The sequence below is a fragment of the Candoia aspera genome, chromosome 6, assembly GCF_035149785.1.
Source record: "Candoia aspera isolate rCanAsp1 chromosome 6, rCanAsp1.hap2, whole genome shotgun sequence".
In the NCBI taxonomy this organism is placed as follows: domain Eukaryota; kingdom Metazoa; phylum Chordata; class Lepidosauria; order Squamata; family Boidae; genus Candoia; species Candoia aspera.
The window spans coordinates 10,113,183-10,233,213 of NC_086158.1; the positions used below are offsets into that span (position 1 = coordinate 10,113,183).

The 120,031-nt window shown below is 39.8% G+C and overlaps 2 protein-coding genes across 4 annotated transcripts; one reads left to right on the plus strand and one right to left on the minus strand.

The window, feature by feature from the left end:
- Positions 1 to 20,184: 20,184 nt before the first annotated feature.
- On the plus strand, positions 20,185 to 28,607 carry DNAJC19 (DnaJ heat shock protein family (Hsp40) member C19). Its single transcript, XM_063306406.1, has 6 exons — positions 20,185 to 20,335; positions 24,707 to 24,758; positions 26,351 to 26,424; positions 26,824 to 26,900; positions 27,607 to 27,677; positions 28,098 to 28,607. Exons 1-6 carry the CDS (start codon positions 20,333 to 20,335, stop codon positions 28,166 to 28,168), a joined length of 348 nt encoding a protein of 115 aa, XP_063162476.1. The 5' UTR covers positions 20,185 to 20,332; the 3' UTR covers positions 28,169 to 28,607.
- A 3,227-nt stretch (positions 28,608 to 31,834) lies between these two features.
- FXR1 (FMR1 autosomal homolog 1) lies at positions 31,835 to 76,745 on the minus strand. Of its 3 annotated transcripts, none has more exons than XM_063306404.1 (17): positions 76,483 to 76,745; positions 60,535 to 60,587; positions 60,063 to 60,156; positions 53,310 to 53,381; positions 52,531 to 52,679; positions 50,571 to 50,664; positions 49,836 to 49,952; positions 49,552 to 49,722; positions 47,970 to 48,048; positions 44,923 to 45,032; positions 43,608 to 43,694; positions 42,594 to 42,801; positions 38,511 to 38,690; positions 36,327 to 36,527; positions 35,174 to 35,254; positions 33,394 to 33,485; positions 31,835 to 32,850 (listed from the first exon to the last, which is right to left on the minus strand). In XM_063306404.1, the coding sequence occupies exons 1-17, from the start codon at positions 76,531 to 76,533 to the stop codon at positions 32,680 to 32,682; spliced, it is 2,010 nt and encodes a 669-aa protein (XP_063162474.1). In that variant the 5' UTR covers positions 76,534 to 76,745; the 3' UTR covers positions 31,835 to 32,679. The 3 variants fall into 3 exon arrangements, with proteins under 3 accessions (XP_063162474.1, XP_063162473.1, XP_063162475.1); XM_063306403.1 differs by having other exon boundaries at positions 38,487 to 38,690; positions 76,483 to 76,742; XM_063306405.1 differs by lacking the exon at positions 35,174 to 35,254 and having other exon boundaries at positions 38,487 to 38,690; positions 76,483 to 76,738.
- Between the last annotated feature and the right edge of the window lie 43,286 nt (positions 76,746 to 120,031).

A 120,031-nucleotide genomic window follows, 5' to 3' on the forward strand; every position in this document is an offset into this window, starting at 1 on the left:
GGCTAGATCAGTTTCAATTGCCTTATCCAGGTTTTCCTTGATGCCTGCGCTGAACTTTCCATCCATGGGGTTGTGTTCTCCAGGTAGTAATCTAGATCCATTCTGCAATTGGGCCCAAACAATCTATGCCACTTTCACTGATTATTATTGCCAGTTTTCAGCACTCCTGATGTATGGTGTCATTTCTTATGGAGTCCAACAATGTGATGTAAATAATCCTATGGAGACAGCATAATTGGAAGGTTTCCAGTTTTTGCATCTTTGGCTGTAGGAGCAACCATGATTCAGCTCCATATAGTAGTGCTAATGGTATCAGTGACCAAACATTCACATTTTGGTGTATATGGTAATGTTAGGCTTCTACCATAAGCACCAGATGAGTCAACCAAAAGATGCAGTGATGGCACCAATTTGGTGTTTCACTTCAACTGTTTAGGCAACCTTCTTTTCCTGTTCTATGAAGCTGAGGTATTTGAATTCTTGTATGCTTGTTTTAGTTGCACTCCCTTTAGCTGGATAACTATGTGTGAGCCATCACTGGTTGGTACCTTCATCTTTTCCACACTAATGAGCAATCCAAAAGGCCATGCTCCATCCTTGATGTCACACAAAATATCAGTTGTTTTCACTTTGTTATTAACAAAAATTGCAATGTAATCTGCATACATGTAGTCTGGATGATCAAATTCTGGTCAAATTCAATTCCATACCTTTTTGTGAAGATGTGTCCAAAATACGGTAAGTTGCACCTGGCCTTGAATGAGAACTCTGGATTGATTTGCTCTGTGATCCATTGGTTTGATTTCTTGGCTATCTCAGGAGTCTTCTCCAACATCAAAGTTCATAAGTATCAATGTTCTTTTTATCCTGCTTCTTCAAAGTCCAAATCTGCTTCGACAGAGCATCAGAAGTAAAACCACTGCCTTTACAATTCTGATATTTCTGGGTATAGATATCTCTACAGGCTTCCAGTGAAGAATGGAGAACTAACACCCCACATTTTCTCTGCTCCACAGATCGTGGGGGCATTACAGCCAAAAAGGCAGCTGGATGCAGGATCCGGACTGCCAAAACTCTCTATGGATCAAAGAGATATTGAGATTACCTATATGTACTCCAGACAGCTGTTTTTTGTGAGTAAACAGCAGAAACCAATGGTTTGGCAATCAGTTGCGATCAGCTGGGAGTGGCATTATCATGCTCTGAGCCATTAATGCAGCCTTTCATGGACTCAAGGTTCAACCAAACCTCATCTTTTTAATCACTTTGGAGTTTTATTTTTTTTATTGTTTCTTTAAGATTGAAAAACCTTCAGAACCACAAGTTTAGCATTCACTGGGTAAGTCTCTCCTCTATTGGTTTAAAAAGAAAGAAAATTATGTTTTTCTAGCTTTGTAAGATCTTTATTATTTGTAATATACAGCAAAAGGGTGATTATAGTGTTGTTTTGGAAAGTTTTTAAATGCTAAGGGCTCAGATGGAATTGATTTAAAGAAACATTTTGAAGTTAATTAGAAAGATCCTCTCACGTGGGAACATTTTTCTTGCTTATATTCCAAGCTGATAATAAGAATTTGAAGATTGATCACTAAGGGGCACCAGATGGCCACTTTATTGAGAGAAAAAATGTATACCCATATCTACCCACCTATCTGCTTAAGTATGATGGTATATGGATGATTTTTCTTTTTTATATATTTTATATAATATAATATATGACATAACTTTATTAAATTTTAAAAAGAAAGATAAAAACTAACAAGAACTAATATTTAGAATAAAGAGAAAAGAAACAAGAAGGAAACAAGAGACGAACAAAACTAAATATGCAGGAAAAAAAGAAATATAAAGAAATGACTCCTAATTTTCTTTTACAGCAGTTATAAATATAAATGTAAATTAACCTCTTACTCTATGGTTACAACATTGCTTACAATCTTTTCTTTTTTCTTAATCCTCAAAACCATACATCATAATTTCATTTTTTTCTGTTTCACACAAAAAGTCAATAAGGGAATTCCAATCAGCTTTAAAATTAGACAATGTCTTATCTTTAATTAAAGCTGTCAATTTAACCATCTCATGAAGTTCCATCATCTTCACCATCCATTCCTCCATTGTGGGTAAAGTAGAATCTTTCCACCTTTGTGCATATAAGAGTCTCACTGCAGTTGTCATATATAAAAACAAAGTTCCATGGTTTTTTTCCAACTGTTTATCCATCAGTCCCAAAAGAAAAGTCTTTGGTTTCAACTGAATATTAATGTTTAAAATCTTCTGTATTATTGCATGTAATTGAGTCCAATTTTTTTTAGCTTTTTTACATGTCCACCATGCATGATAAAATGTCCCTTCTTGTTGGTTACCAGCATAAATCTGAAGTACCTTTATACATTCTAGACAGTTTTTCCAGTGGCATGTATCAATGATACACAATTTTATAAAAATTCTCTTTAAGACTTTAACATAATGTAAATTTCAATCTTTCCAACCACATATTCCCCCACTGTTCCATGTGTATATTACAACCAAAAAATTTAGCCCATTTTATCACACATTCTTTCACTTGTTCTTCTTCTGTTTCAAATTTAAATAAAAGTTTATACATTTTAGCAATAACACGTTCCTCATTTGTACACAATTCTATTTCGGTCTTACAGTGTTCAAAACCAAAAGTTATTTTATCTACTTTAAATCTTTCTGATAATTGTATACAAGAAAACCATTGACATGCATATCGTTCTACTTCTCTTGATTTTATTTTACCTTCTCCTTGACAAAATTCTAGTATATCAGAATAAGCTAACTATTTATGTTTAGTTATAATTTCTCTTCTATAAAATGCTTCCAATGCTGAAAGCCACAAAGATATCTTTGCGCACAGCCTAGGTTTACTGTGTATCTGTTCCATATTCTCAATATGGCACGTCTAGTAAAATGATTTTTAAAATCTACATTAACCTTAGCTTTGTTATACCATAAATATCCATGCCATCCAAATCTCAAGTCATGTCCTTCTAACTCCAAAAGCCTTCTGTTTCTCAGCGACATCCATTCTTTCATCCAAACCGGACAACAGGCTGCAAAGTATAGTTTCAAGTCAGGTAAACCCAATCCTCTTCTTTCTTTTATATCTTGTAACACCTTATATTTAACTCATTTTTTTCCCCTGCGACACAAATTTGGATATACAGTATCTTTCTGCCATTGTTTAATTGGTACATCAGATGTCAAAATGGGTATTGTCTGAAATAAAAATAACATTCTAGGCAAAACATTCATCTTAACTACAGAAATCTTCCCCAACAACGACAACTGTGTTTTCTCCCATCTTAACAGATCTTTTTAAAATTTCATTCCAAGTCTTAATGTAATTATTTTGAAATAACATACAATTCATATTTGTCATATTAATACCCAAGTATTTTGTTTCCTTCTTGTACTTAAAACCCGTTTTATTCATCATGTGAGGGTTGAGTCTGCTTCTGACTCTGAAAATGAAACTTATCTCGAGTCAGAAGGGGAAACTGAAACTTATCAGGAAGGATTTGGAGAAATAAAACCCAGAAGTGACTCAGCAGTATAGGAGAAACTAGAAGAGCTGATTGGACAAACTTCGGAGGGAGATTTAAATCCTTCAACCAGCACTCATGAAAGACGAGCAGAGAAGCACGCGAATCAAAAGGCAGCCCAATTGGCTGCAGGTGAGAAAAGGCACAGAAAGGATTGTTTTAAAAGGCAGGCACGCCAAGAGCAAGCTGCCAGAGATCAACCAATCCTTCGAGCTCACAGCATCTGCAGAAGAGTCCTTACCCCAGTTGGAAGCCTTGCCTGTAGCCAGCATGGAACCAGAGCCAGCTCCTTCTGTCATCGCGGACCTGCTTCCTGCACACATTGCTCCAGTTGAGCCTCTCCTTGCCGTCCCTGTCGAGCACAGCCTCACCTCCAGTTCCAAGCCTCATCTTGTTGCTTCAACATGATGCAGTCTCGCCTCCAGTTCCAAGCCTCGTCATAATATTCCAGCCAAGTCCAGCCTTGTCTCCAGGTCCAAGCCTTGCCTTCATGCCCCAGCCAAGTCCAGCCTTGTCTCCAGGTCCAAGCCTTGCCTTCATGCCCCAGCCAAGTCCAGCCTTGTCTCCAAGTCCAAGTCTTGCCTAGCTGTTCCAGTCCAGTTTTGTCTAGCCTCTGTGTTCCAGCCTAGTCCAACCTGCGTGCCCGTTCACAGACCTGTGCCTCCAGCCACCTCTTTGCCATGCACTCTAGCTTCACCAAGTCTGGCAGCTTCAATAAGAGAGCTAGCTGAGTTCTGCCTTGCTGTTTTGCCACAATCTGGACCAGCAGCCTTGCCTGGGCATCCTTTATTGCCTGGATGGATTTGATTGAATTGCATTGCCTAATCTACTACAAGAACTTTTGCTGTTATAAATAGTTACTGTAAATAAAGAATTTAATAGTAAATCTGCCTGGCCGCCTCATAGTCTGAACAGGACACATCAATTCTATTTGATCTTGTATCTTCATCTTTTTTGTCAACATCGTCTTCTGTTTATTAATCTTAAAACCTGCTAATAATTCTTTTAATTTTCCCAGTAATATTTCAATTCTTCTAAAATCAACACCAGGTCATCTTAAAAAGGCTCTTAATTTATAAATATCTTTTTTAATCTGTATGTCGTTAATCCTCTCGTCTTGTCTTATAACTGTATTCAATATTTTTAGAACTAAAATAAACAGAAGAGGACACCTCTGTCTTGTTCCTTTTTGTATCTTACATGGTTTAGTTAAATCTCCATTAATAATTATATGTGCCTTCTGTGATCTTTATATCAATTTTATCAATTTTATAAAATTATCTCCATAGCTTCCAAAATTTTAAATAAAAAAGTCCAATTCAAATTGTCAAAAGCTTTCTCTGCATCTAAAAAGATTAATGCAACTTGTTTTTCATTATGCCGTTCAAAATATTCTAGAATATCCAGCATAGTTATAACACTGACTTTTAATTGTCTTTCGGGTAAAAACCCACATTGATCTTCATGTATAAGTTCTTGTAAAATTATTTCCAGTCTATCAGCTAGAATAATTGTAAACAATTTATAATCATTTTAAGTAGTGATATTGGTCTATAATTTCTTGTCAAAATCGAATCTTGTCCTTCCTTAGGTATTAATGGTATATTTGCATCTTTCCCAGGCATCTTTCCTCCCTGTAAAATAAAATTTGTCATGTTTTGCAAGGATTGTAAAAGTTCATCCTCAAAGCATTTATAAGAACCTGATAATCCATCTGAATGATTTTTTTTTTGAGACTTCATTGCTATCCTAGTAAGTGCTAGTCTACAGTATATTTCTTGACTGATGGTTCCTTTACTTTTGATATTGGAACCTATCAAAACCAAAACGTTTCAATATCTTCATTGACAGTTCTGGTTGCTGTATCTGTTGTCATTATTTGGTCTTCTTTATTTTTAATTTAATTTGAGCAAACTCCGGGAGACAGTGGAGGACAGGAAGGCCTGGTGTGCTATGGCCCATGTGGTCATGAAGAGTCAGACACAACTTAATGACTGAACAACAACAATATTTAATCTTAGCCCCATTTCTCACTGTGCTCTTAACTCCCATTACTAGAATTTCCAGAACATTTGCATTTTCAGATATCACAGTAATGTCATCACCATAGTGCAGATTATTAATGTTTCTTCCTCCAGTTTTAAAACTGCACTCACCTTCTTCCAATCCAGCTTCCCTCAATATAATATTAAGCATATAGGCTGAATAAAGGCATTTCTCTGTATTCACTCCCATTTCATTGTAAATTTAACCTCTGGATGTGCTTTCCTGCTGTGATTTTGAACTACTCTTTTCCTCTTTATGTTTCCTTCACTACTTCTGTTTTGGAGAATGGACTTTACTTCATTTACAATTTCACCTTAGTAAATTCATTGGCTACTTCACAAAGGCAGAAGTACTCAATCTAGTGAGCCAATAGTTACCATAGTCTCTAATGTCTTCTAGAGTTACATTTAGCAGTAATTCTAAAATAGCACAATGATGATTACACTAACCTTACAAGCAGAGGGTTGCTGGTGCAAAACCTGATAGAAGCTTTTTTTAAAAAAATTACTATTTTTATTTCTCTGAGCTACCTATTTTTCCTCAGGCTTTTCTCTTTTTGTGTAAGTCCAACAGTGCACCATTTCATTATTTTTCTATAACCAGAATAGTCACTGGTTATTTTTGGAACTCTAGGAACTAAATGCTGCTGGAATTCAACCTGAACTTGGTTCATCCCATCAAATCCCCCATAACCTCCAGACAATGGTTCTGGACTTTGACAGCATGTCTGGCCTGGTTTCTGTATTAAACCCCACTCAGTTGGGCAAGAACAAGGAAGCAAGAATCAAAGAGACTTCAATAAAGTACCTTTAATTCTAGTCCTGGGGCAAAAGCAGAATTTTAGAAACAGCAAAAGGAAATCACAACCCGCATTTATCGTGAGTTCATTAAGGTAGAGTCTTTTTTAATATGTTGAAATATTTCTTCCCAGATCTCTTGACATCTGGGTGAGTTGCTACTTATAAGATAAGCTACCAGCAGACTCCCACTCTTCCTCTTGCTTGTTTATGTCTAATCTCCCTTTCATTACTTTCCCAGTCTCCCCACAGTCTCTTACACCAGGCTAGCAATGCATAACTGTGTAACATCAATGTCCTGATGATACGTCACTATAAAATGATGTATGGGCTCTTTCATCAAATTCATATAGATATTGAATAGCATGAGGAAGAGAGCCGGGTCCCGTGGTAACTTACACTGGAGTATCTAGAGGTCCATACAACAATCTTTTAAAAATATGTACTTGTATTGTTATAATGAGTACCCGGCTTGCTGGGGAAGGTGACGACTAGGGAAGGCCATGGCAAACCACCCCAATATAGTCTGCCAAGAAAACGTCACGAAAGCGACATTCCCCCAAAAGGTCAGACATGACTTGGTTTTTGCATAGGGGAACTTTCACCTTTTTTTTTTCATTGTTATAATAACGAAATAGAAAAAAAATATACTGAATAGAGATAATACAGTGGAGAAAAAGAACTAAATATATTATTATGATTAAATAAACTACACATAACAAAAACATGGAAAAGAAGAAAGAAGATAATGTTTAGAAAGGGATGGATATTAGACTTTTACAAGCACAGTGTAAACCCATACATGGACACATATCTGTGCTCAGATATAGTCAGTCCTAGTCTTCTACCAACAGCACTCTAGAGATTTTCTATCACTTTATTTTCTGGACTTCCTCAGTGAACCAAGGAGATTCCACGGATTGGTGACTAGAAGGAGGGTAGGCAGGAGCAATCTCATCCAGTAACCTGGTCATCTCTTGTACTGGAGATTGACCAGCTGCAAGGTGGGATTGCCTGTCATCACACTTGGAAAATCCGGAAATGTTCAGAAAGTCAAAGATGCTTGGGAGAGGCCATCTTAAGATCCAGGGTGCTTATCTTCTGCTGAAAGTGATCTAACTATGGCAAAGGACTGATAGCAATATCCTAAGATTTCTCCTCTTGTATTTTACTCATTATTAGCCATCTTGATCCAGACTGGCAAACGTGTGAGACAAAGCTGTATACTCTCCCCTTGTTTATTTAATCTATAAAACATATTTTAAGGGAAGCTGGATTCAAATAAAATATGGTTTTAGAACTGGAAGAAGAAACATCAATCAGCTGCCCTATGCTGATGACACTGCCTGATTGCCAAAAATGCAAAAGATCTGCAAGCCCTAGTAAAAAAAAAATGTCAAGGAGCACAGTGAAAAAATGGGACTATAAATATAAAAAAGACCAAACTAATGACAACAGGTAGAACAACCAGCCATAGAATTGCAGTGAAGTTACTGAAGTGGTAGAGAGCTTCTGCCTTTTAGGATCAACCACAAACAGTAAAGGAACAAGCAGTCATGAAATATGTCACAGACCAGCACTTGGTAGAGCAGCCATGAAGGCCTTGGAAAAGATATTCAAATGCCATGATATGTCTATACCTACAAAGATTAGAGGAGTACAAGTAATTGTATTCTCTATGACACTCGATGGAAGCAAAAGTTGAACTCTGAACAACAAATAAGAAGAGTATTGACGCTTTTGAACTTTGGTGTCGGAGAAAACTCCTGAGAATACCATGGCAAGCCAAGAAGACAAATAAAGGATCACTGAACAAATCAATCCAGAGTTCTCCCTCAAGGTACAAATGACCAGGCTCAAATTATCATACTTCAAACACATTATGTGAAGACAGTAGAGATAAGTGCACCATTGGAAGACCTGGAAGACCAGGTTAGAAACAGATTGTCATGGAGAAAATCTAAGTGGCCACTAAGGATCAACACCAACTTGATGGAACATAGTTCACCCATCAGTTAAGCCATTCTTGGATTTTTGTCCAAGAAAAAAAGATGAAAAAGAACATTTAAGAGAAAATAATTCAAAGCCCAGCTTGATAATTGTTGTAATATTAACTATAATATTAAGATTTTCAAGAGTCTCTGCAGTCTGTAAAATTTGTATGGTTGCCCATCTTACACAATGTAACCCTGGGCAGCTAACAACAGTAAGGCCACAATAAATACATAAAAAATAATAACAAGAATCCCACAAAATTATAAAACCAAGGCACCATAATAATCCCATACCAACCACATGCATGCTGGGCTTAACTCCCATCCTGATCTAGCAACTGGGAGAAAAAACAGGTCTTCACAGATTGCAGAAGGTTAAGAAGGTAGATGCTGTCTGGCTTCCATAGGGCAGGTACAATGAAGGAACATCTCCTAGTCCTGCCAGATGACATGACTTGATAGAGGGGACCTGGAGAGTGGCCACCCTATCTGATCTGGTGGGATGGGCAGATACTGTCAGGAAGAGGCAGTTCCACAGATAACCTGGCCACGTGCCCTTCAGAGCTTTAATTTTTTTTTACTTTACTTATTTATTTACTACAGTATAAGCATACAAGTAGAATATGTACGCTAACTTTTACCTTAACATTTGAGGGAAGCAGAGAAAAATTTTAAAAACCCATGCAATTTAATGGTTTGTAATGCATTTTCTGTATTGGCTTTTGTGCTAAGTAAGTCATCGGTGACTGAATTAGAGAATTGTGTACAACTGGAGCAACAGACAATAGCCTGTACATCGTGAACAAGTGTGAAAATACTTCCTATTTAGCCTTAAAAATGTGTTCTCAAGATTGGGGTCTGTAAAGTGTGATTAGAATTATACAACTGTCCATCTTTCTTCAAAACAGGAACTTGTAGTTGCTTCTATAATAAATAGACCACTGTTTTTATCAAATAACAAATTAACTAACCTGTCATAAAAACTGGAATAATATCGTTAATCGTTTTATCTCTGTATAACTTCCATTTTTAAAAAAATTCCTTTGTTCCCTCAGATCTACGTATATTTATCATTTCTAGTCCCTGCTTGTATTTATGTTAATTCCTTCCTTTTGTCCATGACCTTCAGTTTCACCTCTGCCACCCATGATCACTTTTCCCTTTTCTTTTTTGTTCTGAACGCATTGCCATCAGATTTTTAGTGAATGCACGCTCTAATGCCGTTTCTCCTGCTGGGCTCCACACAAATACAACTGACCACTGGAGTAATCTGGGTAAACTTAATATCACGTGCATTTTCCAGATGGACAAGCTGAATTGTTTGATTGCTGAGATTATCACAAAATGAGGGTGAATTACTGCTCTGGTACTTGTTTGTGAGTATTCTTAATAATATAGTGTCATGTATTAATAACAGTGTTTCACACATAACAAAAGCAATAGCTGAAAGTACATCTTTGGTTCCATTATGAAATCATTTGTTCGTGGTTCAGCATGTAAAATCACAGGACAAGGAAAATTTCAGCTCTGGTGTTCAGATTTTATACACAGATACAGTAAGAACTATTTTGAAGTATTGTTTATTTACAGTCATATTGATATTGGACTGCACACTGTGAATATTTACCATAACTAGTTTGCTGTAGTCCTAGGTGCAGTAGATTTTCTCCTGCCTTTTTCATTGGTAATCTATAGTTAATAAGAACCTTTGTAAAAAACAGAAATGGAAGTTTCTTCTGCTTTCTCACACTTAGTACATATTAGCAGTACCTCCTTGGTGTCTGTAGCTGAGATGCTTTGATGAACACATTAAGTTTCATCTAGAATACTGAATATTGTGGTAATACAAGGCGGTTGTTCTTTAACTCATATTACAGCTCACATTTGGTTACAGTTTAGGCCTAAATAGTCACTATGTTGGAAAATGGCAATAAAAAAGGCTGAAACTTATCAAAATTGAATACAGTTGAAGAATAAATACTTGCATATATACATAAAAATAAATCTGCTTCATGGAAACAGATTAAATAAAATATGAAACTAAAATGTATTGTGTCGGAGCAAATGCCTGTGATCTGATAGCAGAGGTCATTGTGATTATATGTGATGATCAAATCATTTTCTGGCCAGATTGTGGCTCATCAATACCACTGACTTTTGCAAGGGTAGAAAACTGATTAAGTGATATTACAGCTCTATACTGCACTGGTGAGGCCACAATTGGAATACTGTGTTCAGTTCTGGTCACCACAATGCAAAAAAGATGCCGAGGCCCTAGAAGGAGTACAGAGAAGAGCAACAGAGATGATAAGGGGTCTGGAGGCTAAATCCTATGAAAAAGGGCTAAAGGAACTAGGTATGTTTAGCTTAACAAAGAGAAGACCAAGGGGAAACATGATAGCAGTCTTCTAATACTCGAAGGGCTGCCACAGGGAAGAAGGCATCGATTTATTCTCCATAGCACCTGAGGGTAGGACAAGAAGCAATGGGTGGAAGCTCTTCAGAGGGAGATCCAACCTGGAAACAAGGAGGAATTTCCTGGCAGTAAGAACTATTCAGCAAAGGATCATTACCTTGTCGTGGTGCTGGAGCTTGAGCACCTCAATGATGCCATGAGCTAAACCGTGAAGGGCCACCCAAGACAAGAAGGTCATGACAGAGAGGTCAGACTAAACGCGATCCCTGGGAAGGTAATGGCAACCCACCCCAGTATTCTTGCCATGAAAACTAAATGGATCAGTACAACCAGAGATATGTCGGTATACCATTGGAAGATGAGACCCCCAGGTCGGAAGATGGTCAAAATGCTACTGGGGAGGAAGAGAGGATGAGTTCAACTAGCCCCAGACATGATGACGAAGCTAGCTCAAAGCCGAAAGGACGGCTAGCGGCCGACGGTGCTGGTGGTGAACGGCGAATCCAATGTTCTAAGGATCAACACACCACTGGAACCTGGAATGTAAGATCTATGAGCCAGGGCAAATTGGATGTGGTTCTTGGTGAGATGTCAAGATTAAAGATAGACATTTTGGGGGTCAGTGAACTGAAATGGACTGGAATGGGCCACTTCACATCAAATGACCACCAGATCTACTACTGTGGACAAGAGGACCACAGAAGAAATGGAGTAGCCTTCATAATTAATAGTAAAGTGGCTAAAGCAGTGCTTGGATACAATCCAAAAAACGATAGAATGATCTCAATTCGAATTCAGGGCAAGCCATCTAACATCACAGTGATCCAAATATACACCCCAACCACAGATGCTGAAGAAGCTGAAGTAGAGCAGTTCTATGAGGATCTGCAGCACCTACTGGACAACACGCCTAAAAGAGACGTTATTTTCATTACAGGAGACTGGAATGCTAAGGTGGGCAGTCAAATGACACCTCGAATTACAGGTAAGTATGGCCTGGGCGAACAAAATGAAGCAGGACATAGGCTGATAGAATTTTGCCAAGACAACTCACTCTGCATAACAAACACTCTCTTCCAACAACCTAAGAGACGGCTTTATACATGGACTTCACCAGATGGACAACACCAAAATCAGATTGACTACATCCTTTGCAGCCAAAGGTGGCGGACATCTATACAGTCGGTAAAAACAAGACCTGGAGCTGACTGTAGCTCAGATCACGAACTTCTTCTTGCACAATTTAGGATCAGACTAAAGAGATTAGGGAAGACCCACAGATCAGCTAGATATGAGCTCACTAATATTCCTAAGGAATATGCAGTGGAGGTGAAGAATAGATTTAAGGGACTGGACTTAGTAGATAGGGTCCCGGAAGAACTCTGGACAGAAGTTCGCAACATTGTTCAGGAGGCGGCAACAAAATACATCCCAAAGAAAGAGAAAACCAAGAAGGCAAAGTGGCTGTCTGCTGAGACACTAGAAGTAGCCCAAGAAAGAAGGAAAGCAAAAGGCAACAGTGATAGGGGGAGATATGCCCAATTAAATGCAAAATTCCAGAGGTTAGCTAGAAGAAATAAGGAATTATTTTTAAACAAGCAATGCGCGGAAGTGAAAGAAGACAATAGAATAGGAAGGACAAGAGACCTCTTCCAGAAAATTAGAAACATCGGGGATAAATTCCAGGCAAAAATGGGCATGATCAAAAACAAAGATGGCAAGGACCGAACAGAAGAAGAAGAGATCAAGAAAAGGTGGCAAGAATATACAGAAGACCTGTATAGGAAGGATAACAATATCGGGGATAGCTTTGACAGTGTGGTCAGTGAGCTAGAGCCAGACATCCTGAAGAGTGAGGTTGAATGGGCCTTAAGAAGCATTGCTAATAACAAGGCAGCAGGAGATGACGGCATCCCAGCTGAACTGTTCAAAATCTTGCAAGATGATGTGTCAAGGTAATGCATGCTATATGCCAGCAAATTTGGAAAACACAAGAATGGCCATCAGATTGGAAAAAATCAACTTATATCCCCATACCAAAAAAGGGAAACACTAAAGAATGTTCAGACTATTGAACAGTGGCATTCATTTCACATGCCAGTAAGGTAATGCTCAAGATCCTGCAAGGTAGGCTTCAGCAATTCATGGAGCGAGAATTGCCAGATGTACAAGCTGGGTTTAGAAAAGGCAGAGGAACTAGGGACCAAATTGCCAATATCCGCTGGATAATGGAAAAAGCCAGGGAGTTTCAGAAAAACATCTATTTCTGTTTTATTGACTATTCTAAAACCTTTGAGTGTGTGGACCATAACAAATTGTGGCAAGTTCTTAGCGGTATGGGGATACCAAGTCATCTTGTCTGCCTCCTGAAGAATCTGTATAACGACCAAGTAGCAACAGTAAGAAGTAACAAGCCAGACTGCTCACTTGAGGGAATGATATTAAAGGCAAAACTGAAATACTTTGGCCACATAATGAGAAGACAGGACACCCTGGAGAAGGTGCTGATGCTAGGGAGAGTGGGAGGCAAAAGGAAGAGGGGCCGACCAAGGGCAAGGTGGATGGATGATATTCTAGAAGTGACAGACTCGTCCCTGGGGGAGCTAGGGGTGTTGACGACCGACAGGAAGCTCTGGCGTGGGCTGGTCCATGAAGTCATGAAGAGTCGGAAGCGACTAAACAAATAAACAACAACAAGAACTATTAAGCTGTGCAACACCTTGCCTCTGGGATTTGTGGGTGCTCCATCGCTGGAGGTTTTCAAGAAAAGATTAGACAACCATTTGTCTGAGTTGGTATGAGGATTCCTGCCTTGGGCAGGGGTTTGGACTAGAAGACCTTCAAGTCCCTTCCAACCCTATGGTTCTATGATTCTGTGATTCTAAGATGGTCTATGCCAGAAACCTCATGGATTTGATCAGATTTCCGCAGGCACTTGGATATTTTCCAAGCAATATTTTGGGTGCTTCTACCTGATCATCTCCAGAATGTGGAGACAAGGGTACTGGACATGATTGCCCCCAAGGGGCATCTCCTAGACTTCAGATCCCAGGGTATTTCATGGTTTACTAAGGATTTCTAAAACTTTCTGGCACAGGAAGTGACAAAAGTGATGCCTGGAGTGACAGGAGTGAGTATGACTAAACATGGTACAAGCCCATATTAGAGCTTACACCATGGCAATGAGAATGGTAAAGCATCAATATTCCTCTGCTTTCAGTGCATCAGCAGAATGTTGCCTACCATCACAAGGAGGTCCTTACTTTATTATGGAAAGATTAGTGGGACAATCTCCTTCAAAATTGCTGTGACACGTTTGCAAGACCTCTTGCTAACAAAATTACCCATATTCACTTTGATTTGGACTTCTCATTGGCAAGAATAAGTAGGACAACTAGAGCAATGTCTTGCCAGGTTATCTTGGATTTCCTTGGTTTTGTCTGAGGATGTGGACCGGATTCTCAGCAGCATGAACTCTGCCACCTTCAGTTAGAGTCAGTTAGGTGTGGCACATCAGGCTGCAGTCAAGAGGTGATAAATGCTGGTTTGAGGAATGTGGTGCTCCTCCTGTTCTGAAGGAGGCAGTCGTACACTCCCTCCTGAAGATGCCACCTCTCCATCTGGCTGCGCTAGACAACTCCTGCTGAGGTTCGAGCTTTCCCTTTTCAGAGAAAATATTTGCTTCCAATCCAACTTCCCTTAATATATGTTCATCATCTAGGTTGAATAAATAAGGGGAGAGTATACAGCCTTGTGTCACTTTGGTTTATTTACAGTGACTGGAACTAAACAGGGATACTGTCATCCCCCATATATTTGTATAATGACATGATTTTGGCAGCTTTTTTAAAAATTCATTTTTTCAGTTCCCTTCTGAATTATCCCTAACATTTCAGTAGCTTCACACGTTAAACTAATACTGGTAATATAATGTGTTTTGGGGGTTAGCTTTAGTAAACTAGATCGGAGGCCAATGTAAAATATGGGGGATTGAGGAGGAATTGCAAATGTATTTGTCACTTGATTGTACCCCAAAGTTTAGTTTCCATTAGAACATTATTTTTCCTGGCTGGATTCTATCTAATGCTGTGTAAATTACAGTCTGATCAAACAAATAAAATTAGTTGCTTGAGTGGAATGAAGGATGGTTTTGTCTATCCCATTGGAACAAATGCACTTGTTAACGTAAGAATAATTGCATGCTTCCCTGCTTAAAGGTTAGCCTAGGCACTTCTTTCCTTCTTTACATACTTTTTTCTAGATCAGGGTTTCTTAAACTTTAAATCCCTTCCCACTTTTAAAAACTCTTTGTTGTTTATTCATTTAGTCGCTTCTGACTCTTTGTGACTTCATGGACCAGCCCATGCCAGAGCTTCCTGTCGGTCGTCAACACCCCCAGCTCCCCCAGGGACGAGTCTGTCACCTCTAGAATATCATCCATCCACCTTGCCCTTGGTCGGCCCCTCTTCCTTTTGCCCTCCACTCTCCCTAGCATCAGCATCTTCTCCAAGGTGTCCTGTCTTCTCATTATGTGGCCAAAGTATTTCAGTTTGGCCTTTAATATCATTCCCTCAAGTGAGCAGTCTGGCTTTATTTCCTGGAGGATGGACTGGTTTGATCTTCTTGCAGTCCAAGGCACTCTCAGAATTTTCCTCCGACACCACAGTTCAAAAGCACTGATCTTCCTTCGCTCAGCCTTCCTTATGGTCCAGCTCTCGCAGCCATATGTTACTACGGGGAACACCATTGCTTTAACTATGCGGGCCTTTGTTGTCAGTGTGATGTCTCTGCTCTTGACTCTTTTATCGAGATTGGTCATTGCTCTTCTCCCAAGGATTAAGCGTCTTCTGATTTCCTGACTGCAGTCAGCATCTGCAGTAATCTTCACACCTAGAAATACAAAGTCTTTCACTGCCTCTACATTTTCTCCCTCTATTTGCCAGTTATCGATCAAGCTGGTTGCCATAATCTTGTTTTTTTTGAGGTTTAGCTGCAAGCCAGCTTTTGCACTTTCTTCTTTCACCTTCATCATAAGGCTCCTCAGTTCCTCTTCGCTTTCAGCCATCAAAGTGGCATCATCTGCATATCTGAGATTGTTAATGTTTCTTCCAGCGATTTTAACTCCAGCCTTGGATTCCTCAAGGCCAGCTTGTCGCATGATGTGTTCTGCATACAAGTTGAATAGGTAGGGTGAGAGTATACAGCCCTGCCGTACTCCTTTCCCAATCTTAAACCAGTCCGTTGTTCCGTGGTCTGTTCTTACCGTTGCTACTTGGTCGTTATACAGATTCTTCAGGAGGCATACAAGATGACTTGGTATCCCCATACCACTAAGAACTTGCCACAATTCGTTATGGTCCACACAGTCAAAGGCTTTAGAATAGTCAATAAAACAGAAATAGATGTTTTTCTGAAACTCCCTGGCTTTTTCCATTATCCAGCGGATATTGGCAATTTGGTCCCTAATTCCTCTGCCTTTTCTAAGCCCAGCTTGTACATCTGGCAATTCTCGCTCCATGAATTGCTGAAGCCTACCTTGCAGGATCTTGAGCATTACCTTACTGGCATGTGAAATGAGTGCCACTGTTCGATAGTTTGAACATTCTTTAGTGTTTCCCTTTTTTGGTATGGGGATATAAATTGCTTTTTTCCAATCTGATGGCCATTCTTGTGTTTTCCAAATTTGCTGGCATATAGCATGCATTACCTTGACAGCATCATCTTGCAAGATTTTGAACAGTTCAGCTGGGATGCCGTCGTCTCCTGCTGCCTTGTTATTAGCAATGCTTCTTAAGGCCCATTCAACCTCACCCTTCAGGATGTCTGGCTCTAGCTCACTGACCACACCGTCAAAGCTATCCCCGATATTGTTATCCTTCCTATACAGGTCTTCTGTATATTCTTGCCACCTTTTCTTGACCTCTTCTTCTTCCGTTAGGTCCTTGCCATCTTTGTTTTTGATCATGCCCATTTTTGCCTGGAATTTACCTCCAATGTTTCTAATTTTCTGGAAGAGGTCTCTTGTCCTTCCTATTCTATTGTCTTCTTCCACTTCCATGCATTGCCTGTTTAAAAATAGTTCCTTATCTCTTCTGGCTAACCTCTGGAATTTTGCATTTAATTGGGCATATCTCCCCCTATCACTGTTGCCTTTTGCTTTCCTTCTTTCTTGGGCTACTTCTAGTGTCTCAGCAGACAGCCATTTTGCCTTCTTGGTTTTCTCTTTCTTTGGGATGTATTTTGTTGCCGCCTCCTGAACAATGTTGCCAACTTCTGTCCAGAGTTCTTCCGGGACCCTATCTACTAAGTCCAGTCCCTTAAATCTATTCTTCACCTCCACTGCATATTCCTTAGGAATATTAGTGAGCTCATATCTAGCTGATCTGTGGGTCTTCCCTAATCTCTTTAGTCTGATCCTAAATTGTGCAAGAAGAAGTTGGTGATCTGAACTACAGTCAGCTCCAGGTCTTGTTTTACCGACTGTACAGATGTCCGCCACCTTTGGCTGCAAAGGATGTAGTCAATCTGATTTCGGTGCTGTCCATCTGGTGAAGTCCATGTATAAAGCCGTCTCTTAGGTTGTTGGAAGAGAGTGTTTGTTATGCAGAGTGAGTTGTCTTGGCAAAATTCTATCAGCCTATGTCCTGCTTTGTTTTGTTCCCCCAGGCCATGCTTACCTGTAATTCCAGGTGTCATTTGACTGCCCACCTTAGCATTCCAGTCTCCCGTGATGAAAATAACATCTCTTTTAGGCGTGTTGTCCAGTAGGTGCTGCAGATCCTCATAGAACTGCTCTACTTCAGCTTCTTCAGCATCTGTGGTTGGGGTGTATATTTGGATCACTGTGATGTTAGATGGCTTGCCCTGAATTTGAATTGAGATCATTCTATCGTTTTTTGGATTGTATCCAAGCACTGCTTTAGCCACTTTACTATTAATTATGAAGGCTACTCCGTTTCTTCTGTGGTCCTCTTGTCCACAGTAGTAGATCTGGTGGTCATCTGATGTGAAGTGGCCCATTCCAGTCCATTTCAGTTCACTGACGCCCAAAATGTCTATGGGTTATAGGGTATGGGTTATATTTACCATATTAAAAATTAAATTTGATGCATTCACTGCTGCTACTACTTCTCATGATTGTTTGATGGGATTTTAATTTTGAATTATTTTTCAACATAAGCTAGCAAATAATTTTGATTTTGAGGATCCCCGAGAGGGTCTTGAAGGACCCCCAGGGGTCCTAAGGCCACACTTTAAGAAACACAGTTCTAGATGAAAAGATTAGACATAAAGGTACTCCTGGGGTTACGTCCATTTGTTCAGCATCCATTCAAAGTTACGACGGCACTGAATGCAGGGGACTTACAACTAGTCCACAGAGTTTCTGCTGCTGCGGCATCCCCACAGTTACCTGACTGCAATTTCTGACTTTCTCTGCTGGCTTCCCACAAGCAAAGTCAGTGGGGAAGCTGACAGGAAGTCGGAAGTCACAGTCAGGTGAGGTCCTTGTTTAATGACCCATGTGGTCATCACTTAACAATGGCAACCAGGACTACAGGAACTGCCATCACTAAGCAACAGGGTCACGTGACATCATGCTTTACAACTGCATTGCTTAGCAACAGCAATTCCAGTCCCAATTGCCATTGTAAGCCAAGGACTGCCTGTACAGGCATCTACAGTATGTCTGAAATACACCGGTCTAAAGATGGTTCCCCATACTCTGCAGGCTGGGCCAAATAAAAACAAAAACAACATGTTTATTTTCAAAGTGCATGCTTTTAAAAAAAAAAGTTAACAGCTATGTTACAGTAGTGTGGCAAGGGATGGGGTTGGGGTTAGTGTTAGAGACTCCCTGCTCTTTCAAGTCCTGAGTGTGGAAACTTTTGCAAAACCTATTGTGGATATACTGAACTGCTCACAAGCATACCATGATTGAGGGTATCAAGAGCACTGTGAGATCTGTCCTACCAGAGATCGTCAGTAAGCGCGATCAGTGCTGTCTCCATGTTGAATCCAGGCCTGAAACGGGTCTACATCTTCCATTTCGACCAAGCCCTCTGCAGTTGCAGCCTAATCACTTTCTCCACAGCCTTCTCCCCAACGTGGAGATTATCAACTCATCAGTAATGAACAGATTATATGGGTTGAGTGACAGCTTCTTGAGGAGGGGGTGCACCACTGTCTCTTTCAAAGAAACGGGTAACTCTCCTTCTCTATTATTATTGTTTATCTTTTTTCCCCAAATACAAATTTAAAAGAATAAAAAAACAGCATAAGCAATAAATATGGGTGGATAGCCAATAAATCTGGAGTAACCTACAAATCTAAAATGTCACATGGCTAATATGTTTTAATACATGATCACTCCCTCCTGAAGGTCTTATTCACCACCACCCCAACCCAGTTCCCATTATCTCCCTGGATGCTTTCACCAACTGGGAGACACAGGTGTCCTGCCTACAAATGGACCCTGTCTCCTTCCTCAGGACCCACAGAATCAAACTTATCTCAGCCTCCCCCACCTCCTCTGGACCTGCCCAGCTGGTGTCAAGCTTCAGGTGTCCCACAGGTGAATCCAGTCCATTTCGGAGCACTAAAAAATCCTACATTAATGGGTCTCCAGGAATCAATTACACCCACTGAGCTCCATGCTCCCATTGTTGGAAAAAGTTTTACACATCAAAATTCTGCAGTGAAAGGGAGGGAACCAGCAAGGTAACCCACACATTAACCTTCAGCATATCTACACCCTCTTCCCCAAATAAAAGCACCTTGGCTTTTATAAGCAAGCGAAAGAGAGAAAGCAAGCCAATGCCCAAATCATTACATTTTCTGCTGGCCACGATTAAACCAAGGCCATGCATTTCTGGGTGTGGGGGAGAGCACTCTTTGTATGCATAGGCCAGTGTTTCTCAACCTCAGTAACTTTAAGATGTGTGGACTTCAACTCCCAGAATTCCCCAGCCAGCACTGCTGGCTGAGGAATTCTGGGAGTTGAAGTCCACATATCTTAAAGTTACTGAGGTTGAGAAACACTGGCTAAGGCAGAAAAGTAACTTTTCCTTCAAGGGTCACTGCGTATCTGTCAATCGGGCTTCCCAACTCTGGGACCCCAGATTATTGGACCAACTCCCATAATGGGGGCGCAGGGGAGACGTGAGGACAGCACGGGATGAGCGAAGCCTGGTGCAAACGTCCGGCGAAGCGAGAGCGAACGGACCCCTCGCTCCTTCTTCCTGGCAGCGCCAGGCGCCTCCGGCCGCTCCGCCCAAGGTGAAGAGGGCGCCCGCCCCGCTGTTCGAATTCGCGCCTGGGTGGGCGGCGCCGGCGTGCAGGGGCGGGGTCGAGAGGCGGAAGAGCGCGCGGGCGCTTTACGACAGGCCCTTCCTCGGCTTACGGCAGGGCTTCCGAGGGGTAGGGGCGCTCGGCCGCTCCGAGGGCGGGCCGGGGGTGGTTTCCCGCGACTTGGTTTTCTACCCGGGCGTGTGAAGGAGCGCGGCAGGCATGGTGAGTGCGTGGGAACGCTGGCTTGGCCGTCCGCCCGCCCTCACCGGCGCCGCCGCGGAGGGCAGGAGGCGGCGGCGGGCCGGGTGGCCTACCCTACCTGGAGCCCTCCCGCTGGGTAGCGACCGGCTGGGAATCCCAGGTGCGGTCGTGCTAGCCGAGAATCCTGGGGGTTGTCGTCCCAGCACGTCTGGAGAGCGCGGGATGCTCAGGAAGGCGCAGCACGGAAATAAGCCCCCTCGTCCTTGTTCAGAAGCAGATGCCCCCAGAGCCCCGGCGAGGCTTGTGCGTGGAGGCTCAGCCTCCCGTAGGCCACCGCCGTGATGGTCTCCTTCCAGCGGAATTAACTTGCGTCTTAATGGAGCTAAAATTAGGAATAATTGGTTGAGATTCCTCGGGGGCCCCTGCTCTATCCCTGATGATGTTCGATGTTGTTAAACCACTCTTGCCCATGATTTGAATACGGATGAATGGCCTGACCGGCTTGTTATCACTGATTCTTGGCCCAGTCATGATGGTTCGATTTTTATCCTGCTTTTTATATATATTTTTATCAACTCTTATCAAGATGGTGAACATGCCTAATACTCCTTCCTCCTCCTATTTTCCCCACAATAACTACCCTGTGGGGTGGGCTCAGAGAGAGCAACTGGCGGGAAGTCACCCAGCCGGCGTTCATGCCTGAGGGAGGCCTAGAGCTCACAGGTACCTGCAGGACCACCTTCTCCTACTAAATCACCTGTTCGGGCTTCCTGGAAGAAGCATTTGGATAAACCCCATTTCTGTGAAGTAAGGGATGCGGAGCTCCGCCTTGCTGAACTGTCTTCCCTTACAAATTGGGCCTGTTCTGTCCATTCTAATGTTCCAGAAGTGTACAAGTGGAATAGATCAGTATTGCTCAGCCAGTATTATTATTGAATAATACTGTGGCTGGACCAGTCATTGGTATAACCTTCTCTAGGGAATTAAGTCACTGCTGAAATTAAGCAGTCTTCAACAGCTGGTAAATTTAAACATCTCTGTAGCCATGTAGTTTTCTTGGCCATAGTATGGGAATGGTTTGTCATTGCATTCATATGTTTATTTTAAAGTTTTTATTGTCTATCCAACTCAAAAGACTTGGGCAAGTTACAACAAGATAAAGAAGAGAAATTCAGTATCCATCCACTATTTATTCCTCAATCTCTGTTAAGATTTCCACAGCACTGCAGTTGTGGTTAATCAGTAACATTCTTCCTATCTCATCTTCAGACCCATGCTTGGCAACACAGTATTTTCTCTTGGCTCCATAGGTCATGATCTTAAAAGTTTTTTTCCTCAGAGAATTGCCTCAGTTTTTCATATTTCTTAGGAATGTTTTTTCAACTTCTCAGCCTACTCCATAGTCTTGGTTTTCCCTGATGGACTCCCATCCAAGTTAAGACTACCAAATCTGGGCTGCAAAATCTGGGTAATTACTTGAGGGAGTAAAGAGAGTTTTCTGTATCTCTTTGCTGTCATCTAATCTCATGATTGTTTGGACTTTGTAGCCAATACTGAAATACTAACCAGGTTAAACCTTTTTTTAATTTTTCAGCCCCTAGTCAAGGTCAGCTAGGTGCTGCCACCTGCTGGGCTATTAACCATAACTCAGTTAATTGCCGATTACTGTGTCTGTGTGCAAGAATTGGGGGATTGGTAGTGTGGAAACACCTTCAACCAGTTTATATTAAAAGTTTGTTAAAAATATACATAATGTGTTTGCTTTCCAACCCCAAGTTTAGTTCACATGTCCTGTTTGTAATATCTGGAATATCTCGTTTTCCATTGTAAGAAATAGATTAAAGATCGGTATGATACAGAAAGACCAGTTTTAGGATCTGGTCACCCAGTGCTGTAACTCTAGTTATGAATTTTCTGAATTTGTTATTCTCCTGGAACTTTTAGTGACTTTTGATACTATGGATTTCTTTTATTTGCCTTACTGGAATTCAGACAGCACTGTGTTGTGATGGGTTCAACCCAACCTGCCTGATTGGTTTCTGAGGAAGTGCTGTGAGATTTCTGCTATAGCTTTTTCTACAAGGCTTTATCTTGTTTCCCATCCTGTTGCTTAATATCTATAGTGAACTGATGGGAGAAGTGATTCAGGCATTTCAGTGTTAGTAGTATACAGATGCCAGGTAGTTCTTATAGAGTTTCCTATCTATTAATGTCTAGGCAAACCAGGCGTAATTCAAGTTACTGTAGTATGCTGCACATGTATGTGATGGTTTTTGAAAACTATTGAGAAGCTTCTGGTACACAATGCATCCCATTGCCCCCTTGTTGAAGCTTAAATGATATTGTAGCAGTGGTCATACCACATGCATTGGAGTACCAGTGTCCTAACTGCCAGGAAACACGCTGAGACAAGGAACTGGTCTCTAATGTTTTATTGCTTGTACATAACAGGAATCCTAACAAACTGAAGAAGCGTGGGAAAACCCCAGCCATATAAACCACAAAGGTTAAGGCGGTCCCGATCTGTGTCTCTTTGAATAGCTGACCAATTCCTCAGTGCTACGCATGCGCTTAACAGTCTGGATGGGAGCCCCCTGCTCGCCATCCTTACTCATGCCAACCAGTGTGTTCCCAGGCAAAATTAGAAGTGCTGGCATTAATTTATAACTTTAAACCTGTAGTTCACTTGGGTCTATGGTATTTCAAGAACTGCCTACAGCTTAATGATTGTGTTTTATTCATCTTTGGAGGTTGTACTTGCCAATCCACTGCATAAATCTGTACGGTTAGCAGGTGATACTAAAGGCACATACTCCATCATTAGAGAGAGGATGGCTAGCTCCATCTCTGGCAGCATTTTATAAGGGCATTAAAAACAAATTTGTTCTTTTTGTCTTTTATTTTTAAAATGCTATATTTGTTGCTGACAAATATTTGAAACTGCATTTTATTTAGAGTGACTTATTTTAAAATTATTTAAATGTCAAGAGTTTTTTATAATTGAAGACTGAATTTTACTATTACATATTTTTAAAACACTTTGGAGAAACTATCATGTTGAAAAATGGCTAAAATATATTAAATAAAATTCAAATGTATCATCTGCTAGATACAATAGAGCTGCAAAATTCTCAAGATATAAGTCAAAATCTATTAAGAGCAAAATTCAAACCCTAAACTGATTGCATCTGCAGAGCTCCCAGGAGTCATTCCATTCTACCCTCAAGTAATAGAACTAGATGCTTCAGTACATAAAATCTATTGAAATAGTTGAACTCCATCCTACTAAATTTTAGATATAAATTATTTCCCATTTAGGACATCGGAGTAGCTGCAGAAAAGCTGTTTTCTGCTGTGCTCTAATACTTGATGGAAGAACTGCAGTGATGCAATTTTGGAGAGGTTGCTTATCTCATATCTGATATAGCTTCAAGGATAAATTATTCACTTGCATGAGAAATAAGCATTCCCCATGGAACTACCTAAACATATAAAGGAAAACTACCTGTGGAACATTTATGGCTTAAAATTGGTAACCTTGATTGCTCATTTGGTATAGTTATTTTGGAAAAGGCGACTTAAAATCATTTTTATATACACACTGAAATAACCCTGGAAGGTAGGCTGCCATAATTCATGATTTATTGATAGATACCTGAAATTTTAAAAACGTCTTGTCAAATATCAGTGACCAGAAATAAACAGAAATCTTCCTAGGAGCAATATTTTGTTCATTTTAAAAATGCTACTGTATCCAGTTGAAAGTTTGAAAAAAAATAATTCTTAAGATTTCTACGAGCTTTTATGGAGAGGAATCTCCTTTATTATAGTTAATATACATATGCAGTTACTTCAATATAGAATTATTAAATTGATTGTCTAGCTCCCAGCTATGTTTGCAGCATCCTACATGCCCCCCCCCGCCCCCAATTTGCTCCAAAGGGTTGGTAGAAGAGACAAAGTAAAATCCCATAGGTGAAGTTATCCATTATCTACACAAGATTGGAAATTGGTATAATAATATAAGCTTATGAATTACAGAATCTTTCTGTCAGGAATGAATGAACGAACGAATGAATGAATGAATGCAAAAATGTTTTGTGTCCTAATTTTAAAAGAAACTTGTGTTTCAATAACCATACACATCTAGGTGGCCTGATTTCTTCCCTAATCTGCATATATACACAGACCATAAGTTGAGTGTGATTTCAAATGAAGTATGAATTGAAAAATGCCAGCTGGAAGCCCTCTATAATGTTTGAGCGGTCTCTATCTCAGATATTTGGCTATACTTTTGTATATTCAGAAAATCTCTCCTGATAGCGTCCAAGCATAATGTACTGAGGTTAGTATTTTTTCATTTTACGGAATTACTTTTTTCCTTTCTTTTAGGCTGGTACTATGATAGTAGTTGGCCTGACAATAGCTGCTGCTGGTTACGCAGGTTTGTACTTGGAAAGCTTTATTTCTGCTTGCATTAAATATGTGCCCTATAATGGACAGTATTATTATAGTCTAGTGTTGGGAAGCATAAGAGTCTACAGTGGCTAGTTTGGATGCTTTTATAAGCAGAAAGACAGTGGTTAGTCTAGATGCCTCCCGTGGCACCATTTTGTTTTTTTTGCAAGTTATTGCTAATTATTTGCCAATTTAATTCATATCTCATTTGTTATTGTGAACAAATATCATATATCTAAGTTCACACATTGCAGAAAGCTCTGATTTGCTAACCAGAGTTTGTTGACTGCATCAAGATTTGTTGGGTTCACACAGCCATACTGCATTACGGTCCAGTGCAATTTGTAAATTAGCTCTGTATGACTTGATCTCTTTGAATTACATCTGTATTCTTGGACATAATTGCCCGCATGTGGTTTCTGCACATGGACATTTGGAGTTTGGAGCAGAATGGTTTTAAATATTACGTTAATTGAAGTGCTACCATTAAGTTAACACCTTGACTAAGATGGGACACATCAACTAAGTGCTCTAGGGACTTACTTAAATGACAGGAATGTGTTCCTCCAGCTGTGGCATCCACAGTTTCTGCTGAGCTGAAAAAGAGAGGATGGATCCTCAGTTCACTGCCTGTACTTGCATCCTATATGAGAAGATGATAAACACTTCCATAAAATTTACGTTAGAGGAAACTGACCCACAGGTTAGGGGGCTTTCCAGTCTTCTGAGGTAGAGGCGTATTTGGAATGCTGATAAAGTACCACAATGTAATTGCAAAATGGCCATTATGAAGGGGAGAGTCCATTTATAAAATGTCTACCCTAGTGGTTAGGGTCAGCCACAAAACTTGATAAAACTAAAAAAATAAGTAACTCTGGGAATTTGAGTTCAAGGCTGATGAGGAATTTGACTCAACCCATTGACATATGTCTCTCTTTCAGGACCACTTTTTAAACTGACCCTGCAGCTCCCCTACTTTAGGTGTTTCCCTGAGCCCATCACAGATGTTTTGTTCTCTCATCACAATACCATGCCTGTCTTCGTATCTACAAATTACCTGAAACTTGATTTTCTGAAAGAAAGGAGCACCGGAGCAAAAGCGCATCTGCCTTGCTCTTTCATCTCTGCTGCCCAAACATAATACATAAATGGTGTTTTAAGAGATGTGCCGTTTAGTATCCTTGTGCTTGATTTGGGCTTCTCTCTGCTGAGTTTGTGAAATTCTTACAACAGATTGCCATTATTATTTTTTTTCCAAATTGCTACAGTAAATGGTGCTGGACCCTTTAAAATAGAGCTTGAATCTTGCAAGGCAGAGGGGAAAACAACTGAGAGTGCTGTTTGTAGCCCATCCTGGGATTTAGTAATCTGAGTGCTGCGTGGAAGAAACAACAATTAAAGCCTTGCCGCGGGGTAGGAAGCACTGGACCTCTGCCTACGCTCTCCTCAGCCTGTTGCAAGAGTAGGAAGCTTCTGTGGAAGCACTGCATTTTGTCCATTTTGGCTTGGGGTTGTGCACACAGGTTCTGCAGATCTCACTCTTGCGTAGCTGAAATGGGATCCTTCCTTTCCTTCAAGGCCGTTACGCCCTGCAAGTAATGAAGCAAATGGAACCCCAAGTAAAGCAAGCTCTGCAAGCGCTGCCAAAATCAGTGAGTTTATTTCGCTCAATATTCTTTTGCAGCAATATTATTCTCTGCTTTGCTTGCCGTGTGAGCCATTGGGCAAAAGCAGTTCAATACGTAAGGATTATGAGGTCCAGAATTGGCCCGTTGTGATGCCTATTAAGGTGTGCAGATGAATAATAAGTATTTCCTCAGTTCTGTAGGAATATTTTTATCTCATACTAGGAAAAAAAGATTGGTTGGTTGTTGTGAACTGAGCTGGGGGAGGACATTAAGAATAAGAAATTGTGTCACCTGCTTCTTGGCAATGTTGTATGTAATGGGATGGTCTGTTTTGTTCCATTTGCCACAATTAAGTGAGGTGGGTCTTTAATTTCTTCTACTTTTTGTTGGTGACATTGTAATACCAGTGTATTTTATTTTCAGGCCTTCAGTGGCTATTACAGAGGAGGATTCGAAAGCAAAATGACCAAGCGGGAAGCTGCTTTAATATTAGGAGTGAGGTAAAAATTAAAATTAAAAACCCAAGTTAAATAAGAGTAGGCTCCCCCCCCCCCCCCCCGGGAGAACTGCGTAAGAAAAGAATGGGAAACATGCTAGCTGTGTAATTTTTGTAGCTATGATTTAAACAATAAAAAGCATACGGTAACATTTTTGCATTATGCAGGCTGTAACTCTGATCAGAACATAATAGCCAGTTTTAATTTCAGTATTGTTAATGGCAGGGTCCCCAAGATAGTGATTGGGCAGATGGTAAGTTTTCAGATCCCTCCAGAATGAGAGTTTGAATGCTGTTCTCTCGGGCAAAAAGATTAATTTGACACATTTCTAACTCACCCAACTCACAAAGCAAAGAAGTTCAATAACTGGGTGATTATGAGGGATCTGATTTTTTACTATCCTATTGAGAGAATCAACACTGCAGGGAAAGGAAGAAATACGTTTATATGTACATGTAACTACAGAATAATCAGAATAAGCCATTTGTGTCTGTTGCTGGATTATAAAAAAATAACATTGTGTAGTTTGCAGGTATCTCTTGAGCATAAACTTCAAGAATGCAGCAAATAATTCTTCCCCGATAGTCATTCTGTGACGTCTGATATAGGTGGGATGAGGTAGTGATCTGACATAGATGAAATAATCCATAGGCTGGTTGCTTTTGACTTTTTTCCTAGTTAGAAATTATCTAATACAAAAAACTATTAGTCCCACAGCTAACAAAGGAAAGATCAGAGAAGCTCACAGAAGAATCATGCTTTTGAATCATCCTGATAAAGGTAAATCAGAAGATGTTAATACGTTAAACGGTTATGTTCACTTGGCTGATGTAAAATGGGACTATACTGTGGGGCTGTATGGGAAATGTTTAAGAAGTGGATTTGGGCATTTTGAGTTGTTTTCCTAACCTTATTTGTTATTTGGAAGTTGTGCATGCACACAAGGGAACAAGCAGAATTTTCTGATAAGCCTGGAGATAATGTTTCATTGTTCCTGCTGCTAATGTGGAAAAGTATTTTTGTGTATGGACTATTTTATTTTGATAATGAATTTCTTCTTGACAGACTGAAATGTTCTATTATTTTGAATATTCATGTTGTGACCACTTTCAGTTCACTTATCATATATATGTCATTTGCCAGAATAATGGGATAATTTCTGTCTTGTGAACATGACAACCGTATTTTCCTCTTTACTAGGTGGGTCTCCTTATGTTGCAGCCAAAATTAATGAAGCTAAGGACTTACTGGAAGGTCAAGCTAAGAAATGAAAACTCATCACTGGCTTAACAATTAGAATATATTTTCAAAATAGCCCAAAGAAAATTGACAAATGAAGCTGTGATATATGCCCAAAGGAAATTCTTGTTTTGATGTAGGGCAAATCCTTCTCTGTGGTTATTTTCAGAATTTAATGTTAACCACAACTTCTGATGCAGGAGATGTGCAGGCTTTGTGCAGAACCAATTAATCAGATAGTAATATCTGAAATTCACACTGCTGTTGTTTTAGATTATAAAATTAGGGTAAATGCCAACATCCAAGACTGCTGAGAACATCTGTGAGGCTTAATATTTTGAAATAATTTATTTCTCAACTGAGAACAGTTGTATTATTTTATCATAGAATTATGGTCTGGTATTCAAAAATGATTTCAGCTTTTTTATTACCATGGTTTCTGAGCAATAAAATTCTTACAGTATTTCTTTATATGACTGCATGAGAAAGAGTTGTTACAGAACAGTTACTCTTCTGAGGTGGGTTTTACCTTCGTGCTGGTCAATCAGCCATTCATGAATGAGAACCAAGTTGGCCGTCTCCAACATTCAAATAGAGGCTTCAAAATAACATGGTTTTAAATTCTTTATACCAAGGAAAGCTTAGCTTTACTTCTGAATGGCTCCTGTCCTTATGACAATGTGAAGAGGGTTAAAACAAAAAGGGAAAGAACTAGGCTTGAAACAGTCATGATTTTAAAAATCCAAGTATTAACTGTTACTGAATAATGTTCTCATATTCCTCTCTTCTCTGCCTTAGATGTAAGGTAGAATTTTTTCCCCTTTAAATGTCGGAAAAGACCAGCTCTTTTGAGGGTTTTTAATTGATTTTGTGGCTTCTAAAACACTGTTCTTGGATTTGTGTTTTAAGTTTTCTGCAGCTTAAAAAATCATGTTGCTCAACCTATTTTTGGGGTTGTATGCTTTTTTCCAAACTTTTTTATCTTAAAGGTGGAGCTTTGGCTGATTTGTTAACCCAGCTCAACCCGAGGTGTGCAGTCCGTAATTGAATGTAATTAGAGCAGGAAACTCTATAGGACGGATCTTGGAATCCTACGTTTGAATGAGTAGCTGGGGAAGGTTTGTGTGGAATTCTAGTAGGGAACATTATGAAGTTCTAGGAGGCCGCAGATTCATCTAGAGATGATTATATTGTTTCACCTTTTAGGCAGAATTCAAGCCACGCACACAGTATCAACAGTCATAAATATAAATATAAGAAATTAAGTTCTAAAATAATGAATTGTAAGTTCCTTCACAAAAGGAATCTGGAGGAATATGGGAAGGGAAACAGGCCATGTGGAACAACTTTAGGGAAGGGTTTTGTCTTCTTCCCAGTACCATGTTCCTGTCACTTACAGGATGGATATAATGTTTGCCTGCCTTCTGAAGAATAGGATTACAATTACAGAAAATGTGAACAAACTGTCTCCAGTATTAGGAAGGATGAGAGGATTACATGGCAGCTAGGATATTCCTGTGAAAGAACACTGAGAACAGGGAGAGGGAAATGGCAAGCATTAGGAGAATGGAAGAAATACCAAGACAGTAAGACTCTGAACAGCATAACCAATACAGTCTTTACCAAGAGATACTGGATCTCCTGTGTATCATTGGCTACCCTCTACTCCACAGAAGATAATCAGTTCCTGTGTGGAAGAAATTTAACCACTTTAGTAGAAATACAGGGACGCGGTGGCGCTGCGGGTTAAACCGCTGAGCTGCTGATCGGAAGGTCGGCGGTTCGACACCGCGCGGCGGGGTGAGCTCCTGTTGCTAGTCCCAGCTCCTGCTCACCTAGCAGTTCGAAAACATGCAAATGTGAGTAGATCAATAGGTACCGCTTCGGCGGGAAGGTAACGGCGTTCTGTGTCATGCTGGCCACATGACCCGGAAAATGTCTACGGACAACGCCGGCTCTAAGGCTTAGAAACGGAGATGAGCACCGCCCCCTAGAGTCGGACACGACTGGACTTTACGTCAAGGGAAACCTTTACCTTTACTTAGTAGAAATAGATAAGTAGCAGCCTGATTCAATGAAAATTTAATTAGATCACTCCATCAAAGCAACTATTTCTGCAAAGCCATTGATATGGTCTCAGATTACATCCTTATTGGTACAAGAGTAAAATATGAATTGTATTACTTATTCCTTGGTAGATTAACAGCTGGTTAGCCATATGCTACATGTGCTTATTAATTCCTCAGGATCAACCTAGAGGAAGAGTTTGGGAAAGCATCAAGGCTACATATATTATCTGCATGAAGCTGAAGAAGTATTGTTTATTGCTAATGTTAAAGCTAGGATATGTAGTCATGAGTATAAGAAAACAAAACTTTTAATAGACTTGAAGCTGAACCATAACTTGACGAAGTTCAACAAAAATGCATTTGTTGCAGAAAACTCCATACTATAAGATAGCGGAAACTTAGTCTGGTAGCAGTAGGTGGGAATTGAAAGTAGGCATATTAATGGATCACCAGCAGACTGTGCTAGTAGAAATATAATCATTTAAAAAAAAAAGTTACAATGAATCTTAAAATTCCACTATGATAAGCATAGTGTACAAATCAGGCAACATTTGGATTAGAGGCCATTTCTAGATGTTACATTTAAGAAGGAACTTGGCCAGAGCATATTCAAAGAGAATTAACTGATTGTGTGGGAGACTAGAGTCCAGATCCTAGAAGGAAGTGTTGAAAGAAGCTGGTACGTTTAGCCTGGAGAAAACTAGGAGGTATGATCATGATTTTAAATAGGGCTGTGAAGAGAATTTAAAAGGGACACTTCACAAATGTGTTAGCATAAGTGAACTCTTCCCCCCCCCCCCCAAATATTAAAGCAGAAATGTCCTCAGGAAGGTTTGCATAGAAAATGCAGAGGCTGTCACCAGTTTTCTGCACTGTATAAACATTAAACACGATTTTTTTTTTCAAACACATCGAAGGGTCATGGGGCAGGAGCAGGTTGCACCAAGTCTTACAAAGGACAAATAGCCACAGATGAGCTAAAGACAGAAGAGTTAGTAGCAGTAACCTTAATGGCAGATAGAAGTGAGCAGGCTTTCTAAACTGCAATGGCTTTAGCTTTGACAAGAATTTAAATGGCAGGAACTGCAATGCAGTGATTCACAGCTATAGTGAACGCTAAGCAACAAGTTTGACCTTACACATGACTGAGCTTTTATTAATCTACAGGGAAGCGACATGGTAAAAGGGGTTCTGTGCCTTAGTTCTAAAAATATCTCCTTGAAAAAAGATGAAATGAAGAAAAAATGCAGTGCATCCTGTGTGCAACATCAGCAATGAAGTCAGACTTGCTTTTGAAGTCAGATTAGATAATACATTACATTACAGATATCTAACTGGAATGCCAGGATTTTTAAGATTAAAAATTAAAACCAGGGAGTGAATCCAGTTGCAAACTGAATTTAACAATTTTTCCCTAGATTGTCTTATTACTGTTTTCCACGCAATAAGCAGTAAGAGGTAAGACATTTAGATCTGCAACTTGCTTGAGAAACAATGCTTGCCAGCTGCATAAACCTTTGAGAAAATCCCATTAAAAATTTGCTGTCATATCCTCTTTCATTCAAAGATAATGCCTCCATGAGAACTTAAATTCCAACTCTTGTATAACAAATTGATAACTGGCAAATGTTTAAGGATCAACCAATGGAAGATCAAGGTTTATTTTTCTACCAGCATACAAAAACATATTGCACATCAAACAACCAAAAATAAAAATACTCTAAGGACTAACATATGTAGTTTATACAGAATAAACTTTCTGGAAATTGATCTTTTCAGTAGTTCTGGTTATCTCTTAATGGACATGACTAATTCAGAATTAAGTGTTTTAACTAAAGCTATGTTTGATTTTTAAATACTGTACAGTTTAATAAATAAATCAAACAAAGCCTCAATGTAGAACAGTCACTGCCAATGTCACCCAATATCCCTGCAGATTGAGAATTTAATAAATGTATTCCAGTGGTCTGCAGTTTTCCCCCACTACATACAGCATTTAAAAAACATGTATTAAAACAGACCAGTTTCCAGACTAAACTAATGGAGAAATTACAATTCAGTGCAAAATATTTTAGACTGCATTTTTTCTAGTTTCCCTCAGGTGAAGAAGTGGTTGCATATTATTAAAAATGTAATAAAAGCAGCTAATGCTTTCATAAAGTAGGTTATGTTAGGGATTCCCCCACATCTCATATTTTGAAAACAAAATAACGTTTCCTATAGCCAGCAATTTGTTTTTATTTAAATGTTACATATACTATTCTCAAGGCACATCTGATGATATTTATAACACAGTAGGTGTCAAAGTATGTTCAACATTGGATTTTTTTCAGGATCCCTCCCTGTTGTTTTCCAAAATGGAGGAACTGAAAGTGCGGTATCAAGACTCGCAATCCATATTCTATCTTTGGCAAGCTTATACAAGCACTATTGTAAAATGTAATGTAAAAGAACTGTAAACTAGGAACTCTTGTTTATGAAACACCATTCAACACAGCTTCTTCCTGTTTATTTCCGTCTTCTTGTATAGTACTAGGCCTTTCTTCAGGACTATGCTGCTGCTTCGAAGATTCAGTCTCAGAAACCACTGCAGGGCCATTTACTGCTTTTTCAGAAAGGCCAATTTCTTCAATCACATCTTTCACCTTTTAAAGAAAAAAATCCAAGACTTGGTGACAGGAGAACAGTGAATCATTACAGCAGAATTATACACCCCCCCCCCCATTTCAGACTTCATTAGAAAGTCCACAGAAGGTATCTATTTTTAGAAGGATGATTACATGAACATTTTACATGTAATAGTGAACTTTATATCCAGTTATCTATATGTATTTAAATCACTCCTAAAATCCAGTTGAAAGCATCATTGAATGAACAAGGTATTTGGCAATTATTTCCATATATAAGCTGCATGAAGAAGCAGGGTCTTGCCTAATTATCCCTTTAGGCTGCCGTTCTTAGAAAGCTGGAGAATATGCTCAGGGCAAGATATCCTTAACTAAACAGATCTGCTAAGATAACTTCTATCTAAATTTGCTAATGAGCTTGTAACATGGAATTTTCCTTATACAGCCCTCCAAACTGGCCAAGCTTTTTCAGCACCTACAGCTAGATGTAGCAATTTACACAATCTTAGAAGTAAATTTATAGACAGGTATTAGTTTGTATTCCTTTTAAATGTTTCTTACCGTTTCCTTCTTGGTTTTACCCAGTGTTTCCTTTGGGAGATTTCTTTGTCTACTCTGAGATTCTGCTCTTGATATATAATCAGCAACTGTTACTGTGAGGAGAAAAATTTACAGGCTTTTTATGTTTAGAAAACATCCAACTCCTGGTTGCAATCCAAAAAGATAAATTTTTCAGTTAACGTTCCAAGGCTCATATTAGACAAAGTCATCTTTTGAGGCCTTCCAAAACAGAAAGATGTAACTGTTAATCCTGAAGCTTCATACAGCTAATTTAAAAGAAATCCATTATTTACCTGTTTTGCTTTTTTAATCCTTCAGTTTCAAAATATTTTGCTTGAGGTATTTATTACTATCAAAGAGAACTCTGTAACTTTCCTATGGTTTATAATTTTTTTTTAGGTATATTTAAAGATACTGAAGAAGATTTGAAAGATTGTCAAGAATTTGAAAAGAACCCTAGAAAATTATAAAAACAGGTTTTGGTCCAAGCTGGTGGTGGACTGAGGCAGAAGTTGTAGATACAGAACTCAGGAGAACTTTCAGAGGATGTTCTTAGATTTAGCTCCTTCTGAAGTGAGAAAGTGGGTAAGGAAAGCTTAAAGCAGCCCTCAATTACCCCTTAAGTAGTTAAGTAAATACTTTCTTTTGGAGAAAAACATCCTTAGGAGAGGGAGGACCGTGGCTCCCTCTTTCCTTCTGGCTGCACATCACAACAGTGTATTGGAAAAGAAGTGGAGAAGAGGCGAGTATTAAGTATGAGTTCTGTGTGATGAATGAGGTGTAACTAATAAATTTACAGTGGCCAAAACTTACAGCCTATCTGAAAATACTTCGCAGCAGTGGCTGTCGTCATCGCTCAAAATTTAAGATTAATCGATCAAAAAGCATACTGTCTTAGTTTGTTAAGGATCCTTAAGGGTATGATACTTTTAAGTACCATATTCCTCCAGTGAAGTCATACTGCAGTTCTCCAGAACTAAAGTGAAACCACAGGAAGCAAATTCAGAAAGCAATTTTTAATTATCTATCAAAAGATCTTTGTGGTTAAGTGAGATCATGTGTCTATTATTCTAGAGCATTTTGTGATGTGAAATCCCATTTCCTTACGTTTTTAATTGTACTGTAATTCCGAGCTGTTCATAAGCCTTTGAACTCTACAGAAACATGTTAGAGGACACATTAAAAGAAATATTCCTGAAGTTGTTTAGCACATCCAAGGCATTTACAGATGCAACAAACATAGATTCTTCTTCTAGAAATTGAAAACTGTACTTTAAGATGTTAGTACGTATTTAAAGGCACATCAAACCACAATGCCAGACAGAACGTGCAACTATTTTTTGCTTTAATCCAGTTGTGTGATTTCTCTTGTCCTTGAAATGCTGATCATACTGATTCAAAGTACAGGACAGGCAAATGCCATGCAAGCTACCTCATGTTTTACTACAGTACTAATCAGCTGGCCAGCATTCCTATTAACAAATAGTTGCCAGAAGAGAGCCCATCCTGGCAGTGCTGCTTTCGTTATGCCATATCTCTGCATTCCGACATCCACATCTCTTTCAATTCTCGCGGTGCTTACGCTGGCAGCACCACCACTTATAAGGCACTAATGTTAGGAAGATGAGTAACTAGTAATTTCTCAGCCAGCAGTTTTAGTTATTAAGTAACCATTATTTACAAAAGGCACTTTACATGTTTCGGAGGCACACAAACAGTAGGCACGGAGCATTCCTTCATGCTTGTGACTCGAGGTGGGCCACCTCTCCACTTAGGTTACCTGGCTGTCTATCTTCTGCCTGACCCCTGAAGCGACGCCTGCGGCTACGATTGCGTCGCTGGGTTTTTTTGTCTCTATCATCTGCAATTGCAAAGTTGAGGCATGAACCATCTTAGAGATGAATACTGTTGCTCAGCACAAAGCGCAAAGGAAAAAGTCCTATGTCATATCTGCAGAGGGAGTAGCAACACTATAAGACTATGTTTAAACTGGTACCGATTTAGGTTGATACCTTAAAAGTTAAACATAGGCTCAAGGAATCATTCCCCCCCCCTTTTTTAATTTTTTATCCTGCCTTTATTATTTTTATAACTAACTCAAGGTGGCGAACATACCTAATGCTCCTTCCTCCTCCTATTTTCCCCACAACCACCACCCTGTGAGGTGAGTTGGGCTGAGTGACTGGCCCAAGGTCACCCAGCCGGCTTTCGTGCCTAAAGCAGGACTAGAACTCACAGCCTCCTGGTTTCTAGCCCGTTGCCTTAACCACTAGACCAAACTGGCTCCTAGAAATGGTTTTCCTTGGTGTGCTTTGCATGAACTATTATCACAAAATGGCAGTTACTGAATGCTGAGATATACCTACACACAAAAAAGTCCTGATTTTTAAATGTATTTGGGATCATGGTTGTAGAGGAGCAAGAAGCTTGTTTTTTTTGCCTGACCTCAGCTACTTTCTTTTTCAATGTTAATTTAGTAAATTTCAGCAACAAAATCACTTGGGCCCTACCAAAGATAAAATGGATGTTTATTTTACATTTATTTACTCTAAACAGGATTTTAAATTCCTCAACATTAATGACTAAATCGTCTTTGCATTTCATGGTAGATACAATATGGAAACTTTTTTTTTAAGACGTGGAACAAATGCCCTGCTCTTCTAAATCTATGACACAGAACTGGTTGCATCCAGACCAGGAGAAGGACTTTAATGCAATTATAAGAAAATGGCCCTGATGGATTCCATGTAGCCTAAAATATTCTGGTTACATTTAAGTGAAATCCTTTATTATGCAAAAAAGTTAACACTGTATTAAATTACAATTAAAACAATGACTATGAAAAGGAAGAATAATTGACTATAATAGCACATTACAATTGTACAAGTTTATTGATAGGAATCTTTCAGTTTTGTCACAAGTGACTTACATACCTAAGCCATTTTCATTAACTGATGCCGTGTCAGATTCTGTCATTCCATCCATTAAGACAGCATCTTCATCAGTCCTTCGTCTGCGAGATCGCCTGCGTCGGTTAGTGGTGTGATGCGATTCACTTGCATCAGTGTCTGCAGTCTGGTCAGACTCTGTGTTATCGAGTAAACTATAAGGATTGCTGTCTGGGTCTTTCAGCACTAAAGGAACAAAAACACCAAGGCCAGAAGTGGCACGTAAGTTTGTGCTGTTTCCATCTAGCATTCTAGCCAAAATGTTACAAGGGTAATCAAGTAGAAAGTAATCTAATCCAGAACACACATACTAATACGCAAAGCAACCTAGGAAAGTCTGAAACGTTCTTGAAAGCGGAGAACATCACTCTTGAAACAAAAGCAAAAGGGTGGGTGGTACAGACATCTTCCTCATCTTTCTGGTGACCTTTAAATTAAGACATAAATAAAGTGGGGAAAATATGAACATCAGACCTTCTGGAATTCTCTCCAAGCCCTTTACCAGTAGTGTCCATTGGAGACATGTATCTATGTGCACACACTGGGAAATGCAGGCAGGCTGCATATGCATCAGCCTGGGGCACACAAGCTGGACTGCTTTGAATACAGAAATTGGCAATATCCTAAGCAGCTGCCCGACTGTCTATCAGTGGGGGAAATTCTTCTTGGAATGTTACCCTCCACAGCCCCAAGCTGGCTCCGGTCCATTCTCAAACTTGATCTTTCCTTTCTGACTTGTCCCACTATACAAGATTTGGTCCTGTCTGGTTCAGTTTTCTGAGAGTTATCCTACTGGTGGACAGAGTCCTGAGCCTCTTTACATAACTTCTTTCCAAGATTCCATTGGATTAGAAAGAACAATCCAACCCAAAGATAACACTGAGGCTTTCAGTCTCTTTTTTACCAGTCCACTCATTTTTTAGAAGCTTCCCCTTCAGTAGTCAAATTTTACCACGTTGGGTCCTGCTATAATCACTGTTTCCTCTCAGCTCTACAGTACTATGTCCCACATTACAAAATGGTTTTCACTTGGGATTAAAACTAGGATATCATTTTCCCTGCTCAGTTCCAGATCAACTGTTCCAAGACACAGTCAGTTCAGACAGAGAGAAATCTGGTTTCTTTGTGGTGGTCTCTGCATGAATTACCCAGTTTGTGAGAGTAATCAGAGTCTCTCATTGTTACAATTCTCTCTCTCTGTATTTCTTGCTTTATTATCTCCAGATCACTCTTGGTATTTTCATCAGGCAGATGATAGTATTCCAAAATCTATTTTCTATTTGTGGCCAAATAGTATCACACCTAATGATCCTATGGAAGAAACTGTTCTTCTGATATTTTATAGTATATTATACTAGCCCTGATATAAGGCAACGGTTCCCACCCACACCCACACACCCACAGCCTTTTGAGTGTATCACTCTGATTTTCTCCATTTCCTTGATGCCAGGTTTCTTTATATGCCCTGCATTTTCTCACTTGTAATCAAATATGCTAATTATCCCATTTTACCACACAGACTGCTAGCATTAGCACAGAAATACCTATACACCTTTTCCTTTTTTAGTTTCTCTTGGCATGAACCTTTTTCGTGGCCTTTTTGTCTGACTGTCATGTCCATCTATTAGCCCACTTGCAATACTGGCCCTCTCTCTCATATTTTCTGTATTATCTATACAACCTTCCAAATCAGGATCTATCTGCTTTTCCCCAGGAATTAATTTAAAATATTCCCTGCTATCTTTTTCATGGTATGCAGCAGTAGTCTAGTTCCATTTCAGTTCAAGTGGAGTTCATCTCTCTTCTACATGTTTACTTTGTCCCAAAAAGTTTCCCAGTGCCTAATCAATCTAAACCCCTCTGTATGCTTTCACTGTCTCATCCATGCAGACTCCTAAGCTCATAGCCAGTCCTGTGGCCACAACAGGTAGCATTTCTGAGAAGGCTCTTTTGGCAGTCCCGGACCTAGCCATCTAAATTTGGCCTCCAGGATTGAGCAATCCTATCTCCCAAAGTCAGTGACATCAACATGGCCTCCTCCCCACCCCACACACTTAAGCAATCTATCCTGATAGGCTGAGACAAAAAAAATTATAGCAGCAGAACTACTTTTTCTGGCGTAAGTTTGAAACACGTCATCCATACCAGAACTGATAGATGACTTCCCACCTCGCGGGCCACCTCGGCCCCGACCCCCAGAAACACTGCGTCTTCCTCCTGGTGGACGCCTTCTGCTGTCACGCTGGTGTAGAGCCTCCCTATCTTCATCCCCTGCTAATGACCAGTCACTCAGTTCATCTTTCCTTTCTGATTCTGTTTCAGAGGGATTAGATAGCTCAGAATTTGTTCCTTTAGAAAAAATGAGAACCAAAAGAATAAAAGCATAAAGCAGCAAAATATTCACAAGGATTAGAATCATTTCAAAGCCAACCCACCCACCCCCAAATAATTCAGTTCTTCTATGCATAACAGGCATTTGGGTTTTCTGCTTTACAAGGAGGAAATTACTATTCACTTTCTAACAGAATATACATCTAGTATCAGGACATCTGTTGTACCTGCATCTGTAGCAGGTAGAACTTAATCCAAAATATAGACTAATCGCACTAGATGAGAAGTTCCAATTGCAAACCAAATTAGAAAACAACAGATGCCAAGACAGATCAAAGTATACGAAAATAGTTAAGAGCCAATGTATTTTAAACTCTACTGCTTTTAAGGAATGAGTTCTAGCTGTTTGTGAACTGTGTGATATTGGTCAGTGAAAAAAAATAATTTATGCTCATGAAACAAAGGACACAAAGGATCACCAATAAAAGCCATATATTCTACAGCAGAATGTGATATAGTCTGGATGGCCACAACAGATGCTGTACATCCTTCAGTAAAAGGTGCCCTGACTTGGTCTTTCTGCTAAAGCACAGCCTTTGTTGGCTATACCCCAAGTTATCCTATAATCAATAATTCATATTCTGTAATGCATAATACACCTTGAGATAATGAAACACCAAACCCTATTTGTTATATTTCTTCTTCCACCCCTTCACTCTTTTTTCCTAAAATGTATGCAGTTAATAAGAGAAAATGCAAGTAAAACTTCTAATTAATCATACAGTTTCAAGATCATAATAAAGAACCATTAGAAATTTTCAGAACAAAATACCATTCCAGGTAGCTGCATAACAATGTGACTCATTTACATAACCAAAAATTGGATTTATTATTCAAGATTGGGTTTATTATTCAAGATTCAAGACACTGGGTTATTTGTTTATCCAAACTCCAGTACTATTGTTTTTACATTATGAACAGTCTCTGGTTTTTAGTTGTTAAGGAACCCTATTATTTATTTATAACTTCTCTTAGCAAATTAAGGTAGTTTGATCTATTCAACTATGAATCAACAATGACTAGCAATCTATGAGGAAGGAATTACCAATGCAAATCGGACAATACTCATCAGTACAGTTATAGATCATTATGCTGGGGTGAAAGGTGAGGGCATCCATAGCATTACACAGAGAACTGTATGGAATCATGTAGTAAACAACTGCAGTATTACTAAATAGCCGATCAAACACTCATGAACAGCAGTTGGGACTTGCAGTGAGGTACCATACTAGCCCTCAGAAGATGGACCCAACAGGAAAAGGTTAACTCCACCTCTTCCTGTCAGAAGCCAGGACTAGGACTTCCATAGTCCCTCTCACCTCAGCTACCTATTTTGTTTAGCTAGAAGAAAAAACATTTTGACCATCTTTATATGCATCACCTCATAAAAGCTCAGCACAGCAAGAATAAAATCATAAATGTCACATCCCAAATGTCAGATAATGCCACACTTTCTAGACATCTAGAAGGAACTATAGGGTCCACCTTCTACTGGCCACAAGTCGACAGGAAAGTCCTGGAGAGGACAGCATTCTATAACCCCCTCTGCAAAGTAGATGTCAAAGCAGTTTGTGCAGAGGCAAAGTTATCAATTCTGTAATGCCTGATGAAGTTATCAAGGATGTTATTAAGGATGAATGAAAAAAGAAATTGCCAAAAAACCAAGAAACCAAAGAGAGCAAACCAGCTGTCAGAACAAATGGTAGAAACTGCCAAAAAAAGAGAAGCCAAAGCAAAGAAAGAAAAGATTTAGGAAGGAACTTTACAAAGTATTTCAGAGACCTGTTCAAAAAGACAAGCATTATTACAATGACATCTATAAAGACACGAAAACAGACATGGAAATAAAAGAAAAGTCTTCCAAAAGCTTCCAAAAGTCTTCCAAAAGCTGAACTCAAAAGGTTCCAATCTTGAACTGGTATACTAAAAGATGCCAATGGACAGATAGTAACTGATTCAAAGCTCAGACAAGGATGGTAGGAGTATACTGAAATTCTATGCAGCAGAAATGTCAAAATCCAATATGCTTTAGAAGATACTCCCTATTTACAACAACCTGTAGTACTAAAAGGTGAAGTTAGGTAAGCACTCCAGTAATTACCAAGTTGGAAGGCTACAGGAATTGATGGAATATCAACAGAGATATGGGAAGCACGGAAGAAAAAGCAGTAAAGGTTCTAACCAAACTACGTCAGCAAATCTGGAGAACACACAGTGGCCAACAGATTGAAAGAGGTCAGTCTACATACCAATACCAAAGAAGGGAGACTTAGCAAGGTGTGCAAACTATTGTGCAATTTCCTTATTTTCACATGCTTGCAAAATAATGCTTAGGATCATCCAACACAAATTATAGCATTACATGGAAAGGGAGATGCCCAATGTTCAAGCTGGTTTTAGAAATGGCTGAGGAACAAGAAACATTATTGCTGATGCACACTGGATAATAGAGAAAGTGAAAGACTAAAAATAAGCCAATATGTGCTTTATTAATTAGAGAACGGTGTCCAATTGTATTCCATGTCAAACTGTGGAATGACCTTAAGAAAATGGGAATTCCATTTCTCACTCTTCTCATGCAAAACCTACACACAGGACAGGAAGCTCAAGTTTGGATGGAAACGGATAAAGAGACTGGCTCCAGATCAGCAAAGGAATGAGACAATACATATCTATTCAGTCTATATGCCTAACATAGAGTGAAAGAGACTGGATTGAAGATGAATATGGTTTTAAAAAAGGAGGGAGAGAAATATCAACTGAGCTATGCTGATGATGCTGAAAATACAAATGACCCTGCAAGCTCTAGTAATAAAAGTCAAGAAGTCAAGTGAAAAAACATGGGACTACAGCTAAATATAATGGAACTAATTACAACATGTAAAGCAACCAGCCTTAGAACTGGCAATGATGATACTGCATTTTAGAATCAACTATCAACAGTAAAGGAACCAGTAGTCAAGAAATACACTACAGACTAGCACTAAATAGGGTAGCAGTTAGTGTCTATTTTATAATTTAAATATAGACTGCACCCTGGACCTCACTCATAGATATTAGGTTGTTTCACGAATGTATTTTAACTTTGTCTTAAATTTTATTTCATTTATTATCTATTAGGATAGATTAATATATATATTGACCACCGAGCACTCCGCTTGTACTGGTCTACGACCATAATAAATTGAATTGATTGATTGACTGAAATAGGGTGGCAGTGAAAGCCTTGGAAAAGATATCTAGATACCATGATGCCAAGAAAGATCAAAACTGTGCAGGCAATGGTTTACCCTGTGACATTCTATGGAAGCAAAAGCTGGAGAGAGAGAATATTGAAGCTTTTCAACTTTTGGAGAAGACTCTCCAGAATACCATGGATAGCCAAGAAAACCAACAAACACATCATAGAACAAATCAATCCAGAGTTCTCAGTGAAGGAACAAATGATCAGACATACATGCAAAGACGTAACTCTCTTGAGAAGTCTATAATTCTAAGAAAGGTGGGAGGAAAGACAAGAAAAGGTCAATCAGAAGCAAGTTGGATGGGCTCAAATACAGTGGGCAAGTTGGGGATAGATCATGCTAGAGAAGGTCTGTCTGTGTGGCTGCTAAGAAATGACACCAACTTGATGTCACGTAATCACATCTAGAGGGCACTTAGTTGTAGAAAATTGCATTAAGCAATAAATATTTTCCTTAAATCCATATTCATAATTTTGATACTCTGAAATGTGTAATGCATCAAGAACTCCAAAAAATGAACATATATGGTAAAAAAGCACAACGCTTTTATTATATTCGCTATCAGTGATGACAGGAGCAAAGCAAGAGTTCATCACATATCTTTAAACATACTTACCATATCCAGAGGTGTAATTGGGCCCCCTCCGGCCTCTGCCTCTTCCACTATAGGACCTTGAGCCTTGCACAGAGGAGGGAGTGCTTTCATCAGTGGTATAACCCTTCTCCTTTTCAGGTCCTCTGGTAGATGAAGGTCTAAAACCCATGCCAATCTGACGTAACTGCTCATCAATCTGGAGCCTCTCCATCCGTAGTTGTTCTACCTCCTAATTGACAGTTACGTTAAATATAAACTTAAGTAATGTTCTTATCTGCCCCCAAATTATTTTCACACACATTTGACTTTAGAAAAAAAAATAAGCAGTTTTTAACTGTGTTAACAAACAATGAAGTTCACAGAATTATAGGATGAACAAGCTTTTGATAACTCCCAGTGAGAATCAACGTGACATAATTCATTGGAAATACTGAATATGTTTTTGATGTTTGGTGTACCTTTCTGTCAAACATTTCCCAAATTTTACTTGTAGCTATCTATATTTCCATATCTAAGACAGATTTCCATCAGTCCTTTGCAGAAGATGTCAGTTATGTATCAGCCAGATTTGTTTGAATCAACTTTTTTAAATTACCAGAATAAAACTCTTTGGAGTTAAACTACTGTGTAGTCCTATGATACAGTTATGTAATTACAAAATGAAAAAGTTTGGAAAGTAGCAATTAGGCTGAAAAAGGTCAGGCTTTTATATAGGGGCTGGGGAATACAGTGAAAAGATGAGAAACATACATAAAAATAAAGAATTGCAACAGCAATGATGGCGATATAACAAGGTTAAAATTGAATCTAAAAATTCTGCCCACATGTACTGGAAGACATAAGATGATTATTATCTACAAATCATGTTTGTAGAATGAACACAATATAAAAATATATGATTAAAAAAAACCAAAATAAAGATAAATTAGTTTAATACCACACGTAAAATTGACAAAATATCCACAACTCTGCAGACACAAATATATGCAAGACTTCAAGAAAGGGCAGTTAAAAATTACATCACGCAATGCTTACCTTTAAGTAGGCAATATGGTATTCAAGAAGTACTTGGACATTCCCTATGCTTTCTTTAGTACCCACAAAGACAAATGGAACCATTCCCTATAATGATAAAATATGTTTTTCAAATATACATTAACTAAATCACAAATACTTCCTTTAACTGTGTGTGTGCGCATCTGTACGCACACCAACCCAAACGATTTTAATAAAGCTAACATGCAACTGTGTGCTAAACTGCATCTGTTTTATTTTATTCATGATTATGATTCCAGAGCAGTCTCAACAATCTTCTAGCATGGGTTTTTATCCTATTTATAAGCTTGGTCTATTTGTATGTCATGTATATAATTTAGTTTAGATAAAGAGCCAGTTCTTAGCCTTGCTTTGTGTGCATTTTACAAACAAGTAAATCTTATAGACTAACCTGAATTCTCAAGAGAGCCTAAACTGAATCTGAGGCTAAAACTAATTTGCCTGGAATTATTAAATCTGTAGAAAACTGAACAACAGAACCCACATTTTGACTTTTGAAACTGACTTTTAGAAGAATTAGCTCATTAATGGCCAACCCACAAGTAGCAGAGTCCATAACTGATCTATGCAGTTACTTGATCAAGAATAAGCTGATGCCAAGGTTTCATCTGTAATCAACTCAATTAGTGAGGACCCTCTGCATTCTGCCAGAGATGCTGAAGTGCTGGTGAAGTTATTTGGACATGCTTTAGGCAAGATAGACAGAGTTCATATAGACATCAGCCAACACTTGCTGCTATAACATCACTAGACTAAAGAAGTGAGTGCAATCCAGAGCGCAGAGTATTGTCCTATGACTGCACACTGCAAGTGACTATGCTTCAGTGAAGAGCACAGTCCTTCAAAATACCAATTCAGAACCATATGCATCTGAGCTATCTAAGGGCACTCTGTTTCCTACAGTATCTTTCTATAGTCACCAGGTTAGTCACTGTGGAAAACATAATGCCGGAGTAAGGCTTGTGCCCAACTGAGCATTACTGATGCAGCACATTAAAGAAATAATGAGATTTCACAACTAACAATACAGCTATTCAAGTACATATTCATTGATTTATATCCTGCCTTTCCTCCAAGAGCTCAAGGTGGCATACACAGCATACCCTTCCACAATTTTCCCACGAACAAAATCCCTGTATCATTGTTGGGCTCAGAAATAATGACTGATCCTGAGTCACCCAACAAACTTTCATAGCCTAGAGTGGCCTTGTCCTCAGGTCCCCCTTTAACTGCTATACTACACATGGCACATTCATTGCCAGAGGGAGGGGAAAAAAAGAAACTAAAATCATACATCTTCTCTGGGTAGTTTATTCTCGTTGTCTCCTTCGATTCTCACTCGCACAACTCCAGACTTGTCCACAATCTCTTGAATGACTTTGCCATTTTTACCAATCACTTTCCCTTTAACAAATAAAGATATTTAAATTTTGGATTACCATTTTGACTATTTTCTCAAGTAAGTCATCAACAAGAAAAGCAATTATAAAAATTATTTATAAAAATTTAAGGGTGATGTCCAATTCAGCTCTCCTGCTGATGGAGCTACTTCTATGACTAGAACAAGGAGAAGGGCAACTCCCACTTCCCCATCAGGCCCTGCTGTGCCCTCAGGATGGTTGGGGGACCCTCCGCAGATGTGGGTGTGTGTCAGGGGTCCTGCTCTAACTGAAAACCTTTTATTTCACCCAAAGTATTTGCAGCTGGTAATGATAAATACCAACTGCTATAGTGTAGATTGCTTAGATTCCACTAGGATTGAGGCACTGCATAAACTGCATAAATAATGAATACTCTTAAAAGCAGATACATTGTACAATTATTTATGTGCTGCAGAACCTCACTTTAGTAGCTTGGAAGGGACCTAAATATCAGTTGCACACATTTAATATTTATATTACATGTACAGCTTACAAAATAAACTCAATGCAGTTTATAAAATTCGTAAAATATGTAACCAAGCTTCTAACAATGAAGTTATTCTGTGTGTATCTAACAGGCATTCATTCACAGTTTGCGTGTTATCAAGCTAACAACATATTTTTCCACAGATTAACAAGTGAATACAATACATCTTGGATAGGATAGGATAGGATAGGATAGGATAGGATAGGATAGGATAGGATAGGATAGGAAAGGAAAGGAAAGGAAAGGAAAGGAAAGGAAAGTTAGTTGAAGGGGGCATTTAGGTTATCAAGTCTAACCTCTTACTCATAAAGGAATATGTTTTATACTGTAACTCCTCTCCAGACATGAGTAGAAGGGAATTTCAACCATGGAAAATTCATTACTTCAAGAATGTAGGTGTTTCCAACCACAAGATATACTGATAATGTTAAATATACTTCCCTAGGTAATGCAAGAAATAGAATCCCTTTCCTTAGTGAAGATAACAAGAGACTGGAATATAAAATTTTCATCAGAAAACTAAGTACAGTAAATCCTACAAACCAGAAGTACTTTGTGATGTTGAAGGTGGTCCAGCCCTGAAAAGGACTTATTTCATCTGAACAACATGTCTGGAACCACTGAACTGGCCTTGGAGCAACACAATCCAGGGGAAACTGAACATTTCACATCTACACATTCCGATTTTTCACTTTCAGATACTATGTGGAATTTCTGTTCTCTTTAAGACTTTGAAAGGTTATTTCATTTATTATATCCTTTCTGGTTGTTGCAGTATGTTTTTTGACTTTTATTTTGTTGCTTTTAATTATCACATCACTGTTATTTAATATTCATGCTATGATTACTATGCAGCAGATAAGCCACCACATGAAAGATCATTCTCAATTTGAGTATTTTTTCAGGAGAGATCAAAGCAAAAAGCAAGCAAGGTTTCACTAAGGAGATAATATTCCATTCTCCACATTCCACCCATTTTACCTCAGCTCAAGATAACTTAAAAGGATCATGAGCAAAATAAGAAAAAAATTAAGTCAAAATTGTAGACTAAATAAGCAGACATAAGAGGGACTCTCTGTGGACAAGGTACTTGCACATGTTCAGTCTACCGCTTGCCTGCTTGACCCTTGCCCTTCTTGCCTTATCAAATCTAATAAGAAGGGGCTGTCTACTTGGGACCAGGAGGTCATAAATAACTCACTGAGAGAGGGAGCAGTCCTAGGCTCTTTAAAAAAGACAATGATCAAGATGCTTCTGGGGAAACCAAATCTGGACTCAGAGGATGAAATACAGGTGAGTGGCCAGTATTTCCTTCCTAGGTGAAGTGCCTGAGTGGGTAGTGGACAAGCTATCAGAGCTGGGACATAGGGACACTGTACCATGGTAGTAGCACTCCTACTGGGATGGCCAGTTCCAGAAAGTGGTGCTGGAGGATTACTCTTCTGCCTCATGGCAGTTGGGTTATGGAGTCCCTCAGGATTCCATTTTATCTCCTTTGCTCCTTAACATCTATATGAAATGGCTGGGAGTAGTCATCTGGGGATGTGGACTGGAACGCCATCTTCATGCAGATGACTCCCAGCTCTAACTCTCCTTTTAATCTAACACAACTGAGACAGCTAGTGCTTTAAAGCAGTGCTTGGGCAGGGTAATGAACTGGATGAGGGCCAATAAACAGACTCAATCCAGACAAGTCAGAAATACTGTTTGTGGGCAGTGCCCTGCCTGTCCTGGAAGGGTCCACACTCATCCTAAAGAAGTTGGCTCATTGTTTGGGGCTGCTCCTGGATTTATCACTAGAGCCACAGGACTCTTCACCAAAGAAAGTGTGGTAGGATGGCATGTGAAACGTTACGATGTACAGTGCACACTGAAACAGTGAACATGACAAGGAGAGCTTTTCCATGGCAGCATCCCATTTATAGTATTCCTTCCCCAGCACCAGGTGAAGACCTTCCCAGGCTTTTTAATTGGCTTTTCATTCATGACACCCTGTAGCCACCTAGTGTATATGGTGTTTCTATTTTATTTTTATCATATATGTTTCAATTCAGATTGTACCTTTTGGTGTGTTTTATTGCAAATCTCCCAGAGAGCTTCACTATTGGGCAGTTTAATTTTTTAATGCATCTTTATAATATAATAAATATAATATATATAATATATAATATAATATAATATATTAGTATTTTTGCTACTAGTTCAGACTGAAATAGATTGGCAGGGAGCATGGGGAAACACCTGTTTCAGTTCCTCAACACAGAAATTGCCTCTTCCAAAATGTTCTGTATCTTAAAACTAGTTGCATGACATGAAAATATAAAGCAGCTTTATATGTATGACATGAAAGGGGATGCGAAGGTAGAGGAAAAAGTTTTTTCATGTTGAAATCTTTCCCTGCTACTGTTCAAGTGTGCAGATTTTATTACGTACCCACAAGACTCCTAGGGACCTGAATAAAGTCCTCCACAAATTCCAAATAGCTTCTAGCTTTTTTTACTGCCTCAGCACTCTGGTAATAAACAGAACAGAATGCATTAAACATTAACAGTTAAAACTCTGTTTTAGAGAACAAGTATTTCCATATAAAATGAGAAAAGACTACATATAGTCTCTCTTGCAGCTAGAAAATGCAAGTATCTATACCTGATGAATTAAAAATAATGGCTATCAGACAGGTGCTTAAACACAAGACTACAATATATCCTCACGAATTGGTGCCTACACTTTACACAACTATTTAAAAGTATGTTTTTATATATGATACCCTTTTGTCACCCATCTAAAGCCTTCTCAGCCTGTGAAGGAGCTTGATTATTCTTTAATCATCCTTAATTAACCAGCACTCCTGCAACAGAACCAAATATGCAGCTGAATGACCTTCACCATCTAGTCCTTCAGACTATATAATTGTAGAAGAAACATCATAATAATACAATATAATGAATGAAGGCAAGCCTACTTGAATCTCCCCAAATCAGGGATTATCCTAATCGACTGTGTGGCTTTGTATCATAGCATGAAGACCAACTGTTACATTATGAAGATGAAGTGACTACAGAGAAGATGCATTAGCATATCTTGGCTACATGATCACACTGCTGCATACTTATAGGTAAAAATAGCCACTGGTTATAATTTCTCACTAAAATCCCAAAGACAGTTGAGGTTTTTATTTGACTATTTCTTACAGAAGAGTATAAAAGTGTAAATACAAATACATTTACTTTTTTCCTTTTATTTTAGATTTGTAGTATGTCATTACTTTGAATGGAATGCTGTGAAATGTATTCATCAAAATCGGGGGGGGGGGCAAACTAAATATCTACAGCTAATGTAATTCTTCTTGAGACATGTCTGCATGTTCCCTTTCTGCCCCATTGCGTATTAACAGTGTGATCTCTGGGAGTCTCTGTAGCCGCAATCAAACCTTTATTGGCAAATGCAGCCTTAGGGTCTCAATTGTAGATCTCTGTTTTCAACAGTCTCAAACACTCCCTTCATACTTCTTCCCATTCTTCCTTATATACACACTTTCCCATTCATTACTAGTCTTCCTGGAAGGAATGGGGCATCTGGTGAGGCAGGTTCATTAGGCCTTTATTCAACCCTTAAATGAGAAGCATTATTCATCAGGTATACCATAACAATATTTTCTGACAAACTGGGATTATTCTACCAGCTACCGCTAGGAATCAAACCCCAACATGGAGATATTGTTCCCTAATCCAAGCACAGTTAAGGGAGGTTTGGGAGAGCTTTACACAGATGCATTTAAAACTGTTAAATTGCGTACAACTTAATCAACAGGGACCTCTGAAGAAGATCACAAGTAAAAAGAGCAGCGCTATATTCTATATTGCATTCCCTTCTACCAAATGCCTCATATCTGCATATGATACTGGGATTAAAATACTAGAATTTGTGCATTCCTTTCACTCTACATTCAGACAAAAGCTTAAAGAAATCATAGTTCGCCAACTTGAAAATATGACTCTTCTGTGTTCTCTTTTACCTCTCCATAGATCCTGAAAGTTCCAGTATCTTCTTCAAGTTCAATTGCAGTAACTCCTGGAACTTTCCTGGCTTGCTGTATATTGCTACCATGTGTTCCTATTGCAAGTCCCATTAAGTCTTCTCGGACAACAAATTCTTCATGAAATGCTGCTGCAAGCTGTTTTGTGCACTAGGGAGAAAGAAAAATAATGTGTTTATTAATAAAAACTTCAAGCAAGAACACTGTTTCAGTGTCTAAACCAGAAGCGTAATTAAGAAAAAGAACAGCTGAGAACCACTCACTTCTAAATGTTTTGTGGCTTCTTCATTTCTTGACATGAGCATTAACTTGGTTCGAATGCTGCGCAAATGCATGTCACTGAGTATGCCCACTCTTTTTACTGTTGCCTCGCTGGCAGACTGAAAAAAAGTGATCTATAAGGATCTTCATTTTACAGACAATGAATTAAAGAACAACCAGTTATTTTACCTATCACTGATTCATTTCTAGTTTAGAAAACACTGCAATAAGAGAATAAACCAAGTTGATATGCTAGTTTTTTTCTATTCAAATCTGCAGTATTTATTTGTATTAGTCTATTAGGACAGTGAGATCCATACTGTTATTAGAGGGCAAACAGAGCATGCTGAATTACTTCGCTCAATGCTGCCTGATATGCTTTCAGCATAAAGCCATATTCAGATGCAACATTTGTGGCACTAAAAGTGACCCCAAATAATGCAAGCTCTTTGCTGTAGGTCCAATTTTGCTATTTGACCCAATTGGCAAAGGTTGCCAGCCCCAAATGGTACAACTTGGAATACAGCTTGTATGAGATCTTATCTGCAACTCTCCAATCTGCATTCTCTAAAGAATATTTTCCTTTCTGAAGTAGAAAGCTTACAATAATAGCTTTTAATACTGGTTACTTTTCTGTACATAGCCAGACCCAATATATCAAGTTGGTAACATAACATTAGCAGAAAAATGATTTGCTTACTGATGGGGTGGGGGGGGAGGAATAAACTTCATCTTACCAGAACTACTAATTGAGCTGTTTCAGCCTGGTAAAATATTCTGCAGGCTCCTACAGCTTTCTTAAAATCCTTGTGAGCACTTTCATTAGCACACCTAGAAAATTAATGTATGAATTAATTAATTCATTTTGTAGGATGACCAACAAGACTTGCAGTTGGAGAAACTGAAAATACTGAAAATGCTTTAAGGCACAGCCAGAAAAGAACTTTTAATAAGCTCATTTGTATTTATTGAGAAAAGAACTGAAAACTTACACCAAATTATTCCCAAGAGAAGAAAGAAGAAAACAAAACATTTCAATGTGAAGCATTGATTTAACAGACCAATTATCCCCAATTGTCCATTAAATCAGAGTGTACAACATTTGAGGGAACATTACTACACAAATGATACGAATATGAATCACTGAGATGTTTTTATACAAATGATGCAAATGCAGTAAGAATTTTATCTGCTGTATCTGAAGTCCACTAAATCAAGCTTTCACTTTTCACCTGCTGCATCTGAAGTTCCGCTAAATCAAGGTTTCACTTTTCAGATTTATACAAACTGAGAATAATTTTCTTGAATATACAGGAAGTCCTTGCTTAACAACCCTAACTGGGATCAGCAGCTGGGATCTGACAAGACTACTGTACTCAGTTTCACATCTTCCACTTGTATTTGCCTCCTAACCACTCCCCCACCCTTTGGAATGCTCAAGTGCCTGCTTATGGTTTTGTACACATCAAAACCAATGTAATCACACCAGGAGTGGGAGCCATGGGTACACTGCGCAAACAGCTTACAGTACTCTCTTGAAATCCCTTCTCCAATCTCTCCACTCTGCAGGGGGAGAGGGAGAGAAAAGAAACAAGTGGTTTCTGTAGGCAATCTCTCCTTTGCCTGACCCTTTCCCGCTGCCAGAGCGATTGCACTACTCTCACTGTGTAAAAGAGCAAACAGCTTACTCTCTTGAAATCTCCTCCTCCCAATCTCCCAACTTCCCCATTCTGCGGGTGAGAGGGGAAGGGTCAGGCAAAGGAGAGATCACCTACAGAAATTGCTTGCTTTTTTCCTTCCCCCCACCCCCCCCACCCCACAGAGCGGAGAGATTGGAGAAGGGATTTCAAGAGAGTACTGTAAGCTGTTTGGATAGCACAGTCGCAGTTCTCAGCCCTGGGCTGCCGGCGCAATTGCGTTGCTTTTGACGTGTAGGAAAAAACCACAGGTCAGGCACAGGACATGTACGGACCGTAATGGCAATCGTTTGACTGAGGGACACTGCAAAGGTCATAAATGGCCATAAAGTTATTTTTTCAGAACCCTTGTACCTTTGAATGGTCGCTGAACAAATGGTCAGTAAGCGAGGTCTACCTGTGTATCTACTTTTATGCCATAAAACTATAACCTTGATAGTGATGAATTATTATTTCACACCTAACTATAAAGCCCATCTTAAAATGTCTGATGCCATTATGAAAAATGACACAATTCCCAACCTTAGATACTAAAATTCATGTGTCTGGTGACTTAACCTTACTGAATTAAAAAAAAAAATCTTCCAAATCAACATCGTATGATCCCCTGTAACTGGGACTCCCTCCTTTTTTACCTCAATACCTTTCGGCAATCCCTGTCTTCTGCCACCTGTTCAAAACTAATCATCGGCCTTTGTACTGCGTATGCCATGCGCTCCTTCCCATGGGTGAGAAGACCTTACTTCCTGGTTGACTCTCCTATGTTTGTCACAATATGTTATTACTGTAACACTTGAATGAAAAGACCTTCCAGAATTGTGAGTGCCAGCTCAAAAAGAGGAGAGGACTCCCATGTTAGTTTGCAAAGAGATGTGGCTTCAATCTCCCATTAGTCAGACAGTCTTCAAATTCTACCATCACATTTAATTTATCCTATGAAAGTAAATTCTTAATAGATATAAAATTCTGATATAAAGACATTTTAGAGTAGTATACTTACGCATCTCTCAGATCATCTGGAACATCTACTGCACACCTGAAGAACGTGTTCTTGTTCACGGGTTTATTCTGATTCACAGGCCGAAGTCGTTCAAATGTGACTATTTCGTTGTACGTGGCATCACACGCAGCATACTCAATGACATAAAACTGAGAGAGGATTATTCTTCTTAGTTTTTAAAAATATGTAAAGTTAAGAATATAATGCAGAAACGTTCAGAATATTTACTTTTCCCTCATCACACATTTGTACCCAATGTCAACTATATATTAATTACGTTTTATCATCCCCTTCAGAGCTCAAGAATGTCAGGTATCTTATCTTTCCTACTCTCCATTTTCTCCACATAACTGCTCTGTGAGGTAGGGTTACAGAGTGTGACATGCCCTTCCAGGCCCTATTATGATATTCTAAATAGTGCAACACAGTCATATAGCATCCAGACATTGACTAAGTCATATTTTCCCTAAGAAATACAGTAGGTCACATGACATCGAACAGCTACAGCCTCAGAAAACGAAGCATCTGGGATAACTTTCATTTCAGGCCTGTTTTTCCTTCAGCTCATCCATTCCACAGGCAACTAAGCTTCAGCAACTTTACCCTTAGAAGACTCAGTCTATTTCAAATTTTTCGTTCAAGTTTGGATGATAGCAGCAAGTTACTAAATATACACAGTTTAACTTCCAAGTGGTTCTTCTCTATCCAAATACTTCACAAAAAAATGAATGCTCCCTTTAGATGGCTCTCCCTCGTGACGCAGTTCCACTGCTGCTTACCTCCCCTTTCATCATTCGAACCTTGGCCAGCCACCAGCCACAAGGTTCTTGGTCATTTGCTCTTGAGTAAACCTGAAAGTAAATAATACAGCCTTTAAACCACTGTGATTTGAACTTCAGCCTGAGTATGAAACCAGTTTTAAAATTTTATTTAATAATTAGATTTATTCCATAATTGTTAATCATAGTTCCCAAGATCAGACAACAAGATAAATTACAGTTAATTGATCATTTTCCATTTCTTTGCTCTCGCAGTAGAGGGGCTGTACCTAGGTTGAAAGGTTGTTCACTTCTCTATGCTGAGATGTAATTGCCCCAAAGTAGTAGTTTTTGTACAAATCAGTATTATGGAGCATCAAAACATCTTAACCAAGAAAAGCTTCTTAAATTTAAAGGTTATTAGGGCAGTTAGTTAGCCTTTTTAAACAAAAAGCCCCTGTTCCTTATCTCAGGCAGCAGTTAAGTAAAGCACATCGCTAAATGTTTGACAAAAGGTTAGATATACTGAGCAGAACGATAATATAGTCCTTTAAGAAATATAATAAAATAAAAGAGCTACTGCATCTAATATGTTAAACATTCCAAAATGTTTATTCTAAAATTGCTACCATTTGACAAAACTGAGATCAATTAATGCTTCTTACAAAATTGATCACATGTTTGTGAAGAAAAGAAAAAATCAATTCAATTTTTATTCTGGTAAATGAAATGTAGACTTTTACAACAGGCAGACTAATTAAACAAATGAACACTGTGCTTCTCTTTTAACTAGAAGAAATTCCTGTGCCATTGTTTTTTAATTAAAACATTTTCTCACAATTCTAAAGAGAATGTTTATTACAAATCACTTTGAAATGGAGTATGGTAATGAAAGGTTCACAATAACAAAATTAATATTGAACTGAGTTTATATGGAAGAAAAAAAAATCTGATTTTAAATCATTTTTCCCCAATCTGAAGAAAATGGAACTTTATAATTAATAGTTTGATTCAAACCTGCTGATACAGGAGAAAAGTACACTCGTAATCAAAATTATTCAGCCCCCATTGCAAATCAGGTTGATTGTCAAAATGTACAGACTGTCAGCCGTTTGCAATGAACAAATCAAACAAAAGCAATTGAAACAGCGCAACACAACAAATGCTTCAAGTGGTGTCTCCAAATTCAACTGAAAATGCAACTTATAATGACTTCTCCAGTCTCAAAATTATTCAACTCCCTGAACAGAATCCGTCACAACAGCACACATACAGTATGCAAAACAGGTGTTGTCTCAAGCACACCTGATACGGCTAATCAAGGGCTTCGTTAGTTGCACCAGGTGTGCTTGAGCTGGAACACATGAAATACCTGAAGTGGGTAGGGGTTTGTTGAGTGTCTCGTTTGACTGCATGTTAGAAATACAGTATGGCTAAGTCAAAAGAATGGTCCAAAAAGGTAAGAGAAAAGATCATCGCCCTTCACAAACAAGGACCAGGATACAGAAGGATAGAGAAGGCACTGAATGTTCCTAGAGACACCGTTGGAAGCATAGTTCACAACTTCAAAGTTCAAGGAACAGTGATTACACTACCTGGATGGGGCAGAAAAAGGAAGCTGTCAATGGCTGCAACCAGATTTCTGAGAAGGCAGGTGGAAAGAAACCCTTGAGTGACTGCAAAAGACCTGCAGCAAGACTTGGTGGCAACAGGCACTGATGTTTCAGTGAGCGCAGTAAGGCGCGTACTAAACACAGAAGGTTTCCATGCCAGAACTCCAAGACGTACACCACCACTGACCCAAAAGCATAAGAAAAGTCGGCTCAAATATGCTCAAAATCATATAAATAAGCCACAGAAGTTTTGGGATTCTGTTCTGTGAAGCGATGAAACAAAAGTGGAACTTTTCGACCTGATGGATCAGCGGTAGGTCTGGAGGAAGAATAACGAATCATACGCTGAAAAGAACACTCTGCCTACAGTTAAGCATGGTGGTGACTCAGTAATGCTCTGGGGCTGCTTTGCATCCTCTGACACTGGAAACCTGCAGTGTGAGGACGGCAAAATTGATTCATTGAAGTATCAGGAAATCCTAGGAGAAAACATCATGCTGTCTGTAAGGAAGCTGAAGCTTGAGCGTCACTGGACCTTCCAACAAATGATCCCTCAAGCATACCTCAAATTCCACTAAGGCTTGGATGCAGAAGTAGTCCTGGAAGATTCTACAGTGGCCATCACAGTCACCTGACTTGAACCCCATAGAAAATTTCTGGTGGGATTTGAAGAAGGCGGTTGCAGCATGCAAACCCAAGAATATTACTGAACTGGAGGCCATTGCTCATGAGGAATGGGCTGATTTCTCAGGAACGCTGCCAGAAGCTGGTGTCTAGCTATGCATCTAGTTTGCAGCAGGTCATAACAGCAAAAGGGTGCTCTACTAAGTACTGAAGATGCTTGCCATGAAGAGGTATTTTCAGTTGACTTTGAGGACACCACTTGAAGCATTTGTTGTGTTGCGCTGTTTCAATTGCTTTTGTTTGATTTGTTCCTCGCAAACAGCTGAAAGTCTGTACATTTTGACAATCAACCTGATTTGCAATGGGGGTTGAATAATTTCAATTACAACTGTATCTCCTTCATCCCACTGTCCTCTGCTGATTTTTCCAGCACAGTGGAGGTTTCCAGATACTCCCCAATCCTAAAGGATTATCACAAAAAAAATGCATACAGGTATTTAACAACTTAAGTTACTGGATTAAAATGTTATACTGTGATGGTGAAACCAAATGCTCTTTAGTCTGATCTCTGCCACCTATAAGTTGGATCTATTGTATGTTCATCATAGGTTCTCAAGGGGGCAGGTGGGAGCATGACTGACCGGATCCAAGACACTGTCCACTCTTTCCAGGAGGGGGTAATGTCTACAGCCTTAAAATAGGTTGTGTGTGCGCCCTTGTCAACCCTTTCTGGATTCAGTCATACTTGAAAATCACCGTCCAATCTCAAACCTTCACCTTTTGGGGAAGGCTTTTGAAAGAATTCTGGGAATTCAGCTTCTGAGATCCTGGGAATTCAGCTCCTGAGATCCTAGAGGAGGATTATCTGGATCCCTCTCAGCTGGGATTCAGGCCTGGGATTCAGGCCTGGACATGGGACTAAATCAGCATTGATCTCACTACTGGATGAAATATGTCAAGATATGGACAGGTATAGCACACCCTCCTTCCAATACTACTAGACCACTAAGCAGCCTTCTAGATCATCTGATACATTGGGTTTGGGGCATTGATCTACAGTGATTCCAGTCACTGGTTCTAGTAGTGTGCTTGAGTGTCCTTTCCCCATTAATGTTTTATATCTATGTGAAACCACTGGAGAGATCATTGTTTGGTTAGGAGTGGGTTACCATCAGAATGCTGATGGCACCCAACTATACATCACCATTCCAGCTTGGCTGGAAGATCTTGCCCCTTATCTGAAGGCTATGAAGGTCTGGATGGGATGAAACAGGTTGAATTCAGGCAGGACAAAACTGCTATTTGTCCATCAAGATTCCTGGTCAGCCCTGGAATTGTCTCTAAATGGAGAGAAACTATCCCAAGGGAGCAGGTCCATGATTTGGGGATCCTCCTGGACTCACAGTTATTGCTGGATGGACATGTGGAGGCTATTGCCAGATCAAGCTCTGGCTGATGCAGTGTTATGGTTCTACCCAAAATGCAAGGATCTTGCAACAGTAATATACTATGTCCTTATCAGTACTCATTTAGACTACTGCAATGCCCCTTATATGGGGCTGACTTTGAAGACCACTCAGACACTACTACTGGTACAAAATGTGGCAGCCCACCTGAGGCAGGTACTGGCTGCCAGGAGCATATAACACTGGTATAGAGCATAAGCTACCAATTGCATTAGCTACCAGTAAGTTCCTAGTTGCAATTCTTGTGCCTGACATACATGGGTGGACACATGTTAAACCTTGCCTTTGTTTCATAGCAGTTGCTATGTGATCTGGATATGAGGGGATTACTATCATAAGAGGTCATCCAATGGTTTGGGATCTGATAACAATATGCTGGTGATGCCAATGAAATTCTGTTCCAGTACCTGGAGGCTATGAGGATCTAGATGGGAAAGAATAGGCTTAAATTAAATCCCAGCAATCCTGTTCATTCATGGGAGCTCTCTGTCTGCTCTGGTGGTGACTCGTCATGGGATGGTACTATTTCTTAAGGAGCAGGTCTGTGACTTGGGGTTCCTTCTGGAGCAGCAGGTAGAAGCCAAGCAAGGGGGACGTTTGCCCATCTTTGGCTGGTGCACCAGTTCTGGCCCTACTTGGGGCAGGAAGACTTGCTACAGCAACTCATGTTCTTATCACCACAGGTTGTGATTATTGCAATGCACTCTACAAGAGGCTGCCTTTAAAGACCATTTAGAAGCTGCAGTTCATTTGAAGGGCAGTGGCCCTTGTGTTAACTGGCATTCACATTATACTAGTGCTGCAGGCCCTGCACTGGTTGCCAGTTGGATTCCAGGCTTAATTTAAAGAATTGGTGCTGACCTATTAAGCCCTTCATGGCTTGAAACCAAGTTACCTGTAGGACCACATTCTTCCATTGTAATCAGCCCAGTCATTTTGGTCTAGTCAGGAGGAGTTGCTAGTGGTTCCCACTTCAGGCAGGTGACACAGCTTTTTAGTGGCAGTCCCACCCCTTTGGAACGGTCTCCGAGTAGACAACAGATTGTCTCCCAAGAGCAGCTCAAAACTGAGCTCTTATGGAGGGCCTTTGGGCTGTGAGGTCAACGTGGTTAGATTTATAGACTGAGGGCCCTTCAGGATTGCAGCAGGGTATTAAATATTATTAATTAATGGGATTGACAATAATTAATTAATTAATTCTCCTACCTGAATCGACTTGTCCTGTGCAATTGTCCTGGGAGAAGATATTCATTGCTCCATCTCTTCTAGTGATCTGAGGAGGGCTAAGGCCAGGAAGTGCTGTTTTTCATTTATGGAATTAATTTTATGGAGCAGCCTCCTCACCTTGAAAATTATTTAGAGGTCTGCTAGATAGCATTTGCCAACTTCTTTTTCATCACTGTTATTATTATGCCTCACTTTTGGTTGGATTGGTTGATAATGTCTCTAATTATTATGGTTATGTTTAAATTTAATAATTTTAATTCAGTTTAGTTAGCGTGGATGTTTTAACTCTATTTTTATTGTGGATATTTTAATTATGAATTGTAAACCACCAGAAGTCCACAGCAGATTCAGCAGTATAGAAATGAAATGAAAGTATTATTATGCCATTAATAATGTTGTCAATTAATCTTAATAGAACATATAATGGAATAAAAAGGAAATTAAATATGCCCACACATGGATATCTTCTCTACTGAGGAAAGTGCAGCCAACATGATAATCCAATCTGAATCATGTTTGGCCTGAGTTTTAGTGTTCTATATCCAATTACTAACAATGCATATATAAAATTTACAAATTACTAGAAACAATGTCTGAGTATAAATTAATCCTTGGGTGGGTCAAACAACACCAGCCCAATTCCACTATACTATACCAAAAGATATACTATACCACACCTCTTCCCAGCTACCCTATATCCATTCTCTAACTCTGATGAAGATGTAATGGCTATTAACATTCCAACAGATCCCACATGTTTAAAATCCAAGGACAGAGGCATAAACCACCTGGTTGATTATATGATTTAATCAGAGATACTAATCACAAATAAAATAGCTTACAGATCCCATGTGGAATAAGAGAACTAGGTTAACAATTTGACTTTACTTCAGAAAATATTCTTTGCACTGGAACTTGAAACAGCTTTTACACATGTACAGATATAAGAGAATAGGCAATGAAGTTCTGCCCACTGCATTGTATTTTAAGACTCTTCTAATTAAAAGAATTTAGCATACTGCAAAACACAACAAAAACAAAACTAGTCAGTAGCACTATCTTTATTTACAAGAATATCTGTGGACCCCACACATGCCCAAGAAGCTTGCAAGTGATGTTCATACCTATCCAAAATAAATACATAGTTAAGGTGCAATGTAAAAAACATCTTGAGAGACTAAAGGATATGGCAGGGAAGAGCCTCATCCGATCTGCCTTCTATAAATATTTTATGACTGATTACACCTATCACGGCAACCATTTTGTGAAAACACCCACAACATGCTCTCAGCATTCCAAACATACCCACAGACTCCAAAATATTGCCAACCCCTACTAATGAGGATGGAGCCTCTTCCACAAGAAAGCATAAAAACACGTTCACGACAGTAAAAGCTATTTGACATTAAAATATACTACCTTGGCACATAACCAAAAATTAAATAGCCTTCTCTCAGAAGTGTAAATTCCATGTGGAGCAGTGAGTTTGAGGTAATTTCTAACAATATCTCAGCTTCAAGTTTGGCATGAATTCAAGACAATGTTTTGTAATATGTAACTACTACAATTAATATTCATGGCACTGCTGCTGTGAAATTGTTACTAATTTCAATATGGTTGGTTAAGAACCTGCCCAATAGCAACTCTATTTTTATTTTTTTCATTTTTCTAGTCTTTTTATTCTTTTTAAATAACATTTCTGCTCTTTTTACTTTATTTTGCATTTTAAAGCAATTAAAAAAAAACGAGTTCATTTGTCCTGATGATAGCCCACTAAATTCTACCATTAACCTTCCAGAAGAAACTTCAGCATAAGCAAGCAAGAAATACTTGAATGAAATCACCTCCACTTCATCTCCTTCACCAATTTCTTTCTTGATATCAGGTGGTGGTGGTAATCTTACTTCACTGAATGGAACCTGGCGTTCTGGTTGCCAACTGTAAATTGAATAGATACTTTAGATTATACAATGATTAGTAAGAATGTTACATGTCATTTAAATGGAATACAATCAACTTTAGTATTAAACACTTAATTCTATTAGCTATGAAGTCAAGTCAGAAGCTGCAGCTGGTACAAAATGGGGGCTAAACTGCAGCAGAACAACTCTACCAGTGTAAAATGACAACAATTTTAAATTTGCTGCTCTGGTTGCCAGTAGGCTATCAGATGCAATTCAAACAGTTGGTACCTTTAAAGTCTACAGTGATGTAGCCACACAGTCCTTTCTTTGCAGATAAAAAAAGATACCAATTTGAGATGGGCATCTTCTATAAGCAAAATGAACGGGGGGAAGCAATTTCTGTAATACATACTTGTTTTCAAACACAACTGTGAGTGAATCCTCATGAACATCTTTGATGAATCCCTGGGATTATACAATAAAAATTGTTAGAATAATTTATGGCAGAAGAAGATAGCATTTTATTACAAAATCTCTATTGTTTAATAGAAATATAGCTGAAGCTACAAAGAATTGTAGATTTGTGTAACAGAGAGGGATTTATTGGAGAAGAGATAATGATACTGATAAATTGCACTAACTCTTGTTGAGGTGACATGCAGACTAATGAATCACTAATACTCCCCAACAAATTATCCTTATTTAACTAAAGAACATAAAGTTCTTGCACCCTCCCCAAACTCTCTCCTGACTTTTCCCTACCCAGACCCAATAGCTGTTCATAGTTGCTATTTTCCTCCAAATGCCACTGAAAAAAATTACCTAATCATCATTGTCAAATCCAGTTTACTAACACTTTCATTTGTGACAGAATACAGACTAGCAAAAACAAATGTTCAGCACCTAGCACAGTTAGTCCTCAATTAACAACCGTAATTGGGACCGGGAACTCAGTCAAAAAATCACATGACCACACTGATTTACAACAGCAGTTCCAGTTGCAGTCGTTAAGTGAATCACAAATGGCAAACACATGACTGCAGGGACACTGCAACAGGCGCAACTTCAAGGACCAGTCATACCTTGTTCAGTACCGTTGTAACTTTGAACAGTCACTGAACAAGTGGTCGCTAAGCAAAGACTACCTGTACTTTTTATTCCAGAATAAAAAAAAAACACCCCAGGATTCCTGACGCCTTAATTAGACTGCTCTAATTCAACCCCATTCCTGTATCTGTTACTATGCTGAGTAGAGCACATCTCAAGTCTGCATGGGATCTGCCATCAGTCTTGCAATAAGTTGAATCCCTTGACCATCATAGAATAAGAATGAAAATCCTAGCTCTTGATGAATTTATATACTATAGGTGATACACATAATTTTTTTTAAAAGGTTTAAATTTTCTTGTTTCTGTTAAAAATTATTTCCTAACATTAAATGGCTGACAGTCAAAAAGATTTTATTTACTGCATATAATGCAAGAAACATTTGCCAAATAATTAATTATTCTAATTAATAAGTGCAATCAGTTTTTTTTAAAAAAAACACTATCAATCCCAACATTGCACATAGGTATCAATTAATTCAAGACTAAGGATCAATCAACAGCAAACAAATTAAATAAATGAACTATGAATTTGCAAATCCCTAGGAATATTCATTGGATTTGGAAGAATCATGAGACTGACTCAAAGAAATCTGAAAAAGTATTAGAACTGCGGGGGGATTCATCCAAAGCCACTCAATTCAGAACCCTTCCCAAAGCCTTGTTAACTGATCGAAAAACCACACGAATTGATACATTTCCACTTAAGCTCTCTAAATAACATTAACCCTGAAATGTTGTGTTAGATTCCCTTATTGCCAGTTGATCATATCTCAAGTAAGTACCTTCTCAGGCATGGCCCCTGCTTTACATGTCTTGTCAAAGATAGCTCATTTGGTGCCAACTACAGTAATATTTCAGAGCCAGATGAAAGTACTTCTGTTCAGTCAAGATTTAACATCTAATTTACTATATTCTGTACCAAGTGTTTTCTGAATTTATGTTGTTTTTATCCTTCTTGACCTTTCCTGCAAGTTTTATTGATGAAGGCCAGAAAGCATTAATAAATGGGGTATCCCAGTACTCCAAATGGGGTCTGACTAAGGCAAGCAGCCTGGAACAATCACTTCTTATGAGCTGGACTCTATGATCCTGTTAATGCACTCCCAAAATAGCATTTGCTTTTTTAGCAGATGTATCACACTGCTGGCTCATCTTTAACTTGTGGTTAACAAGGTCACCCATAACCCTTTCACATGTACTATCACCAAGCCAGATCTCCCCTGCCCTATATTTAAGTCTTATTTCCTACCCAGATGTAGAATTCTACATTTTTCCCTGTGACAGTTCACCCTATTAATTTCAGCCCACTACTAAAGCCAGTCTAGATTTTTCTGATTTATATATTTGAAACATTTATATAGCTGCCAAACTCAAACAACATGATATACAAAATCATTAAGTAACAATACAAAAGAAGTTTAACACACACCACTAAAACAAGCTAAAACATTAAATGGCAAACAAGACCAAAATATATTGTATCTCCCCAAGAGGGAACCCTATTCATCCTTGATCCAAGCAGCTGAGGAAAGAGTCATGTCTTAATTGCATTTCTTTCATCCCAGCTTTGTCTTATTTGTTTGTTTATCACATTTATATGGCCACCCATCTCACAAAAAGCAGAGATTATCTGCAGACTTGGTAAATACAAATCCCTGATAAAATGTTGGACAGAACCCTGTGGCATTCAATTCAAGTCTTCCTTTCAAGCTGAAGTGGAGCCATTAATGAGCACTCACCAGATGCAGTCATTCAACCAACTGTGAGTCCAACTAACAGTAGTATCACAGAGCCCATATTTTAACCATTTTATTAAGGAGAGTATCATAAGGCACTATGTTGAAGGCTGTCATGCCCTGCAAGGCTGGCAAACTCAGGAAACAAAAACCACTTGGATTTCTGGAAAGATCATTATTCTGCTAGCAGGGTAAGGCAACAGAATCTTGAAAGTTTGTCAAGGCAATTCTCCCACTCAATATATCTATCTTAATTAAGGCAGAGTTGGTCTCTTTCTCACACTAACTCCTACCCCTGAACTAAGGAATATTTTCTGTAATTGTCCAGCTCCCTCTTAACTGTTTAATTCCCTCTTCTGTATTCCCAGGGCCTGTTAGCCATCACACGACCTCCCTCTTCATGCTCACTCTCTCCTTCCACCATGGAATACATGGAGAATGATGACCCCAGCCCACAAAGAATGGCCTGGATTCTCAAGCAATGGATGAGTCTGAAATGGAAGAAACCAATGAAGCTGGAATATGCTCCTCCTTCCCCTGTTCAGTATCTGAATCTGAAGCAGCAACTTACAAAGCAGGTGTGGCAGGGAGCAAGGAAGCTGCTTCTACCTAGAGATCAAAGTCTGGCATAGCAGGAGGCAAGTCAGGGGGCCCAGGCTTGCCTGAGAATCTCAGACAGACTTGGTGAACAACTGGGACAGGTGGACATCTGTCACCTCTTCAAGGTAGACCAGACGAGGAAACCAAAGTCATGCAGACTAATAGTACTGTTATTGTAAAGTTATAGTAACAGAATCTTGCAAGTCTGAATGCCCCTCCCCCCTCCTTTTATCTTTGGGCGAACTAGGGAGAGGCTTGTCTGAGATGTTTACGTAGTCACAGTTCTGCCCCAGACTCGGGTTTCTTTTTTCTGACCATTTCCTCGGCAGGAGCTCTTCCTCCTGTCCCTCAAGGCCATTTCCTCTTCCCTCTACAACAACTGTCACTGCTTCCCATAATCTCTTTGTATCAGGATAGCCCTTCCAGTGAATTAAAGGTTCTAATCTCCCCCTCCTGCTGCATACAGAATCTAGAAAACATTTCACCTCATATTCTTCTTCATCTACCAAAACTTGGGGGGGGGCGGTGTTAATAAGAAGGGGAAGGGAAGCAGTTGCCCATATACTTCACAGAAATGGGCAACTGCAAATGAAAGAACACCAAGCTGAACTAAGCAGCCACAGGGAAGGATCCAATAAACTTTGAATCCACTTTCTTGGACGGGCGGAAGTAAAAGTTAATTGGAAAGCCACCCAAATCCCCCACAGTAATTCTGGATCTTTCCTGCCTATGCACTTAAGCTGCCCATTTATGCACAGCCTTGGCCAAATCTAGTCGCTCCCCAAAAGGAGCCGCACTGCCTGTCTTGGAGAAAATCCGAGGCTCAAGGAACTGTAGAGGCAAGAGTTCTGGAGGGGAAACCACATGGGCTACAGCCATAAACTCCGCATTGTGCCAATAGCGTAACCCAGAGTGTTCCAAAACCAAATTCTGCAAATGGCAACAAGTCAGGCCAAATGTTCTGTTGCCGGACAAAGAGCAGCACAAATATTGTTCTAATATCACATGTCTTCAGATGAAATGAATGGCCGATAACTGAAAGAGAGCTTTCCAGGATTCGGATGTACATGGAGAGCCAGACGCTAAGATCACATGGTCAACGGAAACCCTATACTGAAAAATTAGTCTAAAAACAGTTGTGTAGCTTCTAGAGCAGATGATAACCCCTTACACATAATAAAATAAGCCATCTACTACCTCTGGAACGTTCATAAAAATGTGCAAGTCTAGAAGGTCAGTAATACATTCCAGGTTCCATGGTTCAGCGACAGAGGGGAGCAGCTGGAGCACACTGGCCAGCTTAGCAGGACACCCCAGCTCAACAAGAAGCAGGACGTGAGGTAACACAGTCTTTGACTATGACAAAGACTTTGACAACTGCTCTCATCTGTAGCCACCAGAAATCTCTGACAAAAGGTTGTAATGTCTTAAAACCTCCCCTATGCCCTGCAGCTTTATTGTCATGGCAAATTCCCAGTACTTCTTTCTGGAGAGGAAGAGGAAATTCAAATGGCCATAGTGAGTAAACTATCCTTCAGACACCGGAAAAAGGAGAAAAATCAATTGATGGGACTCCCTGTTGAAAGAATTTCGGTGTGAATAAAAGGGAAAACAAAACTGGTACCATTTTAAGACTTATAGACCACATGTATCCATTTTGTTTCTCTCTTCTTTTATTCTTACTCATTTTCTTTCAACAGGATTTCCATACTGTGCGCTCCCAGATTTTTGTGCAAGTATATTTTTTCTTTATGTACAATGCAAAATGCCACCATTTCTACTGGGTCTTCTCCTTCTGAATAAACTGTAGGCTTCTAATACTATGTACCAATCATGTGTATCATCCCACCAAGTTGTTCCCTTGAATTAGGATCTCTAGTTCTCATTGTTTACTTTTCATATTTTGTGCAGAGGTGTAGAACATCTGAGGTTTTGAGTACCATGTAGTGGTGTCTCTGTTGTAGTGTCCTTTGAAATTCAAAGGCCCCATCCTGGCTTCCTGATTCTCCTATTTACTCTCCCTCTATCTGCTCACTCACTCAGGTCTTACTTTACAAAACTTCCAATAAAACGATACAATAAAACCAATAATCCACGAGCAATAAAAAGATTAAAACAAGTTCTTTTTTTTAAAAAAAAAAAAAAAGGAAAGCAGTAAAATCGTCAATCTAATGGACAATCTGACTCTGTGGCAGCTGATAGCTTACACATGCCTGGAGTAAGTGGCATGGTTTCATGTATTTGCTGAAAGAAAGCACAGGGCCCACTGAATTTCCTTCTGAGAGTGTTCCATAACCAAGGCACTGTCACGGAGGGCCTCCTTCCTGACCATTCCATTATGAGGCATGTAACCTGTGGGAGCACAAGTAGGGCTTCCCCAGCTGATCTTAGCCCACCAATTGGATGGTATATTGAGAACCAGTCCTTGAGGTTCCTAGACTGTAAGCCCTTCAGGGCTTTTTAGACTGATCTCAACACATTCACTTAGTTCTGGTAGTTTGCACACAGCCAGCGCAACGTTCCCAGCCTAAGCATTACATAGTTCCATGCTGGCCCACTTAACAATTGGGCAGGTGCCTTCTACACTGCTCATCTTAAGGACATTGGTTTATTTTTAATTTTAAATGACCACCATTATCCTGGGCTAGTGCTTTATATGTTATTTATTTGTTTGTTTGCTTGTTCGTTTGTTTATTAATTATTCACATTTCTATCACCACCCATCTCCTCCTAAAAGGGGGACTCTAATTAATAGTTGTCCTATACTTCTTAACATATACAGTCGCTTTTCTTATTCAGATGTTTAACTCTGTAACCTTCAAAGACAATTTTGATTATTGAGCAATAATACCACCATCACCATAACCAAATTACTGAAATTATTGCTTCACAGAATTGTTCTAGACATATCTACTCAGAAATTAATTCAGACAAATAAGAATAAATCCACTGACTTAAACTGTGATCTTCTACATACTTATTTAGAAGTAAGCTCTGGCAAAGGTACCAGATTGCATTAAAAGAACAATTTTAAACCGCTGTAAAAATGCTGATGTACATTTTAGGAAAAGTCAGTTTATACAAGAGAGTATCACAACATCGAGACATACATCAACATTATTTTCCACAATTTCTTCCAAACACAGGGTAATTGTGTTGGAAATCATTTATCATTCAAATTACTAATCAAAATGCCACTTCATTCTTTCTACTAACCCTAGGCTACAGTGAGAAATAAGCAGAAAACACAGCACTGGGAAAGGCTACAATACTTCAGATGAGTCAGGATGGGTCTCAAAGTATAAAGCAGGTAACAAGGACATAAAAGTTCGGCAAAGCAAAGCAACTGAAACTGCATAAACCTTTTAATGAAACAGAAACTGTCTACACAAACAGGTTGAATAGGACAGATTTGAGAACTGCAATGGGGAGTGTATAAATTCAATGGAAATCAATACCATGATATTATGGAACAAAACACCACTGCAAATTCTCCATTAATACAGGAAAAGTGAAGGACCACAGTTCAGTAATAAGGTATATACTTTGCACACAATGTGTCAAATCCAATTTGCTGTATCTCCAGTCAAAATGATATCACAGCAAAAGACAAGCTTCAACAACTGCCCTTGTTACATTTCACTGTAGTGAGTATATCAGCATCTACTATAGCTGCAAACTGTACCAGCAGTTACAGACAAACTTGGCTTCCTCTTGAGGGAGCCCTGCTCAGACATGCTGGTCAAACATACATTCCCATTTCAAGCATTAAAGCCCAAAACGTTCCTTGGCAGCTCTTATCTTTCCAGAAAGAGCAACAGACCAAGGGGAATAAGAGCAGAGCACCTAAAGATACTCTGAGGAATGGTCAAGCACTAGAGCCCAAATACCATGATCCCCCCAGCTCTCCCAAAAGAAAAGGTAGCCAAGGGATGCTAAACTCATGCACAGTAGCACTCTCATATGCCCCTTGACTAGAAGGAGTAGACTTCTCATGAGGACTGTGGCTCAGACAACCGACAACTTAAAATCCTGGCTTGGCTAAAAAGCTGAATGACCAATTATACAATTCTCTAACTAGGACTGAGAAAGGATACTACCCAAGCCCTTGGACACACTCTCAGCCAGAGATAATACACTAGGTTTGATATACCGGCGACCCATTCTTTTATACTTTTTCTGATGGTTTAGCAAATAATAAACTGAGCATCTATTACTGCAGCTTTTGATGAGATCTTGTTCCTTCTCTACACACTGATATCGTCCATGTTACCTTAATTAAATTAAATTAAATTAAATTATTGCACATTAAGAGTATGCCCCTATTCTTGCCCTATCAGACTTCTCAGTGGCCTTCAATAACATTGACCACAGCATATTTCTGAGTCACCTATCAGGGCTGGACATGGCAGGCACTGGTTCTGCTCCTTCCTGAGGATGATTTCAGTCCATCATTTGCAGGAGGGGAGATGTCAAGTCCATGGAGACTCCAATATGGGGTGCCCCAGAGCTTAGTTCTCTCCCTTATCTTTCATCTATATCAAGTTGCTGAGAAAAGGTCATCAGCATATACTGATCAGGATTTTGCATACTCTTATTGAGCAGCCTGTACATTTTAATCACACAATAAAACTAAGAACAAGAAAATCATGGTTGGGTGGAGTTCACAGATAACACAAATTGGTATAAACTGAACATGGTAGAAGGATAGTTTGCAAAGATGGAAAAGTATACTGAATATTGGTGTGAACTAGACTGAAATTGGTTTCCTTTTCTTTGCACTTATCTCCTTCCTCTACTTTCTTTGACTAATTACTTCATACACTTCTTCTGCACTTCACATAACATCGCTTAGTCCAAAAAGGAATAGAGTGGTAAGTATTATCTCATATGCCATGATTCTTTGAAAAATTATACCAATATTAAAAGAGTTATTTTGAAAACCTTTACATCTGAGTATGCTGTCCAGAAATTAGAACTGCAAAAATCATATAATAATTGATTTCCACAAAAAATGAAAAATATTTTAAAAGTAACAGAACATAGAATATTTAAATGCTCAATAACTAACGTCTTCACAGCTCTACTATCAAAATCAGATAGCCTAAAATAACCTTACAGCTATGCAACTTGACAGTGACAAGTGAATGTGAGACAGCCAATGAAATCTCAAACTAAAAAAGACATATGACTCATGGGTAGCAGAAAGCAAGCAAAAGTAGAGGCAGATATCACCTATGGTCAAACTAATGATTTCAGAAGACATTAAAGTTTTAACGAAGTTTGACACCTTTGTTCAAAAAAAGAAAACTATCATAGATACTCCAAATATAATAATACAATGTAAATTATTATTTTGAATAACAGTTAGAATTAAAAATATTCTCCACTAAACAAAATGGATATCTTACAGAAGAACATTTTCAATTTTTTTTTCCCACCAGGCCTATTTTGTTCTCTGGACAAAACTGACTCTGACCTGACAATAAGCAAAGGTAGGAACCTCACAGAGGTATGTGCTGAGCATAAAAATGTGCAAGTAGTGGACATTTCTTACATTTCTTACATTTCTAGTACAGGCTACTTTGGGAATTCTACCCAGAGAAAAGAGTAACAGATCCAAAACTTCTTAGAAAGTCATTCAGTCATGTAAGGCTGGGCAATGTACAACAATGGATTTACCTCATGAATTCATTCATGAAATTTTAACCTTCATATATGGACAACTATATGAAATACTGACTGCAAATGTTTCCTTTGGTTTTTTACCAAAATATTGCACATGTTTGTCAGCTAGGTTTTTCTAATCCAATTATACAAAATTTGCATATCTAAGAATACTAATTAGTAAATAGTAATGCAGGATAGCTGCAACATAATTACATTTGCCATGTAAATAAAAGTGATACACAAGCAGTCACATTATTTATGCAATTATTTATAGACCACCCACTTCTACAAAGGACTCAAGGCGGTTTACAATCAGAATAACAGCAACCTAATAAAACAGCAATTATAAATCTAACATAACTAAGCTAAGGCAATTCCAGCACCATTAGCATGCACCCACCCTGCAGAATAGTTTTCAAGATGTCAACCGCCGAGTCGGTAAACTGTTGACTCCCCACATCCCACCTGCCGGCCTCCTATTGGATGGGAACATTCAGCATTCCTTCTGTCAAAAAATGCACAGACCAAGTCAAATTTGGACAAGAAAGTCAGTCCTGTGGTGTCTTATATAATTATAGCATACAGGAAAGGTTTCCTTTATTTGCATGCATGAAGCTGACTTCATGGATAATCCATGTTTTTTTTATGGCAACAGAACAGGTATGGATTGCTATCACCTTCATCCAATATGCTTTTTTTTTACTTTTTTGTCTAGCCATACCCCCAGGGATTCCCTGGTATTTTCCCATCTAAGTACTAAAGTTCTCAGCAAGTATTCCATTTCCCCAAAAGGAGTATTAATGAGACTCTAAAACTAATCTCCCCACTGAAGACTGTCTGATGATGATGATGATGATGATGATGATGATGATGATGATGATGGTGGTGGTGGTGGTGATCTGCCTCAATTTTCTCAGTAAATTTCAGACAATCCTTCAATTTTAAAGGTAAATTATTTGGAGGGAAAAAAACTTACTACTTTCAAATAAATACAACCAATTCCCTTCATAGAAAACCTGCATGCAAGTCCAATCCATTTGAAAAAAATAATCCCCAACATTATTTTGTATTATTATTGGGCTGAGGGAGCCATTATTGTCAGAATTCCTGCCATGGCCATGACAGCCTAGTATGAAGGTTGCAAAATCCTGAATGGTTTAGAATCAGATGGCAAAGGCCACCTTCTCATTTAATAAGAAGTTAACCACTCACTGAAATAATATTCAGAGGTCCTCAGGGCCTCAGTAACCTCTGAGATACAGTTCACTGTGACTAGAGAAAAGGCTTCCCAAATGGCTACCCTACATTGTGACATTTTCTTCTAGGAAAGGGTTTTTTTACAGTTTGTCAAAGTTGATGAAAAGGCATCTGCTGGATAATTTTACTAGTTGTTTAATTAGTCTTTCACTGTTTTAGAGGTGTATTTTAACCATCAATTTTTTTGACAACCCCTTAGAACTCCTTGGAAAGGAAGTGCAAAACATAGATGTTGATTTCAGCACACAAAATATGAAAAGTAAATCTTTTTGGTGCTTCCTTTCCCACCACAAACTTCAGCTGTTTTGATACAGATCATCTTCACTGCCTTGTAGCTATGCAAATTGTGATAAACAATGAAACAGCAGTTTGAGTGTAACCATCTGTAAGGTTTTTTTATTATTATTAATTTCAGCCAAGATAACTGTAATAGTTATAGTTCAGCAGAGTTAAGCATGATTAAATATTCTGATTTTCCCAACTCTCAATTAATGCAATCGCTGATGATCAATGCACAGCCATACTGACTGATCCGTAATCTGATACGTACAGAATTTATAGTAGAATTCCTTTATGGCATGGGGAGGAGGACTGGCATCGAGAATAATCTGCCAGAGGCGGGAAATTTAGCTTGATTCATATACAGGTAAGGATGCAGGGACCTTCTCTAAAAGCCTGGTTAAATTCAGGCTGCTTGATTTTTTTCCCCAACCCAGTTCCCAGATCTAACCAGCTGAAAGCTGTCACCTCTATTAGGGGTAAGGGAACTAAGGTCTTCTATGTGTTCCTCAGCAATGACCAGCAATCCCAACAAGCCTGGCTAATGGTAAGGGATGCTGCAAGTTGTGGTTCAGCAACTTCTAGAGGGACTCAGATTCCTACATGTTCTTCTTGGCTGCAAATGTTTCTAGCATATTATTTTCTTCAAAAGACAGGGTCTCAGCATGTGTCTCAGTGGGGAAAGGATACATTTTTGTAAAAAAAAAAGAGAAAACTAGATATAGGTTTCTATATGAGTACAAGTAGTCCTTGCTTAACGACCACAATCGAGACTGGAATGTCAGTTGCTAAGTGAAGTGGTCATTAAGTGAATCTGACTCGATTTTACAACTTTTGCAGCGGATGTTAAGCAAATCACTGTGGTCATTAAGCAAACCATGTGGTCATTAAGTGAATCACATGGTTCCCCATTGATTTTGCTTGCCAGAAGCCAGCAGGGAAGATCAAAAATGGCGATCACATGACCACGGGATACTGCAACGGTCATAAATGTGAACCGGTTGCCAAGCACCCGAAACGTGATCATGTAACCTTAGGGATGCTATGATGGTTGTAAGTGTGAGAACCAGTTTTAAGTCAGTATTTTCAACACCATCATAAGTCTGAACCGTCACTAAACAAATGGTCATTAAGTGAGGACTGCCTGTAGTACTCATCTTAGAATATGTAAAAATGATACAAGTTTAACTAAAAAAAAAATGATTTTACTGTTCATATGACTATAATAGCTACTAACAAGTAAATATGTGATAATCCTATAAATGTACAAAGGTGATATGGAACACTAACTGAAGAAATAATCAAATTTTACCAGTTCCCACTCTCAGATACTGTTTTAGCTTACTCTCTAAAGTACTTTCAAGAAGGAAAAAATAGGATGCTCCAATGGCCTAAAATCAATGAAGGATTTGAAACAGCATACAAGGCCCTACTAAAAAAGTACCTCCACTCAGAGGCCCATTTATCCAGCATGCAGAAGATGACTTTCTCTGGCCTTATGCCCAGACTATGGACCCCACTCCTTCACAAGTCATATTTGGTCTTCATTTTGCTTCTACAGCTGCGGACTCATATCTTTCTCCAATGTTTTAATGGCTTGTTTTTCCGTTTGTTTTAATTTGTATTTTGTATTAGGTATTGTAATTACAGCTATCCACCTTAAGTATCTGAATGAAGAGGCAGGATGTAAATAAACTGGTAACGTAAGTTTGATGTTGCTGTCTGATCAGTGTTCAAACTCAACCTAAATGAAATACAACATTATTTTATTAAGATAAACAGAGTTCCAGCTTTCCTGCCAATGATTGTTTTAATATGAGTTCATATTATAATTTTAAATCCCACTACCAAATTACTAATATTTATTTCTATACCACCGTTACACAGGAGCCCAAAGCAGCTTAAAAAGGAATATAGGGGAGGAGAGATCGGCCCCACGGCCCCTTCTTTGTGGGGTGCCGCAGGGATCAGTACTCTCCCCTCTCCTTTTTAACATCTACATGAAACCACTGGGTGAGATCATTCATCGCCATGGGATGAGGTATCATCAGTATGCTGATGATACTCAATTGTACATCTCCATCCCGGGTGAAGTAAGTGATGCCATGACCACCCTTTCTGAGTGTCTGGGGGCTGTGGGGGCCTGGATGGGGAACAACAGGCTTCGACTGAACCCTAGTAAGACGGAGTGGCTGTGGATTAATGGCACCTCGTGTCCCAGGAACTTGTCATCTTTAGTGCTGGATGGGGTCGCACTGCCCCCAGACAGATCCGGTTCGTAACTTGGGGGTCCTCTTGGACTCACGACTCCTGCTCGAAGAGCAATGGCAGTTGTGGCCAGGAGGGCCTTTGCGCAACTTCGTATTGTGCGCCAGTTACGCCCTTTCCTAGACCGAGAGGCCCTCCAAACAGTCACTCATGCCCTGGTCATCTCCCATATAGATTACTGTAATGCGCTCTACACGGGGCTACCCTTGAAAAATATCCGGAAGCTGGTCCAGAATGCGGCCGCACATACAATCTTGGGTGTTCCAAGATTTGCACACATAACACCTTTGTTGCATGAGCTCCACTGGGTCCCAGTTTGCTTCCGGGTCCAATTCAAGGTGTTGGTTATCACCTTTAAAGCCCTACATGGCTTGGGACCAGGATATCTGAGGGACCGTCTCATCCCCGTTACATCAATCCGCCCCATCCGGTCATGCAGGGAGGGCATGTTACAGGCCCCATCTATAAAAGAATTCCATCTAGCGGGGTCTCAGAAGCGTGCCTTCTCTGCTGTTGCTCCCGCCCTTTGGAACATCCTTCCCCCAGAGGTGAGACAAGCCCCCTCACTCCTGGACCTCCGCGAAAGATTGAAGACCTGGTTTTGTAAGCAGGCTTGGAATGGGAGGGCGAATAATTACACCTGGGGATGGCTAGTGCCATGAAGTGATCCGGAGGGACCTACCACACTGAAGGTCTGATTAAGATCTCTTCGCCATGTAGATTTTATTATATTTATATTTTTATTGTATTTTTAACTGTAATGGTTTTATATTTTAATCTTGTTTTATTGTAAGCCGGCCAGAGTCCCCCCACTGGGGAGAGATGGGCAGTGGATAAATTTATTAAATAAATAAATATAGTAATATTAAATAACAAAACAAATAATTCTTTAGAACTACAGACACAAATTAGAAACATTAATTGTGAGCAAGAAAAGTCATGTAAACAGGAAATCTAAAAATGCTTGGTCCAAGAATTATCATTTTACAAATACCTGGATAAACAAGCACATCTTCAGCTGTCATCTGAACGACTGCTATACTTTCCTTTGTAGAATGTCGTAACTGAGGCACTGCAATGAGAATGTTCTAATGCCAGACCTTGAACTCTGAACCAAACCAGCCTGTTGGGTTTTCCCAGCTACCTTCAGTGCATGGATTAGATGGTACTGGGGGAGGCAATCATCTTAAATTCCTAGTTCCTAGTTAAGAGTTTTACAGACCAATGTCAACACCTAATACTGGGTCCAATAGTTCAGAGGCACCCAGTGCAGCACTTTCAGGCCCATGTTATGTGGTGCCATTTAGCATGTAATTTAATAAGCAGGCAGTTATGATCTGCAGCAATTGCAGCTTCTGGATAGCCTTCAAGGGTATCTCAATGTCAAGTGCATTTGTATAAGCCATTTATGTGGTTATCATGGCATGGAGCTATCCCAGTCCAAGAAGGCTGAGCTGGTAAATGAGCTGAATGTTGACCCTTCATGTTGTTAAGGTGGCCTGTGCCTCTAGTGACAAAATGGAATCAAGGAGACTTCACTCTACACCCTTACTGCTGTGGGGTGTGTGCCATCACAACAGCTTTCATTCTAACAACACTTCCTTTTCCCTTCATTTATATGCACAGAAGCAACAAAGAAACATAAACTCCTGCTAAAACATCAATACTGGTAGAATGCAGCAACTTTTAGGATGAGGTAGTGTCTACAAATTCAAGCACTGTTTCATTGCTTTTATATAACGTAGTTGAAGAGAAATTGAAGATGAGTGAACTAAACAATGAGAAATGCTTCAATACAGCATGTATCCCAACTTCTTTTACATACATGAATATCAAAGTACATCCCTCATCATGCCTTCAACTAATGACTCCAGAAATCCATCCAGCTTATCTTCAGATTTTTAAAATTAAATTCCTGTAGCTTTGCATTTGAAAACATATGAATACATGTCAAACACTCAACAAGTCTTAAAAGAAAATATGGTTTTATTATGTGGCTCAACGTTATGAAGGCCAAAACACTTTCCAGAAACAGAAATGACTCTCCATGTTCAGAAAGTTTATGATGAGGGATTTGGCTCATTCTAATATGGCATTTTTTTAAAAATCAGGATCTCCTTTTAGAACCTAGAGACTACACAGAAATGTTATGTTAAGAAATACAAGCACAACAGATGAAGAACACAGCTCATGTTCTGTGTAGGAATTCGAAAGTATGACATGTAGTTGTTAGAGCTATTAAATAATATTTTAAAGGAATTCTTCCTATTAGCCTTACCAAACCTCTCAGGATAATTGGAACATCTGCTATTAAGAATCCTTCAATATCCATGTGACTTAAATATACTTACAACTCACTCAATTTGGAAATACAAAGAATACAGTACTGAAACTGATAGCAGCATATAACAAGCAGTATATGTGTATTATTACATGCAATTAATTTAGACAATGCAGGGATAAAACTAATATTCACAACGCTGACCTCTAGCAGCACTTCTCTAAAGGAACACAGAGGCCTCACACCATAAAAAGGTCTAGGATTTTCAAGAATCCAAGGCTTGGCTCAGGAAGACAGACTGACAGCAACAGCTGAGAGTATCCTGTATTGATCCTGCAACATCCTGGCATTCCAGAGAGGGTAGCAGGGAAAAAAGCTTTCGGATGACATAAATAAACTCCCAAGTCCCCAAGACTAAAGGAGCCACACATTCCTTATCATACCACACAGTTGTGTCCAAAGTTTCCTGAATTTGGGAGGATCAGAACTTCCCACAATTTTCCAGGGGCAGCATTCAATCTAGCTTTCCCCCAGCGGGCTTTTTTTTATTATTATTATTGTTAGAAGTGTGACTTCACGCCTCCTGGAGTGAATCGAAGATGAGTAAAGGGCCAGAAAAGATGGGATGATTAAGAGCAGAGCGAAGCTCCCCCACACCCTTCCCGGGGGGCCCTCAAAAACATGTCCTTCCCCGTGTCTCTGCACCAAAAACACAAAGGAAAGCCAAGTAGACTGCGCTTATGGTTCTGGCTGGAGGGGCTCAAGGTATCCGAAGAAAACCATCCTCGAAGGGCTTGAGGAAGAGATGAAAACCCGCCCAGGTGCCAGGGCATCCCTTCGCGTCTCTCGGCCCCTAGTCCTGAGGGTGAAGCCTCACCGCAACACGACGAATACCCGAGCCGCGCCGGGGATCGCCCCCACCGCCTCCCCCCTGCCCGCCAGCCTGTCCTCAGCCCACCCGCCGCGCCCTCCGACCCCCGCAGGCCCCTCAGCCTTCCCCTCGCCTCCCCACTCCGGCCTGGGGTGGAAAGCCCCAAGCCTCGTCGCCCGAGGGGCGGAGGCCGAGCCCCCCCCCCGCCCTGAAATCGCAGATCCCGGCCTTTCCCGCCGCGGTTCCGCGCTCGGCCGGGCGCCCGGGGGAGGAGCGGGGCGCGGCGTACCTTGTAGAAGGCCCCGTTGGAGCCGCGCACTTCCACCGTCAGTTCCTCCATGTTGGGGCCGCAAAGGACGCCGGGACGGGCTTCTAGAAACTATCGCCACCTGAGTGGGTTAGAGGAGAAAGGAGGAGGGGACGCCCCCCCGGGCTCTCCCCTCCGCACACCCGGCGCAGGCCCAGGGTCGTGGGAGGCGGAGCGTCGCGGCAACGCGGCAGGCGGGGGCGGCGCCGCCCTCAGTCGCCGCGGGCGACTCACAGCGGCGGAGGGATCTCCTCGGCGGTTCTGCGTCCACCCTTGGGCGCCTCGCGCAAGCCCCGGAGGCGAACTCGGCGTCCCCCCCCGGCGGGGCGTGGCTTGCGCGACTCCTTCCCATGGCCAGCGGCCTCCCTGTTTCCCCACGTCTGTCTGCCTCCTGCCTCCGCGGTGGGGACTTCAACTCCCAGCATTCCCAGCCGCCCAGAGCGGTTGCCCACCGGAGCAGGACGCTCAGGAGTTGTAGTCCAACGCCTGGGGAGGAGGGAGCCTCCGTCACCCGTGCCCTAGAGCTGCTCGTTCTTCGGTGGGCTCAGATCGGAGGTCAGATAGGAGAAGCTCCCGGATCCCCCTGTGGTCGTGTTTCTCAACCTTTGCTGCTTTAGGAGGCATGGACTTCAACTCCCAGAATCCCCCAGCCAGCATGCTGGGAATTCTGGGAGTTCAAGTCCACACCTCTTAAAGCAGCCAAGGTTGAGAAATATTGCCCTATTGTTGCAAGCCAGCAGGGCAGGCGGGCGGGCAACAAGGGTGAAGATTGGGTGGGTTGGCTGCCTGGGAGCAGCAAATCTGAGACAAATCAATGGTATCACTGCATGAGGACTGTTGTGTGCATGTTTGATCATTGAAAGGGAATAAAGTGGAGCTAGAGAAGGTTCAGAGTAGGGTAACTTAGATGATCCAAGGGCTGGAGCAGTGTCCCCATAAAGAAAGATTGTGATCCTTGGGGGGGGGTTAAGTCTAGAAAGTAGGGAAATGAGAAAGGAGGTGATTGAGGTCTACAAAATTGTGCATGGTATGGATAAAATGGACAAGGAGAAGCTGTTTTCCCCAAATACTAGAACAGAGGTCATCCAATGAAACTGAAACCTGGAAGAATCAGGACCAAAGGATTTTTTTTTAACACAACCCATAATGAAACTTCGGAATTTGCTGCCATGAGATGTGATGCGGAATACCATCTTGGCTGGCTTCAAAGAAGGGTTGGACCCATTTGTGAAAGTCATGGGGATCAATGGCTCTTAGCCTTGATGGCCACGGGTCTGCCTGTGATGGCCATCTGCTGGGAAACTCCTAGGCTTCCTTGGTGGGTTGGCCTGTGAGAGTTGGTTGATGACTGGGTTGAGAGAACAGATTGCTGGTCCAGATGGGCCTGGGGTCTGATCCAGCCAAGCACTGCTTATGTTCTATTGAAGACTGGAAAGGTGCTCCCATGTAGAACAGCAGGTCTCATGGGCCCTTGCGGATGGCTCCAGGCCTCAGGAGCCTGTCCTAAATCCCACCCGAAAATCTTTCCAGACCAGAAGGCTGATGCCTCTGGGGACCCTTCTGAGAAGGGTAGGAGGGCATGGATCCTTTCTCATCTCTGCTCCCAGCAAATGCCTCAGGATGGTGTTCCATGGATTTGCCTAATTGCTTTTTAAAACCCTCTGGCCAGCCTGGTTATATAGGTAGTCCTCGTTTAGCGCCTGCATCATACAGCAACCATTCACAGTTATGATGGTGATGAAAAAATAATTTTGCAACCAATCGTCACATTTATGACCTTTGCAGGTCTGTAAAGCAAAGGAAAGCTGAAGTAAGATCATAAGCTCAGTTGCAGTTTCACTTAGCAACCGTGTTGCTGATCCCAGTTGTGGTCACTAAACAAGGACCTCCTGTACTTGGTCAGGAGACCACCTGGACATATTGTGGTTATAGGCTACATTGGGAGATTGAAAAAACATCCCCCAGAAAGGCAACCCCTTGCATAATGTTATCAGAAAAAAGGAAAGTGATGTTCCTTAAATCAAAGGAAATTTTATTTTTAAACTGATTCCCACCAGGCATCCTGAACAATTTCCTGTTATTTGTCCTGGATCTTAATCAGCTTAATTGGATGAAAATTTATTCCTTTTAAGCATGCCGCTAAGTTCACTTTTAAAATATTAAAAACATAAAATCACTATTGTATAAAAATAACATAAAATCAGTCATGATAGCAAGAGCATTAACATAATCTTTAAAATAACATGATAAATGATAAGCCGCAGAGAGTTCCCTGTTTTTTTATATAGTGACTACAGAGTAAATGGTTAAAGTTACCACTTACATCTGTGGTGTTTTTTTCTTCCAAAAAGTATTGGGAGAAGCGTCAACATTATTTCCTTATGAACAAAACATGTGGATGTATATTTTAAACAGATAAATGGAAAGAGACAATATTCTCTGCAGCTAAACTGATTTTTGCAGTTTTTGTCTTTATGGAGGATATTGCCAATTAACTACAAATTACCTGCTTTCTATAATCACAACTGAAAAACCTGTCTGCACCAAATGACACAGAAATGACAAAAACTTATGGGAAACTGTGAGCTTACTGCACTCACATCCTGATGTACTTCTTTTTTCACCTAATACAGTTTATTAACCTGATAGCAATAAAAATTCAAATATTCTAATATCCCATGAAAACTATTAATTTTTTGGAGGAAAGGGAGAATAGGAAAAGAGACGTGGCAAAACATCTAACTTTTAAATGAGGGGGGGCAGAATTTATAGAAACAAATACTGTAGAATAACTTTATGCATTGAATTTCATTTTACCTCCCACTTTCTGGCTTTAAAGAGCCTTGCCTAATGAAGAGTTCTTGAAAACTAAACACTGCACATGCCTTCTTCACAAATTAGTTAGATCATAAAAGGTCACAAAATAGCATTAGGACATGGAATAAAAGAGCAATCACTCTGCAACATGTAAAGCCCTGAAGTCGTTGAATTTGCTAAAATTTTGTTAATTTCAGAGTGAGTTGAAGTACAGCCATAAGAATATCAGCAAGACTATATTTGGAATATTATTCACCGTTCTGGTCAATAATGATAACAAGAGTTGGCTTGGCCTGCTGTAATCTGCATGTGAATTTGCCTGATTAAAATTGTTTGTGCTGGAAATATACACTCAGTGGCATTTAAAAAACGAAGTGTATTCATATGCTGATACTGGGGCCGGTTATTGCAGCTGGCAAAAAAACAAAAAATGATGTTTTTATGGGGCTCAGCTAAAGAGGGAATAATATAATGGGAATCAGACTGACAATATTGATCACACCAAAGTCCATTTACAATACTGGGCACAGCCTTCCCCAGCTGGTCCTTCTAAATGCCTTCAACTACAACTCTTGATGGCCATCTTGGCTGCAAATTATATGAGTAAGTCCAACACACCAGGGGGACACTAATATGGGAAAGAGTGACAAAAATCTTTTGTGATTCAACTAGCCTGATGCACAGACTTGTTTATTTGAAACATTAGTCTGTAAGACAAGTAGTTTTGACCTATTTTTTATTTTTATTACACAAATGTATCTGCCTCCTGATTCACTAGACCAGTGTGTCTCAACCTCCCATGCTGGCTGGGCAATTCTGGGAGCTGAAGTCCATACATCTTTGGGACTTGGGAATCAGGGAACAATATTATTACTGTAAGTTACTGCAATTTGCATCATTCCTGGAATCTAAACACTAACCTCAGAGAGATAAATTTAACTTAAGTCCAGGCTAGGTGGTTTGATTTTATTATTGTTAGCAACCAATAGCCATTCACTTCTGGAATGAAGTAAAATATGGAGAAGTAACTATCCAATATTAAAGTTACTCTATGTATGCAAGTACATCTCTTGAATATCCATCCCCTGAACCACTCATGTTCACATATGAGTACATAGGACTAGATTTCTCTACGTCTGATTTTCTTAATGGTTACCAAAAATATTGTTTCTTTAATACTGTTTAAAGAAAGATACAGGCAGTCCTTGCTTAAAGACCACAATTGGGACCGGAATTTAGGTTGCTAAGTGATGAGGTTGTCAAGCAAATCCAGACCTGATTTTACAACCGTTTTTGCATTTTTTTCATTAAAAGAATCACCGTGGTTGTTAAGCGAATCACACGGTTCTCTGTTGATTTTGCTTATCGGAAGCTGGCTGGGAAGGTCGAAAATGGTGACCACGTGACCGTGGGACACTGCAACTATCATAAATGCACAATGGTTGCCAAGCGCCCAAATTGCGACCAAGTGACTGTGGGGATGCCGCAACGGTTGTAAGTGCGAGGAACAGCCATAAGTCAGTTTTTCCAATACTGTGGAAATGCCAGAAGGTCGCTAGATGAATGGCCATTAAGCAAGGACTATCTGTACTGCCAAGTATGTAGAGTACAGATGTTTTTCTTATCTACTGTAAAAATCTAACATCTTTCTCTGCACCTCCAGAATTGAGGAGAAGAGCATTCCAGGATGATGATGTAGCTCCAGCAAAGCCCAGTGCCATTCTTTCTGGAAATCAGTGTTCTTTTCACTATCAAAAGTTCCTGGTCATCTCCCAACCATTACAAAAGACTGTTTTCTCTTCTGTGGGTTTTCCTCTGCTAACTGATCAGTTCCTTAAGGTCTAAAATGTAGAGTGTTCCCCTGATAGAAAAGTGTACCGCTATTCATCACTGTCTGCCCTTATTGAGTTTTCAGCCTGTCTCTGGGGACTTGGATTTTCCTCCTTCTATGTCAAATAGTATTTCTAAGCAAAAGTTTTTTCCAGCATGGAATATGTTTCTGATGGTTATAGGAGAGAAACGCCCAAACATAATATATAGGCTGACCATATTTCCTTGAGACAAAAACGGGACACTGGGATGGCAAAACGGGACAGGGTTAAACTTATGTAATATTCCATATTCACGAAAAAGATGATAAAAAAGTTATCAACAGTAAGCTGGGAAGGTACAGGAGGGGGAGGTGCGACAATGTTTGGGTCCAAAGAGGCTGGTCTGCAGCCGTTGGGCGGAGAGGTTGCAGGAGGGCTGCAGGCGGCAGTGGGCTGAGGGCAGCGGCAAGCTGGGACGGGAGGACAGGAACAAGGTGGCAGGAGGCTGGAGAAGTGCAGGAGGGCTGAGAGCAGTGGCGAGCTGGGACGGGAGGACAGGAACGAGGCGGCAGGAGGCTGGAGAAGTGCAGGAGGGCTGAGGGCGGCGGCGAGCTGGGACGGGAGGACAGGAATGGAGGAGTCTAGTGAACGGTTGTCCCCGACAACCTGTTCCTCTCTGGCACGCCCTTTTATTTTATTTTCTCCCAGCCGTTTTGGCCTGAGAGCCAATCGGCTTCTTTTCTGCTGGGCGTGCTTTTCCAACCGTCTTCCACCGCACTGATTGGCGGCAGTGACTCTTCCTCTTCCTCTTGCTCACTGCCAATCAGCTGTTCCTGCGGTTCCTGCTCTAGGTTTCCCGCCGGATTGAGAACTGCTGCCAATGGGTAAGTCAGCCTCCTTTTCAGTTTCAATTTCAATTTTTTCCCTGCTTTTCCCAATAACAGCTCCAATGTTTTTAAAAAATGGGACAAAATTGACATTTATATTAAAATGACGGGACGGTCGGGTTGCAGATTCTTGCCCTGGGCAGAAGGTTGACCGATGTCCTCCAAAGCCCCTCCCAACCCTACAATTCTATAAATGAGATGGACAATGAGAATAAAAAGGATTATAGCAAAGTGAAAAGAAAAAAAGTAACCAAAGAGTAGAAAATGAGAAAGCAAAGAACAGAAAAATAAATATGTACAAATGTACATACCCATCATGTTATTCCTTTTAGGGATAAACAGAGCACAGAGAAGGAGTAACAAATAGTAAACTATAAAAATGAAAGGTTTGAGATTACTAAAGAGAAAAGAAAACATAGCTAAAGCTGATTTATACCAGCAGCATCCAGGATACCACACCTTTTTAGCCTTGCTTCCAACCCCACCCATCTATCCATTGCCATTTATTTTTTAAGCTTCTCACCTCTTCATTTTGCATTTTGATCCTCGTTCATTGTCTTTACATGACCAAACTGATCCTTTAGCTGGTACTGCAGAACAGCCTATGAAAAATGTAGCAATCAAAATCCACTGAAGTGGGGAGCTTGCACATATATTTTCATAGCTCTGCAGCCAATTATTATGGCTCTGGATCTTACTGATTTGATAATCAGAATGCATGGTGCGACCAAAGTCACCTAGGAATCTCACAGAAACCAAAGGATTTACACTCAAAGTTTTAAGACCTGTTTCCAATGTTGTCTCTTCTGGGCCACACTGGATTATGTCGGACCCAATGGATTACTTTGACAAGCAGAAAACTTGAGATGATCTTTTCATCTGGGCCTGGCACCACGTTCCTTCTTGAGAAAAAAATTGGAAATCTCTACTGTGCCCAGAATTGAATTATATATGCAGCTCTATTCTGCTTTAATTTTAATATTTCTTGAGTACCGTTTGGCTTTGTAAAAAAGCTATAATTACTATTCTTTGATCTGAGCCAACATTTTTGCCCATAAAGCTATCCCAATTTAAACTACCTCATGCCTCTAATGGTACTTTTTTTTTAATGTAAAACTGTTTTGTTTCATTGCTTCTCTCTCCCCCACCCACCCCCAATCCTTCTGAATATACCATCTCAGAAAGCTCTGTGTGAAATTTTTAGAAGATGGGTTTTAAACAGCAGTGAAGACAGATGCATATGTTGAATTCAAAAGGCTTTTATTTGAAAGAAATTTGCTGGATATCTAGACTTCTGGTTGGTGATGCCCATTCAAGGATATAGAATCCATCAGTCACATTATTATTTTTACTTCTGAGATATAGATAGATAGATAGATAGATAGATAGATAGATAGATAGATAGATAGATAATCAGATATACTTGAAACTTGTAGGGTCATTTGCCCAGCATGTAATGGAATCTCCTGAGTTACTGATTCTAATTAGCTTGACCATCTTCAATAGGCCTGTACTGTACCTCCAGCGCTGTTCTACCAATTCCCACTTGGCTTTATCTGCTGCTGCTTTGTTGCTCCTGGAACCTGATTTTATCAGTCCTTTGATATTAAAAAAAAAACATTTCAGTTACCCCAGGGAGAAGCTTTCAATTTTAGGAAGCCTTGAAGTCTTCCCTATTTGTTCTTCTGTTGAAGAGCACTTCAAACAAAGAGTTTTGGAGGAAGTAATCTGATAAAATTAGGATAAGGTTTCACTGACTTTTGCTGCTGTGGCTGGTTGCTCATGCTTCCCTCCCCATTTTCCTGTCTTGACATCTGAATGGAAGAATCTGTCAGCTCAGTTCAATATTTCTTTAATTCCCTAAAAGAAGCAGGGGACTTAATGCTCAGGGACAAATTATATATTACAACAAAAAAAGAAAGAAAGAAAAATCAAAAGAGGCCAAAGTTTTGAGCAGAGCGGTGCAGGAATGTTGTTGATCCCTTCCCAACCAGGCACTTTTTCTCTCAAATTCATATTATTCTGCTGGCGTTTCCCATATTTCTTTATTAAGGAGCATGAAATAATGTTGGTTTGCCATACGGCACTATTTATTTATGGACGTGTTACTGGTGTTATAGAGTCGAATGCTTAGAATCCTGCCATTTTGGGACAGCTGATGCCAATGATTATTTTCAAGATGGAATCTACTATAAGAACAATTACAAATTAATAAAGGAAAAAGAAAAAAAAGATCACAACAGTCGAACTAGCACTTGAAGATAAACACAAAACTCACAATTGTGAAGGCACAGAGTGCATGAGAAAGGAGTGGAAAGATCCTTCCAATAGGAATTCCTTTCTTCAACTTCCTCTTCTGCTTTGTTGGATTCCTGTGGTTACTCTAAAGCAGTCTTGCTGGCTGAGGAATTCTGGGAGTTGAAGTCCACACATCTTAAAGTTGCCAAGGCTGAGAAACACCGCTCTAAAGAAAGGCACTTTTCACATGTTCAGTGTGATTACTACTGGAGCTCAAATATTATGCATAAATAAAAGTGTGTGTGTGTGTGTGTTATATGCCTTTTCCTGAAAGCAGACACAGAGATTTTAAAGGCTTTCCATCATAGCATGTGGGATAGGAAGGAAGGAAGAAAACAGAAGTTAATAATTTAATACTGAAGAGATCTATTCCTAATGAAAAATAAACAATGCAGGTGTTGGCAAAGCTTGTGGGCAAATAAGCACATTTGAAATGTTTAGAGCATAAGATTATGATTCTCAGAAAATGGCTAGAGAATTTTTTTTTTAAAGCAATGCTTCCATAAAGGTGCAGGTAATCACAAAACACACATTGATCAAAAGCCAAACTTTTCTCTATCCAGCAGTCTAGCGCTCTAGGATGTTATCTACCACCCCACTCATCTTTCCTCCCCCCACCCCTCGCACCTAGGGAGAGGGAGAACTTATTTCCAATTAAAGGACCAGTCAGCAGCCACCCATCATTTTTATTTTCTACCAATGCCCATGAACCCTTTCAGGGATATGAAGACATCACTGGATTTTAAAATGATGCTAGAAACGGGGGGGGGGGGGCACGGTAGTGCCAAAGTATTTAGTATTTATGGACATTGTGATACCCACAGAATCCACATTGTTCATCAAGCCTGTGCAATACAGTCAGTAAGGTGGATTTGCTGGATCTGGATCTACTCACAGCTGCAAAGGTTCAGAGTGACTGTTTCAGGTCCCTCTTGAGATGCTCTGTGCTGTCCCAAAAGAAGCACCAACAGGTCTTTAATGATGTCTTTCTGTCTTGCATTCACCACGATATTGATTGTTTTAAAAATCTGAACCATTGTATCGATACATATCAAAATAGGAAAGCAATACTGAGTCCTATTTTTCATTGCAATCAGAATTCACTGATAGAGCCTGCAAAAAAGCCAGTGAGACATCCTAAAACATCCATTCTTGGCTTAGCTGAGCCAGACTTCGAAGGTTCTACATCTCTGAGTACTCCACTGACAAACTGCCTGAGCTCATATATCATACTAAGCCATGATTTGTTCTGACCATGGTTTATAGAACAACCCAGTATTCCAGTCCCTACCCTCCATTAAGTTTGTTTGTTTGTTTGTTTTGTTAGATTTATATCCCACACATAGTACTTCCCCACACCAAAACCTCTGAGAGGAAGATTGGGCTAAGAAAGCATCAGTGGCTCAAAGTCACCCAGTGAGTTTCCATAGATGACTGTTGACTTGAACCTGGGTATCTCTGGAGCCAATCCAATAATTTAGCCACTACTCTATGCTAGTTCTCCAGGTTGTAAACAATGGTTTTTAAATTAAATTGGCTGGCTCCTCAGATCACATTAAGAGGACTGTGCATCAGTTTGAATTCAAGGTGAAATGTTGCTTCAAAGCACAATGGGCTGCAAGTATGATACTCATGTGCAACTCTTTAAAATAGCTGCATCTTCTTCCAGCATTAGGTAGCTGTCTTCCACAGCTACTGGGCAACTTCAGGAAAAGACCCTGTTGGTCTTTTGTAAGGCCTCAAAGACATGGTTTTATCACTGAGCTTGGGGATCCAGATGTGTGGCAGAGCCCATGCAATGATTATGTTGATTTTTTTTCATATATATGAAAATCACCTTCAGCAAAGGATCGTTACCTTGTCATGGTGCTGGAGCTTGAGCACCTCAATGATGCCATGAGCTAAACCGTTAAGGGCCACCCAAGACGGGAAGGTCATGACAGAGAGGTCAGACTAAATGCGATCCCTGGGGAAGGTAATGGCAACCCACCCCAGTATTCTTGCTGTGAAAACTAAATGGATCAGTACAACCAGAGATATGTCGGTATACCATCGGAAGATGAGACCCCCAGGTTGGAAGATGGTCAAAATGCTACTGGGGAGGAACAGAGGATGAGTTCAACTAGCCCCAGACGTGATGATGCAGCTAGCTCAAAGCCGAAAGGACAGCTAGCGGCCGACGGTGCTGGTGGTGAACGGCGAATCCAATGTTCTAAGGATCAACACACCATTGGAACCTGGAATGTAAGATCTATGAGCCAGGGCAAATTGGATGTGGTTATTGGTGAGATGTCAAGATTAAAGATAGACATTCTGGGCGTCAGTGAACTGAAATGGACTGGAATGGGCCACTTCACATCAAATGACTGCCAGATCTACTACTGTGGACAAGAGGACCACAGAAGAAATGGAGTAGCCTTCATAATTAATAGTAAAGTGGCTAAAGCAGTGCTTGGATACAACCCAAAAAACGACAGAATGATCTCAATTCAAATTCAGGGCAAGCCATCTAACATCACAGTGATCCAAATATATGCCCCAACCACAAATGCTGAAGAAGCTGAAGTAGAGCAGTTCTATGAGGATCTGCAGCACCTACTGGACAACATGCCTAAAAGAGATGTTATTTTCATCACGGGAGACTGGAATGCTAAGGTGGGCAGTCAAATGACACCTCGAATTACAGGTAAGTATGGCCTGGGAGAACAAAATGAAGCAGGACATAGGCTGATAGAATTTTGCCAAGACAATTCACTCTGCATAACAAACACTCTCTTCCAACAACCTAAGAGACAGCTTTATACATGGACTTCCTCAGATGGACAACACCGAAATCAGATTGATTACATCCTTTGCAGCCAAAGGTGGCGGACATCTGTACAGTCAGTAAAAACAAGGCCTGGAGCTGACTGTAGTTCAGATCACAAACTTCTTCTTGCACAATTTAGGATCAGACTAAAGAGATTAGGGAAGACCCACAGATCAGCTAGATATGAGCTCACTAATATTCCTAAGGAATATGCGGTGGAGGTGAAGAATAGATTTAAGGGACTGGACTTAGTAGATAGGGTCCCGGAAGAACTCTGGACAGAAGTTGGCAGCATTGTTCAGGAGGCGGCAAGAAAATACATCCCAAAGAAAGAGAAAACCAAGAAGGCAAAATGGCTGTCTGCTGAGACACTAGAAGTAGCCCAAGAAAGAAGGAAAGCAAAAGGCAACAGTGATAGGGGGAGATATGCCCAATTAAATGCAAAATTCCAGAGGTTAGCCAGAAGAGATAAGGAATTATTTTTAAACAAGCAATGCACGGAAGTGGAAGAAGACAATAGAATAGGAAGGACAAGAGACCTCTTCCAGAAAATTAGAAACATTGGAGGTAAATTCCAGGCAAAAATGGGTATGATCAAAAACAAAGATGGCAAGGACCTAACAGAAGAAGAAGAGATCAAGAAAAGGTGGCAAGAATATACAGAAGACCTGTATAGGAAGGATAACAATATCGGGGATAGCTTTGACGGTGTGGTCAGTGAGCTAGAGCCAGACATCCTGAAGAGTGAGGTTGAGTGGGCCTTAAGAAGCATTGCTAATAACAAGGCAGCAGGAGACGACGGCATCCCAGCTGAACTGTTCAAAATCTTGCAAGATGATGCTGTCAAGGTAATGCATGCTATATGCCAGCAAATTTGGAAAACACAAGAATGGCCATCAGATTGGAAAAAATCAACTTATATCCCCATACCAAAAAAGGGAAACACTAAAGAATGTTCAAACTATCGAACAGTGGCACTCATTTCACATGCCAGTAAGGTAATGCTCAAGATCCTGCAAGGTAGACTTCAGCAGTTCATGGAGCGAGAATTGCCAGATGTACAAGCTGGGTTTAGAAAAGGCAGAGGAACTAGGGACCAAATTGCCAATATCCTCTGGATAATGGAAAAAGCCAGGGAGTCTCAGAAAAACATCTATTTCTGTTTTATGGACTATTCTAAAGCCTTTGACTGTGTGGACCATAACAAATTGTGGCAAGTTCTTAGTGGTATGGGGATACCAAGTCATCTTGTCTGCCTCCTGAAGAATCTGTATAACGACCAAGTAGCAACAGTAAGAACAGACCATGGAACAACGGACTGGTTTAAGATTGGGAAAGGAGTACGGCAGGGCTGTATACTCTCACCCTACCTATTCAACTTGTACGCAGAACACATCATGCGAGAAGCTGGGCTTGAGGAATCCAAGGCTGGAGTTAAAATCTCTGGAAGAAACATTAACAATCTCAGATATGCAGATGATACCACTTTGATGGCTGAAAGTGAAGAGGAACTGAGGAGCCTTATGATGAAGGTGAAAGAAGAAAGTGCAAAAGCTGGCTTGCAGCTAAACCTCAAAAAAACCAAGATTATGGCAACCAGCTTGATTGATAACTGGCAAATAGAGGGAGAAAATGTAGAAGCAGTGAAAGACTTTGTATTTCTGGGTGCGAAGATTCCTGCAGATGCTGACTGCAGTCAGGAAATCAGAAGACGCTTAATCCTTGGGAGAAGAGCAATGACAAATCTCGATAAAATAGTTAAGAGCAGAGACATCACACTGACAACAAAGGCCCGCATAGTTAAAGCAATGGTGTTCCCTGTAGTAACATATGGCTGCGAGAGCTGGACCATAAGGAAGGCTGAGCGAAGGAAGATCGATGCTTTTGAACTGTGGTGTTGGAGGAAAATTCTGAGAGTGCCTTGGACTGCCAGAAGATCAAACCAGTCCATCCTCCAGGAAATAAAGCCAGACTGCTCACTTGAGGGAATGATATTAAAGGCAAAACTGAAATACTTTGGCCACATAATGAGAAGACAGGACACCCTGGAGAAGATGCTGATGCTAGGGAGAGTGGAGGGCAAAAGGAAGAGGGGCCGACCAAGGGCAAGATGGATGGATGATATTCTAGAGGTGACGAACTCGTCCCTGGGGGAGCTGGGGGTGTTGACAACCGACAGGAAGCTCTGGCGTGGGCTGGTCCATGAAGTCACGAAGAGTCGGAAGCGACTAAACGAATAAACAACAAACAACATGAAAATCACAAATGGTACAAATCCACCTTACAGGATTGTTGTAAGGGTTCTTAAGTTAATGTAACTGAAGCACTTCCAGCAATTTGGGGAAAGGCTGTAAACCATATTTGACAATTAGCGTGTATTGTTTCATCCTGAAAATCATCTCCTTAGTAGTTAAGCTTGATGAACTATATAAATAAATTCATTACAACCTAAATGAACACACCAAAAATAACATATATAATCATGACTAGCAAACTATATTTTCTCCATGGCTATTTTGTTCCACTGCTGCCATCTAGGGTATAAAATGCTAGTGAAAATAAATGCATTAATTTTATAATGAGACAGTCAAATTAACAAGGGAAAAATCATAATCCTTATCAGGGTAGCTGTTTGATCTCTCCCCCATCTCCCATCCTCAGTCTTCTCCTGTGGTATTTTGCTCTGCTGCTGTCATCTAAAGCAATTTCAGCAATATATTGTCATGAGTAAGGGGGCTCCCATCCAGACTGTTAAGCGCATGCGTAGCACTGAGGAATTAGGTAGCCATTCAAAGAGACACAGATCGGGACCACCTTAACCTTTGGGGTTTATATGGCTGGGTTTTTCCCACGTTTCTTCAGTTTGTTAGGATTCCTGTTATGTACAAGCAATAAAACATTAGAGACCAGTTCCTTGTCTCAGCGTGTTTCCTGGCAGTTAGGACATATATAAACTATATAATATGAAATATATATTTCAATCTATCTACCTATGGATCAACAACCCAGTAAAAATTAGGAATTTAAAATATCCTAATCCCACTGATGCAAGTAGAGTTAAACACATTAAAATCAATTTATCCTCCCCCTCATCTGCCTTATATCTCATGGTTCTAGTTAGTAAATAAGAATTAAAATCAGTACTGAGCATTGCTTAGCAGCAATGTTTATTTTTCCTCTTTTCTTCCTCTTTTCCCCTTCTCAAAGATGAAGATTATGGAAGTACCCCTACCTGTAATGGTATGTGGGAATGACCTTGGGAGACAGGAGATTGTGAGTTCCAGTCCTGCCTTAGGCACAAAGCCAGCTGGGTGACTTTGGGCCAATCACTCTCTCTCAGCCCAACTCACCTCACAGGGTTTTTGTTATGGGGAAAACAGGAGGAGGAAGGAGTATTAGGTATGTCCACGACCTTGAATTATTTATAAAAAAAAATAAAGGCAGGATAAAAATAATAAAATAAAATAGACAACCATCATGCAAGACTGATGTCAGCCCTTTGAGGTGGTCTAGACAAGAAGCACAATCCATGAGTCCTGACACTACCTTTATTTGTAAGGCTACAGTAACAGAATCTTGCAAGTCTGAAAGCACCTCATCCCTCCTTTCCCCAAAAAGTAGGGAGGGTCCATTCTGAGATGCTTCCCACATCCATTCTCCTTCTGTGGGCTAAAATACCTTTTGCATGATGGTTGTCTAGTCTGCAGATCTTCCTCCTGTCTCCCAAGGTCATTCCCTCATACCATTATACTGCCTATGGCCATAGGTTCTACTTCATAGAGGGCAGTTCTCTAGCTCAGGGGAAGGAAATTGTAGCTGCCCTAGAGTCCAGATTCAATCTACCACCAGTCCTACCATCATCAAGGGCAGGGTTTTAAGAAGCAGAACCCCCTGTCCCTTGATATTAACCCCTATATATCAGTCAGACCAAGAGATCATTCTCCATTACATCTTGGGTCCTGAAGAAAAGTTCTTTTTCCCCCAGATCAAGCAGGCTGGGATGTCATCTTCCTTGCTGGCATGATCCACAGAGAAAAGCAGATGCATCTTTTCTGCAGAAGGATCATTGGCAAATGAGACTCACATTTTCAGGGAGGGTGTTTGAAAAGTTCTACCACTGGCCTATCAAGCTGAATTAGGCCCATTGGCTCCATTCATGCAGGGCTGATAGACATTGATGTCTTTATTTGAAAGCCTGCTCACTTTGAAGCGCAGCCAACTTGAAGGAACAGAATCATAAGAAAGGAGAATTGTAGGAGTTTTGAAATGGCTCATCCAAGTTGGCTTCTGGACAGCAGTCCGAGTTGCAGGTACGCAGTCACTCTGGCTACACTACAAAGATTTTCTATCTAAATTATGCAAATTATTTTTAAGTTTGCATTGATAAAGCTGCATTATAACATGCTGGTGTTATCTGCTGTCCTCTCTGTGGACGATATGGAGTGGTCACCCTGCTTAGGAGAAGCAGAATCCAATCATGGCTAAGCAATGGAGTTCTTGGGAGACCTCTTTCAATGGGCTGGGCATGGAAAAAGTGAGGCACTGAATGCAGATAACCAAAACAAGTTGACTGAAAGTGATTCTCCCGTGAATGGTACGGAGCAAAAGTCTGCTTCTAGGTAGGGCATGATCCAGGAAAGATAGTTGGATATGAGCCTAACTGGGGGGGAAATTGAACACAAAGGCTAAAAAGGAAGACTTCTGGTCTTGATGCACTTGACTGAGAATAAAAGGCTTTCTACAAATTAAGACCCATTGGGGTGACATTCTCATCCCTCCAGCTAAGTTCATTATTGGTTCTAAAGGAGTATAGCAACTAAGAAGAAATTCTGTACAATTTTGGATTCCAATTTTGAGAGTTTAAGCTGTATGATAGATTTGTTAGGTACAGTATTCCTTGTTATTTATTTACAGAATCTATATACTACACTTTATTAAAAGAACTATCAAATGCTTCGCATTAGCAATGTTAGGAATATATAATACAAAAATGTAAACATCATCCCTTCAATAATTAATAAACCCTTATCAAGACAGAGAGGTGGAAAGGTAGATTGAAAAAACAAGGGAAGGGATGATCTAGTCTTACTGGATGGAAAACCTGCTGGGGTAGTGAAGAAGTAAAACAAATGCCTGGAGTAAAACAAATGCCTGGTTAAAAATCTGTTTTGAGTTAAAATGAAATAGTTAAAAAAAATGTGGGTCTGTCCCTGTAAAAGCAGAATCTCTCTGCGATAAAAGTGCTCCAAATATTTGGAATTCTACAGCTCTGGCCATACAACCTTTCAGACGTGCACCCTTCCTGTTATTTAATGCAAATGATTGAAGCAGGATCCGGCCGAGCCTCTATCCAGTCATTTGGGTATGTTTTATTCTCTGTAAGTTGTGTATATTTTGTGTCTATGAGATTGGTGTAAGCTGAGTGCATAACTAAAGAAAGTTAGGAGGTTTTTGTTGTTGTTTCCCATTTACTTTTCATTGTATGAGGTGTGTGGGAGAGTTGTTTTTATGCCGTATTGAACAACTTTTTTTCTTTGCCACCCTATGTGAGTATACAGTAAGTGAGAAGCTCTTTCTATCTGTGTGGGCTGCACAAGTGTGTGTGTGTTTGTGTAAATCTGTGTAAATCTCCCTTTAAGATTAACGGTTAAATCACCCCCGGTGCTGTGTCTGCTGTCTGCTCCCAGATAAAATGTGATGGGGCTGTTTTGAAAGCTGAAGATGCTGTTTCAACTTACTTGGGGACTGAGACTTTGGGAGGGTGATGGAGAAAGAATTGGTAGTTTGCAGATTTGTTACTAATCTCTTTTGAATGTTACTTCAGCTGTAAGTAGTTAAATTGTTTGTATGGAAGTGAGAGTTAGAAACGTTAGGAAAGGAAATTGTAAGTTAGATGAGGGTAAGTTGAATGTAGTGAAAATAGATAAGTTAAGGATGGGTGTGTAAAACAAGAAGAGAAAGGATCAGGAATGAATAGGTGCTGAATGAACACAAAATATGTGGCTAGTACAAAAGAAGTACAGGTAGTCCTCAGATAATGACAGTAATTGGGACCGGCAACTCCGTCACTAAGAGATTCAGTCATAAAGTGCAATGTCACGTGACCACACTGACTTACAATGGCTGTTCCGGCAGTTCCAGTTGTGGTCATTATCATGTGGATCCTGGGTAGTCTTTAGGCGTGACATCACAGGATCACCATTTGCAGCCTCCTGCCAGCTTCCCCACTGACTTTGCCTGTTGGAAGCTGGCAGTGAAGGTTGCAACTGGCGATCACGTGACCGTGGGACTCTGTGACCGTTGTAAGCGTGAGCCAAATCATGATCACATGACCGCAGGGACACTGCGATGGCTGCAACTTTGAGGACCAGACATAAGTCTCCTTGTTTGGTGCTGTTGTACCTTCGAACAGTTGCTGAACAAATGCTCATTAACTGAGGACTACCTGTATGTAAAGATGGCTTGGTAAAGGAAGAGTGAATGGGGAAAGAGAAAAGGAAATAAATTATTTTGTTTTCGGGTTTGTTCCATTGCTGCAACTCCAACACTTGAAGCAATATTAAGATACCAGGACAGAAATAGGGGTGATCATGCTACACAAACATAAACTTACCAACAGTTGGTAACCACCCCATAGTTTTGTATTTGCAAGCACATAAGTACTTTAGCACCATAGGGAGAGGATCCTGTGAGGATAGAGGATAGTAGAAGAAAACAGGTAGTCCTCACTTAACGACTATTCTTTTAGTGATGGTTCAGATTTACGACAGTGCTGAAAAAACTGATGCACAGCCAGTGCTCACACTTATGATTGTTGCAGCATCCCAGCGTCACGTGATCACCATTTTAGACCTTCCTGGCCGGCTTCTTGCAAGCAAAATCAATGGGAAACCGTGTTATTTGTTTAACAACCAGCAACCTAATATTGCTCCAGAAGGAAAATCACAGCCTGTAGCAGTGAAAAGCTGAGAAAGGGACTTGTGAATTTCATGCTTCTAAATTACAGAATAGGAAATCTGGACCTTCCAGAAATCTAGCACATAGATATAACATGAAGACATGTTTTGCTGAATAAAACTCAGCGGTTTGGGATAAGCACATGCTAAGTTATAAACTATATTTTATAAAACACAGTGGCTGGCTTTGCATAACACACTAAACCAGGATTTCTCAACAGGGTTCCATGGAATTCCCTGGGAGTTCACTAGGGATTCCCTGGGAGATCACAACTTTTTCAAAAAATAATTTCAAATTTGGGCAACTTCACATTAAAGAGGTAAGTTTCATTCTTTATTTTCAGTTTAAGAACACCATTAATGCATATATACAGGCCTATCCATGAAACGGATATAATAATTTTGTAACTTCTGGCCTCTATTTGAGCCTGAATGTGCAGGGGTTCCCCGAGGCCTGAAAAACATTTCAAGGGTTCCTCCAGGGTCAAAAAGTTGAGAAAGGCTGCACTAAACCAACACTGAAGAAAGCACTTTGTGGCTTAGTGTAACGTGTGAACCCCAAAAGTATGTCATATATATTTAAAGTGTTTTTTCTAGGATGAATAAAACCTGCTGATAACGTTGTCTATATACTGTATTAGTGTGCAAGTGCAGCATTTGAATTGAATCAGTTAAATAACTCTGCCTTTACTGGAGTTCATGAGAGCTTGATTTTCTTGCGGGAGACTGAAATTGTGTTTGTATTGCTCTTGTATTTCTTAGAAAGATGAAATGATCATCATCATCATCATCATCATTTTCGGCTTTACAATTCCTTGGGTGCTCTTGTAATTATGTAACATGTAATATAAAGTTTCAACATGATTCATTCATGTATGTAAAATATGAAATTACGTGGGGTCAATTTTTTTAAAAATGCATTTTTGTTTCATGACAGCTGGCCTTATGGTTCCACATGAAATTCCATTCCAATTGACCAGCAGGACTGAAGCAGGCAGGCTTAGGGTTTTATTCCTTGTTTTTGCTTAATATTAAACACCGCTGTTTTTTTTACAATGACCAGATGGAGTAGAAACAATTCAGAGAACAAAAGAGCCAGACAGCTGTGGCTACCAGGATGCTAACTGGTTCGAAGGTTATAGCAAAGGGGTCACTTTTCTAAATGGCATTCCGCCAATGTCCTCCTCATCCACTGCAAATGACATTGGCAACACGCTGCACTGTATTCACCATACTTCCATGGCAACTCTTTCAACACCCTCCCCAAACTTCTGCTACCCTTCTGCCCTAAGTTGACAGCCTATGGCTGGTGCCTACTGAAGGGAAAAATTCCCCATGACCCATTTGTTTTGGTCAAAACCTGGCTTACCTAAAGCAACCAAGTCACTTTGAAGATACAACATAAATCTATTATCATGCAAAGAATAAAACAGTGTACACTGAGTTCCCAGCAAAGCATTGGCAGCCCTGAGCAAAAGCAGAACCACAGCTTATACAGGTAGTCCTTGCTTAGCAACTGCGTTGGACAGCGACCGTTTGCAGTTATGACAGTGCTGAAAAAGTAACTTTGTGACCAATGTCCACATTCATGACCTTCACAGCATCTCTCTCTCAGTCATGTGTTTACCATTACAGTCACTTACTATGCATTGCCCTGTGTAAAATCATAAGCACAGTCACACTTATGTGATTTTGCACTTAGCAACTACTTTGCTTAATGACTGAGTTGCCAGTCTCAGTTGCAGTCACTAAACGAGGACTACCTATATACTCTTGGCCTACAACTTTACAGGTAGTCCTCGCTTAATGACCACAATAGTTAACAAAAATGGTGATCACATGACCATGGAATACTGCGATGGTCATAAATGTGAACTGATTGCCAAGTCCCCAAATTGTGATCACGTGAGCACAGGGACGCTGCGATGGTCATAAGTGTGAGGACTACTCGTAAGTCAATTTTTTTCAGCACCATCTTAAGTCTGAACCATCACTAAACAAGTGGTTGTTAAGCGAGGACTACCTGTATTGGAAAAAAAAGAAGTCTAGTGTGATCCTTGAAAGCAAAGTTAAAAAGTAGCTGGACGCATGCCTCTATAAGTAGTCCTAAGACTGAACTAAGGAAACCCAATTCCTACTATTACTTTGGGTGATGCATCCTTTCTAAGCTTAGCTTGTCTTCTTCCCTCTCACCTGAGGCTTTGAGAAAGTAAGTGCAGTTTAACAGGGCTGGAAGGAGGCAGAAAAGAATCCATTCCAGGCAGGCAGGACTTGGATCTAGCAAAGAACGTCCTTCCCCATAAACTAGTTTGGCTTCCGTTCAGCAAATAATTGGGCTTTTTTTTTAAGCATATATATTACAGAGAGCATTCAGAGATATTTTAAAACAGTACTTAAATGAGAAAAGGCAGTGGTAGCCAAATCAAATACATAACTTCCTTTTGAAGCCTACAGTTTTTTGAGCTCTGGGTTCTGACAAGCTTCAAAAGTAGCAGAAGACACATCATACAGTGGCCAAGGTTGAGAAACACTGCTCTAAGTTGCAACTCCCTTGTAAGGGCTGTCCTTGGGCTGTACTGTGAGCTGGTGAGGAGACTTCTACTCTTTGGTTTAGATGGGATTGCAGGGGGGGTGTTGTCTGGGGAAGGGAGGTCAATTTGGGTCTGATGGGATTAGGCAAAAAGAGGAACTGGGTTTGACCCTGGTCACATCTAAAGGACAGGGAGAAAAAGGGTGCAACCTCCATTTTGTTTGCTAGGTTTATTTTCTCCACCACAGAGGCATGTCAAAATGTCCCCTGGGCTTTGCTGCTTGCTCTGCTGCACAAGTCTATAATGGACGGGTTGAGGTTCCACAAAATGTGAGCACCTCTGTGATGTATAATCATTTAAAGTGGTATATTCATTTCTTGTCCAACCCCAGCCCTAATGAAATCTTTAGTTTTATTCATGGATGGATTGCACAAATTAAGTTAGCATTTGTGTTGTGGGTCATTGTAAGGTAGATTGAGAACAACTGTTTTAGCCGGATTTGGCATGTATGAACCAAGGAGAATCTGAAATTGTCGAAGAGGACATTAAGCATATCAGATTGAATATCTTAGTAATGTGAATTTAGGTGAACTAGAAAGAGTCACTTCGACACATGATATACTATTTAGGGACTGAATCCGTAGGAAGGAAAAGAGTGGACATTATACTCAAAAAGGACATTGTTAAGTATGTGCTCAGCTGTAACTCAGTAGATTACAGGATCATACATACAGTACTCATTTTATTAAATATCCAGTAAATATCATTATAATAAAGGCGGGATAAAAATTAAATAAATAAAATAGTAAATTATACAATTGTAAGTACCATCTATAGATGCAGTACCGAAAATTACTGAGTATTCCTGTAGCAAACTTCAAGAAATGCTAAATTCAATATGAAGAAAAGATGCATTACCAATATGTAACTGGAATGTAGAAATGGAAAACCCTGGAATCAGAGAAAGATTTGGACTGGTTTAATGCAGTGATGCAGGAGATAGTATGTGAAGATAATTCCTTCTTTACTGCCAACCAGATGGGCAACATCAGAATCAAATAAAAAAAGTAACAGGAAACAGATGATAAAGAATACTGTACAATACAATCAGGATATTTGATACAATCAGCCACCCAGAGTCGTCAGTGAACGAGATTGGGCGGTGGATAAATTTAAAAATAAATATTTCCTAGTGCAGATTCGGGAACAGACCATGAATTATTGGTATCAAATACATGGATCAACGTAGAACATTAAGCAGAGTAGTTGTGCCAGCAAAATTTGACTTAGAGGAAACACCGAATACGAGATCAGTGTAAGGAATGTTTACACAAGGGACCCTGAGCAGCTATGGGAAGAGTTAAGAGACACCATGCAACCTGAAACAGAAAAAAATATTCCCAAAATTTCAGAAAAAAATTGAAGCTGCTTTCAGAACGAACTATCTTAATAGAGAAAGGTGGAAGAGGAAACCCTTGAGCAAGAAGGACACATGATGACCAAATAACATCAAGCAAGGAAAGACAAGGCAAGATATCTCAATGAAGAAAGTCAACAAATGAAATAGTATAACAAGAAAAAAAATGTTTTTGAGAAGATCATAGAAATCACAGGGAATCTACAGCTAAGGAGGGAATGCTCAAGAGTAATCGTAGAAGAGGTCACATAGAGGCAAATGAAATTTGATAAAGATGGAAATACTGCACTAAAATGCTGTATAAACATGTTACAGAACATTTGTAGAGAAAAATATGTTCAGAAACTAACTCCACTAGATGAGACAGTCCATAAACCAGCTGTCAGACAGAAAGGCACTAGGCTAAGATGAGATACCAGCTGAACTGTTTAAAAGGTACAGGCGAAGAGATAGTTAAAATGCTAACAGCTGTGTGTCAGCAGATATAGAACAAGGCTGTATGACCAAGAGATTGGAAAAGTTCGTGTATATACCTATAGCAAAGAAAGGAGATGCTAGAGAATGTGCATTGAATGAAATTACTGAACCATTTCATGAATTCCTTGTGTTTATGAAGTTTTACTTAAAATCTTACAAAGAAAAATAGAACCAGACATATATGCAGAGAGAAATGCTAAATGAACAGGCAAGTTTCAGAAATGGCCAACAAGATGCCTAACGAAAGAAATATGAAAAATGAGAAGAGGAAGACACAGCAAGAAGAATTTTATTTTCCCTTGGTTGACTACGGTACAGGATCTGACTGTGTAGATCATGCCAGAACAGCGAAACTATTTATTTATTTGTTTGTTTGTGTGTTTGTTTATTTAAATGTATTGGCCACCTTCCTCCTACAGTATCTGATTATTTTTCTGAGGAAATTTTACAATAAAAAAGAAAATTCACTGCAACAACTAAAACTAGAGTGGTTCAGAATAGGGAACTGAGTAAGACAAGAACACATATTATCCTTATTATCTCTCTATTACTTATATGGTAAATATCTATTATACAAATAGCTGAATTAAAACATGGCAGCTGGAATCAAAATTAGAGATCAAAACATAACTATTTGAAATACAGGCAGTCTTCACTTAATGATCACAATTGGGACTGGAATTTCAGTTGCTAAGTGAAGCTGTCATTAAGTGAATCCAACCTGATTTTACAATCTTTTTTGCAGTGGTTTTTAAGCAAATCACCGCAAGCATTAAGTGAACCATGTGGTTGTTAAGCAAATTATGTGGGTCCCCATTGATTTTGCTTGCCAGAAGCCAGCCAGGAAGATAGAAAATGGTGATCATGTGACCATGGGATACTGCAACATCATAAATGCGAACCAGTTGCCAAGCACTCAAACCATGATCACGTGACCGTGGGGATGCTATGATGGTCATAAGTGTGAAGATTGGTTGTAAGTCAGTTTCTCAGCATCGTCGTAAGTCTGAACTGTCACTAAACGAATGGTTGTTAAGCGAGGACTACCTGTATGCAGTAACAACACTAAAGAAGGAATAGAAGGGCTTATAATGAAAGTAAAAATGGAAAATAATAAATCCAAGTTCATGTTAAATATTAAGAAAAGGTAATGCCATCCTGCATGCTTAGTGAACTTAGTGCTGGCTGTAAAAATGTGAAAATAATTTTGGTTGTGGGGCTGAAGATAAAGATGGACAAGGCACTACAGTAGAGAAGAAAAAAGATCAGTTCTAGAGACAATGCCAATAACAAAGTTAGACATGATTAAGAAGGATAAAGGCATTTCAATGATCCCAAAGATCAGAATAATTAAACCAATGCTTTTCCACTGGTGGTGTCTGACTGTAAAAGCTAGACATAGGAACAATTCAGAGAAAGAAGATAAATGCCTTTAAAGTTATAGATTTGGAGAAGAGAGTCTGCTACCAACCAGCAAGGGAGATCATTTAAAATTTCTCTCACAGACTCTTTTCCCAGAGGTTGTCCAACAAAAGATAATTTCGAGAGGCTGCCATCAGACAGGATGAACCTCCTGTCATCCCTAGTTTATCCAACTGAAGAGTTCTTATCCCTTCTACTAAGGATTTTCCCATCAGCCCAGCTCTGGGAAAGCTGCAATGAAGATGCTTTGAATCTTCCTGCTCAAAGCCTAGAAATACCGAACTTAACATAGCTTGTGCCAATCCTGAAACACGAGAAGCCAATCCTTAAACATGGTCTTGCACATGGAGAAGCTTTTAATGAGAAATTCTTCCTAAAACCAATGTAGCCAAATCTCTAGATATAAAAAGCAATTTCTTGAAGAAAATACATACAGTAAAGAATTTCAAATAAATTCTGTACCATCAGCCAGTCTAAACTACTGTTCATGACCTTCTAGAATGAGCTCTCAAATTTCAGTACACGTTCATTGGAGAGAAGATGGTTGGAGAGAGAGATCACCTGGATGTCTATAGGCAGTCCTCCCCTTCCTCCTCCTCCTCCTCCTCTTTCTAGTTTTATGTGAAGATAAGTGAAAGCCAGTTTCTATCAGGAGAGTGACTGTTGCACTCTCCGTATAAGGACAATGCTCCATTTGTGATTCCTGGCTCCAGTCAGCAAATTAAAAAATTGAGGAAGCTAAACCTACCTTCCTACAGTATCAAACCTTAGAATTATAACAGCACAGTCTAGTTTTTACCAGTTGTATCTTTGTGTAGATTCCATTTATTCAGATCTCTCAATGTGGGGGCACTCTATCAGATGCTTTAGGAGACACCAACATTAGCAGGGTGGGACTTCAATCACATGGTCATGGCTGACATCTTGACTTTTTTTACTTACACACACACACACACACGGTGGATGCCCCATTGGAAGGTGTTCACCTGTAGGAAATGTTTCCCAGCCTTTTTAAAGAAGGTGTGCTGGATCAAATGAAAAGTAGATCTAGTGCATCACTGTGTTTCCATCACTATGTCAACAAGGACCCCGGAAATCTTCCAAATATGGCATTACGGTAAAGTTCTTTCACAATCTTCCTGTATTATATGGGAGTAGTATGCTCACCCATTTGAAAATTCATCTTCTAAATGTATATTTTGAACCTATTCTCTTGTTTTAAAATATATTTAATATAAAGGAAATATTTAATATCCACTGTGCTGATTTTTTAAATAAAATCTACATAGCAAAGTTTGAATGTGCAGAATATGTGATTTGCTTATAAAGCAAACGAACATTTCATTTATAATGTACCACCCTTCCTCCTCCCCCCACCCTTGGGGCCCATTCCAACCACAATTAAAATTAACAAAAACTATGAACAGTTAAAAATCACAGAAGCATTGCGGTCAATATACACCATGATATATTTACAGCTATAAAATCCATAACCTACTAATCTGCTGATACCCCTGCCTAGCAGTCTGGGGTACAGATTCTTGAACAGTATATTTAAGAAATATCTTTCCTTAGTATATTTAATTGTGATGGTTAATAACTGTTGTTATGAACTTCCTTTTTTTTTTTTAATAAATGATCTAAACTAATGACTGTTATGACACCTTGTGGCAGTGGGTTGTATAAACGAACCAAGACATCAGAGGAATCAGCAAACTAGAAATCTAAAATGATTTAATTGCCATCATTCCCTAAAGAATCCTGGGAAATGTAGTTTACGGATAGAAAGCAGAGGTTTCTGTGTAGGCAAGCGAATGAAGCTGCAATTTTCCCGCCTTCTTGGGGAAAGCCATGCCAGTTAAAGCCCGGGTCAAGAATCCCTGCAATTTCCCATCTACAATCTGATACTACATTGTGGTTTTCTGACCTTGATGCGATAACTTCCCTTAAGAATGTTAAGTTTGTTAATATGTCCAACATGATGTCCACTAAAGCTGGACGTCATAATTTAGATGAAGAGTTCACCAATATACTGTATATTTCTGGAAACCTGCTGTTACATCTCCTGTGCTGATGTTCTCCTACCCTGAACAACCAAGGACCCTGTTCCTGAATACTGCAGAGCAGAGTTTCTCAACCTCAGCAATTTTAAGATGTGTGGACTTCAACTCCCAGAATTCCCCAGCCAGCCATGCAACAGAGACCAGTGTGGGGTGATAGTCAGGAGGATAGCAGAGTTGAAGCCAAAAGTAGACTTCCTGACTTGGAATATGCACACCAGGAAATAGTTTGTAATTCTTGTTCAGTTCAGCTGGAATAGAAATGGGATCTGTACACAAGCACTCCAGCAGAAGAGTCTTTTGAAAGGATGTTGAGTTGATTAGTTCGTTCCGCTGTCTCTTGAAAATGGTGATATAACATCAGACAAACAAGGATCAATCTTGAAACTCCAGTAGCAGCACCTGTTCTTATTACAGCTGTGCATGAAATATTCCTGGAACTTCCCCTTCTCAGTTTTGTCAGCATCTTTCTGCACATGTCAACCAAATAATTTCCCCTTGATTTTTTCCACAGCCATGTCCTATGCCGCTTGGTCACAGACATCTATGAAGGTCTGTCCCTTTCCTTAAGGAAGCAGGGATGTAATCCTATCTCCTCTTTCTTTTTCTCCTTTTCTCTTTCTTTCTTTCCTTTTTTTTTTCTTAATGGAGGCGGCGGCTGTGTTCACTTGTGTTTCTGCATAATGAAGTACTACTAGACCGAAGAATCACTTGCGGCAGGTAGCAAAGAAATTTCAATAAAGTAAAACTCTCAGTATTATCAAAATTATACATCTAGTGGCCTAGAAAAAGATGAGGACAGGCTCATCTCATTAAATGAGAAGAAATAGTGGAATTAGCTTGAATCTAATTACAAACCACACTATCTAATGTAAAAACATGACTGTTTTTTCACTCCCATTCATTTTGGCTAGTAATTAGTTTTGGCCTCTAAAATGCCACCCTTTAATCATCCAAACACAGATGTGATTTGCCGTGCTATTTAATCTTGCTTTAATGAAGAACTAATGGACGCATCGCAAATTACTTTCCCTGTTGGAGAAAAATTCTATTTCCTGCTTTTCAAAAGATCAAGAGTATCTTGTGATAATAGCCCAACGGCCCTGGCAGCAGCATCGCGTAGAGCAAACAAGCTCTTTTACTCAACTCCCAATTCAATGGAGAAAAAGAGGCTACAATTAGCAACAAAGCAGGGGAAACGCGGCATTACAGCCGAATCACTTTCTGTAGCTCAACCCCCGGCAACCACTGCCTTGTTAGAGCCAGGTCTAAAGTGTCAGGCGCGAACAATGTGGCGTGATAAATTACTCTCTTCAAACAGCTGCACTGCTAATTTTCAATTATACATACAAATGGCTCTCAGATTGGAAGAAAATGGAGTGCGCGGAGAGAACGCTTGTAGGTTTCTGGGTTTGGTGGGGAGGGGGAAGGTGGGAGAGTGGCATCACCCCAAAAAGAAATCAGTCTGTGGAAGTCCAGGTTTCAGGAGCATCTAATGAGATGCCACCAGCCCCTCTCAGGTGATGGAGAACTTGTACTTCTCACTGTTGTTTGGCGTTGGATACAGGTGACAATTCTTCAGAGACTTGGAGGCATTAGGCATGTGCCTTCATGGGAGGAAAGCTGGTGTGTGTGTGTATATATATATATATAATATAAATTCCCTTCTCACCCCTATGGGTGGTGTGTGTCTTCCTCAACCTCGGGTCTCCTACCAGAGGCCTGGGAGTTTGAGGGTTCTGCGCAGGATCTCAGCTGTTCCTAGCACTGAGATCATATATATACCTATATATATGATAGATAGATAGATAGATAGATAGATAGATAGATAGATAGATAGATAGATAGATAGGCTGACCATACGTTCCGTTTTGAACGGGACAGTCCTGCTTTTTTAACATTTCCCGACCGTCCTGTCGTTTTAATGTAAATGTCAATTTTGTCCCATTTTTTAAAAATGTTGGAGCTTATTGGGAAAAGTGGGAAAAATTGAAATTGAAATTGAAAAGGAGGCTGACTTGGCAGTAGTTCTCAATCTGGTGGGAAACCTAGAGCGGAACCACAGGAACAGCTAATTGGTGGTGAGCAAGAGGAAGAGGAAGAGTCACTGCCGCCAATCAGTGCGGTGGAAGACGGTTGGAAAAGCACGCCCAGCAGAAAAGAAGCCGATTGGCTCTCAGGCCAAAACGGCTGGAAGAAAAAAGAAAGGGTGTGCCAGAGAGGAACAGGTTGTCGGGGACAACCGTTCACAAGATTCCTCCGTTCCTGTCCTCCCATCCCAGCCCGCCACTGCCCTCAGCCCTCCGCTTCTCCAGCCTCCTGCCGCCTCGTTCCTGTCCTCCCATCCCAGCCCGCCACTGCCCTCAGCCCTCCGCTTCTCCAGCCTCCTGCCGCCTCGTTCCTGTCCTCCCATCCCAGCCCGCCACTGCCCTCAGCCCTCCTGCAACCTCTCCGCCCAACGCCACCCCTGCACCAGCCTCTCCAGACCCAACGATTGCCACACCTCCCCCTCCTGCACCTTCTCAGCTTACTGTCAATAACTTTTTTATTGTCTTTTTTGTGAATATGGAATATTATATAAGTTTAACCCTGTCCCGTTTTGCCATCCCAATGTCCCGTTTTTGTTCCAAGGAAATACGGTCAGCCTATATATAGAGGGGGGGGGGGAGAGAGAGAAAGCTCTGTCCAGAAGACTGCAGGGCTAGGAACAGCTCAGATCCTGCGCAGAACCCTCAAACTCCCAGGCCTCTGGTAGGAGACCCGAGGTTCAGGAAGACACACACCACCCATAAGGGTGAGAAGCTAATTAAATATATATATATATATATATATATATATATATATATATATATATAAATATAAGGGGAAGGAGCAATTGTACTTAGTGATATTCAAGTGTACTAATGGAATTATTTATAGAAATAATGTGATCTTGGTTTGATATAAAGGATTGATTATGGAAAGTGTTGTATATTCTTGTTGTTGAAAGTCGGAAGTCACTTCTTTCTGTAATCTTTAAAATTCTTTTTCTTGTGTTTCTCACTCTTTTAGTTTGGTTTTTTTTTCTTTTTGTAGTTTTTTTCCTTTTTGTAGTTTTTATCTTTGCTTTAAACTCAACAAAATTCTTATTAAAAAAAAAAAAAGGAATGTGCCTTCAGCACCCAGATGTCTAACTTTTTGGCCCTGTCATGAATCTTAGTCATACTGGCTGGGTAGATTTGTGCAACATTTCCAGGCAGAATCCATCACGCAGCAGCAAAAGGACTCTTCTTGCAATAGATGTATGGGATGGGAGGGGACTTAGGGGCCATGTGTGTTCAGCATGCTTCAGGTTGCCCACCCATGATCTAAAACAGTCCCGTACATTAGTCACTGTTAGCCAGCCCTAACGGCCTTCAGATATGTTGACCCAAGTGTTGTTCCACTCGCTGCAAATATGGCAAAGCGCTATGAAGATAGCTGTCCCAAACCGTCTTGTGCATTTCCCATATATTAAGTTTTTCCTTTTGCCTCTAGTGTATAGATTAGTTGCCAGAAATCAAGCACTGTAATTCCATTATTCCCTTAGTGTTTAAGACTACTTTTTCTTTTTTTCTTTTTCTTAAGTAAGCTTAACCAAAATTAAACAGGATGTTTTTTGATTGGTGCCAGCAAGTCGCATTCTACATTTCTCATGTTGATTTGCAGCTGATGGCTAAAAACATCTTATACTGATTTTGTTTGTTTGGAGGGCAGATGATAAAATGTTCTACCCCAATTAGTAATGACAATTTTTATCCCCAGAAATGTACATGGCAAATGTAATGGTATTTGCTGTCGTTTCAACATCTTGGCCATAATTGAAACAGGACAACCAGTACTAATTCTTGCTGTCATATTTTTTTTTGAAAAGGAAAATAAAGCTTTTGAATAGTCGTCAAGGTTTTCATTCATTGCTGGCATACTCATAGGAGTACACCCTCATCAAAACAGCTAAACAAAAGCTAACTATCCTTCTGGTTTCTAATCTTTTTAGGAAACATACTCTGTGCTTTCTCGGGAGACGTGTTCAGCATGCTGGTTGGCCAAGGATTTCAAGGAGCTGCAATTCCAAACATGTGGTGGACACCTGGTTTGGGAAGTTGTTCTGTGCAATTTCTAACTAAAAAGAATTTCTCTAAAACTCAGAGAAGCATTAAAAGAAGATGTGTGGATCTCTTGTAGAGAGCTAAAATGGTATTAATTTTTTCCTTACTTTTTCATTGATCTGAATTTACATTTTAAGTCCAATAAGCATTCGTGCTTCCCAACACTGGTTCCAGACCAAATACTGTACAGGGTTCAGATAATAATAGCTTTGGCCCCGAAGAACAACGGGGCAGGGACAAGCCGCAATGGTGGGGGGGATCCCCATCACGTAGAACTCAACCCTCCGTGACCTGGAGCGATGGGGTGTCCGCCCATGCAGCTCTGGCTCCTGTAGCCCCTGTTTCTGTGGCACCTGGCCCCAGCAGGGGTTTTAGAGAGCTGGCTGGTTCCAGTTGGTGTTGATCAGAAGTGAGAGATCCTCCCCTCCACCCCTACTTTTGCAGTGCCGCGGGTTTGGTTTGTTCTCTGCTCCTGTTTAATATCTACACAGATATGGGTGAGGCCATCCATAGCCATGGGATGAAGTACAGAGAGTATGCTGATGATACTGGTGAAGTCAGCAATGCTGTTGATGTCCTGCCTTGGTGCCTGGCAGCTGGGGGTGGGGGGAGTTGGATGGGGAACTCTGGCAAGACTGAGTGGCTTTGGGTTTTAGGTAAATGTGTCACTGGATGCACTTTGTTTTTAATTAGTATTAATGTGCCTCAGGTGGTATCTTTCTGTGTTGAAATCATAATTTGGTACTTCTGTTTGTTGGGACAAATAAAGGACCTTCTCCACTATCTTTAAATGGACAGATCACATACCAAGAAATTAATGGGCATGTCAGGATATTATAGGATGGGAAGGTAATCATTCTGGTTTTTTTTAGAACTATCTAGGAAACAAAGTTTTTATGTACGTACAAAATGTAACATTTAATCATATGAGACAAAAGCATGCATCAAACCAATGAGAAATGGACATATTGTGACATGCATGTTTGTAAGTGTTGTACAGGCACTCCTCGTTTAATGACCGTTCTTTTAGTGATCATCCAGAGTTACAATGGTGCTGAAAAAAACGACTTACAATCATTCCTCACACTTAGAACTGTCACAGCGTCCCCTTGGTCACATGATCACAGTTTGGGCAGTTGGCAATCATTGCACATTTATGACAGTTGCAGTGTCCCACGGTCACATGATCCCCATTTTTGACCTTCCTAGCTGGCTTTCAATAAGCAAAATCAATACGGAATTGAATGATTCACTTAACAACCATGTGGTTTGGTTAACAACCATGTGATTTGCTTAATGACCACTGCAAAAATGGTCGTACAATTGGGTCTGGATTCACTTAATGACCACATCCCTTAGCAACCTAAATTCCAGTCCCAATTGTGGTTGTTAAACAAGGACTACCTTACCTATCTCAGTGCTGGGATCTTTTTCTGTGGGACAGATCCAGCAGTGGTTGCCAAATACTTTTTTCCTTATATGTCAGCCTCCTCTCTTCATTGGGCCTGGAATTGTTATCCTACAACTGTTGTTAGCCACCTCCAGGACACATTTAGTAGGCAGGTGAGGTGATAAAAAATATACCCGTATGAGGGGATAGATTAGAGTAAAATGTGACCAGCTGATTTACCTGCAGCAATGCAAATTTAGAGTTTGTTAGTTTCATTTAAATAGAAATAAATCTTGTCATAAGACCTACCCGGTCCATAAGACCCATAAGGCCTGCCCAGTCTGCTGTCTCCATGTTAACTGTTGTTGGGCATCTTCAAGGCCTGTGTCGGCCTCACAAAGGAGGCCAGATCAAGAAACCGCCTGTATGGGAAGGCTGTAACTCTACTTTATTGAGTTAGACTACAGTAACAGAATCTTGCAAAGTCTGCTTGTGTTTTATCTTACCTCCCTCTTATATGCCTGTTGAGTCAGGGAGGAGCCAGCCTGAGCCCCCTCCTAATACTATCCCCTTTCCCAGCACTTAAGGAATGATCCTGCCCTTGTTTCTCTAACGGCTTCTGAATATTCCCTTCAAGGCCATCTCCATGGCGCTCTGCAGTCCGTAGCTCTGTTTTATGGCTCTGTCGGCTTGGACTAAATGGCCCTTTAGAAATAGGAAAGATACCTTCCGATAAAGAAGCCATCCTCTGATAGCCTTTCAGGTAGTGGAAGGCTGTATTTTGTAAAGTAGGACATGGGGCCACCCTGCCTAATAGCCATGACCAAGGAGGCAATCGTAAACCCACTTAAGAGAGAATAAGACCTATTGAACCCTATGGGGCTTTCATCTGAGTAAATATGCATAGGATTGCTTAGCATCTCCATTAAATATAAACTCTGCTGCTGAGTGCTCCTGACTTGCCCAGCTAGTACTTATTCAGCACAATCTATGGAGCTCAGTGGCTGTGGCCTTGCTTGCGTTTATTTAGCAGGCAATCTCTGCATTAGGATTAACTCCTCTCTTACAATTATCAGGCCGAAGTATTAGAGACCCACTGGAGCTTTTCTCTCTACCCGATTTCCATTTGCAGAAAATTTCCATTTTGTTTTTTCTGTATTGATCATTCTGATTTCAGAGACAATCCTATTCTTTGTTAAGACTTGGAATTCTTTCAGAACCTCCTTCTGTTTAAGGAAGTAATTCGAAAATTGTGCAGGGTCTGTTATTCGGATGAATATACAGACTCGGCCATACTACTGTGCGCAAGTAGTAAATAGCGCTGTTGTTTTTTTAATGATTTCATTGCTTTTTTTTTTTTTTTGCATTTTAAGGAGATTTGATAGTGCTTTTCATTTCAACCACACAATAACACTTCATAGGGCAATCTTAAAGCCCCTACCGCCCAGTCTGGGAAGAGAACTCTGACTAAATTGAGGCAACCAGATATACAGCCCTCTATCTGAAGCCGCCCAGAGTCACTTGCTGAGATAGGCGGCTATAGAAATCAAATCAAATCAATCAATCAAATGTCTTGTCTGAAAGCCTGTTCAATTCAAGTTTAAAGACAAAGAAGCTTAAGAGGGGAATGTGAGGGCTCAAAGTAGCCCACAAATAGTTAACATAACTAACTCGGTAGGTACAGAGATCCTCTGATCATGGAAGATGTATTTCTATTTAAATTAATTAATGACAGTACTTCTTTCTAATTTTGTGCACGTGAAGATAGGAAGTGATATCTTCCCTTAAGGAGAAGAGTTCTCTATTCAAGAATTGTCAACGAACACTCCTCTCTTTGAACTTAATCTCTGTTTAAAAGGCTCTCGGATCCAATTCTGATTTGTAGAAAAAGAATGAAAAGAGGGTGCTCACAATTGTCCATCAGTTAGTATTACAGTTGCGGTATGAGCACACAGATCATCTGGTCTCTGGCTCTTCCATAAAATATATAGCATTTAATTTAAATTGATTATTTATAAATAAATCCTGTGGGGGGAGATGGGCAGTGATAAAGTTTGATAAATAAATAAATAAATAAAGTTGCATCTGTGAACTTACATTAACACGTGTGCATTTTCAGCAACAATGAAATGTATGGATGAGTATAGATCCAGCCTCTATACATGTGAAATGTGTTTGCATATTCCATTCCACTGATTTTTTAAAACTGATTTAGAAAGAATAATCTGTCTATTGCTGTTCACAGCTTTTACTGCATATTTCTGTAAGATATATTGCTTTTATATAAATTGCCCTGATGCACATTTGAACAATGTATTTATCTGATGTACCCTTTTTAAAAAATGTAAGCATCTAAATGTGTGTTTTTAAAAAGACAAGTACTCCTAATATATATAATCATCTCAAGTATACGGTACAATCTTTTTTCAGATGCAAATCTTGCAAATAATATTTTCCCCCCTTTGGATTTTGAACCAGTGAATGTTAAACCATAAGAAAGACCCTTCTACTGGATTCTGGCAATTTATTCTGATACAGATTCGTAACAGATCTCTTTCATATCCCTAATGCAAATCTACGTCTTTTTCATTGGTAAAGCGTAAAAGGCCATTCTTGGTGCTTGTCTTCCATAATGGGTTCTGATTCTGCAGAGGTGAACTTTTAAGCTTACATAATCTGTATTGAAATTGTGGAATAAAATCAGAGAAATGTATTTATTTGTTTGTTTGTTTATTTATCATATTTCTGCACTGCCCATCTCGTGAACAACTCTGAGCAGTTTTCTAGCAGAATAATAAGTTGTTAAGAATGAAAGTGAAAAGAAACTGCCGAAGGCCAAGAAACAGAAAAAAGCAAAATGAATATCAGAACAAATGGTGGAAATTGCCAAAAAGAGAAGAAAAGCCAAATACCTCAAGGAGGAATTTAACGAAGAATTTCAGACAGCTAAAATTCTGAAATTCTGAGACAAGAAGCAGTATTACAGTGGCATCTGTAAAGACACTGAAGATAGAAAAGGGCATGGAAAATCAAGGAAAGTTTTCCAAAATATCTCTACGTTTAGAAGGAGGTTCCAGCCTCAAATTGGTATGCTAAAAGACACCAATGGACAGATAGTAACTGATTCCAAGAAAATCAAACAAAGATGGAAGGAATACACTGAAATTCTGTGCAGTAGAGGTATCAACATCCAAGATACCTTAGAAGACATTCCCTACCTACAAGAGCATCTAGTACTAGAAGATGAAGCTAGATCAGCACTCTGGTCATTACCAAGTTGGAAGACTACAGGAATTGATGGAATGTGTACAGAAATATGGCCAGCAACAGAAGAAGAATCCGAGAAGATTCTAACTATACCAGCAAATCTGACACAGTGGCCAATAGATTGGAAGAGGTCAGTCTACATAATACCAAAGAAAGGAGACTTAACAAGATATGCCAACTATTGTACAATATAAATTTCATATTCTAGCAAAATAATGCTTAGGATCAACCAATGCAGATTAGAGCACCACATAGAAAAAGGAGATGCCAGATGTTCAAGCTGGATTTAGAAAAGCTGATAAACACAATATATTATTGCTGATGTGTGCTGGATAATTGAGAAAGTCAAAGAATACCAAAAAGAAATTAATATGTGCTTGGTTGATTATAGAAATGCCTTTGGTTGTGTCAGTTATGTCGAGCTGTGGAATATGTTTAAAAAAATGGAAATCCCAGGACATCTCATTGCCCTTATGTGAAACCTACACATAGGTCAGGAAGCCACAGCCCAAGTGGAACATGGTGAGACAAACTGGCTCCAGACTGGAAAAGGAGTATGACAAGGCTGTATACTCTCCTCTTATTTATTCAACCTATATGCAGAATCTATACTGAGACAACCTGATATTGGAAGAAGTTGCACATGGTTTTAAAATTGGGGAAGAAATATCATAACCTGCACCTCACGGATGACACTACTTTGATAGCTGAAAATGCAAATGATCTGCAAGCTGTAGTAATAAAAGTCAAGGAACACAATGAAAAATTGGAATGAAGTTTAAATATAAAGAAGACCAAAATAATGACAACAGGCAGAGCAACCAGCTTTAGAACTGACAGTGAAGATATTGAAGTGGTGGACACCTTCTGTTTTTTAGGATCAACTGTCAACAGCGAAGGAACCAGTAGCCAAGAAATAAGCCACAGATTAGCACTTGGCAGGGTAGCAATGAAGGCCTTAGTAAAGATACTCAAGACCAGAATCATGTAGGCAATAGTTTTTCCTGTGACAGTCTATGAAAGCAAAAGTTAGACTTTGAAGTGCAGGATAGAAAGAATATTGATGCCTTTGAATGTTGGTGTTGGAGAAGACTCCTGAGAATACCATGGATAGCCAAGAAAAACCAGTGGATCATCAAACAAATCAACGCAGAATTCTCACTCAAGGCACAAATGACCAGGCTTAAATGATCATACTTTAGGCACATTGTGTTAACAGTGTTACTTCTCTAGTTTAGGAGAGGTCTAAAATGCTGGGAAAATTGGAAGGAAAGAGAAAAAAAGGACAAATAGCAGCAAGGTGGACAGACTCAATTACAGCAGTGATTGGTGCACCACTGGAAGGCCTGAAGAACCAGGTTGGGGACAGATCATCCTGGAGAAAATCTATCACTAACTTGATGGTACCTAATCAAAAATCTGTACTGAACTTCCAAAGCCCCCCAAGAACTCCTAAAGAGCTGTGTTTTGTTCTTAGCAGGGCCTCCCTTTAGGACCCCTGCTGTCTTATGCTTTTTCATTTAGAGTTGGTGTCTCCTGTGCAGGTTTTAGCTGAAGTCAATGAACTGGTTTGATCAGAACAATGAAATGTACATTCTGCGCGGCTCCTCTACTTATCTCCAATTCACACCATCCCCAGATATGACTGGAGGACAACATGTGTGTTACAATGTCATGATGCAAACTTTGCTCCTTTTGTACATTTGTCATGATGTCACACACAAGTGCATAGGCTGGAGCTTGCACCATGACACGACACTGCACATTTCATCATTTTAATGAAATCTCAACTTGTTGTGGATGCTCTTATGTGTAATGTATCTTCTAATGAACTGACCTATATAGTAGTCCATTCAGACATGCAAACCATCACTTGATACTAGTGACAAATACAGACATGTAGCATTGCCCTGAACCTAGCAGCCAGTAACCCAGACTGAGGCCGAAATAGACCCTTTCCTAGCTTTGGGATTCCTAAACCTTCAAAATGTCTTTATTTAAAAGTGCACTTGAATGGTTACTAAATAAAAATATCCTTGATAATTCATATATTGACTGTATATAGCTGCTGTGTAGCACAAGCAAACGTATCATTGGAATAAACCTCAAGTGAATAAAGTGCATAACATAGGATGACAACATAGATCTCAGTAGAGAATCCCAGTATGAAAGTTTTTTCTCCTTTGATCAAAAGTAAACAACCTCATCAAGCTATTACCAAAATGAGGAACAGATGAAAACTGCACCTTCTTCCCCGGTGTAAATGGTATGTGGGAGTGACCTTGGGAGACAGAAGGAAGGCCCGCAGCCTAGACAACTGTCTGATAAGAGACAGCTAGTCTGCAGGTGCGGGGAAAGCATGGGAAGCATTTCAGAAGGGACCCTCCCTAGTTTTCCGGAGACTAAAACAGAGAGGAGGGGAGAAATGCTTTCAGTCCTGCAATGTAACCTTACAGTAAAGTAGAATTAGCTCATCTGGGTATGCTTCTTGTCTGGACTACCTCGCAGGGCTGACACCCACTCCCTAAAAGGTGTCCATCCCGTTACACAGAGTGAATAGGAGAAAAATTGCAAGCAATTTAAATAAAGCTCATGTTAATGCTCAGCAGTTTCTGGAATTCTTTCATAATGGCTTCTTAACTTTCCTTCAATAAATACCTTATCTGAAGTTCCTGGAAACCCACATGACAGGGAGAAGCCTGACACCCGAATAAAATGTTATATAAAGCGAATAACAAAATAAGGAAAGAATGCATGGGATAATTTCTGGATTCTTTCCAACCCTTTAATAATAGTTCTACTCTGAATTATGTGACTAGGAAGGGCGGGGGGAGGAGGGGACAATCAGCAACATTCCAAATCACTACCCAACTATCTCTCCCATAGGAATACATGGGGATAATTCTCTGTGGTTTATGTTGGATTCAAGGTCCCTTAATACTTCTTGCCATTCTGGGAAGTACTGTAGCTACTACTTTAAAATCAAAGAGCACATCTTAAAAAAAATAACAAACTTATCCATATTATTTTAATACTTCCCTAGCTAACAGCATCTCCTAACTAAGCAGTTATGCCTTAGAATTGTGGAGCACAATTATCACACAAAGGATTATTTTGGGGTTTCATGTGAAATACCATTCTGACTTTGGATGCCTCTTCCCACCCATCCCCATGGCAATATGAAAACAGGAAAAATGGGGGAGGAAATAAATCCAATAGCAAATTGTGAGATGCCTCTGAGGGAGGGGAGGCTGAAGTGGGATTTTACTCCTTCTAGTTTATAATCATTACAGAAATTTAAACCTCAAGCCATTTCATTCTAGGCTTATACTAAGCTTGTTAGTGGTTTCTGATGCTGGGTGTGATAGTGCCCAAGCATTACCATAAAGCAGCAGAATTAACTATGATCTTCAGAAGCTTGAAAGTGGGTGACAGAAGTCTGCAATTTGGTGCACTGAATATTATGATAACATTCTACATTAAATGTTTATAATCTACTTACAGCTGAGCTTCAAGTATATTTGATATATCTGCGCTTTGCCCAGTACTGAATATCACAGCTATTATGGCTTTCCAGGATGACAAAATTAATAAATTTCCCCTCCTCTCCATTTTTATTTTTATTTTAACAGAAAGGAAACTGACAAACAAAAGCAGAGATTTTATTTCTTCACCATATGTAAAAGAAGTCAGGCTTCCACTGCTAGTTTGTGGATGCAGCCACATTTCAGAAATTACATACTGATGGAATTTACAAACTTTCTCCACAACTGTTAAGACTTCTTGCCATCCCTTCCCGTTGTTGAAATTTAGATTGTGGAAGCTTTTGGGGGCAGAGAACACTAGTTTGATCTTTCATTATATATTTGGGGGCTCTTTTAAAGCACTTTGGACACTGAAAGTGCAAATGAATTATCATTATAACATGGGGGCATCAGAAAAGTAAAGATGGTGGCCACAACCACATGATCAAAGCCCTGCCCATTTGTATGTACAACAACACAACAAAAAAAGAGGCAGGACTTTGATCACATGGCTGAAATTGTTATTATTGATCCTTCCCACAAACAACTCTTGTCTGGATGGGTACAGCAGACCAACAGCACCCATTTCTCTTGCAGTAAATAAGAGTTTTGTGGCTGGCCACATCTCCCCTGGCAGCCATTCGGGGATAGGAGTAACTACTCACACACTGGTTCAAAAAAGTTGCAAAGACAGCATTCCCCTTGAACAGTGGAGTTAAAAAACAATATTCCATCTTCTTGCATGATATCCTTATGTATGTCAAGTATCCATGCTCCGAGAAAGACTAAGCCTTCTATAATAGTAATAGGGGAAGGGCATGTAATAAAGGGGTGGAGCTTTGATTTCACTATTTGACTTTTTTGACCCCTCCTGTAAACTGCCCTGGTCTAGCTCCACCTGCTTTTAACCCCCACAAGCTTTCCCTACCTCCCTCCCTTTTCTTTCTTGTATTGATATTGCTGCCCAACTTAGACAACATGAGCAGATGAACCCAGAAATAAAATACTGAGATTCAATACCCTTTTAATTTTCTAATAGTGTCTATGAGACCTACAGGTATCCCAAAAGCATCCTTAGAAATAAATAGGATGCAAAAGCATTTTTCCATGTAGCATGCCTGCTTCTCTTCCTCTCTCTCTCTCTTCTTTTTTTAAAGTAAAGCTACAGTAGATGAGGTAAGGATCTTGGCTGGATCTTTACTGACCTTTGATGCTGCACGAAGATCATCTGTTCCATAACCAAATCTGAAAAGAAGTTCACTTGCTTCCTACAGGGAAATCCTATGGCAGAATTAGTTCCCTTGAAATCTTATAGGAACAGGGGTTTGCTGAAGTGTTAATGCCATGAGCCTATATAGGTGTGTAAATAATATCATTTATATCAGTTACAGCAGGTGGCAGCATCTATCTGCCCTTGGCGGATTTTGAACAGGCTAAGCAGGATCCGACTTGATTACTACTCAGGTAGGAGACCACTAGGAAAATCTCAGGATAATCAACTAAACTGGGAAGCTGAAAAAAAAATCCTAGAAATAGATGATGCCAAACTCCTGCTGTATTTTTGCCCAGAAAACAGTGTGTCTTAGATTCATCTTATTCTCTAGGAGCTGAGCTTGCTTCAAACAACCCATATATTAGTCTTTATACAAACCATATATCACAGAGACTGGGTAAGTGGAGTCATTATTGCTCTCTGAGTTTGGTTGTTTGCTTGCAGATGTTTCGTTACCTGACTAGGTAACATCATCAATCCTGAGCTACATACAGTATATTCTTTTCTGTGGAGTCCTTGGTGTTCTCTAAGCCTTGTTGTTTTCTTGCAGATGTTTCATTGCCAGACTAGGCAACATCTTCAGTGCAAAGAAGGAGTGGGCCTTGCTCTCAGTTTACATACCATGGCTTGCCCTGCTTGTGTTGGTAGGGGTGTTGTTCTCTCCTTGGGAGTTCTTTGATTGGGCTGTTGTTTACTGCTTGGTTGGTTGACTGAGTTAATAGTTCCTTGATTAGGGTGTATTGTGCTGTTTGATGGTTCATCTGGTGTTAATCCTAGTGTTGATTTTTGCATATGTGGGTGTTGATTGCTGGCAAGGGAGTGTACTGGTCTTTTGGCTTTTCTATTGTCTCTTTTGAATGGTATGTAAATGTTGTTTACCTCTATGTGTCTGTTGATGGCTGCTTTGTCTGAGTGCCAGGCTTCCAGGAATTCTCTGGCATTTTTGGATTTGGCTTGGTTTAGGATGCTCAGTTTCCCAGTTGAAACTATGCTTGAGTCTGTCCATGTGCTGTGAGATTAAGGAGTTCTCATCGTGTCTTCTGACTATTCTTTTCTACTGGAACCACATATGGGCGTCAAATGCTTCAGAAAGCACACAAATGGGAGAAATTTGCATGTAGACATACCTCTACCAAGGAACAACTATGCTTTCTGCACAAATGCCTACAACAGCATGTCCTGCCCACCAGCATCAGATACAAACCTCCAATGCACTGATGATGTTACCTAGTTGGGTAATGAAACGTCTGCAAGAAAACAACAAGGCTCAGAGAGCACTAGGGACTCCATCGTTCAGCCCTGAGCTACAGAGATTCTCCTCTACTGGAGCCTGGATAAGTCTCTAAAATGTCCTCATTTCAGGCAGAGCCACAAACAGCTCAAAACTTCTTACTAATCGAAGAGAACTTCTTACTGCTTGGAAATGAGATGTGTGTATGTGACAATATGTTATTAGTAATTGCTTTCAAGGTGAAACCAGCAGGCGTGCGCATGGTCACCTCCATATATTAATAAGCACAAACCTGTCAGTTGTACAATAGCTAAACTGCTTTCTAGTTCAGTATATTATATTCCAGTTGCTTTTGGTGACCAGAGGAGCCACGTCTCAGAAGAATCTGTGATGAAACAAAATAATGATGCCTTTGGGATGAGGATGAGCTTTGAATGGAATAAAATCAGGGAAGTATCAGGGTCATCAGCAAGGTTGAAGATGAACTGTAATTATTAGTGAACATACAGCAACTGCTAAGGAAGGAAAGTAATTTTTTAAAATAGGGATAGCTTGGTGCATGGGACCGTTCACCAAGTCATGTAACTTCTGGAAGACTTTATTCAGTTCAGTTCATGCTTTATTACTGTCATAGACCAATACAATGGTATTATTCCGTACGATAAACATAGTCATGCTTAAAGTATTAAAAACATACAATAAAAGATATATATTAAATTCAGGTAAAATACACTAATTATCTATCTAACTCTACATGTAAAATCTAATGTGTGATCTATTTTAACTAAGTGTGTAAAATTTTAAGAATATATTAGATATAAAATATAAAACATGAAAACTACATAGCAACTATGTTATATATATAGATAAGATTATTATTAACTAATACCAGAAGAGAATCCTCAAATATATTTATTGGCTCTTACGGTTCCTCTAAAAAATAATGTGAATGCTGGCATAAAACAGGAGTAGATCCAGGCTGAATCCAAGCCAAGTTATCCTGGATCCTACACCCTATTTTATGTTTTCAGTCAGGAGAACTAGTCTAAAGTGACTATTTCTTACGTCCATAGAAAAGCCATTAGCCGGATACTAAAAAATCTAATTTCATAATTTGTTTCCTAATCAGAATAAAAGGTCCTATTCTTACACCTTGACCAGTGACCCACATTTTTTCTTTCTTCCAGAAGAGAAACACTGTAACTCTAAAATGCCACAGGCTTGAATTTATTCTATGCCAATCAACTTCATGATAAGCTTAGCTTCCTTTAGAAAATACAAGTTCTGATCCTCAAGGGTGCAAAGATAGGCTTCAAAGTATGTGATGAGGATCCTATTGATCTCTCAAAGTGGGGAAGGGGGATCTGATGAGATTTTGGAAAGCCAGGAGGAAAAGCTTGAGGGCCCAGCCTCTTATCATTTCTCCATAATTCCCATCGCCAGAGTATCCACAGGATAGGGAGGAAAAACTCAAGATGGCAGCTGTAATGGTGCAATTGAAGCTTTACCTGTTTTTTATATCCATCATGGCCACCATCTGGACATTTGCATCACTAGTGTGCTAGTTAGATTGTGACTAATACAGGCCAAGCCTCTGCTTATTTTCAAGAAGTCCCATCTAGTTCAGAAGTCCCATCCTGTTCATCTGACTCTCTAAAAAAATATGATTGTGATTGCAGGCCTAGCTTGGTAGTAAGATAAATTAATTAGAACAATTAATTAAAAGGGTGCCTCCTATTAAACTCAGACCACCGATCATTAAAAACATTGGGAGGTGTTGGGATTCAGCCAGTATACAAATTCAATTAATAATAATAATTTAAAGCACATTTGTTTATTTATTTACAGGGCTTATAGGTGGCTCCAATCAGAAGAGACTCTAAGTGGCATCTAATTCCACCTCTGTAAGTTAATATAAAAACTTACAAAAGAAAACAATATCATCATATAACACGATCAGGAAAATTGCCCATATAAGAACCAAGAAAAAAACACAATCAACAAAACACTATTAACAACTTCAGTCATTCAATCATGCAATAAAAACACAATCCTCCTATGCACTGATTATGTTAAGCCTGGCAATGAAATATCTGCAAGAAAACAACCAAGCTCAAAAAACACCAAGAATCCAACAGTTGAACCCTGAGCTGCATATATTCTATACCAGGGTTTCTCTACCAGGGTTCCGCAAGAGGTCACTAGGGGTTCCCTGGGAGATCACAATTTATTTAAAAAATCATCTCAAATTCGGGCAACTTCACATTCAAGAGGTACATTTCATTCTTTATTTTTAGTTTAAGAATGCTGTTAATGCATCTATACAGGCCTACCCATGAAACGAATATAATAATTTTGTAACTTCTGGCCTATAGTTGAGCCTGAATGTGCAGGGGTTCCCCAAGGCCTGAAAAATATTTCAAGGGTTCCTCCAGGGTCAAGAGGTCGAGAAGGGCTGTTCTATACTATTGAATTTAAGTTAATTGAGACTAATGTGTCCCGCTGATCTTAGAGGGCTTGCTGTAAGTATGAAGAAATCTAGAACCAACTCATCTACTTGGTAGAGATATGCTTCCCTCTGTCTCTGTTCCCTGCTACAGGATGTCTCTTCTGAAATGATGAGGCACATAGAAGTACCATCTAAATAAAAAGAAATAACACAGATTGAATGGTTTGATTGTTTTTGACATATGATCATCAATACAGATTGAATGTCAAAAGTCATGCAATTCTACCAATTTAAATTTCTTCAAGTGAGTGGCATAGATAAAAATATAATATTTAAAATAAGGGAAAATGTGGGGGTTTATCTAGTGTGTGTATTCTCAAACAACTGTGTTATTGTAAAAGATCTTGTTTCAGAGCACCGAGAAGCATCACAGAAGATGCTTTTAGCTTATGTGGAAATTTGGTTTTAGACAAAGTGTGCACAGGGTACACACCTGAAAAAATGTTCTTTGTGTTTCTGCATATTCAGTTCAAGGCCAGCTGCTGAAACTCTTAGTTCCCATGGTTCAGATAGATTGCTCATGCTCATCAACTGATATGCTGAAAACTGTATTTTCCAGTGTCATGCATTGGCCATCTCCCTACAATGCATCTTCATAGCATCATTCTGCCATTGCTAACAGGATAGAAAGCCTGTCCTCACTACTGTTATTTAGTCTTGATGATAGTTGGATGACTCTAGAAGATTTATACTTTGCTAGCAGAGAAATTACCTCTCTGCACATT

Bases quoted from the DNA above. Each gene is read 5' to 3' on its own strand.
- FXR1 (XM_063306403.1), bottom strand. From the start codon at position 76,533: ATGGAGGAACTGACGGTGGAAGTGCGCGGCTCCAACGGGGCCTTCTAC. The intron at 33,486-35,173 runs GTAACCTAAGTG...TTCTCCTCACAG, and splicing joins GGCAGAAGATAGACAGCCAG to TAACAGTTGCTGATTATATA. The intron at 32,851-33,393 runs GTAAGAAACATT...TTTCTTTAAAAG, and splicing joins GTAAAACCAAGAAGGAAACG to GTGAAAGATGTGATTGAAGA.
- DNAJC19 (XM_063306406.1), top strand. The intron at 24,759-26,350 runs GTTTGTACTTGG...CTTTCCTTCAAG, and splicing joins AGCTGCTGCTGGTTACGCAG to GCCGTTACGCCCTGCAAGTA. The intron at 26,425-26,823 runs GTGAGTTTATTT...TTTTATTTTCAG, and splicing joins TGCAAGCGCTGCCAAAATCA to GCCTTCAGTGGCTATTACAG.